This window comes from Phyllobates terribilis, unplaced genomic scaffold (genome assembly GCF_046119375.1).
Source record: "Phyllobates terribilis strain yellow unplaced genomic scaffold, ASM4611937v1 Scaffold_2__4_contigs__length_985480577, whole genome shotgun sequence".
NCBI classification, from domain to species: Eukaryota; Metazoa; Chordata; class Amphibia; order Anura; family Dendrobatidae; genus Phyllobates; species Phyllobates terribilis.
Genome location: NW_027362762.1, coordinates 944,912,831 through 945,057,009, shown reverse-complemented (window position 1 = coordinate 945,057,009; position 144,179 = coordinate 944,912,831). Strand labels below are relative to the sequence as shown.

The 144,179-nt window shown below is 45.6% G+C and overlaps 1 protein-coding gene across 1 annotated transcript; it reads right to left on the bottom strand.

The window, feature by feature from the left end:
* Positions 1 to 44,905: 44,905 nt before the first annotated feature.
* On the bottom strand, positions 44,906 to 115,403 carry ABCG1 (ATP binding cassette subfamily G member 1). The gene is made up of 15 exons (XM_073668489.1): positions 115,292 to 115,403; positions 108,180 to 108,423; positions 69,671 to 69,788; positions 69,204 to 69,336; positions 68,693 to 68,743; positions 66,478 to 66,623; positions 62,712 to 62,835; positions 61,826 to 61,940; positions 59,214 to 59,359; positions 57,247 to 57,348; positions 54,480 to 54,648; positions 53,531 to 53,631; positions 52,401 to 52,559; positions 51,499 to 51,617; positions 44,906 to 48,490 (listed from the first exon to the last, which is right to left on the bottom strand). The coding sequence occupies exons 1-15, from the start codon at positions 115,331 to 115,333 to the stop codon at positions 48,262 to 48,264; spliced, it is 1,998 nt and encodes a 665-aa protein (XP_073524590.1). The 5' UTR covers positions 115,334 to 115,403; the 3' UTR covers positions 44,906 to 48,261.
* Between the last annotated feature and the right edge of the window lie 28,776 nt (positions 115,404 to 144,179).

The window sequence follows — 144,179 nt, the reverse complement described above, 5'->3', positions numbered from 1 at the left end:
GGTGGAGGAAGTAGATCAGGGGAGCACCTTCAGTAGGAGTATAAGAAGGGAACCATCTTGAGGGAGACAGTTCAGTCTGAGGAGAGAGTCAGAAGAGAGAGTGTTGGGAGCAGAAGATCATAAGGAGCTCTGCTCAGGAGGAGAGGAGGAAGGAGCGGGCCTAGTCTGAGAGGCCCAGGAGGACATACTGAGAGAGGATGGGAGCAGAGGGAAGGCTTCAGAGGAACAGAGGGGATCCCAGGGGCACGGGAAGTGCAGGAAGCCACCCATGCGCCCGAATCTACACGGACGTGGAGGGATCAGGCCGCAAAGGGGACCGGCCCCTAACTAGTGGAGAACAACCAGGCTCAGCTAGATAACCGGAGGCTACTGTACTTTCAAGGTGCAGCTGCTCACTACCACAATTATATCACCGAAAAGGAGGAAGCATAGGATTCAGGGGACTGCACATCGCCCGACTAGATCCGAGGCTACCGGCTTGGGACACTGATTGTGAGGCGCAGGGCAGGAGGGTGAGAGCCAGGGCAGGAAGACGACCGACGAAGGCACATAGAACGGGGTCACGTTTAAGTATTCCTGAGATACTTGAGAGATTGCTGAACCCCTTCCTTGGTGAACGCAGGACGACGTGGGAGGTTACACACTGGCGCTGGTAACCTGGAGTCTGAACAACTGTGAGTAAAACCTTGAAGACTGCACCCCACTGTGTCCTGCAATTATTGCTGCGCCATCACCAGCCCTGCACTACACAGCACCAACAACCTCTACCTCTTAACATCACTATTTCCTGCCCTGGAGCTAAGCTCTGCCTGTGGAGAGCTGAACCAACTCTGCTGCGTCACCATCAGCTCCAGTGGATCTGCACCGCAACGGTGGCTCCAAATAGCCGCATACCACAGGTGGCGTCACGAACATCTATATATATAATCGTCTTATCCCGTCTGTCTGTCTGTCTGTCTGTCCAGGAAATCCCGCGTCGCTCATTGGTCCGCCAGCGGCCAATCAGCGCCGCGGGATTTCTGAAAAAAGATAGCGGCCGTTAGTGGCTCATTTACGGGACGGAGCTCAGCGGCGATGCATCCGGGAGATGACCGGCGCGAGGCGCTCATCTCCCGGCCGGTAGCAGCGGAAGGAACCCGACCGCCGGACCCATTTTCGGGACAGAGATGCAGCCGGGAGATGACCGGCGCGAGGCGCTCATCTCCCGGCCGGTAGCAGCGGATCGACCGCCGGCGCCGCTGACCTCCATGCGGAAGGGAGGACCGGGGAGCGCCGCTGCGGGTCGGGATACTTCTGCTGCCAGCGCCCGCTATGTCCCGGGTTCTCGCAGCGTAAGTACCCGCACAGGCAGCGCCGCTCCCCGGTCCTCACCAAGACGATTCGATGATTGGTCGCGGTCTTCGGACCCGACCAATCATTGATCTTAGCGCAAAACTTAAACACCGCTGTGCTGATTGGTCACCGACGCTGCCCGCGACCAATCACCGATTTGGGCGCCAAATTTAAATATCGGCCGCGACCAATCAGCACAGCGGTGTTTAAATGTGGAGCCAAGATCGGTGATTGGTCGCGGCCGATATTTAAATTTGGCGCCAAAATCGGTGATTGGTCGCGGGCAGCATCGGCGACCAATCAGCACAATAGTGTTTAACTTTGGCGCCAAAATCAGTGATTGGTCGCGGGCCAAGACAGCGACCAATCACCGATTTGTGCGGCAGATTTAAATAGCGGCCGCGACCAATTGGATGTCATCGGCGCTGCCTGTGTGGGTACTTCCGCTCCGAGAATCCGGGACATGAGCGGGCGCTCGGAGCAGAAGTATCCCGACCCGCAGCGCCGCTCCCCGGTCCTCCCTTCACACCCTAGCCGCTGATGTCCCCACAGTATCCACATGGTGTTACAAAGGTCCGGACATTTGTGTTAAAAATCGCTGATTGGTCGCGGGCGCTGCCCGCGACCAATCAGCAATTTTGGCGCCAAATTTAAACACCGCTCTGCTGATTGGTCGCGGCCATCGACCAATCAGCAGTATTGGCGTCAAATTTAAACACCGCTCTGCTGATTGGTCGTGACTAATCAGCGATTTTGGTGCCAAATTTAAACACGCTCTCCAGTCCTCACTAACATGGTTCGCAGATTGCCCGCGACCAATCACCGATATTGCCGCCAAATTAAAACACCGCTTTGCTGATTGGTCGCGGTTGCCGAACGCGACCAATCAGCGATTTGGATGCCAAATTTAAACGCCGCTCTGCTAATTGTGCCCCGTCGGCCGCATACCTATTCTAGAATACCCGATGCGTTCGAATCGGGCCACCATCTAGTTATCTATAAAAACCTTTATTCCCCTTTTACTTTCCCTTTAATTGACCCCCCTGGGTAAGGGACCGGGTCACTGCCACTGTGACATCCCTCAGCACCGACTGGCCCGGCTACCGAGTACCCTACGGCCAGGGGGTGCATCATGGCCTTTTAGGCTCGTGGAGGCGGAAGCTGTCCACAATCTTATGGACATACTCGGTCCCCAGCCACCACTAGTATTTCACCACAGCCATATTCTTTAGCTTGGTGAAAGGACTTGGGAAACCATATCTACCCAGCTGTCATTTCTCCCAGGAAGTCCTCTAAAGATGCTTTCACTTGAAATGTGGCCTTTTAGGCTCGTGGAGGCGGAAGCTTTTAATAACTTCATGCCGGCGGCGGCCGGGTGTCCATACTCAGTCCCCAGCCGCCACTATTTCTCCCGGTATTGTCTCCGCCTTCCACAAGCACGAGTCCCACAACATTACCCATGCCCTCCCCAGTGCACCACCTAACCACAAACACGTGGAAAGGGGAATGTGGCCAGGGACGGTACGGAGCCAGTCCACAGCTTTCTTTGCTGATAGTTGTATTTCACCACAGCCATATTCTTTAGCTCGGTGAAAGGACTGGCATAGAGGGAAACCGTATCTACTCTGGGTATCATTTCTCCCAGGAAGTCCTCTAATGCAGCTTGTTGCAGAAGCAATGGCAGCCCGTCCAACATCAACTCGCACTTGTCGGTGGTGCTTTGACACACAAACATCTTTCTTTGCGCATTTAATTTCATAACTACAGAGTTGGGCAATGGCCTGATCTGCAATGCGGTTTGAGAAATAACATGCATAAGCACATCCGATCCACATTAAAAAAGCAGCCATAGAGTGTCTGGGAACCTTCCCACACACTTTTCATAGACACAGCTGCTTCTCGGCAGGGTTGGACGGACCCACCAGAAAACCGGAGACTCCTCCGGTGGGCCCTGACTTCTCCTTCAGGAGAGTTCATAGTGCCGAGGTGAGGCCATGATGATGATAGAGGCCACCATCTGCTTAGTTTTCTGTTACTTGGAATGCAAGCCCAAGTATGCAGCCAGCCACCCACCCACAGGCCGCAATATTAAACTGCCAGATTTCTGGGCAGCTGCTTGCACTTGAAATGTGGCCTTTTAGGCTTGTGGAGGCGGAAGCTTTTCACAACCTCATGCCTCGTGTCCATACTCGGTCCCCAGCCGTCACTATTTCTCCCAGTGTTGTCTCCGCCTTCTACAAGCGCGGGTCCCTGAACATTACTGCTGGTACTTTTTTGTGGGAATTTGCTTGCCTCCTACCAGCCTGGAATATTTCCAGTAAACTATGGTACGACGCCATGGTATTAACACTGCCCCCAGTACCAGTACGGAAGCCATCCCCAATTTCCTTCTCAGGAATTTTATTTGGTAGACTGAGTGGCTGCCCAAATACATTTTCTTACACGGGAGCTGAAGATAGAGTGGCAGTAGGTGCAAGTTTCCCCAGCCTGTTAGATGTTAGAGGGTGAACGGCAGCACATTGGATCAGTGGTTAGCACTGAAGCCTTGCAGCGCTGGGATCCTGGGTTCAAATCCCAGCAATGACAACATCTGCAAGGACTTTGTATGTTCTCCCCGTGTTTGCTTGGGTTTCCACCTCAGTAAATAAGCAGCCATAGATTGTCCAGGAACCTTCCTACACACTTTTCTTAGCCAAGACTGCTTCTTGGCAGGGTTGGACGGTCCCACCAGAGAATCCTTGTGTGGGCCCTGGCTTCTACATCAGGAGAGTTCATGATAGCGCTAACTTTGCAGCTGCTATGGGCTCTTGAGCGGGGGAAAAAGGTGAGCCCTCAGAATCAAATCCTCTGGTGGGCACAATGTTTTTCAATCTGAAACAGCTTCTCAGTGGGACATGTATTTCACTACAGCCATATTCTTTAGCTCGGTGAAAGGACTGGCATAGAGGGAAACCGTATCTACTCCGGCTGTCATTTCTCCGTCACCAGGTTCCGCCCATTGTCACACATGACCATGCCTGACTGTATGTTCAGCGGTGAGAGCCACAGATCAGGCTGCTGTGTTACAGCTTTCAACAACTCTGCAGCGCTGGGCGGTTTGTCACCTAATCATTAAGCATGTTATCTTCAGAATAGCCTGTTGCCGCTTGGCCAAGGCAGTGCTGCAGTGCTTTCAGCTTGTGACTGATGTAGTCATTTCGGAGATGGAGGAGGAGGTGCAGGAGCTGAACAATGTGATTACATTGAGGTTACATTGGCGACTCTGTTTTTTATACTAAAGAAAGATTCTACTGGGTTTTTTTTTACGTTATTTTTTAAGACAAATGCATTCACCGGGAAATGTCATTTTAACATTTTACAACCTTATCTGGCAATGTGGTGTGTGACACATCATCAGACACATCCTGTTTCATTTATGATGGAGGAACTCTGAAAGTCACAAAGCCTATTTTTATAGGGCCATCAGGCGGCCCTTACTATTCTTAAAAGGCCAGCAGTCGGCACTCGCTATTGTTAGAGAGCCATCAGCCGGCTATGCTTTGTTGTTCCCATTATTAACGAGTGGGTCTCCTATACTGTTATTGCATTGCAGTGACAGCAAGGGCTGCTAAAAATTCGGACGCAACCCAATACCCCTTTGAAGAGACATAGAGGAGGGTCTCAGTAAAAAAAAATGTTCCCATTATAAAGGAGCGGGTCTCCTATAGTGGTAATGCCCATGCTGTGACTGCAAGGGCTGGCAAAATTTGGGAAAAACCCCACTAACAATTTAAAGACACATAGAGCAGGGCCACAGTAACGAGTACGACATGTTCCTATTAGAAAGGAGAGGGTCTGCTATACACTTATATGGTATGCAGTGATTTCAATGGCTAACCAAATTTAGGAAAAACCCCACTAAGAATTTAAAGACACATAGAGCAGGGCCACAGTAACCAGTACGCAGGGCCGGCTCCAGGTTTTTCTGGGACCCGGGCGAAAGAGCCTCAGTGGGCCCCTTTAACACATACCACGATTCATGATGCACAGATACCGCAGAGAAATATATATATAGTACAATGCCAAAGATTTCACATCTTACATTACATGAGCGATATCTATTGTAAATTCTACACTAGCTCAGAAACTGGCGAATCGCTCCACACAGTATACTGGTCCCCATAAAATGCTCCATACAGGATACTGGCCCCCATATAACGCTCCTTACGGAATACTGGCCCCCATATAACGCTCCATACGGAATACTGGCCTCCATATCACGCTCCATACAGAAAACTGGCCCCCATATAACGCTCCATACAGAATACTGGCCCCCATGTAACGCTCCATACAGAATACTGGCCCCAAAATAACGCTCCATACAGTATTCTGGCCCCCATAAAATGCTCCATACAGGATACTGGCCCCCATATAACGCTCCGTACAGGATACTGGCCCCAATATAACGCTCCGTACAGGATACTGGTCCCCTTATAACACTCCATACAGGATACTGGCCCCAATATAATGCTCCATGCAGGCTGTTCCCCCACATAAGGCCCTATGCAGGCTGTTCCCCCCTTATAATGCCCCATGAAGGATGTCACCCCCCATATAATGCCCCATGCAGGATGTCACCCCTCATATAATGCCCTATGCAGGATGTCCCTTTCCCCCCATATAATGCCCCATGCAGGATGTCACCCCCCCTCTTTATAATGCCCCATGCAGGATGTCACCCCCCCATATAATGCCCCACGCCTCCATACATAAAAAAAAAAAAATCAAATACTCATCTCACTCCTCCTCACCTGCTGCCGCTGCTCAGGTCCGGACTCCAGCGTCGCCGGCATCTTCCCGCTCTGCGCTACCTGTGATGGCTCAGGGGAGGGTGCGGTAGAAAGACGTCACCGCACACTCTGACCTGAGACGTCACAGGGAGCGCAGAGCAGGTGACAGCAGATCTGCGGAGGCACGGGGAGAGGTAAGTATCCAGCTGCCGGGGCCCTGAGCGAGCGGCGGAGAAGGGCGGGGGCACTGGCACCGCTCTCCTCCGCCCATAGCTCGGCGGGGTGCCCGACCGCGATTGGGCCCCCTGCCTGCTCAGGGCCCCGGCACTTACCCGGGTGCTGACGCCGGCCCTGCAAGTACGACATGTTCCCATTAGAAAGGAGAGGGTCTGCTATCCTGTTATAGGGTATGCAGTGAGTCCAACGGCTGACCAAATTTAGGAAAAACCCCACTAAGAATTTAAAGACACATAGAGCAGGGCCACAATAACGACAAATTCCCATTAGAAAGGAGAGGGTCTCCCATAGTGTTGGCCTATGCAGTGAATGCAAGGGCTGCCAAAAATTGGGAGGCACTGCAATGCCCCTTGGAAGAGACTTAGAGGGCCTCATAAAAAAATGTTCCCATTATACTTGTAATGCCCATGCACTAAGTGTATGAGCTGACAAACATTTACCCCTGGGGGGTATACATGAATTTTTTTTTTACGGGCATCATAAACACCCTTTAAAAAATTATGTGGGTGTTGCATCACGGACCACGATCACCCTGGTGATATGGTGGTGGAGGATGAGGATGAGGAGAAGGAGGAGGACAAGAGCAAATAGCCAAAATCAGGAAGTGTATACCCATGTGTGGGTGTGAATGTGCATGGGAATACACCTCCCAAAAAAAGACACTGGATTTGAGTTTATGTTACGCTGCTATCATTCGGTGGTGTTGAGAAGTCTGGCCCAATCCAGTCCTTGTTCATTTTTATAAGAGTCAGCCTGTCAGCATTTTCAGTTGACAGGCGGATGCGCTTATCAGTTATAATTCCACCAGCGGCACTAAAAACCCGCTCTGATAAAACGCTAGCAGCAGGGCAGGCCAGGACCTCCAAGGCGTAGAGAGCCAGTTCATTCCACGTATACAGCTTGGATACCCAATAATTATAAGGCACAGAGGAATCACGGAGGACGTTTGTATGGTCAGCAAGGTACTCTCTCAGAATCTTCCCAAACTTTGCACTCCTTGTGAGAGTACCCCGCACCTCAGGGAGTGTGCGATGGGAGGGTCTGAGAAAACTGTCCCAGAACTTTGACAGTGCTCCCCTGCCTCTGCTGGATTGTATTTGTGTCTCTCTCGCCTGTACTACTTGGTTGTTCAACGAACTATGACCTCTGCCACCAGCGTTTTCAGATGGGAATTTTTTTAATAGTTCCGCAACAAGGGCCTTCTGGTACTGCCCTATTTTTGTAGACCTGTCCGCCTCAGGAATAAGAGCAGAAGACAGAGAAGCGGGATGGTGATGCTAATTATGGCGTCATCGCCACTCACCATCTTGGTGAAGTCCTCAAAGTTTTGGAGGATGGTACATATGTCTGACATCCATGTCCACTCCTGAGGTCTTATGTGTGGAGTCTGAACTGAATACCGACGGCCTTGTTGATGCTGGTACTCAACAACTGCCCTGTTCTGCTCACAAATCCTTCCCAACATCTGCAGTGTAGAGTTCCAACACGTGGGGGGACATCACATACCAGTCTGTGAGCCGGAAGCTGCAAACACTGTTGAAACACGGCAAGGGCGGTGGAAACTGTAGGTAACTTTCTAAAATGGGCACACAGACGGCGTACTTTAACATGCAGATCCGGCAGCTCCGGGTAGGATTTGAGAAACCGCTGAACCACGAGGTTAAGCACATGGGCCAGGCATGGTACGTGTGTGAGCTCGCCTCAGAGCCACCACCAGGTTCCGGCCATTGTCACACATGACCATACCTGGCTGTAGGTTCAGCGGTATGAGCCACAGATCTGCCTGCTCTTTCAGAGCTGTCCTCTTCAGCATTGTGCAGTTTGTCACTTAAGCATATTAGCTTCAGCACAGCCTGTTGCCGCTTGGCCGAGGCAGTGCTGCATTGCATCTAGCTTGTGACTGATGTGGTTATTTCAGAGATGGAGGCTGAAGAGAAGATGGAGGCTGAGGAGCTGTAGACTGTGGGGGCAACCCTGATTGACCTAGGGTCCGCAATCCTTGGTGTCTGGAGGACGTGTTCCGTCCCAAGGTCTGACTGGGTCCCGGCTTCCACTATGTAAACCCAGTGTGCCGTCAGCGAGATGTACCGTCCCTGCCCACAAGCACTTGCCTATGTGTCCGTGGTTAGGTGGACTTTCCCGGTAACTGAGTTGTTGAGGGCACGGCTAATGTTTTGGGACACGTGCTTGTGTAATGCGAGGACAGAACACCAGGAGAAATAGTGGCAGCTGGGGACCGAGTACCGAGGAACGGCCGCCGCCATCAGGTTGCGGAATGCTTCTGTCTCCACAAGCCTAAAAGTCAACATTTCTAGCGCAAGCAGTCGCGAAATGAGTGAATTTAATAGTGTGGCCTGTGGAGCGTTGGCTGCGTATTTGCGCTTGCTCTCCAAGGACTGGGATATGGACAACTGAACGCTGCGCTGGGACAAGGACGTGCTTCCTGATGCTTCTACTTGAGAGTGTGCAATGACAGGTGCAAGGCAGGAGGCATCTTCGCATGCACCATGGACAGGGGATTGGCTTGCATGCACAACAGCGAAAGAAGCAGTGGTGCCACCCGCAGACACTGTTCCTGGACCCTGGCGTTCGGCCCACAAAGTCGGGTGCTTTGCTGCCATGTGCCTGATCATGCTGGTGGTGGTCAGGCTGGTCGTTTTGCCACCCCTGCTGATGCTGGCTTGGCAGGTGGTGCTAATAGTCTTTTTGGGGTTATCGGCAGAGACTTTAAAAAACAACCAGACTCGGGAAGACCTAACAGTTGTACTGGCAACTTCCTTCAAGTTGGTGTTACGGGGAACGGTTGCCTGCCTTCTTTCTGCGGCCACCACACTGCTTCTTCCTGCCTGTTGGGGTGCTCTGCCTCCCTCCCCCTCTGTGCTGCTCTCCCCGCTCTGCATGTCCTCCTGCCAGTAAGAGTCAGTTACTATATCATCCACCACCTCATCTTCCACTTCTGCACTCTGGTCCTCCTCCTGACTTTCTGGCAATTGTGTCTCATCAACGTCCACCTCTTGTGACACTTTCCCACAGTCGCCTTCGTGTGACCATGGCTGCTCAAATATTTGGGCATCGCTACATGCGATCTCTTCTTGCCCCGCTTCAAGTGGACGGGGCGAGGGACCCGAATCTATAAATGGAAAAGTGAAGAGCTCTTTGGAGTGTCCAAGTGTGGGATCAGTTGTCTCCGGGCACTCGGCATGGTGGGAGGAAGGAGATTCAGGGTGAGGAATATTCGGTCCAGACTCACAGCTATTGAGACTTGACTGTGTGGAAGACAGGGTGGTGGTGGTTAAGTGACTGGAAGCATTATCTGCTATTCAACGAATAACCTTTTCACACTTCTCTGTGTTCAATAGTGGTGTTCTGTGGTCCCCTATTAATTGGGACAGGAAGGTCGAGCGAGAAGATGTAGGTGTTTGTTGTTGCACAATTTCAGCTTGCCCACGGCCTCGGCCTCTGCATGCACCATCATCACCATCACGTCCAGTTCCCCGTCCCTTGCCACGTGCCTTGCCCATTTTAAATTGAAGACAATATCTTCCACGCTCACTACAAATGACTGAATTTGGAGCGAACTTATATGTGATCCGTGTAGGTAACTATTTTGAACAGCAAACTGGTGTCAATTGCTTCACTGACACACTGAAATAAATTTTAATGGAGGTCAGAAATGGCAGTATTTTCTGAAAACGTATATGTGATCCGTGTGACGGAGAAAACACAGTTTTAAATACCTGGCCTGTAGGTAAATATTTTGAACAGCAAACTGGAGTCAATTGCTTCACTGACACACTGAAAAATTTTTTAATGGAGGCCAGAAATGGCAGTATTTTCAGCGCAATTATATATGATCCGTGTGACGGACAAACCACAGTTTTAAATAGCTAGATTTTTAGCGCTGTAATATGGAAAGGACCTGGCTGTATTCTGCAGTGCCAACAAGCAAATGGCGTAGAAAAACGGTGTTCTCTGTATTGCTTTTTAAGCAAATAATGAGGATTAAGATCCAAAAAAAATTATTCCTGGTCACTGAGACCTGGGCCTATTTCTAGAAATATCTAACAGCAGCAGCAGACAGAACTGGAATGGAGCCTCTTGTGCTATATGCACTGCAGTCTGCTATATACCCTGCCTGCCTGCATATATACACTGCCTGCCTGATATCTCTGCAGATGGATTAGTCCTCAGAAGGACTGTTTGTTGAGATGGATATGTGTCTCTAATATAGTTTGGTACACCTGCACTAACTAGAAACAAGCAAATCTCTCCCTAGCTCAGCAGCACCTCTCCCTACACTGTCTGATTCCGGAGTAGATTGACGAGCATGGTGGCTCCGGTCTGATATAAACCTGATGACGCTGTTCGGCCAGCCAATCACTGTAATGCCACAACCAACATGGCTACGGCATTACAGTGAGTGGCAGACAATCCCTGCATGTTGATTGGCGCTCTAAAGTGCGCCAAACATGCAGGCAGGGGACCCGAGCTCCCGCCGAGCAACCCCGGAAATACTCGGCGAGCGCAAAGCATGTCGAGCAGTGAGATGCTCAGGCGAGTACCGAGCAGTAGCGAACATGCTCGCTCATCACTAATAAAGACGTTCTGTTGCTTCTTCTGTTTTACCAAATACATCTTGCAAAGCTCCTAAATAATCATAAGGGGATCAGTCTTGCTGAGTTTTAGATTTCAAAACTACACCTGCAGCTCAACATTTAAAACTTTCAGATATTCTTTGTTTCTTCTCTTCTTCAGGAATAATCCATTCATCTAAAACTTGTACAGCCGGATCCTTTTCCTTGTAAGAACAGACTAAATCCCTGAAAAGAACTGCAGCTTGTGTAACACCCCTTTAGGGCTACCACGGTACACTGGGTGTTATGGGGGGTCTCACCTCTCTAGGGCGCAGTGCCTCCACCCGAATCTTGATTGGAGCTCTCTCTCTGGGACTGCAGAAGGACTGTTATCTTCTGCCAGGGGCTGATTTGGGAAGCCCCTGCCACAGCTCAGTACACACTCACAGGGAACAGGAGTAAAACCGTTTAACAGGTTTATTGCTCTGCAGCAGAATTGAGGTGGGTTTAAAGGAATAACATACAATACAAGTAACAGTGCTCTATAAAAGTCATATACACATCACAATCTACTTCTACTCCAACCCTGCAAATATAACGTAGCAGGTTTTCCCTTTTTGTATTAACTCAGTCCAAATGTTGGGGCCCAGTTGCCGTGGATGTTGGCGCGCAAATGAGAACCGTTGGTGCATTTAGTTGAATATTAATGTCAATAGTCTGGGTTGTAGTGTACTCGCTGTAAATAGCGCTGGTAGAACCAAAAGTCTCAGAAGGGCACTCACTGTCTGTCTCAAACGGTCGGATGGTTCTCTGGACACCAGCAGGGGGTGGAAGGATTCAGGCCTTTATACGGAGGGAGTGCCGGCAGAACTCTCCAAGCCCTTGATGTAACTTGCTTCAGAGAGTGACAAGGCCGCGCTCTCTCCAACAGCGCGTGTATCTCAGAGGGGGCCGCCACACTCGGCAGCATAGAGGAATGCAGATCCACACCGCTCCGTCCCTCACAGCAAGGTCCCACGCTCTTTTTTCTCTGAACTTTCACTTCCTGCCCAGCTCCCTCCCCCAAGTCCCTCCTCATCCAATCCACTCTCTCTCCCTCTATCCTCCCAGGCTGTGTCATCTGACTGAAACAAGGGTCCCTGAGAGTTGTAGTCCACTGCAGCTCAGGGGAAAAGTGGCCAATGTCTGCAGGTCCCTGTTTAACAGCAGCTGCAAAGCTCTTCTTAGTGTCTGTAAGTTCCAGTAAACCAGTAGCTGCCCTGACAATTCCCTGTGCAGGTGTTACATTCTCCCCCTGGTGAGTCATTGAAAGTGTCCCATCACGACATGAGGACTCACCACCTGAAACATGAATGGGGGTTAAGGCATCCTGACTAACACCAAATTTGCATGCACACAAACCACCACCTGGACACATGGGAGATACTGGGAAATAAGGCCAAACAGAATTTGAATTAGGGTGTATCAGCCTGGGGACCTCAGTGGTATGTCCCATTCTATCATAGGTCAGCATCATGGGTGGCCTAGTGTCAACTTTGGGACGAGTGTGTACCGAGGGGGCCCCCTCCTCAGCCCCCGACTCTTGTCTCTCAAGAACGGGCTCCTCCAGATGGATCTCTTCATTCAATAAATGTCCCTCTTCTGAACTCTCCCCCAATTGTGGGCAGAGCGCACTCACCTCCTGACAAATGTCCTTTTTTCGTGTTTCCACTTCAGGAGTCTGGTTTATAAGGTCCTATGGGGCATGGGTCCTCGGTTCATCTGTAGCTCCATTGACCGTCGGGTCCCCATTCATCCCCAGACTCGCTGTCACTTCCTCCTGAGGCAACCCCAGGCTGGGGTGGTTGTTTACACGTACGACTTCTCCTATTGCACGGAAGGGTTGTATGACCTCCTTGGGCTGGCAATGGTGGTAAAGGGATGTTTTTTCCCACAGGCAACAGATGGTGTCGATGATAGGTTTTGACAGCTCCGCCCCCTTTCTCGGGCTTCACTCTGAAGGCCGGGACACCGGGCAGCTTCTCCATCACCACATAAGGGTCAGGACACCACCGATCAGCAAGCTTGTGCTTCCCGGGAAGGCCCAGAAGTTGGACAAGGACTCTATCTCCAGGCAGTAAAACTTGTTCTCGAACTCTACAGTCATAGCGAGTCTTATTGCGCTTCCCTGACCAACCAGAGGCCTGCTCTGCCAATCTGTAAGCTTTTATCAAATCTTCTTGTAGCTGGGACACATATTTTAAGTAGGTCTTCCCATTAGAACTGTCAAAGGATGTCCCAAAACTAATATCCACTGGTAGCCGGGCTTTTCTTCCAAACATGAGGAAATAAGGCGGGCATCCAGTTGACTCTTTTGTGGTGCAATTGTAGGCATGAACCAACTGGCTCACATGCCTGCTCCAGTGTCCCTTCTTCCTGGGATCCAAAGTGCCTAACATGTTCAGAAGGGTACGGTTGAACCTCTCAGGTTGAGGGTCCCCTTAGTGGTGATATGATGTGGTTCTGGATTTCTTGATCCCACAGATGGCACATAGCTCCTTGGTTAGTCTACTTTCGAAATCTCTTCCTTGATCGGTATGGATGCGGGCTGGCTGCCCGTAATGTATGAAGAACCTCCCCACGGTGTTTTTGCCACAGTAATTGCCCTTTGATCTTTAGTGGGGTAGGCTTGGGCATATCGGGTGAAATGGTCAGTGACCACTAACACATTACTGACATTGCTTTCATCAGGCTCGATGGAGAGGAAATCAATGCACACTAGCTCAAGTGGGCCATCACTGGTAATGTTCACAAGGGGGGCTGTTCTCAAAGGCAAGGTTTTTCTCAACACACACCGGGAGCATGATTTGCAGCATTCTTCAATATCCGCTTCCATCCGAGGCCAGTAAAATCGATCGGCCACAAGACTCGTGGTCTTTTCGATGCCAAGATGTCCATGATCATCATGCAGGGACTTCATGACCATCCTCCAAAATCGGGTGGGTAACACCAGCTGTCTGCGGACTCCTCCCTTCTGGCGCTTTGCCTCCAGGTATTGTAGTCCATTTCTTACTACGAGAGACTCTAGCTGCCGAGTCAGCAGGACAGACTCCTCTGTTCTTAATGCATTCTTTTTGGGCCTCCAGCCCCTCTTAACCCACCATCGGAATACCCCCACTGACCGATCCTCCTGCTGCGCCTTTCTGACTTGATTACGAGTCAGTTGAGGGAGAGAGTCTGGGGTTACATTTGTCACTTGGCAGTACAACAATGGGAGCGCTTCACTGGATACTCCTAAGAATTTAGCACAGCACTGCATAGAGAGGGCATTAGTTTGATGTCTACGGCCAGGGCCGGCGTCAGCACCCGGCGCACCCGGGCAAATGCCGGGGCCCTGAGCAGGCAGAGGGGCCCACTGGCGGTCGCGCACCCCGCTGGGCTATGGGCGGAGGAGAGCGGTATCAGCGCCCGCCCTTCTCCGCCGCTTGCTCAGGGCCCCGGCAGCTGGATACTTACCTCTCCCCGTGCCTCCGCAGATCAGCAGTCTTCCTGCTCTGCGCTCCCTGTGACGTCTCAGGTCAGAGGGCGCGGTGACGCCTTTACACCGCGCCCTCCCCTGAGCCGTCACAGGGAGCGCTGAGCGGGAAGACACCGACAACGCTGGAGTTCGGACTCGAGCAGCGGGCAGCGGGTAGCAGGCAGCAGGCAGCAGGTAGCAGGTGAGGAGAAGGGAGGTGAGTATTTGATTTTTTTTTTTTAATGTATGGAGGCATGGGGCAGTATAAAGAGAAGGGCGGGGGACATCCTGCATGGGGCATTATAAAGAGAGGGGGGGACATCCTGCATGGGGCATTATAAAGAGAGGGGGGGACATCCTGCATGGGGCATTATAAAGAGGAGGGGTGACAGCATGCATGGGGCATTATAAGGTGGGGAACAGCCTGCATGGGGCATTATAAAGGGGGGGGGGCAGCCTGTATGGGGCATTATAAAGAGGAGGGGTGACAGCATGCATGGGGCATTATAAGGTGGGGAACAGCCTGCGTGGGGCATTATAAAGAGAGGGGGGGACATCCTGTATGGGGCATTATAAAGAGGAGGGATGACAGCATGCATGGGGCATTATAAGGTGGGGAACAGCCTGCATGGGGCATTATAAAGAGGAGGGGTGACAGCCTGCATGGGGCATTATAAGGTGGGGAACAGCCTGCATGGGGCATTATAAAGAGGGGGGGGACATCCTGCATGGGGCATTATAAAAAGGAGGGGTGACATCCTGCATGGGGCATTATAAAGAGGAGGTGTGACAGCCTGCATGGGGCATTATAAGGTGGGGAACAGCCTGCATGGGGCATTATAAAGGGGGGGGGGGCAGCCTGTATGGGGCATTATGTGGGGGGTAACAGCCTGCATGGAGCATTATAAGGGGGGGACAGCCTGTATGGGGCATTATGTGGGGGGTAACAGCCTGCATGCAGCATTATATGGGGGCCAGTATCCTGTATGGAGCGTTATTGTAGTGCCGGCGTCCCTGCCCTCTGCTAGGCAGGGACGCTGTTCCCCTCACCGCTCTGCTCCGTGCCCGGCGTCCCTCTCCCGCTCTGCTGGCAGCGCGCGCTCCTTCCCGGCCACTGTGCTTAGGGCGCGCGCGCGCGCCCTCCCTCCCTCTTAAAGGGGCCGCGCGCGCCGTCCTAAGGAGTCCCCAGCCAATGGCCGGAGGACTTTACCATATATAAGGCACCTCCTCCAAAATGGAGGTGACGCGACCCTGGGCCTGTGTCGCGCTGCGTTGCGCATGCGGGAGCTTACCCGGAGCCGGATCTGTTGAGGGTTGTAGTCTCGTGGCGGTGACCCGGTCCGTGCCCAGGGAGTCAGACTAAGTGGCGCTGTATCAGCGGTAGATGTAGGATGACTACGCCACCCGTTGAATGCAGCTATGGAGCTGCCGCTGCAGGGCAGACCGCTGAGGCCGGTGGTAGGATAGTGCAGCGTAGATGGTATAACCCCCAACGGGAGGGGTATGGCCTCAGGGCAGCCGACGTGGATGATGGGGGTAGCAGGAACCACTCAGAGACGATGCGGTGTAGTTCAGGGTCTTTACTGGTGACAAAGATAGACCCTCCCGGAGTACTGGCTAGCGATTGGGGCCTGGTCAGTCCTTGAGCAGATGGGATCTCCCCTGGCCAGGCGGAGTTGTAGGCCTCCCAAACTGACTGTACTCTTCTGGCTACCTTGCTAGAAGCGAGTATAAGTAGCCCACGTCCCTGAGTGTACCGTGTGGTGCTCACCCGTATGGCCGGTGACTCGGGGCCTTCTAGTAGCTTCCGCTCCACGACGGCGGTGCTGGTCCCATGCGTGTGACCGTGCCTTCGGGTTTCTTGGCCAGAGGACCTGAAATCCCCTGCCTGACGGATTCTGCTGCTGGGTAGGAGTTAGTCCCCACAGCCTCGGACTCCGGGTCCGGTGATAACTTCTCAGTCAGGGCGAGCTCTGCAGCTGCCAGCCCCTGACTCCTTGTAGCACTGCTCCCACAGAGCTCCTGATGTTCTTTTCCTATATCTGCTTCTCTGTCTCTACTTCTGGCATGGCCCAGGAGCTGGGCCCAGCCGGAGCCACAGCTCCCTGTCAGCCCTCCTGGCTGCACTCTCCCTCTGAACTCCCTAACCCTGCCTCAGCCCCAGGTTTATATAGGGGAAGTCCTTCCCCTCCCAGGACTGGGCAGGAGGTGTGGCATGCATAGGATTCCTGACCAAGAGACCTCCCACCTGCTCTCAGACATAACATTGCTTGTTACTGTGGAAACCAGACCCCTGGGGTGCCACATTCCCCCTTAGTGAAATTTAGTACTCCGGGACTAAACATATTTTAGAAAAACATAACAAGATATAACAATAACAATACAATAAAGAAACACATAAAGGTGGTCACGGCATGTCCGTAACCGGGTGCAGTCTTTGAAGAAAGCAAGGTGTCCATTTCACCAAAACAGGGAGACGTAACCAGGTAGGGGTCTGTCCTGCCCCGAGTCCTTAACAGTCTTTAGTCCGTCCTGGGTTACGCTCCAACTATACACAAAGGATTCCCGGTAAATCCACCAAGGACTCCTAAAAATAACTAGAAACACATAATTATACACAGGATATGGCCGCTCTCAGTCCTCGGCCAGTGGGGATAAGGAATGGCTGCTCACTGTCCTCAGCCTGTGGGGATAAGGAATGGCTGCTCACAGTCCTCAGCCTGGTTTAAGATAGGGGCACATGGGGAACAATTCACTAATCCCAACGGGGACCATATTTTAATTAGCAGCAGTCCTTGTACCCTTACGGGTAACTATTTACAGCTCTTTATTCACGCTACTTCCCTTCAGTAGCTATGTCCTCTTTGTGCTCCCTCCTGAGGGTAGTCCTCAGACCCGTCCGGGTCCTCTTGGCTTTCCTCGTATTGGTAGTACTGCAGCTCCTCCTCGGTTAGCTGGGTTAGTATCTCTGCGACAGTCCTCCTCCCAGGTGGCCAGGACTTTACCCCCCTTTGGGCTGCCCCGGTTAATTGGGCCACCAGGATGCTCACTTTTTGCTCCTCTGTGAGGGGGTACACCTGGAAGAGGCTATCCAGCTTTTCTCTAAAGTCATGCAGGGTATGTGACTCCCCTGAGTACTGGGGTAGCCAGGCTGCCCCCGGGATATAGGGCATGGTGAAAGGCATGACCGCAACAGCGGTAGCGCTGGCGGGGGTTGAAGCGGTGAAGCTCTCCTCCGTATCCGGCATCCTTCTCCCCCCTAGTGGACCGTGGCCTACCTTGCGATGATCCTCTTCCGTAGGCCGCGGCTCCGCAGTGGATCGTCAGGGTTGAGGACCTTCCGTCGCGCTCCTGTGACGTCGGCGTCTGCTGGGCTCCTTCCAGGACCTTACGCAACGTCCGGACGTGAGGCGGGGCTTCAGTTCTCGCGCGCTTTCGGAGTCCACGCCCCTCTTCTTCCCGCGCGGCGTCCTCAAGATGGCGTCCAATGGCGGGAAAACTCCACGTATGGCGGGAAGAAGGCTGAAGATGGCGCCGGATGGCGGGAAAACTCCACCGATGGCGGGAAGGAAGCGGAAGATGGCGCCGGATGGCGGGAATCTTCACCACAGGTAAGTTTGAACAGTCTTTTTCAGGCACGCAGTACCCGGTGGTTGCGGGCACGAAATCCTGCCGACTACGCCAAAAGTTGACGCGCCCCTGGGCCTGTGTCGCGCTGCGTTGCGCATGCGGGAGCTTACCCGGAGCCGGATCTGTTGAGGGTTGTAGTCTCGTGGCGGTGACCCGGTCTGTGCCCAGGGAGTCAGACTAAGTGGCGCTGTATCAGCGGTAGATGTAGGACGACTACGCCACCCGTTGAATGCAGCTATGGAGCTGCCGCTGCAGGGCAGACCGCTGAGGCCGGTGGTAGGATAGTGCAGCGTAGATGGTATAACCCCCAACGGGAGGGGTATGGCCTCAGGGCAGCCGACGTGGATGATGGGGGTAGCAGGAACCACTCAGAGACGATGCGGTGTAGTTCAGGGTCTTTACTGGTGACAAAGATAGACCCTCCCGGAGTACTGGCTAGCGATTGGGGCCTGGTCAGTCCTTGAGCAGATGGGATCTCCCCTGGCCAGGCGGAGTTGTAGGCCTCCCAAACTGACTGTACTCTTCTGGCTACCTTGCTAGAAGCGAGTATAAGTAGCCCACGTCCCTGAGTGTACCGTGTGGTGCTCACCCGTATGGCCGGTGACTCGGGGCCTTCTAGTAGCTTCCGCTCCACGACGGCGGTGCTGGTCCCATGCGTGTGACCGTGCCTTCGGGTTTCTTGGCCAGAGGACCTGAAATCCCCTGCCTGACGGATTCTGCTGCTGGGTAGGAGTTAGTCCCCACAGCCTCGGACTCCGGGTCCGGTGATAACTTCTCAGTCAGGGCGAGCTCTGCAGCTGCCAGCCCCTGACTCCTTGTAGCACTGCTCCCACAGAGCTCCTGATGTTCTTTTCCTATATCTGCTTCTCTGTCTCTACTTCTGGCATTGCCCAGGAGCTGGGCCCAGCCGGAGCCACAGCTCCCTGTCAGCCCTCCTGGCTGCACTCTCCCTCTGAACTCCCTAACCCTGCCTCAGCCCCAGGTTTATATAGGGGAAGTCCTTCCCCTCCCAGGACTGGGCAGGAGGTGTGGCATGCATAGGATTCCTGACCAAGAGACCTCCCACCTGCTCTCAGACATAACATTGCTTGTTACTGTGGAAACCAGACCCCTGGGGTGCCACAGAGGTGCCCGAGCAATGTTGTTGCACCGTTCTACTCTGCTTCAGCCCTCAGGTCCCGTTGCCAGTTACCTGCCAGTTACCTGCCAGATTCCTGCCAGCTTGCTGTCCTAATCCTGCCTGATTTCCTGTTACCTGCCTGCCTGCCTGAGGTCCGACGGTCTGCCTTACAACTCCGGTCAGTCTGTCTAAGGACCAACTTGCCCGCTCACCTGGGAGCGCACATCAGCTACCTGCCTGCTTGCCTGAGGTCCAACGGTCTGCCTTACAACTCCGGTCAGTCTGTCTATGGACCAGCTTGCCCGCTCACCTGGGAGCGCTTCTCCGCTACCTGCCTGCTTGCCTGCCTCGAGGCTCCGCTGTCACATGCTGTGACCACCAGCTATTCCAGACTCTTGCCCGCTCACCTGGGAGCGCTTCTCCACTACCTGCCTGCTTGCCTGCCCGGGGGTTCCGCTGTCACGTGCTGGGACCACCAGCTATTCCAGAGACTCTTGCCCGCTCACCTGGGAGCGCTTCTCCGCTACCTGCCTGCTTGCCTACCTGGAGGCTCCGCCGTCACGTGCTGTGACCACCTGCTATTCCAGAGACTCTCGCTTGCTTACCTGGGAGCACACATCCTCCATCTGCCTTGCTAGCCTACCTGGAGGTTCAGCCATCACAGGTCGTACCTACCCTTTACCTAGAGACTGCCCCGGTCACTTGCCGTGACCTCCAGCCCGTTCTTCCAGAGACTGCCCCGGTCACTTGCCGTGACCTCCAGCCCGTTCTTCCAGAGACTGCCCTGATCACTTGCCGTGACCTCCTGCCCGTACACCCAGAGACTGTCCCGGTCACCTGCTGTGACTGCCTGCCTGGTCGCCACCCGCTCCCTTACAAGGACCGCTCCCTTGTATAGTAGCCCAGAGGTTCCGCCTCCCAGACCCGTTACAGTTTGCTCGGGCCATGGAACCCGGTGGCACCCAAGCTCCCTCGCTCTCGGACCTGTGTCATGAACTGTCCCGTCAAAGGTCCCAACAGGAGTCCATCCTGGGTCACCTGCGGAATGTCAATACTCGCCTGGACACTCTGACTGTTCCACCAACAACCTCCGCCAGTGCCATGTCTCGCAATCCGGCAGCTCCGCTGTCCACTAACACCATGATATCCTACCCCGGACCTCGGCTTTCTGCACCTCCTCGCTTCGGAGGCGACTCAGCCCAGGCTCGGGGCTTCATAAATCAGTGCACCCTGCACTTTGAACTATTGTCCCACCAGTTTAACTCCGACCGAGCCAAAATTGCATTCATCATGTCCCATCTCACCGGGGAGGCCCTGGCCTGGCTAAATCCTCTATGGGAGAGAGGAGACCCCCTGGTGTCCAACTTGCCTGCTTTTCTCACGGCCTTCCGGAAAGTCTTCGACGAACCCGGACGGAAGACCTCATCCGCATCATCGTTGCTACGCCTCCGTCAGGAAAGTCTCACCGTGGGCCAATATGCCATACGGTTCCGTACCCTTGCCTCGGAGCTGGCCTGGGATAACGACGCTCTGGTTTCCGTCTTCTGGGAGGGTCTGTCCGGCCGTATTAAAGATGAACTTGCCGGTCGGGACATTCCTACCACTCTCGATGACTTAATAACTCTTGCCACCCGGATTGACCTACGGTTCCAGGAGCGTGCCAGAGAGGTCACCCGTGAGAGGAGGTTACCACGTCTAGCTCCTACTTTTCAGAAACCCGTCACTCCTTCTGTCTCTAACCAGGTACACCCTCCTGAGCCTATGCAGGTCGACCAGACCAAGATGGTCAAGACCCGTCAGGACTTACGCCGTGCCGAGGGGACCTGCTTCTACTGTGGCAGTAAGGAGCACCGGATCCGTGCCTGCCCGGAGAGGTCGGGAAACGCCTGTGTCTAGGTTCGCTCAGAGAGGTCCACCTAGACAAGAATAAATCCTCTCCATCCCTGCTGTTGTCAGTTTCAATCGTCTACGGGGAGAACCGTTATTTCGAACTAGCCCAACTGGACTCTGGAGCAGCCGGGAATCTTATTTCACAGTCCCTGGTAGAGAAATACCGCATCCCCACCAAACCTCTGGCTGTACCCTTGTCTGTTGCTGCTGTGGATGGGGGGCTCTTACCACGCCCCATCCAACTCATCACCGAATCCATTACTCTGCAGGTGGGAATGCTGCATTCTGAAAGTATCTCCTTCCATGTTCTGCCTGGACTCTCTCACGCCCTCTTGCTAGGCCTACCTTGGCTCCAGAGACATGCACCCGTTCTTGACTGGCAGACCGGAGAAGTCCTTCGCTGGGGACAGGGCTGCCATAAGACCTGTCTGGTTCCCGTTCATCCCGTCCGTCCTTCTCCTACCCCAGCTAATCTACCTGGACTTCCGATTCCTTATTGGTCTTATGCTGATGTCTTTAATAAAAAGGAGGCAGAGACACTACCCCCTCATAGACCATACGACTGCCCTATCGACCTGTTACCTGGTACTTCTCCTCCCCGTGGGCGTATTTATCCATTATCCGCTGCTGAGACCCGGTCGATGTCCGAATATATTGAGGAGAATCTGGCCAGGGGATTCATCCGGAAATCTACCTCCCCGGCGGGAGCAGGCTTCTTTTTCGTCAAAAAGAAGGACAGCTCTCTCCGTCCCTGTATAGACTATAGAGGCCTTAACCAGATCACGGTGAAGAATAAGTACCCCCTTCCGCTCATTCCGGAGTTATTTGATCGTCTGAGGGGGGCTAGAATCTTCACCAAACTGGACCTCCGTGGGGCGTACAACCTGGTTCGTATCCGTCAGGGGGATGAATGGAAGACGGCATTCAACACCCGGGACGGCCACTATGAATATCTGGTAATGCCCTTTGGCCTCTGTAACGCTCCTGCCGTCTTTCAAGAGTTGGTCAATGACATCTTCCGGGACCTTCTCTACTCCTGCGTAGTGGTGTACCTGGACGACATCTTGGTCTTCTCTCCGGATCTCCAGACTCACCGGAGGGATGTTCGTCAGGTCCTGCTCAGGCTCAGGCAGAACCATCTCTACGCTAAATATGAGAAGTGCCTCTTTGAGCAGACCTCGCTTCCGTTTCTGGGCTACATTATCTCTCAGACCGGCCTACAAATGGATCCTGAGAAACTGTCTGCCATCGGGAAATGGCCCCGACCAGAGGGGTTGAAGGCTATTCAACGGTTCCTGGGCTTCGCCAACTATTACCGCCTCTTCATCCCGCACTTCTCTTCCCGGACTGCCCCAATTTCCGCGCTCACCCGTAAGGGTACTAATCCCAAAGAGTGGCCGCCCGAAGCAGAGGAGGCCTTTCTTTCCCTAAAACAGGCCTTCTCTTCCGCCCCGGTGCTGCATCGCCCGGACGGCAACAAGCAGTTCTTCCTGGAAGTTGACGCCTCCTCCTCTGGAGCCGGAGCGGTACTTACTCAAAAATCATCTTCCGGGAGAATGGTAACTTGTGGCTTCTTCTCCAAACTCTTCTCCTCTTCTGAGCGCAACTATTCCATAGGAGACCGAGAGTTATTGGCCATCAAGCTGGCGTTGGAGGAGTGGCGTTACCTACTCGAGGGGGCTCTTCATCCGGTAATAATTTACACTGACCACAAGAACTTGGCTTACCTCCAGCATGCCCAGAGACTTAACCCGCGCCAAGCCCGGTGGTCCTTGTTTTTTGCTCGCTTTGATTTTGTTCTTCATTTTCGCCCGGCTGACAAAAACGTCAAAGCAGACGCCTTGTCCCGATCCTTTCTGGTGTCCGATCTCGAGGAAGAACCTAAACATATCATCGATCCCGCCAGAGTAATGCAGGTGGCTCCCGTGAGTCTAAATCGTCTCCCTCCCGGTAAGACGTTTGTTTCAGTACCTGATCGGGAGAAGATCCTACACTGGGGCCATTCGTCTAAACTAGCTGGCCACGCCGGTCAGAAAAAGACCCTCCAGCTTATTGCCCGGCACTATTGGTGGCCTACCCTGCACAAGGACATAATAGACTTTGTTTCTGCCTGTGTGTCCTGCGCCCGCAACAAAGTCCCGAGACATCTGCCAGCCGGACGCCTCCTTCCGCTTCCTGTACCTGCTGCCCCCTGGCAGCATATAGCAATGGACTTTATAACTGATCTCCCCGTCTCTGCCGGTTGTGCGGTCATTTGGGTGGTCGCTGACCGCTTTTCCAAGATGGCTCACTTTATTCCCCTGCCAGGCCTTCCGTCTGCACCCGAGCTGGCTAAAGACTTTATCCGCCACATCTTCCGTCTTCATGGCCTGCCCCTCCACATCGTGTCGGATCGTGGGGTACAGTTCACCTCACGTTTCTGGAGAGCCACTTGTAAACTACTAGACGTCACCCTGGACTTCTCTTCCGCTTACCACCCACAATCCAATGGTCAAGTGGAGCGGATCAATCAGAACCTGACCAGTTACCTCCGGCACTTCGTTAATGCCCACCATTCTGACTGGGTGGATCTCCTACCATGGGCCGAGTTCTCTTATAATAATCACGAGAGCGAATCCTCCTCCAAATCCCCGTTTTTTGTAGTCTTTGGTCAGCATCCTCGGATTCCTTTTCCTGTCTCCACCTCTGTGGACAACCCGGCTGCGGAATCTCTCGTTAGCAAATTTTCCTCCATATGGGAGAGTACCCAGTCCGCACTCCTTCTGTCATCCGAGCGTATGAAAAGACACGCTGACAAAAAACGCCTGGATCCTCCACAATTTCATCCAGGAGATAAAGTCTGGCTCTCATCTAAATATGTTCGACTCAAGATACCTTCTTACAAGTTAGGGCCTCGGTTCATCGGTCCTCTGGAGGTCATCAGTCAGATCAACCCGGTGGCCTATAAATTGAAACTCCCGGCCAACTTACGGATCCCTAACTCCTTCCATGTATCTCTCCTCAAACCCGTGGTGCTTAACTCTTTTTCCAAGTCTACAGGTACGCCTCCTGCTCCGGTTTCTACTGAGGACGAGTTTGAGGTAGAGAACATTCTTGCCACCAAAAGGATAAGAGGAAAGACCTTTTTTCTGGTAGATTGGAAGGGGTTTGGTCCTGAGGAGAGAACGTGGGAGCCCCGGGAGAACATCCATGCCCCTCTCATCCTAGCTAAATTTCTATCTGGCCTAAAAAAGGGGGGGCCTAAAGGGGGGGGTACTGTAGTGCCGGCGTCCCTGCCCTCTGCTAGGCAGGGACGCTGTTCCCCTCACCGCTCTGCTCCGTGCCCGGCGTCCCTCTCCCGCTCTGCTGGCAGCGCGCGCTCCTTCCCGGCCACTGTGCTTAGGGCGCGCGCGCGCGCCCTCCCTCTTAAAGGGGCCGCGCGCGCCGTCCTAAGGAGTCCCCGGCCAATGGCCGGAGGACTTTACCATATATAAGGCACCTCCTCCAAAATGGAGGTGCCCGAGCAATGTTGTTGCACCGTTCTACTCTGCTTCAGCCCTCAGGTCCCGTTGCCAGTTACCTGCCAGTTACCTGCCAGATTCCTGCCAGCTTGCTGTCCTAATCCTGCCTGATTTCCTGTTACCTGCCTGCCTGCCTGAGGTCCGACGGTCTGCCTTACAACTCCGGTCAGTCTGTCTAAGGACCAACTTGCCCGCTCACCTGGGAGCGCACATCAGCTACCTGCCTGCTTGCCTGAGGTCCGACGGTCTGCCTTACAACTCCGGTCAGTCTGTCTATGGACCAGCTTGCCCGCTCACCTGGGAGCGCTTCTCCGCTACCTGCCTGCTTGCCTGCCCGTCGGCTCCGCTGTCACGTGCTGTGACCACCAGCTATTCCAGACTCTTGCCCGCTCACCTGGGAGCGCTTCTCCACTACCTGCCTGCTTGCCTGCCCGGGGGTTCCGCTGTCACGTGCTGGGACCACCAGCTATTCCAGAGACTCTTGCCCGCTCACCTGGGAGCGCTTCTCCGCTACCTGCCTGCTTGCCTACCTGGAGGCTCCGCCGTCACGTGCTGTGACCACCTGCTATTCCAGAGACTCTCGCTTGCTCACCTGGGAGCACACATCCTCCATCTGCCTTGCTAGCCTACCTGGAGGTTCAGCCATCACAGGTCGTACCTACCCTTTACCTAGAGACTGCCCCGGTCACTTGCCGTGACCTCCAGCCCGTTCTTCCAGAGACTGCCCCGGTCACTTGCCGTGACCTCCAGCCCGTTCTTCCAGAGACTGCCCTGATCACTTGCCGTGACCTCCTGCCCGTACACCCAGAGACTGTCCCGGTCACCTGCTGTGACGGCCTGCCTGGTTGCCACCCGCTCCCTTACAAGGACCGCTCCCTTGTATAGTAGCCCAGAGGTTCCGCCTCCCAGACCCGTTACAGTTATAAGGGGACCGGTATCCTGTATGGAGCATTATATGGGGGCCAGTATCCTGTATGGAGTTTTATAAGGGGACCAGTATCCTGTATGGAGAGTTATATGGGGGCCAGTATCCTGTATGGAGCTTTATAAGGGGACCAGTATCCTGTATGGAGCCTTATATGGGGGCCAGTATTCCGTATGGGGGCCAGTATTCCGTATGGAGCCTTATATGGGGGCCAGTATTCCGTATGGAGCCTTATATGGGGGCCAGTATTCCGTATGGAGCCTTATATGGGGGCCAGTATTCCATGTGGAGCCTTATATGGGGGCCAGTATTCCGTATGGAGCCTTATATGGGGGCCAGTATTCCGTATGGAGCCTTATATGGGGGCCAGTATTCCGTATGGGGGCCAGTATTCCGTATGGAGCCTTATATGGGGGCCAGTATTCCGTATGGAGCCTTATATGGGGGCCAGTATTCCATATGGAGCCTTATATGGGGGCCAGTATTCCATATGGAGCCTTATATGGGGGCCAGTATTCCGTATGGAGCCTTATATGGGGGCCAGTATTCCGTATGGAGCCTTATATGGGGGCCAGTATTCCGCATGGAGCCTTATATGGGGGTCAGTATTCCGCATGGAACCTTATATGGGGGTCAGTATTCCGCATGGAGCCTTATATGGGGGCCAGTATTCCTTATGGGGCCTTATATGGGGCCAGTATTCCGTATGGGGCCTTATATGGGGGCCAGTATTCCGTATGAAGCGTTATATGGGGGCCAGTATTCCGTATGGAGCGTTATATGGGGGCCAGTATCCTGTATGGAGTTTTATAAGGGACCAGTATCCTGTATGGAGCGTTATATGGGGGCCAGTATCCTGTATGGAGCTTTATAAGGGGACCAGTATCCTGTATGGAGCGTTATATGGGGGCCAGTATTCCGTATGGGGGCCAGTATTCCGTATGGAGCCTTATATGGGGGCCAGTATTCCGTATGAAGCCTTATATGGGGGCCAGTATTCCGTATGGAGCCTTATATAGGGGCCAGTATTCCATATGGAGCCTTATATGGGGGCCAGTATTCCGTATGGAGCCTTATATGGGGGTCAGTATTCCGTATGGAGCCTTATATGGGGGCCAGTATTCCGTATGGGGGCCAGTATTCCGTATGGAGCCTTATATGGGGGCCAGTATTCCGTATGAAGCCTTATATGGGGGCCAGTATTCCGTATGGAGCCTTATATAGGGGCCAGTATTCCATATGGAGCCTTATATGGGGGCAGTATTCCGTATGGAGCCTTATATGGGGGTCAGTATTCCATATGGAGCCTTATATGGGGGCCAGTATTCCGTATGGAGCCTTATATGGGGGCCAGTATTCCGTATGGAGCCTTATATGGGGGCCAGTATTCCGTATGGAGCCTTATATGGGGGCCAGTATTCCGTATGGAGCCTTATATGGGGGTCAGTATTCCGCATGGAACCTTATATGGGGGTCAGTATTCCGCATGGAGCCTTATATGGGGGCCAGTATTCCGTATGGGGCCTTATATGGGGGCCAGTATTCCTTATGGGGCCTTATATGGGGGCCAGTATTCCTTATGGGGCCTTATATGGGGGCTAGTATTCCGTATGGAGCCTTATATGGGGGCCAGTATTCCATATGGAGCCTTATATGGGGGCCAGTATTCCGTATGGAGCCTTATATGGGGGCCAGTATTCCGTATGGATCCTTATATGGGGGCCAGTATTCCGTATGGAGCCTTATATGGGGGCCAGTATTCCGCATGGAGCCTTATATGGGGGTCAGTATTCCGCATGGAACCTTATATGGGGGTCAGTATTCCGCATGGAGCCTTATATGGGGGCCAGTATTCCGTATGGGGCCTTATATGGGGGCCAGTATTCCTTATGGGGCCTTATATGGGGGCCAGTATTCCTTATGGGGCCTTATATGGGGGCCAGTATTCCGTATGGGGCCTTATATGGGGGCCAGTATTCCGTATGAAGCGTTATATGGGGGCCAGTATTCCGTATGAAGCGTTATATGGGGGCCAGTATTCAGTATGAAGCGTTATATGGGGGCCAGTATCCTGTATGGAGCCTTATATGGGGGCCAGTATTCCGTATGGAGCGTTATATGGGGGCCACTATTCTGTGTGGAGCGATTCACTGGTTTCTGAGCTATTGTGGAATTTACAATAGATATCACTCATGTAATGTAAGAAGTGAAATCTTTGGCATTGTACTATATATATATATATATATTTCTGTGCGGTATCTGTGCATCATGAATCGTGTATGTGTTAAAGGGGCCACTGAGACTCTTTCGCCCGGGGCCCAGAAAAACCTGGAGCCGGCCCTGTCTACGGCACAGAGTTTTCACCTCAGGGGCAGGGACCTCTATCCATCCTCCTTCTTCTTCATTTAAGGGTTCCCTAGGCAGGCGAGAGAGTGTGTCTGCATCAATGTTACTGATCCCTGGTCGATATTTTAAGCTGAAATCATACAGAGAGAGTGCGGCAAGCCACCGGTCCCCCTTGGCATCCAGTTTTGCTGTGGTTCTCACGTAGGTTAATGGATTGTTGTCGGTATGAACCACGAAATGTACCCCATAGAGGTAGTCATGCAGCGTGTCCACTACAGCCCATTTCAGAGCCAGAAACTCCAATTTGTGAGCTGGGTAGTTGCGTTCACTGGGAGTCAATCCTCGACTAATGTAGTAAACGGGACGCAGACAGCCATCATGGTCCTGATAGAGAATCCCTCCTAGTCCGTCGAGAGAAGCATCTACATGTAACACAGATAGCTAAACCCATGATAAGGCTATGTTCACACACGTTGTGTTTTTTTCTGCAACTAAATCTGCTGCAAATCGGCTGACAACTTTTCTCTGCCAGGAAAACAGCTGCGTCAAAAATGCAGGTTTTCCTGCATTTTTTGATGCGTTTTTGCAGTGTCTCTTTACACTGACCTTCTATCTCTATTTAGGCATGTACTGTACATAAAGTTCTATGAAAAAAAAAAGAATACCATTCTATTTTGCCATCAAAAATGCTGAAAAAACGCAGGAACGGTGCCGACACGGGAGGTGAGTATAAGCTTTTTTTATTTCATTGGGGCCAAGTGTGGAGTATGAGAAGGAGTGGTCCTAGCAGTGGACAACCCCTTTAAGGAATTCCTTTAATCATAGAATCATAGAATCATAGAATGGTAGAGTTGGAAGGGACACCAATGTTACTGTTTCATGTGCTGGGCAGCTGATTGTTGGGTGTCAGTGAGGAGCAGAGCTATGTCTCAGTTTGTGAAAACAGTTATTACTCCACTAATTTACACCTTGTAATTGAGGGAAGAGGGAATGTCTGTGAGAGATGAGAGGAATTATGGAAACTGAAGATCTTTCCATGGGAATCCCATCTACAGGAAGCATTAAAACAACGGTGCTGTACAGAGCTAAGCAAGATATTGAAAAGTAACTACTTCTAAATTATGGTGACGTGTTTTCATGAGCATTTGGGCACATTTGGGTACTTTTCCGTATTTCATGTCCAGCTACTAAAAAATCTTAAAACTGATTTATGGTTTTAAAACAATAAAATGAGACATAATCATCAGTTCTGTCGTCCATGGATCCAGGTTTGGTCACCACGTTGACATCCCATTCTTCAATCACCTCACTTCTGAGGTATGCGATTGATGACTGAAACAAGATGTTTGGGTCACATCCGATGACTTCCTGTTCCAGTTGTAACACGGGCACTTTAGATGCAGCGACACAGAACAGCCAATATGGGGTTAATAAACAGGGGAAGTTTATAATATCAGGGTCAATCTCCACGCAGGGAGTATCAGGGGAAAACCAAGGGAAAAGCAGGTAAAAGTCTATCACTGACCGTTCACAGTTTAACTGGATGTAGCAGAGTCAAACCGGTTGTAATCAACAGTTTTTTTCACTTAGCTGACTCTCGCTCCTCACAAGGCAGATGCCAGCTGATGCCGGTGTTGATTTTTCAGGCGTCCCCGCCCAAACAATGCTCTGTCTTCTGGCGGCAGCGGGCAGTCTCCGGTTTTACCCGCTGAGCCCCTAGTCCACAACACGGCACCTCATGTGCCCGACTCCACCGACCCTGCGTCTCTTCTCTAGTTGGCCTGACTTCTCCGGTCCACTGCACTCGGCTCTTGCTCCCAGTCCTGGAGCCAGGAGCCTGGACCCTCTCACACTGCTCTGCTGAGCCGGATCCAGCTCCGCTTTCCCACGCAAAACGTAATCTTCCTCCCTCTAGTCACACCAGGAGTCCCTCTGTCACCTGACCTCCCAGCTCTCTCTCTCGACACACCCCCTGCTTCCCTGTCACATGACTCCTCTACTTGCAGTCTGTCTTCCCCCTGCAACAACTCAGTTTGACCGATGGGGGGGTGCAGGGTCACTCAGATTTTTAATCTCTGCCTGCCCGGTGGCTTCAACCGATCTTGTTCCCTTGCCGCCTGCACTAGGGACTGCAGGTAATCGAGTGCTGGGTCTCGGAGGTAGAATAAACAACTCTTCTTCGTCCACATCATGGCTTGGGGCAACTGTGACAGGTCCCTCTCTAGAAACAGGTGATTCTTCTCCACCCTCGTCATCTTTAGACAGACAGGGTCGCAGCATACTACGATGAACCACTCTGGTAGGGGCTCCTTCAGCCCCCTCGGGTTGAACTTCATACACAGGTCCTTCAGCGCCAATCCTGCGCTTCACTCGGTGCGGGGTCCGTTCCCACCGCCTACTAAATTTGCCCCGAGGCCTCCTGTCCCGAACCAACACCCGCTCCCCGGGCCTCAGAGCTGTCCCTCGAAGAGGCAATGTCTCATGATGTTTGAGCGCCTGAAACTTTTGTTGTACCAACCGTCGGAGGGTCTGCAGTCGATGCCGATGTTCTCGGACCCAGGAAGACACCGCCGTCTGTGGGTAGTCCTCCTCGGGGTCCAGCTCTAACTCGGTGATCTCTCGCCCCTTTCGTCCGAACAGCAAAGTATAAGGAGTGAACCCCATCGTACTATTCACTCAGTTGTTGTAGAGCCACACCCGCTCGGCCACAAACTCAGGCCATCGTACCTTCCGATCTTCCTCCAACGTGCGGAGCATTTGGATCAGTGTCCGATTAAAGCGTTCACAGGCCCCATTTCCTTGAGGGTGGTAAGGAATAGTCCGTGACTCAATCTTGTACAACCGGTGCAGTTCTTCCATCACCAGGCCTTGGAAGCAGGTGTCTTGATCGGAATGAATCCTCTTTGGGCAGCCGTACACCCGAATGAAGTCTCGGCAGATGGCCTGCGCAGCTGACTCTGCGTTCTGGTCTCTGGTCGGGGTCACTACCGCAAACTTGGTGAAGTGGTCTGTCATTACCAGGCAATGTTCATACTCGAGATGCGCCGGTCCAACAGTCAAATAGTCGATCATCAGCACCTCCAAGGGGGCAGAAGTCACAATAGTTTGTATGGGGACCCGCTGATTCGGGGGCTTTACCAGTTCACAGCTCCGACATCTTCGACAAGTGTCTTCTATTGTTGCTCGCAGTCGGGGATGATACACCAGCCTCTGCAACCACTGAAACATCTTCTCTGGTCCGAAGTGAGCCCCTGGTTCATGAGCCTCCTTAGCCACTACTCCGACCAACTTCTCTGGGATCACCACTTGCCAGGTGGTCCCGAACTCTCGCAGTAGCTGCACCCGTTGGTACAGCAGCCCATCTCGCAAACACAGTCTCTCCCATTGTCCAAGCATTTTCAGTGCTCCCGAGGACAGGGTACTCCTCTCTTCTCGACTGGGGACTTGCCGCAAAGCCACCCATTGACGTAATTGAGCAACTTCTCTGTCAGTCTGTTGAAGTTGGATCCAGTCATCTCTTGGCCGTCCTAGCACTTGTTCTTCCGACGTCTCTCCGATCTGTCCCTGCGCTGCAGCCAGCGGTCCCACGAAACTTCGGAAGCTAGGGGTCTCATCCGCCTCCAAATCTTCATCGCGGCCATGATCAGGCCGTTCATATGTCACTCTGGAGAGAGCGTCGGCATGAGTATTCTCTGCCTTAGGCCGGTAGGCAATCTTATACCGGTACCTGGCCATGCGGGCCACCCACCGCTGCTCCAGGGCCCCCAATTTCGCATTCTCCAGGTGGGCCAGCGGATTGTTATCTGTTCTCACCAGTACTTCGGACCTGGACAAATACTCCGCAAACTTCTCGGTCATTGCCCAAACCAGGGCCAGCAACTCTAATTTGAAAGAGCTATAATTATCTGGGTTCCTCTCGGAGTCGTGAAGGGAGCGGCTGGCGTACACAATCACGCGCTCTTTCCCCTCCTGTACTTGGGATAACACGGCTCCCAGACCATGTAGGCTCCCATCAGTGTGGAGTATGAAGGGTTGGGAGAAATCCGCATAGGCAAGTATTGGGGCCTCGGTCAGGGCCATTTTTAGGGCACGGAAGGCTTCTTCCTGGCTGCTTCCCCACCGAATCGCTTGATTCTTGGAGCCCGCCGGCACTCCCTTAAGTAGCTCCAGCAATGGGTTGGCTATGCGGGCGAAGTTTTTCATGAATCTTTGGTAGTACCCGGCAAGTCCCAGGAAGGCCCGAACGTCCTTCACTGTCTTCGGGGTAGGCCACTCCTGTACGGCGTCCACCTTTTCCTGGGTGGGCCTGACTCCTTCACCGGACACAGTATGACCGAGATATTCGATCTTTTTGCGGAACAGGTGGCACTTCTGCGGCTTCACCTTTAGGCCATGACTCTGTAGGCGACTCAGTACTTGCTCCAGTCGCTGGAGGTGCTCCTTGAAGGTGGCGGCATAGACAATTATGTCGTCAAGGTAAATCAGTGTCGCCTCGAAGTTTAAATCGCCCAGGCACCTCTCCATCAGATGCTGGAATGTCCCGGGGGCGTTACTAAGGCCGAAGGGCATCCGATTGAACTCGAACAGTCCCATGGGTAATATGAACGCTGTCTTTGCAAGGTCATGTTCGGCCACGGGCACCTGCCAGTACCGACTGGCCAGATCCAAAGAGGAGAAGTATCTTGCCTTCCCTAAGGCCGACAGGGACTCTTCGATTCGGGGTAGTGGGTCCCGTACTGTACAGGCATTCAGCCGTCTATAGTCCACACAGAACCGCAGGGTCCCATCTTTCTTCCGGACCAGGACAATCGGGGCCGCCCACAGACTCTGACTCTCCCGTATCACACCATTCTGTAACATATGGGCTAGCATCTCCTTAACCTCTTTATACATCTGGGGAGGTATCTGCCGGTATCTCTCCCACACTGGGGCAGCGCTCCCCGTGGGAATCTCGTGGGTAATGGCTTCGGTGCAACCAAAATCATCCTCATGGCGAGCAAAGACTTCCTGGTACCGCTCCAGCACCTCCTCAACCTGCTGCACCTGTCGAGGTGTAAGTCCCGTCAATTCAGCCCGCATTCGTTCTAGGATTCTTCGTCCCCCCTTCGTACTAGCCCGATGGGATTCTGGCGGCACGGTGACCGCCAGAATCCCGGGGTCTCCTCGTACAGCAGACAGCTGTACCACATCAGGTCGCACCAACTTCTCTGGCATTCCCAGAATCTGGGCTATTTCCGCCCTGGGAGGGAGTGTGAGATCATCTTCGCCCAGATTAACACACCGCACTATAACATTGCCACCCTGGACGGTGGCCAGTGTTCGAGCCACCAAGAGTCCGGGGGGTACTTTGTCCATCGATGTTGGTTCTATCTGAATTTCGACCCCCTCAAGAGGTGTGCAGGCCCGTGCGGGCGGTAAGGTGAGCGCCGCAGCTGCTGGCACTATTATTTTCCCAAGGATCTTCCCTTCACTCGACGTCTCCTGAGCCTGGGCAGCTCGGATTAGTTGTTGAAAGATCCTCCCGCAAGGCCTGCTTTAGCTGCACATCCCTGAGGCCTGCCACAAACTGGTCCCTTAAGATCACGTCAGGGGGGCCCATTCCCAAATTCCCCATGTCGTCTTTTCTAGTGATATAGGCATGCACCCTCTGTAAGGCTAACATACTGCATCACAGTCTCCCCCTCCTGCTGCACTTGGTGAAACAGTTGTATCCTCAGCTCTCCTACATTGGTGGGATCCCCATGCATTTCTTCCAGTATCTGCACCACTTTTTCTACAGTATCCCGGTCATGGGGAGGGCGGTACATCACGGATTGTCGGGCCTCGCCATCCAGGCCAGTCAGGCTATTTCGGCTTGCATAGCTGGGGTCATCGGATGCATACGTAACATACTCCTAACTCTCTCAATCCAGTCCCACAGCATCATATTGTCCCTGGTGAACTTTGGAAGATTGCTGAGCATGGCCCCCAGCGGCAAGCTAGATCCAGGGGCTCCCAGGATGGGCTGCTCTGCAGTGTCTGTGTCTAACGACTGCATCCTGCCGACTACGCCAAATGTCACACGGGCACTTTAGATGCAGCGACACAGAAACACAGAACAGCCAATATGGGGTTAATAAACAGGGGAAGTTTATAATAACAGGGTAAATCTCCACACAGGGAGTATCAGGGGAAAACAAGGGAAAAGCAGGTAAAAGTCTATCACTGACAGTTCACAGTTTAACTGGATGTAGCAGAGTCAAACCGGTTATAATCAACAGTTTTTTCACTTAGCTGACTCTCGCTCCTTACAAGGCAGATGCCAGCTGATGCCAGTGTTGATTTTTCAGGCGTCCCCGCCCAAACAATGCTCTGTCTTCTGGCGGCAGCGGGCGGTCTCCGGTTTTACCCACTGAGCCCCTAGTCCATAACACGGCACCTCACGTGCCCGGCTCCACCGACCCTGCGTCTCTTCTCTTGTTGGCCTGACTTCTCCGGTCCACTGCACTCGGCTCTTGCTCCCAGTCCTGGAGCAAGGAGCCTGGACCCTCTCACGCTGCTCTGCTGTGCCGGATCCAGCTCCGCTTTCCCGCGCAAAACGTAATCTTCCTCCCTCTAGTCACACCAGAAGTCCCTCTGTCACCTGACCTCCCAGCTCTCTCTCTCCACACACCCCCTGCTTCCCTGTCACATGACTCCTCATCTTGCAGTCTGTCTTCCCCCTGCAACAAGAGGTATGGCCCCAGCAGTTCCGGATCCCTTGCTCTGAAAGTACTTACACCCTGGTCTTCCCCCTTACACAGTCACGTGACCACTGCAGCTGATTATAGACTGCAGTAGTCAAGTAAGCAAAGAACAGGATGTTGTTGTTCCTGTGCTGACCAGATAACCAAAGTGGCTAGCATTGGATTCACGAGGGGTTATGATGGCTATGTTTCATTTTATTGCCTAAAAATTATCCCAGTTAATTACAATTTTTTTTTCCAGAAGTTGTACAACCCCTTTAATGGAGAGATAGCTATAGAAACCTTACATGTTCCTGTAGATCTTCATAACTCCAATTGTCTTAAATGGAGGGGTGGTGATTCGTGTCTACTCTGGAAATGCAGGGAGTTCAGAAATTAGATTGAGCATAAAGATTTGCAGAATCCTGGTCCAGTTGGCCACATTGGTAGTAAATGGCCGCCAAACCAGGGCACCACAAAACTTCTACAACCTATGGTATGTCCTGCACCTTTTCTGATTAGTAGGCCCTTAGATGTCAGAGGTGCCATGGATGTCATAGGTAGTAGGACGTTTGTAGTGCCATGGACTACCAATTTGGTTGCTGGACTAGGGTCTTGTGAATCTTCCTGCTCAACTCTGCTATTTAGATATGTGGATCCATGATTTTGAGTTTGCTGTTAAGCACATCAGGTCAGGTGGATCCTCTAAGCCTTCACACACGGACCCCGGGCGTTGATGAAGCAAGTAGGACGCCATGTGGGGAGTGAGGATTTGACATACACAGGAATCTTAGGAGCAGCAGGATGGATGAAGTGGCATCCAACTGGGATGAATACAAGTTGAAAACACAGCAAGCACAGGTAATGGAGCAGCCCAAACATGGAACACTAGAGTCTCAATCCCAAGACACAGGTGTGTGTCTAGATGGGCCTTAAATAGATTTAGGGAGATTATGTAATTGATCCACTCAGGGCAACCTACAAAATACAACGTGGAGCACAACTGAAGGCAGTGGACAGAGGGGAAGGAAACAGAGCCCGGGATATCCAGGACGGGTGTGTAACAGTTGGGTAGAACTTTTCTGATGAAAACAGGACATGGGAGATGGATTTTAAGAATAGATGGCTATACAAACCTTATGTGCCCACATAGACTTCCATGACTTCAATAGAGGGGTGCCACCTCTGGATCCCAAAGACGGCCCCTTTAAACACTTTCGGAGTGGCTGATTAGTCATCTATTCCTTCTTCTTAAGTTTTTATGAGTCATAAAAGACTATGTACACAAGTCCCAGTTGGTCATGGTGCCATATTTAAGTAGGCTTTGTCTTACTGTTCCATGGATTAACCACTCAGACGCACCCAAGAAAGTCAACAAGGGTAATATCCTTTATTGAAATGCCCCACATCCTAATGGTTAAGTCATATACAGTGCATTGTCCCAAAAGAACGGTGAGCAATTACAGTCAAATACCAGTTGTATCTAGAGCAGTGCAAATCTATGACGGCGTGCACGGAGCAATTAACCCTACACTCCCCCAATGAAATAGTGCAAAAAGACTTTACACACATAGAAACGAGCTATATGATCCACTTCCACAACAGACATAGATGCACATTTCTGCACGCTGGTTGCTTGCATTGATTCTTGCGTCATTAATAAAAAAAAAAAATTGGAATTCTAGTTCCAAGTTAATAATAAACATGAAATATATATTTTTTTTTTTTACAATTTTTGAAAATTATTTTTTTTTTACAATTTTTGAAATTTATTCATTATGACTAAATGTAACTCCAATAAAATATAGATATAAAAAAATCCTTCCTTTCCTGAAAAATCCTTCCTCTTCTGTATAAATGTAATTTATGGTTTTCTTTGTTTTTTTTTTGTATCATGCACAATAAAAAAATAAGTTTATCTTTTATATTTTTTACAGAATCTAATTTTTGCAGAATTTAATGGAATTTAGTCTTTGTATGCAATCGTAAATGACCTAAACCCAACTTCTGCCCTGGACATCTTGTGCTAAAAACTGCTTCAACCAATCAGGTGACAGATTACATGACGGCAGCTGAAATTTCGATAGTTAAAGAAGTTGAAGGGAAACTTTTAGAACTTCTAATTATTATTAGTATATTGGGTAAATTCTTACAAATATCCATTATTACATACATGTATTAGATGCAGCAGAGTCAGAAATGTTATGTGAGTCCTGAAGATTTTGGCTTTTTACCTTTCCACTGTGGGTTTCTTTTTCCACACTTGCTCAGTGACTGGGTCCTTCTCCGACCTCACAGCATGCAGTCTCACACACACTATGGAAAAGACTGCAGCTGCATACCCCTTTCTCCTCCCTGTAGTTATTGCATTTTTCTGTATTTTTACCATAGATTTCTTTGCTTTCATGAAATGATGAAGATGAAAATTTGTATCTTTCACTTTACACCTGTTTTTCACGCTCTATCTCTAACTTTCAGTTGTCTCTGAGCTAGTGGGTGGGGAAAACCTGTGCTAAAGACTCCAATATACAGCACTCACATACATGAAGGATTCCTGCTCTCCTGTCTTTTTGTAACACATGTTCAGAAGCAGCATGGAGGACATTATACAGCAGTGTAGCTGTGAATCCAGCTGTGAACAGTGTAGCTGTGAATCCAGCTGTGAACAGTGTAGCTGTGAATCCACTAGTGAGCAGTGTAGCTGTGAATCCACCAGTGAGCAGTGTAGCTGTGAATCCAGCACTAAGGTTACAGTTACTAGAAAGCAGCTGCACAGTTGTATATATGTCGGTGCCTTTCTCTGTCACTCTGTTTCTCCTGCCTCCTCCCTTTCACCTTCCATCTCTATAGACTTTAACAGGCAGCTGTAATCTGATCCCTCAGACAGATTTTAGTATTTTTTTAGAGTGATTGATGAGTTTAGGAGACATGAGGAGGAGAAGAAATGGCTCATAGGTGGAGAAAAAAAGCTGATTTTTCTTATATGACATATTGCAATTTTTGTTCTAGTCACCTCTACTACTGATTTATGTAAAGATTGACGAAACTACAGGTTTTCACTCTGATTTTGGGTGAATAGAGAGGTATGCTTTTAATAGGTTGTCCAGAATTACAAAAACGTGGCTGCTTCCTTCCAGAAACAGCTCCACACTTGCCCACAGGTCATGGTAGGTATTGCAACTCAGCTCTATTGAAGTGGGCAGGGAGGGACGGGGCAGGTGCACTGCCACACGAAACGTTTACAACCTCAACGTGCATCTTATCTTCTCTTTCGACATGTAAAATTCCATAAAGAAATTGCAGCGAGTGATAACTTCTGCTGTATATTGAGTTTTTCTCTAAATGTTCCTTTCTAAATCAGCTTAAATAACTATGTATTCCTTTTTTTTTTAGTATTGATTACATTTCATGGGTGGATCCATCTCTTGGCACCCATCCTTAATTAGCCAGAGGAGAAGACTCAATATGGAAAAGTGTCTCCCTTTCCCTATAGGGGACTAGGTCCCAGTCATTGCCATTCATTTTTATTGTGTGTGTGCAATTCTACATTTTCCCCTGCAGGGGGCACTGCATAGAACTTCCTTTGGCAATAGATTCTACAATCATTTGATTAAAAAGTCCTGCAGTCATCACTGCAAGTATAAATCTCCTCCAGACATTGCCAACACTTTGATTTGTGCTCTGCTTCATTCCGCTTTATGTGCAATGCTGCAAATGATTAGTTCATTAAAATTGACTTATTTCTCTAAATTTAAAGAGCCCCTCCTCGTTTTTAACCCTGTTTCCACTGTTTAAACATCTTCAGTAATTTTCTAAATAAATGCATTATTTTATTTTGCCGGAATTTTCAATTCCATCAAATTTTTTACTCCAGTCACATCCAAAGCTGCTTCCAAAGTTCACCTTAAAGCCAAATAATATTAATCAGGTCACTTTTCTCTTGGTTTTCCTTGTATTATACATGCTTTAGAAGGCCACATGTAATCATTACAATTCCTAATTGACCTACGCTGATTAAATAATGAATGTCCTATATTTAGGCATTTTGCCCATGGGCCTAAGAACTTTTATTGTAAATGTAAAATACAGATGTAGCAGAGCAGAGTTTGTGATTGGAGGCAACTCATGCTGTCTCACTTGCACCCTCTGGTGTCTGTTTTGGACATAACAGATGGAAAGATATTTATGGTTTTGCATTGGGCTCCATGTAAAGCCACTTGTGGTACCCTAACTAATTTTCCTCTGCTATATCTCTCTTCCAAATTCTGGAAAGATATCAATCCTTACTCCTCCAAAGACCTTAAAATTGCCCCAAAAAGCCTTTTATTATGCTCCAATGTCTTTCTAGACCCCAAAGCATAATATATAGAGGGGAGTGAAGGGGTTAAACAATAATCAAGTCACTTTATATGCCCCTATCCTAGGCCCTCACCTGACTCCTAACACTACCACCGCAGATCCCGGGTTTCCTACATGGGTCACGTCATTGATGTGAATTGCTTCACCTTCCTTCAGTACCAAAAATACACGTTTGGAGGATCGGGGATCGGCCTCGGTGATGTTAGGACCTAGGACAGAAGAGTACAATGTGTTTTTTTTTTTTTTCAATTAAATCCTGAAAAATTTGGGATCTGCCAGAATTTTAAATTTGGGGCAAATTTGGAACAGTTTTGTTCATTTCTAGCGTAGGGTACCCTAATGATTACCGACGATCACAGCGATCACAAGTGATCAGACAGTGCTGGTAGATCCTGTATCGTTTTTCACCTGGTTCCAGTGATACTCTCCACCACTGGTGGACATCTAAGGAGGCTCAGTGACATGTATTGGCCCCGGCCAGGCCCCTGGATGCAGAGCGCCGCGGTATTGCACAGGGAATGCTTCCTGATAGAGGAGAATGTTACACCCTTCTATATAAAGAAGATAGAGAGGCATAAACACCGGGCAAATCTCATTCTGGCATCAAAATGTTTGACTTGGATCAGAGCAGATCCACGATATCAATCCAATAACTGGAGCCGGCATTTCATATTAACCCATTCGGTCTTTCCGGGTTCTGTGTTGTCTTAAAGGCGTATTTCCATGTTGTGTGTGACCACCTCTCCGTTCTCCGAAGGTTAGTTCTTCAGATAGCTGGAGGGGATTTACTATAAATCTCGGAGACAGGAATACCTCTTTAAGATAAATTTTAAGGTAATCCATTCTGAAACGTATTTTATTTCTAGGGTTTAGACTTCTCACATGTTGTGTAAATCTCCTCGACTTTTCCTGGAATGTCCCATGTCTGGGAGACTTTCGGAAAAAAATAAGACCACCTATAACATCATTGGTGGACACAGACCAAAAAGGGCCCCTGTGGAAGAAGGGCCATTTACAGTCCAATAATGCAAAATTTCACCTGCTTTGGAGGTGGAAATGGGCCCCCTTAACCCTTGGGCCCCTGAGCGGCTGCACAGGTTGCACCAATAATATGCCCGACCTTGTATAACATCCTTCTTATTATGTGAAAGTTCTACTTAATTATATAATGAACGCATGTAAAAGGGGTTGTTAGGAATTAAATATTTTATAATGTCAGACCCCCTCCCCATATCTAGTATTGATGACCTATCGTAAAGATAGTCAATTAATATCAAAGTCATAGAAATCCCCTTTAATAAAAGTGCAAATCTACCCATGACAAGGGCTATAATCAGGTGGTCTCCTGTAGGGGCTTCCCTAATTTGCTTTCTCTTCCTTTATCATGAAGAAAACAGCTAATAAACCAATTCAGGCCAATTTTCTTAAAGGAACATGACAGGTAAAGGTGTCTAACTTTTGGCCATCAATGGGAATTCCTGAAAATTCTCAATAAGAACTTTGGGATATTTTTTTTTAAGCAAATGAATACTAAATTTGCATAAATCGTACATTGAATATAACAGTTAACCCTATAAATCCTGCAGCATATACCAGACGTTTTCTAAGTAGCCTAAAGGTCAAAGAAATTGAAATATCTCGTCATCACCCCTGCAGGCAGTCGGTGGAACTGCAATTGCTCATTTACTTCGAGGAGTTGATAAAGGTTTATATGGTCAATATTGACTTTTCTCATTAAGCTTTTCCTTCCTGATTTCTCTCTCACCTTAGTACACTGTCTGTTTTGGACCTCATTCAGTTATTGTTTTTTTTTAAGATGTTTGCTTATTTTCAAGGTGGTTAAAATAACAAACCACTCCCGGCAGTGCGGTAATACAGGGCAAGGCGCCCCCGTGCAAAATAAAGAGGCCGACCACATATGATCGGCCCAGTCATGTAAAGTATAACAAGAAGTTCTACAACTTTCTAACATTCTTTGTGTTTCAATTCTTTGCTTTTTTTATTTTTAATCTCTGGTTGCTGTCAGGGAATGAGAACAGCCTCGGTTCTGGTGTCCTGGTGTTGGGGAGTGGGTGGTATGGTCTGAGGTCTAGAATCATGGTGTTGGGGACTGGGTGGTATGATCTTGGTAATGGAGTCCTGGTTTTGCGGACTCTGTGGCATAGTCTTGCTTCTGGAGTCCTGGTGGTGAGGACTTGGTGGTATGGTCTATGTTCTGGATTCATGGTGTTTGGACTGGGTGGTATGGTCAGGGTTCTGGAACCATGGTGTTGGTGACTGGGTAGGACAGTCTCGGTTCTGAAGTCCTGATGTTGGGGACTGGGTGGTGTGATCTTGGTTCTGGAGTCCTGGTTTTGGGAACTCAGTAGTATGATCTTGCTTCTGGAATCCTGGAGTTGAGGACCGGGTAGTATGGTCTTGGTTCTGAAGGCCTCGTGTTGAGGTCTTGGTATTATGATCTGAGTTGTGCAGTCATGGTGTTGAGGTCTTCGTGTTTGGGTCTGAATTCTGAAGTCTTGGGGTCTTATTGTCTGGGTTCTAGAGTTTTCGTGTTGGATGTTGTTGTTACAGTTTTAATTATAGAGTACTGTTGCTCTGATCAGGGCAGGGGAGGACATATCATTGGTGCAACCTGAGCAGCCGAATAGGGGCCCAAGAGGAAAGGGGGCCCATTTCCACCTCTAAAGCAGGTAGAATTGTGCATTATGATGAGTTATTGGACTGCAAAGGGCCCATATACTGTTCTTGCACAGGAGCCCTATTCTGCTTGTGTCTGTCAGTGGGTCAGGGTGCTACAATCTGGGTCATGCAGCCCTGATGTTGTGGACAGGATGTCACGGTCTAGGTTCTCGATTTTTGGTGTTGGGGTAGGCTGTTACAGTCTTGTTGCTAACATCTGTTTTCTGAATTCTTGGTGTTGGGGTCAGAGTGTTTTGGTTAGGATTATAGATACTTGTTGTTAGAGTTAGTGTGTTACAATCTGGATCTCGAAGTCCTGGTGTTGGGGTAAGATGTCATGGTCTAGGTTCTGGATTTTGGGTTTTGAGTTTTGGTGTTTAGGTGTGACAGTATCACTACTTATATCTCGTTTCTGATCCTTGATGTTGAGGTCAAGGTGTCACATTCTAGATTCTGAATTCTTGGTGTTGGGGTCAGGGTGTTTTGGTTAGGATTATAGATACTTGTTGTTAGAGTTAGTGTGTTACAATCTGGATCTCGAAGTCCTGGTGTTGGGGTAAGATGTCATGGTCTAGGTTCTGGATTTTGGGTTTTGAGTTTTGGTGTTTAGGTGTGACAGTATCACTACTTATATCTCGTTTCTGATCCTTGATGTTGAGGTCAAGGTGTCACATTCTAGATTCTGAATTCTTGGTGTTGGGGTCAGGGTGTTTTGGTTAGGATTATAGATACTTGTTGTTAGAGTTGGTGTATTACAATCTGGGTCGTAAACTCCTGGTGTTGGGGTAAGACGTTATGGTATAGGTTCTGGATTTAGGGTTTTGAGTTATGGTGTTGGGGTAAGGGTATTATGGTATAGGTTCTGGATTTTTAGTGTTTGGGTGTGACAGTGTGGGTGCTTACATCTGGTTTCTGATCCTTGATGTTTAGGCCAAGGTGTCACGATTCTGAATTCTTGGCATTGGGGTCAGGGTGTCATAGTCTAGGTTCTGGATCTTTAGGGACCGATTCATTAAGACTGGCGCTGTACATGCCAAAATTTTTGACTTTTCAAAGTGTTTTATGACAATTTTCTGGCGTACACACTTTGATGAATTGAGGCCTTTGTGTTGCGGTCAGGGTGTTGCAGTCGTAGTCTGAACTCTTAGTGTGTTGTAGTCTCAATCCGCTAAGCGTTCTGGGTGCTGGAGTTTTTGAGGTCACTACTTCTGATTCATTGAAATCTGAAGGAGTTTTGAGACGCTCCCTATATATTAAAAGCTGGGGCGCGCGTATGTCATGCCATCAACAATTCCTCCCTGAATAAAATGTAGAAAAAAAAGTGGGTAAATCTGTATGTACACTGTATGTGTTCACTGAAAGCAAGCAGAGATCCTGACCCAGAAATATCACAACTGCTTCCTATACAATGATTATATCTATTAGAAGCCAGAAAACCTTTTATACTTTAGGTTCGGAGGTCTTGATGTAGACTAGAAAACAACTGCGTCCACAAGGAAAACTAAATATGGAGGAAAGGGGGACACAAGACTCTCCATTAACGTGATTAAGACCAAATATAAGTGAGATATCACAATGTCTTCTCTCCTGTATTACATAAATCATGAATCTGTATACATTCAAAATGATGAATTCCTCCAATTGAGCTCAACCACCGGTGGAAAACACAAAACAACTAATCCGGTTGCTATGGTCATGCAGGAGGCCCTTAGCAACCAATCACAGTGCAGCTTACATCTCTAAAACTGCTCTGGAAATATGAAAGCTGAGCTCTGATAGGTTGTTCTGGTCCAAGATATATGAGATGTAATGGATGATAAGTCACTGAGATGGTAAAATCAGGGTCAGCATCGGTAAAGGTGTTGTCCAGTAAATAAAGCTTAAAGGGATGTTCCCAATATTGGCATTTATGGCATAAGCACAGGAATCTGGGTGCTAAGGTCTTAGACCTGCCACTTCACCCAGGGATGGCCCCAGGTTTATGTGGGCCCTTAGGTGACAGATACCCAGTGGGCCCCTCTTGGTCGATTTTTCCTCCTCATTTTCCAGGCACTATAACTTTTATACTTCGGGTGACAGAGTTGTAATTTTCATCATTATCATTATGAAGTCCATACGACTATCTAATCTCTTTTTATACTATTTTTAGGAGGTCGAAATTATCAAAAACACCGATCCTGTAATTACGATTTTTTTTCTCTACGTTTATTAGATGGGATAAATATAATATTTATTAATTATTATTTTTTTTTGTTTATTTATTATATTTATATTATATAAATTATATATATTTTACATTTTCATAGTGTCCCTAGTGATTGTGAACTTATATAATACACTTATACTCTTCAATACTTTAGGTGCAAACATGGCTGACATGGGAGCCTTCAGTAGACCTTCCCTGCTGCCATAACAATGTCACTGGCACCCCGCAACCATGTTGCGTGGTGGAAGGAGGAACAATGGCATCAGGACTCTTCCACCCTCTTATATGGCGCAGTCAGGATTGGGAGTGGCATAAGCAGTTGAACTGATGCGATCCGTCCTCTGATACCAGCAGTCAGACTCGGGAGCCGGCTGTATACAATGGCTCACGAGCCCAGTCCATATATGCAGTGTGCACATCCGCCGTACATGTACAGTGGATGTCACCAATTGAAACTGGGTACTGTGGGCCCCTCCAGCACTATAGGTGCCTGCCCTGACCTTACCAGATGGGTTGGAGGACCTGTTTCCTCCATGTAGATATATATCCTAGATATAGAACCCATATCTAGCCTGTATATCCTATAGACATGCCATTAATTAACATCCATTTTGATCATTGTATAATGAAAGCTGTTCAATTTTCCAATGTATAATACAATCTTTTACCATTTTCAAAAGCTTTGCTTGATGGCAATGAATAGGAAATTTCAGATTCTGAAAGCCACACCTGACTCTGACACGTTTTTTTTATAACAGGGTGGGGTAATTAAAAGCTGGAATTTGGGATAAGAGAAGGATTATAATAACTACTACTGAGTTTACTTGACCTATTATTTCAACCCTTTAGAAGTGTGAGCAAGAAAGTTGTCATTCACTGACAGCAAACAGAAGTTTTGAAAATGGTGAGAAATTGCGACAAACATTTTTGTTAGAAAGTTGTAAAAACTTTTCATCATACAATAGGTAATAATGATTATTAGTTTTGGAAAAAAAATGATTGAATGCTGCTCAATAAACAGTAATCAGGAGAAAAGGTAATTTTATGTGAAATATACATCTCTAAGTATGTGACTCTGGTCCTGATTATAATCTATATGCATTGATGAGATGAAATGAAAACAATGATGGGATGGATATAGGTTTTAAATACAAATTTATTTATCTATACAAAATATCAATACGTTCTCTGCCGATCCACATTACGTACACAACAGGATCGACAAAAATCTTTTGGTCAAGGAAAAGGAAAAATCTCTTCTAGTTCATTCTAGGTCGGTGCTGCAATCAATTAATTAAATAACAATAAAATAATAAAAAATGTAAAAAAAAAATCTACTATGAGATTATCAGATGCTGCTGTGGAAGACCGGACAACTATCTAGGTGACGGCCGCCATTAATGTCCTCAGAAGCCACAATATAGGGATTATGTAGCCATGTACATGTACTACGTCTACGCTTCTTCCTGCCACAAACTGATACATGTGCTGCAATATGGTGACCACCTTTTGCGTAGAATCGTGGCAATATTCAAGATGGAAAAAATGCTGAAAAATCGTCCTAAACATGGGATTAATTTCAAGCACAATATTTCCTGATAGTCTAAACACATGCTCCCCCCATGGGACCCCAATGCTGGTGATGGTGCCTTATAAACATGCAGAAAGCGTCGTAGATACATTCATATAGGGAACAGTTCTGCGTTGCAGGCTTCAAACAATACTAACTAAAAATGTCAATATCGTTGAGCATACTGTTGAGGTAGTTTGTACATACAGTGGAGAAACCCAGAGAGCAAAAGCAAAAATACCACCACGCTTGGGTGGGTCAACAATGAGTGTATGGGCCCACAAAGAGTCTAGGGAGTGGTTTTGAGCGGGGTGAGTCTACATTCAATAAAGTATTGTTTCATTCTACAGAACATCTGCCTGACATTTGTGATCGATAGGTAACTTTTGAAACAATTTTTCATCTTTAATTTCAGAAAAATCTGGTTACTAATACCAATACCAATACCAATGTGGATTGGTAACTAGTTACTGGATACGCCGCCTAAATCCATTGGGTTATCAGGCAGTCCTTTCCTAGGTGAGTCTGAACTAAGACAAGGAAAGGACAAGGAAGCTTAGCTGTATCCACGCCATGTTCTCCTCTTACAACCTACTGATTTATTAAGAAGATTTTTGTAAAAACATAGATGCAGCCTAGAAAGTATTGTTTCATTCTCCATAACATCTGCCTGAAGTTTGTGGGCAACAGCTACATTTTGAGAAGGTTTTTCTTTTTTTATCTGTGATTATCCTTAGAAAAATCTGATTACTAGTAACAATGTGGAATGGCATGTTGCAAATGTCGGCTATGGATACACGGCCTAACATCTATTTACATGGGGCTGCATAGGTCACTTTCTCTAGGTGAGTCTGAACTGAGATAGGAAATGAGCACCGAGTCATAGTAGTATCCACGCCATGTTCTTCTCTTACATCCTACTGCTTTATTAATCAGATTTTTATAAAAACATAGATACAGTCATGAAAGCATTGTTTCTAGTGATGAGTGAGTATATTCTGTTAACCCTTTTGGTGAGAATGCTCGGGTACTCGCTGAGTATTTTCAGCGGTGCTCGGTGTTATGTTTTCGTCACTCAGCGCTCATGATTTGCGACTGTTTGACTGCTTTAATACATGTGAGGAATGCCTAAGAAACAAGCATTCCTCACATCTATTAAAGCTGTCAAACAGACGCAAATCATGAACACAGGACGACTAAAACATAACACCCGAGCACGCTGAAGATACTCGGGAAACACCTGAGCATGCTCGTAAATCTCGAGTAATGAGCATGCTCGCTCATAAATAATTGTTTCCTTTTACATAACATCTGCCTGAAGTTTGTAGGCAATAGGTATATTTTGAGAAGGTTTAACCAGTGATGATTATTTTTAGAAAAATCTGATTACTAATTCTGATGAGGAATAGCACGCAGTTGGCTTTTACATGGGTTTCTTCCTTGGCTAAGTCTTTGCTGAGACATATAAGGGACAAGGCGGCTTGGTAGTATCTACGCCATGTTCTTCTCTTACATCCTACTGCTTTATTAATCCGATTTTTATAAAAACATAGATGCACTCATGAAAGCATGGTTTCCTTCTATATAACATCTGCCTGAAGTTTGTAGGCAATAGTTACATTTTGAGAAGGTTTTCCCATTCATGATTATTTTTTAGAAAAATCTGATTACTAATTCTAGTGTGCAATAGCACACAGTTGGCATGTAATGGATAGACCACCGAACACACTTTTACATGGGTTTCTTCCTTGGCTAAGTTTAGTTTAAGCTGAGACATATAAGGAACAGGGAGGCTTGGGAGGCCCTCTCTCCTCCTCACAGCCCCATAACGTTGCTTTGGCATGCCTCAAAGACAATTCCACTAAAGACAAGTGAAATTACAAACCTGGATGTGGATGTTTTTGGTAAATGTTTTTATGAGTGTTTTTTGTAAGTACTGTACAATCAAATGACTTCCTTAAATCCATCTCCTGACTACATTCAGACCTCAACCAAGTCTTTGGTGGGGCCATATAATAAAAGTTATGTTTAGATATACGTCTATCCTTCAAGAATACTTCTGAGACCAGTTCTGGAAAAGCAGAACTAAATTTTAAAGGATCCCCCTTCCCATTTGGGGGAATCAAGCTGAAGCATGACTATATAGGTAATATTTGGGTCTCACCAAGTTTCAGTGAGCCTTTTTCACCAGAAAACAATCATGATGTGGCCATCAGGTCAACATCTCCCTAACCCACAGGGGCAGAAACCACTTCCTATAACTTCTAGGATGTCCCAAGAAACCAGCTAAGAGGGTATTAGCATATAAGGCATATTTTATTACCAACCCCACCCCCAAAGGCTACCCGGGGTAGTTTTTTAATAGTTGCAACTGTACCCACCAAGTCAATCCTATTGCGTTATCTCAGATATTCCCTTGGTGACCGATACTGGGATTGTCAAAGTCATCTGGAGTATTTGGAAGATCTAGAATATCCAAAAAGCAGATGTCTTAAGGATTCAAAAAAAGTTTAAAAAATTTCCAAGTGTCAAATTAGCAAAATATCCCCCCTTATCCCATTAGACAGTCATTAGCTGCAAGGACATTCTACGTCAGTACTAGACCAAGGATTATGGGATGAAGATGTCTGTTCGTCCATTTCCTTGAAGGAACATTGAGTAGTCGACTCTTGACCTTCTAGATTTCCCTTTTGCTTCTTCCTAGTTAAATCTAGAAAGTTTATAATTAACCAATGGCCTGAAAGGAAAAAAAAATACCTCCACAGTTTTTGAGATCACCCAACGAGTGAACTAACCCAACCAGGCTGCAGCAAAGTTGGGTCTGGTGGCATCTCCCAAGCCCTAGTAGAGCAGTACAATAATGATCTTTCGGTGGAAGTCTTCCATGAATCCATCTAACTAACCTTTCTTCTTACTCTAAACTTTTACCTCTCCGCTCGGATTTTGTATCGTAGTACGAAATAGGCTATGAGGCGCAGAGTGATGAAGAAGACTCCCAGGATGATAAAGTCTAAGTACAGCTTTGCATTTTCAACATCCAGTTCCTTCAGTATGGCTTCCGACTTCTGGAAGTGGCAAGTTTCATCTTTGTCGCAGTGAAGGTCTTCTCTATCCAGGCCATAAATAGATAAAATGACTCCCTCAAAGCCGTATCTGTTAAAAAAAAGATATTGTGTAAATCTGGGGAGAGCGAAAAATAAAAGTGAAAAGTGTAAAAAAAAAATTGCTATTGAGGTCGAGTAAGCGTCGCTTTAATTTTTATTTCATAAATCAATAGTACAAGACAGATTTTCTCATTACTGAGATAGGAGATGACAGTTGGTGCTGTTAAAATACCATGGAGGAGGAAGGAGCTAGAGGAACACACAGGCATTCTGTTGAGGAGGAAGGAGATAGAGGAACACACAGACATTCTATGGAGGAGGAAGGAGCTAGAAGAACACAGACATTCTATGGAGAGGAGGAGCTAGAGGAACACAGACATTCAATGGAGAGGGGAGCTAGAGGAACACACAGACATTCTATGGAGGAGAGGAGCTAGAGGAACACAATGACATTCTATGGAGAGGGAGGAGCTAGAGGAACACACAGACATTCTATGGAGGGAGGAGCTAGAGGAACACACAGACATTTTATGGAGGTGAGGAGCTAGAGGAACTCACAGACATTCTATGGAAGGGAGGAGCTAGAGGAATACACAGACATTCTATGGAGGGGATGAGCTAGAGGAACACATAGACATTCTATGGAGAGGAGGAACACACAGACATTCTATGGAGAGGAGGAGCTAGAGGAACACACAGACATTCTATGGAGGGGAGGTGCTAGAGGAACACACAGACAATCTATGGAGGAGAGGAGCTAGAGGAACACACAGACATTCTATGGAGAGGAGGAGCTAGAGGAACACACAGACATTCTATGGAGGGGAGGTGCTAGAGGAACACACAGACATTCTATGGAGAGGAGGAACACACAGACAATCCATGGAGGAGAGGAGCTAGAGGAACACACAGACATTCTATGGAGGGAGGAGCTAGAGGAACACACAGACATTCTATGGAGGGGAGGTGCTAGAGGAACACACAGACATTCTATGGAGGGGAGGAGCTAGAGGAACTCACAGACATTCTATGGAAGGGAGGAGCTAGAGGAATACACAGACATTCTATGGAGGGGATGAGCTAGAGGAACACATAGACATTCTATGGAGAGGAGGAACACACAGACATTCTATGGAGGGGAGGTCCTAGAGGAACACACAGACATTCTATGGAGAGGAGGAGCTAGAGGAAGACACAGACATTCTATGGAGGGGAGGTGCTAGAGGAACACACAGACAATCTATGGAGGAGAGGAGCTAGAGGAACACACAGACATTCTATGGAGAGGAGGAGCTAGAGGAACACACAGACATTCTATGGAGGGGAGGTGCTAGAGGAACACACAGACATTCTATGGAGAGGAGGAACACACAGACAATCTATGGAGGAGAGGAGCAAGAGGAACACACCGACACTCTGTGGAGGGGGGGGAGCTAGAGGAACACACCGACATTCTATGGAGAGGAGGAGCTAGAGGAACACACAGACATTCTATGGAGGGGAGGAGCTAGAGGAACACACAGATATTCTATGGAGAGGAGGAGCTAGAGGAACACACAGACATTCTATGGAGGGGAGGAGCTAGAGGAACACACAGACATTCTATGGAGAGGAGGAGCTAGAGGATCATACACATTCTATGGAGGGAGGAGCTAGAGGAACACACAGACATTCTATGGAGGGGAGGTGCTAGAGGAACACACAGACAATCTATGGAGGGGAGGTGCTAGAGGAACACACCGACATTCTGTGGAGGGGGGGAGCTAGAGGAACACACCGACATTCTATGGAGAGGAGGAGCTAGAGGAACACACAGACATTCTATGGAGGGGAGGTGCTAGAGGAACACAGGCATTCTATGGAGGGGAGGAGCTAGAGGAACACACAGACATTCTATGGAGTGGAGGAGCTAGAGGAACACACAGACATTCTATGGAGGGGAGGAGCTAGATACAAACACAACCATTCCAATGCAAGTTCTTCTTCACACTCCTCCATAGAACTTTATAAGCACCAACTGTTATATCCTATCTCAGTAATATGAATATCTGTATTCAATGATGGCAGATTTTACGGGAAAATTGAGAATTTTGAGAATAAAAAAATCAGGAGAACGAAGCAAATTTTATTAATAAGATATATTACAAGGTTTCTTATTGTCACGTGTACTTTCGAATTATGGAAGAAAAAAAAGTAAAATGATGGTTATTCATTAAAAGAAGGGGGGGTGCCGACTACTAAAAAAGTTTACTCTTATTCTGCATTTCTGTGATCCGACTGTCAGATTAGTTAGATCTCTGCTCAGTCACCCTGCAAGTTGATGATTTACTGACAGCAACAGATTTTTTTTTTACACTAAAACTAATGAACACAGCTGGAAAAAAAAAGCTAAGGATAATAAATGCCGCACACTACCTCACCTCGGTAAAGAAATGGCGGACATCCTAGAACAACAGCGCTACCTGAATAGCAAATGTTAATACAAAGCGAACAAACATCTCCTTGGTGGGAATTGTCATGTTTATGCCTCTGATCACCTTTAATATTTTTTTTTCCATTTCCAAATAGATTAACAAAGCGACAGATCCTTAGCTGGCATCGGTCACCGATGATGCGGACAGCAGTCTGGCGTTGTGCCATTAGAGGTTGCTGTATGGTTGTAAAATAGCACCCCCCAGTGGACACAATGAAAAATTACTAGGTTAGTTTTCAGGGTCACATAGCATTAAAGGGGCTGTCCACGATTAGAAAAAGATGTCTGCTTTCTCCCAGAAACAGCACCACCGCTGATCCCTGGATGTGTGCATTGTTTTAGCTCAGCTTCGTTCACTTCAATGGGGCTGAATTGCAGTACCGGACACAATCAATTGTCAGAGGGGGGTGCTGTTCATAAAAAAAGCATACATATTTTCTATTTCTGGACAATCACTGTAAGCAAGTGTATAGTGATGAGGGTCGTAGACTCATTCCTTGTCCTAGTAGGTGCCGCTTATCCCTCTTGGAAGCAAGGCTTCATATAAATACAGATATGCACAAGGCACATTCATGCCGCCATACCTGACATACGACATATAGGACATCCACTGCAGGTAGCCTGGAATGGTGTCAAAGCTGACAAAGAATCCAGAAAACAGCAAAACGGGGATCGCCGTCACCGGACCCACAAAAGTTGCCACCTGTAGAAGGAAGAGGGATATTAATTTTAAAGGGGTATTCCCATCCCCAAGATCCTATCCCAATATGTAGTAGGTGTATTAATAAAAATATTAGCAAATATCTCCAAATAGAAATGCAGTATAGTTCTTCTGATTCGCTGTGTTGCTTACCCAATGTGCAAGGCATTGGTACGACCATGGGTACGACCACTAACAACTAACTAAATGTAACTAAATTAGTGATCCTAATAATGGATACCTAAGCTACTGCAATGCCCTGCACATGGGGTAATCAACACAGTGAATCAGAAGAACTATACTACATTTCTAATTGGAGATGTTTGATAATATTAGTATTATTACACCTACTACATGTTGGGATAGGATCTTAGAGATGGGAATACCCCTATAAGGCAATTTTTACGTAGACGTGCAATATATTAAAGTCCATCTAGATTTAAGGATGTGGCAGAGCTGAGCGCCTCATTTGTCAGAATTCACATTCTGATGTGTTATTTATTCTTTATATAGGATGGCAGGTAAAGCCGCAGTGCAGAAATAAAGCCGCCCCAAAAACATACAGTACATGACAAATTGAGCTCTGCTACATCGGTATAAATGCGTGTATTATATCCGGTATATACTGTAATTTTCTCACTAGGTGGCAGAATGTACATGTCTCATAATGCTCAGAGTGGGTGTCTTATACAGGTCGCCCCCTAGTGGTGGCGACAGGTAGTAGAGATTTTAACATGGATGTATGCAACCGAAGGAAATTATCCGAATCCTATAACCCCTGTGTACCTGTAACGAGGTCGATGCTGCCCCGATCAGAAGTCCTAAGGACTGAGCCACTAGTGATGTCATGGTTCCCAGAGCCGAGAACAAGACGAATCTCAGGGCGTCCGATGGCTGCGATGTCATCCAGTACACGATGCTGCAGTACGCCACCGGGAACATGATCTGGAAATAAAAAAAATACAAGTTTGGGATGATTCTCCACTTCAGGTCCAGGAGAGGGGATACATGTCTGTTTTAGGATAACTGGGTCAGAGCCAATAACTGGAGGCTGTGAACACAGCAGCACAAAAAAATTGGGGCAGTCCTGGCAATCTGGGACTGTTGGCAAGTATATAGTTTTCCCAAAAATGCATATAATTCCCTATGTATAGAATGGCTCATAACCAGGGATGTAACTATAGTATGTGCAGAGGTTGCAGTCCCACCAGAGCCCAAAAGGTCCCTTCGGCCCATACGAGAAGACCCGTGATAGTTGGGGTCAGTGTTGGAGATTTTGTATTGAGGCCCAAAAGATTCAAGATACGCCACTGTTGATAACTAGTTGGTCGGCCATTGGGACAACCTGCAATCCCAAAAATGGGGCTTTGCACACTCAGATCTGCTGTTCCCATCTTCAATGGAGTGAATGCGTATGCTCACCCTCCGCTCCATTCACTGTCAATGGGAGTAGAGATCAAACATGCGCAGCTCCATTCAAGACGGGAATGAGCAGATCCGAGTTCACAGAACCCATTTTTGGGTTTCCCAGGGGTCGGACCTCGAGCAATTAGCAGGTTATCCACTATTCCATGGTTAGGGGATAACTTGCAATTTTGTGAAAACCCTAGTTGAAAAAAAAAACAGAACAAATGAGAACGATTCCCAATAAATGAACATCCCGGTGTTCTCTCTTTCTTATTAAAAATTCTCATAATCTATTTTTGTTAAATGTTCTTCCAGGAAAGCTAAGTGACAACCAATATGGCCGCCGGGACAGCTCCGATAAGGGTCCCCTAATCATGTATACATCCCCATTCCCGTATCTACACAGCTTTTCCACTTGAAGTATGAAGAAAAGCTGGGTGTCAACCACACAATCTTCCTTTTAAAATCATATTTTATTAAAAAAAAAAGTAAAGTCATCCATGTGTTACCTGGAAGGGGACGTCGGCCATGGTTTTGGCGAGGTAGTATGCCTTAAGACTGTACCAGTAGTTGAGATGTTCTCTAAGAAATACTCCCATCTCTAGAGGAACTGCGCAGAAACAGAAGGCAGAATATTATTATTACATCCACTGCAATCAATAGACACAGATGTAATCCATGGAAGTACACTGCTTTCCTGAAATACTCTGTGCTGCAGGAAACCCTACTTCCTCTATGGGACTCTCAGTCTCTGACTTCCCACTTGCCTCTATTTCCCTGCTCACATCATGACACTGTCCTCTCTAATGTCATCACCTAACGGGATAAGTCGCTGCCTCCTACACATTCAGATCACTCATCTCCTGAAATACTCTGTGCTGCAGGAAACCCTACTACCTCCCCTATGGGACTCTTAATCCCTGATGGACACTTGCCTCCATGCCCCACCTCACATCGTGATGCTGTCCTTTTTAATAGCATCACACGATGGGATAGGTCGCTGCCTCCTACAAAGTCGGATCACTCATCTCCTGAAATACTCTGTGCTGCAAGATACCGAACAACTTCCACTATGAGACTGTCAATCCCTGGCCTTACACTTGCCTCCATTTTCCTTCCCACATCATGATGCTGTCCTCTCTAATATTATAACATGATGGGATAGGTCACTGCCTCCTACAAAATCAGATCACTCCTCCTAAAATACTCTGTGCTGCAGGAAGCCCTATTACTTCCACTATGGGATTCTCAGTCCCTGACTTTACACTTTCCTCCATTTCCTTCCTCACATCCTGTCTGTGTTCCTATGCCCTGTCTTCAGTAACCTCATTATAGGTCACTGCCTCCCACAAGGTCAGTGCACTCTTCTTCTGCTGCTGTAATCATTCCCACCATGACCTGGATTCTCACAGTGAATAGTTTCCACACTTTACATTACGTGATACACATTATACTCACACGTGAGGACGGTCGGCATGAGAGCTGCGAACATTAAGAAGAGCATGGAGAAGAAGAGGAAGCCGGAGTTACTCAGGACCTTCTTGGCCTCGTTACCGATCCCGAGGTAGAGTAACCCTATAAGGAGCCCAATGCCAATGTGGGACATGATACGTAAGTGGGTCAGCACCTGGGGTGAGGAGGAAAGTCATCAGCCTCAAGAAAATACTCCCCCCCCCCCCAACAACTCCCTAAAAATGTAACTCAATGTGCATTAGTTATAGAGATTCTGATTGCAGCTTGGGATGTGATTGGAGAAGAAAATGTCAACGTTCCCTCAATGCCCCTATCTATGGGAAAGGAAAGTATCAGACTTCTGAACACAACCATCCAAGCTACTATACTGCCCTGCTCTCCAGTAACGGGAAACCCGAAATGGGAACGCAGCTTCGGATGTGAATGGAGCAGAAAAAGTCATGTAAGATAATCAGTGCAAGATAATACCTTAAAGGGGTTCTTCCAAAATAAAAAGTTATCCTTTATCCATAAACTAGGAGATAACTTCCTGATCGCTAGGAGTCCGAGCCCTGGGAACCTCAGCGATCAAAAGATCGGGGCTCTGTAGCCCCGAAAACGGGGGCGATGCAGGACCCCATCTTGAATGGAGCAGAGGTGAGCATGTTCCACCTCCGCTCCGCTCATTTTCTATGGGGCTGATGGAGAAAGCAGAGTACAGCACTTGTGGTTCTGGAGCCACGTTCTCTGAATTGTCAGGGGTCCCACTGGACGGACCCCCCAAGGATCAGCAAGTTCTCATCCAATCCTGTGGAGAGAGGATAATTTGCAATTTGGGGAAAACTCCTTTAAACATCTTCCCTGCATGCCAGTCACAAACCGGTCTTGGCACCAGTTGTGACATTATTTAGGTACTGTATGGTGGTATTATGTGGGTACTATTATACAGATATTGTATGGCGTCATTATGTAGGGGCACTATGTGACAGTATTTTATGATATAGGCACTGTATGGCACTGATGTGTACTCATTGTGTGGCACTGTTATAGATAGGCAATATGTGTCAGTACTATATCATGTGGACACTTTATGATACCGATATGCCTTTGTTTTATGGTACTATTATGTAGGCACTATATGACAGTATTATATGATATGGGCACTGTATGGCACTGATGTGTACTCATTGACTGGCATTATTATGTAGGCACTTTGTTTAAGTATTATATGATGTGGGCACTGTATGGCACTGATGTGTACTCATTGACTGGCACTATTATGTAGGCACTTTGTGGCAGTATTATATGATGTGGGCTCTGTATGGCACTGATGTGTACTCATTGTCTGGCACTATTATGTACGCACGATATGACAGTATTATATCATGTGGGCACTGTATGGCACTGATGTGTACTTATTGACTGGCATTATTGTGTAGGCACTATAAGACAGTATTAAATGATGTGGGCACTGTATGGCAATGATATGTAATCATTGTCAGGCACTATTATGTAGGCACTTTGTGGCAGTATTATATGATGTAAGTACTATATGGCACTGATGTGTACTCATTGTCTGGCACTATTATGTAGGCACTGTGTAGCAGTATTATATGATGCGGTCAATATATCATACTGATATGTAATCATTAAAACTCATTAGGTAGACACTGTATGGCAGCATTATGTAGGCATTGTATGGCACTCTCATGTGCTTACTGATGACACTTTTATGTAGAATCTATAGGTAATACAATGTGGGGCCTGGATTACAGTATTATGTGTTGTTATAATATGTTATTTCAGAGGCGCTGTACCATAGTATTATGTGGCCGCCATACGGTACTCATGTTCATTGTATGGGTCTATTACGTGGGCACTAGATGCGAGTATCATGTGGGCTCTGTATGACGTGTGCACACAGTATGGCAATATGATGTAGGCACCATATGGGAGTACAATGTGGGCACTATATAGCGCTCATATGTGTTCACTGTACGGTATTATACCGTAGACGCTGTTATATAAGAACAGTGCCCTCAGGTTTGTGTCGGCACTGTTATGTGTTCGATGTCTGGCATTTGGTGGTGTATGGTGACATTTTTTGGGGCACAATATTAATTTTAGGCAGTATTGGACCAAAACGATTTACAGTACATGCCTGTCCATTAACAAAAATGAGCAGCGACTTCTTTACAAATTTTGTTAGGGGCGACCTAGACCTCGTCTCATAGGACACAGAGAGTAATGATGGGGGTTATTAAGTGGCCCCGATTCCCAGGGCCCGGACATATTCTCACATACAGAGCCGGATTTTTGTCATTCTTCCACATATTTTATATAAAGGTCATTTTTCCAATTGATTGTCGCCCTTCAAACGATTATAACAACCCTACATTTTGTTTTCTCGGCACACAGATGACAGAAAATTATACCCGTCGTCATGGAAACTGAGGTAGACGAGTATTATTTCTAAAAGTCAACGCAATGGGGGAGTTTTATAAAAACCCGTCAGCGTTGCCCATAGCAACCAATCACAGCGCAGCTTTCATTTCAGACAGTGCTCTTGGAAAATGAAAGCTGCGCCGTGATTGGTTGTTGTGGACAACACAGATAGTTGATAAATCCGTTCATTTTAACCCCTTCTGTACATATAGAGTGCAGGAGTCGCTATATAATACACCCAGCGGCCTCTGCCGCCGACAGCAGCGGAGCTGGCTCTGATACATTATAGCACACACGATATAATATCCGGACGGACGGCGCGACTTACCGAGTCCCTCATGATGCTCAGACACGTCCGCTTAAACAGGATACAGAACTGGGTAAGGCAGCTGGCGGAGAAGCTGTGGCAGCCCTCAGTGGGCGACGCGTCCTGCAACAAGAAGGACGGAGGTTAACGGGATTCCCCATCATTCTGTAGGAGAACTTCTGTAGACTTATGATATACATATGATCCTGCTCACACAGCTGCAGGGTCGTCACCATGTATCAGGGCTCCCTCCTGCCATTCATATGAACTTAATGGGGTTACTTTTCCCTCACTATACTCTTACATTAACCACTGTATGACCCTTTTAGGTTTGATTACCCCCCTGACCACCATTATAGTACAGCATACCCAAATCTGCTACATCACTATTACAAAATCCTGGATTCCCTGATTACCCTCCTGATCACCATTACAGTACCGCATACCCGACTGTGCTCCATCACTATTACAAAATCCTGGATTCTCTGATTACCCCCCTGACCACCATTATAGTACAGCATACCCAACTGTGCTCCATCACTATTACAAATTCCTGGATTCCCTGATTACCCTCCTGATCACCATTACAGTACCGCATACCCGAATCTGCTACATCACCGTTACAAAATACTGGATTCTGTGTCTACCCTCCTGATCACCAACACAGTACAGCATATCCGACTCTGCTACATCACCATTACAAAATTCGGGATTATCTGATTACCTTCCTGATCACCATTACAGTACAGCATACCCAACTCTGCTACATCACCATTACAGAATCCTGGATTATCTGATTACCCTCTTGACCACCATTACAGTACAGCATACCCGACTTTGTCACATCACCGTTACAAAATTCTGGATTCTGTGACTGCCCTCCTGATCACCGTTAAAGTACCATATCTCTGACTCTGCTACATCACCATTACCGAACCCTGGATTGTCTGATTACCCTCCTGACCACCATTATAGTACCACATATCTGACTCTACTACATCAGCATTACTGAACCACGGATTATATGACTACCCTCCTCACCATTGCTATACTACTGCATACTTGATTTTGATACATCACCATTACCCCACACCCTGAACTGACGACCCTCCTGGCCACCGTTAAAGTACCACATACCCAACTCTGCTACATCACAGTTAAAAACCCTGGATTGCCAGACTACTGTCCTCACCACCGTTATAGTACCACATACCCGACTCTGCTACAACACACTTACTAAACCCTGGATTGTCAGACTACCCTCCTGACTCCCACTACAGTAACGTATCCCTGACTTTGCTACGTCTACATTACCAAATCCTGGAGTGTCTGACCATTCTCTTGACCACCATCACAGTACTACATATTCGACTCTGCTATATCCCCATTACAGAATCCTTGATTTCCTGACTACCCTCCTGGCCATCAATATAGTACCGCATACCCGACTAGACTACATCACCGTTACTAAACCCTGGATTGTCAGACTACCCTCTGGACCATCATTACAGTACAGCATACCTGACTCTGCAACATCACTGATAGTTATGAAACTGATCGTTGATGGCCGAGGAGGGAAGATACGTCATATCGGCAGGTTAAATATGTAATACATGAGATTAATTTCAGATATTGGATTTTCTCTCTATGGGAAACTACGGTAATACCCCAATATTTCAACATAAAACGCATCCGTCCATTGGACTCTGTTCACATCACATTTAGATCTTACGTTGAATGTTTTTTTTTTGCCTTCCTCTGGATCAACATGTTAGGCTATGGGTTGGACTAGATGGACTTAGTCTTCCTTCAACCTTAAAAACTATGTAATATGTCAGGAGGATTTCCAGATACCAGAATGGGGGCTGTGACGTGTCCCAGTGCACAGGTATATGGATATATGGCCTATAGGCTCCCACTGTAGTAAACCATGAATGGAGGGGTACACGAGCTGCCGGGACGGGCTAGTCCTCATCATTCCTGCTTACCTCCTCAGATGGTTTGTGCCACAGGAACAGGTTGGGCTCGGTCTCCCCGCAATGATCCCTTTTCTGCTCGGCCCCGCACACCTCCTGAACGGCTCTCACAAGTCGGGGATTCTGGTCTCCATACTCTCCGGAGGCTACTTCCATGACTGTGGGTCGGGGGAGAAGAACGCATGGTCGATATCATGGTTTTACACTGGTACACGTAAAAATGTGATCAGACAAGGGATACAACTCAACTCACATTTCTTTTTATTATTCCAATACATCAGAGATAAAGAAATGAAGCAACTCTGCAATTAGCTTTGATTAAAAATCCACTGCTGGATTGTGTATACAGCTCATATGTAGACCTATGTGTCTCCATGGTAACAGACTACAAATAAATCCTGTGTAGTCTGAAGCTGAAATCATATTGTCATCTATCTCTCATTCCCCAATTTATTACTAAACTTCCAGATGTATCTGAGTAAGAAGGATCAGATGGAAAGGAGGAAAACTGAAGAACCTAAACATACAGGTTTTTTACATATTAGTCCGCAGGGGAGCTGTATGCACAAAATGAAAGAAGAATGATAATAAAGACTATTGGCAAAGTCCTTTCACTTTTTATTTTATGAGTTGAGGCAACACAAAAATAGTGTATAGGTGGTATACAACTGCAAAGGTCTCTGGTCAGTCAAGATAGTAACACTATATGGTCCAGCAGGATTTTAGCACTGTCCGGTTATACACTTTTTGACCACTAGAGGGCAATAACGTATAAGGCTATGTGCCCACGTTGCATTTATGAAGCAGAAAATTTCTGCTGCATAAATGCAAGTCCTCTCCCGGAAAAACGCATGCGGAATTCCGCACGCGTTTATCGCGCTTTTTTCGCGCGTTTATCACGCGTTTTCCACATGCGGAACTGCCTTGCGTTTTTTATGCATTGAACAAAGGCAATTCTGCTTGCGGAAACGCAAAATTAAATGACATGCTGCGGATTTTTGAACGCGGCATAAACGCTGCGGAAAAATCCGCAGCATGTGCATAGAACTTGCGGAATCCCATTGGGGACCATGGGGTGCGTGTTACCAAGCGTTTTACAAGCGTTTCCGCTGCGGAAATTCCGCATCAAAAACGCTTGAAAAATGCTACGTGGGCACACAGCCTAATTAGGAAAATCTTTCACCTGCATTTTTTTCTTCAAAATATTAATATTTATAAAAATCTGAAAAATAAAAAAAATGTAGAAAAACGTAGACTTTTTTTCTATTGCTTGAGGTAGGAGTAGGACGCAACTGTATATTCGATATAACGAAAGATTGTTCTTCTGATCATGTAGATTGTAAGACCGCGAGGACAGGGCCCTCTCTCCCATCTGTACCAGTCTGTCTGCTTACTTTATTTTCTATATGTTTTATATGTGTTATATGTCTGTAACCCTTTTCACATGTACAGCACCCTGGAATTAAGGATATTTTAAAAATAATAATAATAATAATGATAAAAATAATAATAATTTATATCTAATAATACAAATATTAATAATAACAACAGTATTTTCATAATAATAATAAAATAATTTATAAATGATGATGATAATAAAATAATGAAAAATATTAATAATCATTTATAAATAATAATACAAATAATGATAGTATTTTTTAGAAATAATAATACCATTAATAAAATAATAATCACTGTATAAATGCTAATAATAATAATTATTTATTTATGCAATTAATAATACAATTATTGATAAATGCTGAGAATAATAATACAAAATAATAATATCAATAATAAAATAATAATTGTATAAATGATAATCATTTATTTATAAAACTAACAATAATGTTTTATAATAATTAAAATAATCACAATTTTGAAAAAATCAAATAATAATAATAATAATACTATGTTCCAGACTCCCCCATCCCAAAATAATGTTATTAATATTACTGATGTCCTGTAGCAGAGAGGTAAGGAAGACCCTAGTAAGTGCCAGGACAGAACCTAATGCCCCTTTGGTTAAACCCCCTGAATTATAATGCAACCAGTATTTTTTTTTCTTTTCTCTGGTGTTCCCCTTTAATTTTTCTCCTGCATCCTCTGTGCCTGATGTAAAGATGACACTTCCCAGAATGCAAATTACCAGAAAGCTCTGTGCAGACAGAGAATTACTAAGGCTAAAAAAAAATAAAAAAAAAATAAAATAAGTCTTATAGTTTTGACCCCACAACCCCCTTGTGCCCTCAACTCCTTTCCTAGTTAGAGCTGCTGTTTAGATAAGTAATGCTGTCTGCCACCTGGTGGTTAGAAGAGAATATTACATGGGATATGCTTGTCTTTCACCAGCAGATGGCAGTGGCAGCATTAGAAGTAGCAGTCCCTGTGGGATGGAGCAGTCCCCTCAAAAATAAAAAAGAAAGTACGCATGTATATGTGTGTTTGCGTTTGGACATTAGGGAGTTTGCTAAGATAAATAACATAGACAAATTCTCTAAAAATGAAGATAGAGCGATAGGTTGTACTTGTATGCTGGGAGTAGTAGTTCTACAACAATTGGCTGGACTGATAGTTTTGTTACATGAGGTCCTTTATTTCATTACAGAGAAGCAGCTTTTACTCACTGAAGTCGGCCGGGTTGTGGTAGGTCGGGCAGTTTAATCCTAGAACCCGCAAGTACGGAACGAGATTTGACACTTTCCCACGGTAGATACATTGTCCCTGGCTTAATACATAAAGCTGCGTAAGAAAAGGAGAGAGAGAGAAACGTGTAACGTTATCCGTTCTGCAGATTTACCGGAAATTTAATGCTAGAAAATAATCATCAGTCTTAACCGTTCTGCAAATCATGAAGAAAGATCGTTTATTTGGGCTCAGGAAAAAAAAAAAAGAAAAAAAAAAGATCGTCGATAAAACTATCTCATTTTGTTAAAATGGATCTTCTGAATAAGCTGATGGCAGGGAGTCAGCATCAGCTGCAATCTATAGAGGATAAAGTATTTCATTTCCCCACAGCACCCCCACAGGGGAAATAAAGTATGACATCATTCCAATTAATGTGAATGAGCTGTCCTAATACATAGACATGGCGGGTCCTCCAGAGAGAAATGCTCCTCGTATTGGTTCCCCCCCGCTCGGTCTAATAGACAAAAATTCAGAATCAAGGAATTGTTAATCGTAAAGTGCTGCGGAATATGTTGGCGCTATATAAATAAAAATAAATTATTATTAAAGGGAACCCCTTTTTTTTAGGGAAAGGGGGGGAATTTTATTGTACAGCTATGTCACTTGACAAATCATTAAGATCGGGATGTATGAACCATAAAGGGAGATATTGCGGCTCCTCGGGGGCTGGTTGATAGGAACAGCTCAGCTCTGATTCGCTACATCCATTTCCTCCTCCTCCTCCACAGGCAATTTAAAGTGGTTCTCCGATGAGACGATTGGATTTATAATGACTGATTCTCATGCTAATTTTTTTCATTCATGTCACCTCCCGGATTAACTCACCTGATCGAAAAGCTCGAACAGTTTGGCACTGGGCTGGTGAATGGTGCAGATTATATTCCGGCCGCCTTGCGCCAATGATTTCATTAAGGAGACAACCTGAAAACAGGATGAACTGTCCAGTCCACTAGAAAAGGGAAAGATTGAAAAAAAATGATAAAATATATATAAAAACCCAACAAAAGCACAAAGCAGGTGACGTCTTAAGATAAAAGTAATAGGCTACACCACATAATAAGCTGCACTTGTGCAAATGAGGCTGTATTGCGGTATTATTTAAGCACAGCACAGTACTGTATAGTATACACTACCGTTCAAACTTTTGGGGTCACCAAGACAATTTTGTGTTTTCCATAAAAACTCATATTTTTATTTATCAAATGAGTTGCAAAATGATTAGAAAATATCGTCCAGACATTGACAAGGTTAGAAATAATGATTTTTATTAGAAAGAATAATTTTCTCCTTCAAACTTTGCTTAGGTCACAGAATGCTCCTTTGCAGCAATTCCAGCATTGCAGACCTTTGGCTTCTAGCTGTTAATTTGCTGAGGTAGTCTTGAGACATTTCCCACCATGCTTCCTGAAGCCCCTGCCACAAGCTGGATTGGCTTGATGGGCACTTTTTGCGTACCATACAGTCAAGCTGCTCCCACAACAGCTCAATGGGGTTGAGATCTGGTGACTGCGCTGGGCCACTCCATTACAGATAGCATACGAGCTGCCAGCTTCTTCCCTAAATAGTTCATGCATAATTTGGAGGTGTGCTTTGGGTCATTGTCCTGTTGTAGGGTGAAATTGGCTCCACTCAAGCGCTGTCCACAGGGTACGGCATGGCGTTGCAAAATGGAGTGATAGCCTTCCTTATTCAAAATCCCATTTACCTTGTACAAATCTCCCACTTTACCAGCACCAAAGCAACCTCAGACCATCACATTACCTCCACCATGCTTGACAGATGGCGTCAGGCACTCTTCCAGCATCTTTTCAGTTGTTCTGTGTCTCACAAATGTTCTTCTGTGTGATCCAAACACCTCAAACTTTGATTCGTCTGTCCATAAAACTTTTTTCCACTCTTCCTCTGTCCAATGTCTGTGTTCTTTTGCCAATATTAATCTTTGCCTATTATTAGCCAGTCTCAGATATTGCTTTTTCTTTGCCACTTTGCCCTGAAGGCCAGCATCCCGGAGTCGCCTCTTCACTGTAGACGTTGACACTGGCGTTTTGCTTGTACTATTTAATGAAGCTGCCAGTTGAGGAGCTGTGAGGCGTCGATTTCTCACACTAGAGACTCTAATGTCCTTGTCTTGTTGCTCAGTTGTGCAGCGGGTCCTCCCACTTCTCTTTCTACTCTGGTTAGAGCCTGTTTGTGCTCTCCTCTGAAGGGAGTAGTACACAGCGTTGGAGGAAATCTTCAGTTTCTTGGCGATTTCTCGCATGGAATAGCCTTCATTTCTAAGAGCAAGAATAGACTGTCGAGTTTCACATGAAAGTTCTCTTTTTCTGGCCATTTTGAGAGTTTTATAGAACAAACAAATGTAATGCTCCAGATTCTCAACTAGCTCAAAGGAAGGTCAATTTTATAGCTTCTCAAATCAGCCAAACCGTTTTCAGCTGGGCTTATATACTTGTGCAAGGGTTTTCTAGGGTTTTCTAAACATCCATTAGCTTCTTACATAGTTAGCAAATACAATGTATCATTAAAACACTGGAGTGGTGGTTGTTGGAAAAGGGCCTCTATACACCTATGTAGATATTGGAATAAAAACAAGACGTTTGCAGCTAGAATAGTCATTTACCACATTAACGATGTATAGAGTGTATTTCTCATTCATTTAATGTTAGCTTCATTGAAAAAAAATGTGCTTTTCTTTCAAAAATAATGAAATTTCTAAATGACCCCAAACTTTTGAACGGTACTGTATATAAGGTACTCTTATTTGGGTACGCTATGGTATCTTATAGTGATATTATTTAGGCACTATGTGGATGTATTAAATAGGAACTGTTATTTGAGCACTGTATGGCATTGCAATGTAAAAACTGTCTGCTGTTACTGTTTGGACACAGTATTTTACTGTTGTCTGGCCAGTGTATCACAGTTCTATCTATTGGGTACTGTTATTTGGTATGGTACAACATAGCGATAATATCTAAGCACCATATGGATGTATTATATTGGCACAGTTATTTGAGCACCATATGGCAGAGCTATTTAATCACTGTATCACAGTAGTTCTTAGATATCGTATCTATTGGGTACTGTTTTTGGGTATGGTACTATATGGTGATACTATATTAGTGCTAAATGGATGTATTATATAGGCACTGCTATTTGAGCACTATATGGCATTGCTATTTAGACACTGTATGGTCTTACTGTCTGGGCACAGTATTTTGGGCATAGTGCTATATATTGGGTACTGTTATTTGGTATGTTATTACATAGCTATATTATCTAAGCACCATATGGATGTATTATATTGGCACAGTTATTTGAGCACCAGATGGCAGAGCTATTTAGCCAATGTATCACAGTAGTTCTTCGATATCGTATCTATTGGGTACTGTTTTTGGGTATGGTACTCTATGGTGACATTATGTAGGCACTATATGGATGTATTATATGAGCACTATATGGCACTGCTATTTAGACACTGTATGGTCTTACTGTTTGGGCACAGTATTTTGGGCACAGTGCTGTTATTGTTTGGTATGGTACTACATAGCGATATTATCTGAGCACCATATGGATGTATTATACAGGCACAGCTATTTAGCCTCTGTCACAGTACTTCTCGATATTGCATTTATTGGGGTATAATACTATATGGTGATACTATGTTAGTGCTATATGGATGTATTATATAGGCTCTGCTATTTGAGCACAGTATGGCACAGCTATTAGGCACTGTATGGCGGGACTGTTTGAGCACAGTCTTGTGCTCTTTCTTTAGTATTGTGTCCATTAGCTACTATTACTCAGGTACATTACGGTACTTTATGGTGATATTATCCATGCACTACATAGATGTATTATATAGGTGCTGTTATCTGAGCACAGTCTGGCGCTTTTTATTAATAAGCTTTTCCATGTATCATCCCTTCCAAAAAAAAGGAGGGCAGAGCAATATATATTTTTTACAGAGGCTTCGATAGACCTTTATCCGGCCCTGAATCCACAAATGTAGAACAGGCTACAGAGCCGACTAAGCAATAAAAGAGAGGCCATACTACACCCGCAGCACGCCGAGCCGCCTCTGACCCACTTTCATGATTACTGCTTTAATTAAAAGTTAATGGATTAAAAGATTACAAGTTTTCTCTGTTCTCGGGCAAACGCGGCCAAGTCTCCTCGACGGAGTAAGAAGTCGATGCGAAATGTAAAAAAAATCACAATCGTATTATAAATAAAAAACGTAAAATAGGATAAATGTAATCAACCGACTCAGACTTGTCCGTTTACATCGGTGTGTGATCCCCCTACAAACAGGATGACTTGGCTGCCACAATGGATTAAAAAAACATGGCCGCTTTCTTATAAAAAAAACAGCGCCACCCTTGACCAAAGGTTGTGTGTGGTATCGCAGCTCAGCTCCATTAACTTAAATGGGGCTGAGTTGCAAAACCAGATGCAACCTATGATCAGGAGTGGCCATTTCTTAAAGAAAGCAGTCATGTTTTTATAATTCTCGACAACCCCTTTAAGTCGACCACTTTCCAAGTAAACGTAAGTGAAGTTTTTCACTAATTTTGATACAGGCACCTACCTGGTGGGTTCATCAAAGAACATGACTGGGGGATTGTTCACCAGTTCTAGAGCAATCGCCAAACGTTTTCTTTGCCCCCCAGAGAGGCAGCCAGTCCTGGTGTCCGCACACGGCAGCAATCCCAGCGCCGTCAGGATCTCCTTTACCTGAAATAAAAGGTTTACAATGAATTACATCTAACATATCTTGATCTATCGCACCTCTGTTTTTCTGAGCTCCAAATCTTCAGCATAAACATGAATTTAGACAATTAAAATTCTTAATACCTCCAACCACCACTAGAGGGAGCTTACTGCACACTGTATAGACATTATACAGCTTCTGAGCTCCCTCTAGTGGTGGCTGAAAGCAGAATGTTATCATTCTATTGTTTCAAGGGATTTTTTTTCAGAAAAACAAAACTGATAGGAAATATTTAAAGAAAGGTGGTGTTAGATCTAAAAATTACATTTTGTTAAATTAAATTAAAGAGATGTATATATAAAAAAAACTTGCCAAGTTGATTAGTTTTTTTCCATCTTTTTTACATTATATAGTAATTCTTACAATATAATTATCAACCAGGAAGATTAGGATGATCGGTTCCGTAGGTTCCAGTAGCTCTTATAATACTCTTGTATTGTCATTATAGCTACTAACCAGGAAGATTAGGATGATCGCTTCTAGACGTCACAATACGTGGTGCAGTATTGTAATCTAGGCTATTTTACTAATGAACCAGGAAGATTAGGATGATCAGTTCTATATGTCTCAATAGTTGGTGCAGTATTTATTTTACTAATGAACCAGGAAGATTAGGATGATTAGGATCTATAAGGCTCAATACTGTTTGGTAAAAGCAGATAGGCCATAAGGTGGGAATTCCTATCCCATGAAGTGATGGCACATCACTAGCATATGATATCACTTTATGATCGGTAAGATCCCAGAGTTCAGACCCCCACAAACCAAAAACTTATGGCATATACTGGTTATATACCATCATTTAATAATATAGTAACATAGTAACGTAGGTTCAATAAAGACCTAGGTCCATCAAGTTCAACCTTTCTCCCCCATTGTACTCCCCATACAAACACTACACCAACTTACTGGCCTCACAAATGAATTACCATTTTTATCATTACTGCACTATTACAATTACAAATAAACCAGTTTATAATTAGTTTTATTTTTGTATTACTGTTATGGTATTACTAAAATCCCTGTACCTAAATCTGTTGATCCAGAAGAAGGCATATAGGAAGTCAATTTACCCTTATTTAAAGGAGTCACACTTCCCAGCACCCTTTTCCTCACCAACCTCGATAAAAAAAAGCTCCCAGAATCACTGGATTCCCAGAAGGATTGAGGAGGTTTGTTTCTCCCTCCCCTCAAAATCACCCACACAGTATGATGCCTCCATAGTCCCCCTACACAGAATGATGCCCCCAAGACCCCCTACACAGAATGATGCCCCCACAGTTCCCCATACAATATGATACTCCCAAAGTCTTCCTTCCTCACACTGAATATGATAATCCCACAGTCCCCCTACACAGTATGATGCCCCCAAAGTCCCCCTACACAGTGTGATGCCCCCACAGTTCCCCATACAATATGATTCTCCCAAAGTACTCCCCACATCTAATATAATCCCACAGGCCCCCTACACAATATGATGCCCCCACAGTGCCCCACACAATATGATGCCTTCAAAATCCTTCGCAAGCACAATCTGATGTCTCCATAGTCCCCCCTACACATTATGCCTTCACAGTCCAAAACAAAGTATGATGCCGCCACATCCCCACTCAAAGTATGATGCGCTCAAAGTCACACACAATATGATGACCCAACATTCAGACCTACACAGTATGATATCCCCACACTCCCACACAAACAGTATGATTCCCCCATAGTCTTCAACACACAAACTGATACCCTCATAGTCCTTCCTACACAATATGATGCCCCCACAGCCCCCCGTCCCCACACACAGTATGATGCCCCCACACAAGCGCACACTTGCCTGTCACATCCCTTCTTTCTGCTCCTGTTACTTAGCTGGTCTCTGCTGCCAGTCAAGGTAATACCTGAGGGTCTAACATGGTTTGTTGACTCTTCCTGGAGTCCATAGGTCTCCCTTATTCCGTGAGTCTCCCGGGCATTTAGAAGTGTGGTCAAGTATGAGCTAGTGGGTTATGACAAGAATATGCTGAATACTGTAACTTACCATTTCCCTCCGTCCCTCATCTTTCTCTTGTAGCTTCAGGTGAGCAGAGACCTACAATACAATTCATATATGAGTGATATAATGACAGACTATATGAGCATCACCCTCCCAGCAATATCATTCATATAATATAGAGGATATATAATAAGAGTATAATAGTAACAATACAGTATTAATAATGCTATAAACAATAAGAATTAAAAAACGACATGCCCCATTGGCTCACGTTGTCTGGTTCTATAGAAGTTATCTTTTTTGGGATATGGGGGCGTATTCGTCCCCATAGCAGTACCCCTCAAAATAAGTAAGGTACAGAAGGATAAGGGGTTCTTCAAAGTGGACACCCTCTTTGGTCAACCTACATTAAGAAAATTAGTCCGCAAGAGGGTTCTGGAATTTCTGGCACCTTCTATGGCTGCTAAATATAAGGTAACCCTCAGCACAAAAGTAGTATAAGATGACAGCCACGGGATGATGTGATTATTTATGTAAGGTGGGCCACTTAACTTACCATCATGGCTTCCTGCACAGTTAGATGGGGCAGCAACATGTCATCCTGCATGATGTAACAGGACACTTTCCGGAAGGTCCTCAAGTCACGAGGCTGCCCATTGATGAGAATCTCTCCCTTCATGCCAGTCTCTCTGAAAAACAGCAGAAAAAAATCATATCAACGAAGACCCTATCAGTGCATGCTGGGACTTGAAACTGTAATACCAGGCTTATCCTGGTAGACCCCTAAAAAAATTCCACCCACAAAATGGTTACTTTCTCTACAGCGCCTCCAGAGGTGAATTGAAGAATGACATAGCCTCCATTGAAATCCAGTAGTTGTCTGTATAATGCACGGACATGCTTAGTCCTCCACAGATGAAGGTCTCAAATGCGTGACCCCCATTTATTATGCAGCCTCCCCATTACCTTCTTTATTATATTAGGTTAAATTACATTATTTATGATCTGTTTCTCGGTACTGACCTGTATCCTGCTAGTATGTTCATCAGCGTAGACTTTCCAGCCCCCGATGGGCCCATTATTGCTACAAGTTCTCCGCAACCGAATTTCCCAGAGATTCCTTTCAGCAAAGTTTTATAACCTGAGTACAAAAATTACAAATCATCAAAAAAACATCAAAAATATCCTGATGAAGCAGGCAACAGGCGAAACTTGGGTAATGTCTAGCCATATCCATGCTGTGATATAAAACTACTGGAAAACTTGTTTCTTTTTTTTATCTTGTGGTATTCGTTCACTTTTTTTCGCTTCAAATTTTTCAAAATCGGCGCACTCGGTTCATGAATTTTATGCAAAATAAAAAACACTTGAATTTTTTCCCTTTTTTTTTTCTAAGCAAAAAGTCACATGTTCCATTAAAATGTCGTACACAACTCAAAATTTGCAGAAAAAAATTATTTCACACATAAAATCATTCCTCAGGGGCGGGACAAGAGTACATTTCGGCAAAAATTTTGCAGCTTTTTAAATAAGTTAAAAGAATTTGGAACAAATAAAAAGCAGGCTAAAAATTAAACAAAAAAACACAGGCGCAAAACCGAATAATGAATTACGCTCCAAGTCCAAAAATTAGAAAGTTACAAGACCAACTTTTTGATATCTTCCTGATTACCATGCGTGTGAGAAGTTTCACCATGTGTGACTTAAAGGGCTCATCTTCCACAAAAAATTCCTCTTTCACCTGTGATTTTGCTTTGAATGTGTGACTGTTTTATAATATGATTATATGATTAATTATTATTTTTATTTTATATAAATATATATATAATTATAATACATATATTATTAATAATAATGAATAATAATATGATTAAAAAAATAAATAAATGTAAAATAAAATTAAAAAAATCATTTTCTGAAAGTAGCTAATGAAAATAAGTGTTTGACGGCTGCTGTCACCGGCAGTAATCAGCTTTGATCTATAGAGGAACCTAGAAGCCAGGCTTTATTCTCTCTGCAGCTCCCCCAAAGGGAAGAAGAAGTATTACATGGTGCTCACTAAAATCAGTGGGCTGTCCGGGTAATGAACAGATGTGGTGGGTCCTCCAGAGCGAGAATCAGTCTTCGTGCAAATGTATTACTTTGAGTATTAAGATGTAGTTTCCGAATTAGGGACTGTCTTCAATTAAAGGGGTTGTCTGGTTTAGGAAACCTGTTTTAATACACCCTAGGATAGTGAGGTAACAAGGGGATCCTCATTTTTTGCCTAGAGTAGAGAGCAGTTTTTCTCTCTCTCTCTGGAGGACCCATCCTGTCCAGTCTATTAATGAGAAAAGACACTGTGTAATGCTTCATTTGCCCTGTGGGGGCACTGCAGGGAAATGTAACACTTACATGTTTTCCCATGGATTACAACTGATCGCTGGTGGTCCCAGCAGAAACTCACTTTGTGATCAGGTTCTCGTCAAGGGAACCTTCTAAAAATTGCCCAAACCCGCTTTAATTTTCAACCATTCCTTAAAGGCAACTTCTCTTTCATATCAGACACTACAGTGTAACAGTTGACTCCTTTCTCACATTAATTAAACATCAGGCCACATAGTAATCCGGGATACAGGGAACGTACACTATACCCATTGTCCACATCACAGAAAGAGGCGAATCTGTATCCTAATAAACCCCCCGCACAGGATTTCCGCGGCGTCGTCGGCTTATGATCCGCCATTGTACACTCATTATCCATCCGACCTCATGGCAAAATAATGAGATAATTTCATGTCTTCTCTGAGGCAATAAATGGTTTCTATTCATCTCCTGTGGGGTCTGAGACAGAACATCAGTGTCCGGGCGATCTCCACCACCGCTCTGCCAAAAGTTCTACGAGGGAATTTTACTGCCGGTTTTATTTATCAGAAAATATATGAAATCTTTACTATAATCCATTAATATTATTGTCTCATATAAAGTTCTATATGTCCTATAAGGGTGTAGGGAGGACAAGTGTGGGGGTCTTCACTCCGGACCCGCTCAATGCCCCCTATGCAGATATAACGGCTCCGGCTCTTCTGGGAAGGATTTCTACAAGATTTTGGAGGCGTCTGTGGGAATTTTTGCCCCTTTATCCAGTAGAGCATTTGTGAGGTCAGACCCTGATGTTGGGGGGTCCGGGCTCACAATCTCCATTATAGGATGAGACTGAGGTCCGGGCTCTGTGCGGCCACTCATGTTCTCCCCTCCATGTCTGGACACAGTCATGGGGAACAGAAAAGGCCCGTCTCCAAACTGTTCCCACAAAGCTGAAGCTACAATTGTCCACAATGTAAGATTTCCCTTCACTCGAGTTGAGGGTCTTAGGCCGCCCCCTGATAACAGCCCATAGCATTATCCTCCTCCACCATCTGTACAGCGGGCACAATGCAGTCAGGGGGTAACGTCCTCCTGGAGTCACTAAACCCAGACTCCTCCATCAGAGAAGTGCGATCCGTCACTGCACAGAACACGTCTCCTCCAGAGTCCAGTGGTGGCGGCTTTACACCACTCCATCCGACGCTTGGCATTGTGCTTGGTGATGTACGGCTGCATGCAGCTGCTCGGCTGTGAAGCTCCCGGCAGGGGGGGTGTTTTTGTGCTGATATAAGAGGCGGTCTGGACGCTGCAGTTATGGAATCAGCAGAGCGGTTGCTGAGTTTTTTTCCACTTCCCAATAATATCACTCACATATTTTGCATCCCAGCACTCCACACCTCACTCCCCAGTACCCAACACATTGCACCCTTAACTCCGCACCCCACACCACAGCAGCTGAATATTCCCTAAATGTTTCCATTTTCCATTGTGCATTAAGTGATCAATAGACACAGCAGAACTATTACTACAGAGTCATGTCCAGTATTGATCGACAAGGATAATGTAGGTCACCGATCTAACATGGCCCATCCATTAGACAGGGTGACGGGATTCCAGACCCGACCCACAGACCACGGGAACTGGATACAGCAAGCGAGTTATATCAGGACAAGCAGCAGTTATACAATACAGATTGTATCATATTTGAGCTTCCATCAGAAGCAAATGGTCACACTGTACTGAAGAATTACAAATAGATAAATATGAGATAGATGGATAATAGATAGATAATAGATGGATAATAGATGGATAATATATAGATAATAGATAGATAATAGATAGATAGATAGATAATAGATGATAGATAGATAATAGATGATAGATCGATAATAGATGATAGATAATAGATAGATGATAGATAATAGATAGATGATAGATTATAGATAATAGATAATAGATAGATAACAGATAGATAATAGATAGATAATAGATAGATCATAGATAATAGATAGATAACAGATAGATAATAGATAATTGATAGATAGTAGATAGATAATAGATAGATGATAGATAGATAATAGATAGATAACAGATAGATAATAGATAGATAGTAGATAGATAATAGATAGATGATAGATAGTAGATAGATAATAGATAGATAATAGATAGATAATAGATAGATAACAGATAGATAATAGATAGATAGTAGATAGATAATAGATAGATGATAGATAGTAGATAGATAGTAGATAGATAATAGATCTATATAAATAAAAATGTAAATGTTTGTTTTCTTAAATCTCCGAAAGTTCTTCACCGATTGCTTTGAAATTTTGACAACGTTGCATTTGAATACACGCATGTTTTTATATACCAACTACGTTTTTATATACCAGCTGATGGACGTAAAAGCAACAGCGAGAGGGGGGTGTTACGAGCTCAGTCCCAGGCTGACTCTCCCCGGCCACCCGGTATTCTCCCCCCCATAGTGACATCTCATTCATAAACCCTTCTCCCTCTCCTTCATTCGCTGCTCGGATACTGACATGAGCTGCTGCAGCAGAACAGGACGCATCGCTGGAGTAGAGGTGAGGAAGGAAGGTGAGTATAAGTGTTTATTATTTTATGTGTGCAGTGATAGGGCCATACATACCAGGACTGGGGGATGAGAAGGCCACACATACCAGGATTGTGGGGATGAGGGGACCATGCATACCAGGATTGGGGATGAGGAGGCCATACATACCAGGATTGGGGATGAGGGGGCCATGCATACCAGGATTGGGGATGAGGGGGCCATGCATACCAGGATTGGGGGATGAGGGGGCCATGCATACCAGGATTGGGGGATGAGGGGGCCATGCATACCAGGATTGGGGGATGAGGGGGCCATGCATACCAGGATTGGGGGATGAGGGGGCCATGCATACCAGGATTGGGGATGAGGGGGCCATGCATACCAGAATTGGGGGATGAGGGGGCCATGCATACCAGGATTGGGGGATGAGGGGGCCATGCATACCAGGATTGGGGGATGAGGGGGCCATGCATACCAGGATTGGGGATGAGGGGGCCATGCATACCAGGATTGGGGATGAGAGGGCCATGCATACCAGGATTGGGGGATGAGGGGGCCTTGCATACCAGGATTGGAGATGAAGGAGCAATGCATACCAGGAGTGGGGATGAGGGAGCAATGCATACCAGGATTGGGGGATGAGGGGGCCATGCATACCAGGATTGGGGGATGAGGGGGCCATGCATACCAGGATTGGGGGATGAGGGGGCCATGCATACCAGGATTGGGGGATGAGGGGGCCATACATACCAAGATTAGGGATGAGGGGGCCATACATACCAGGATTGGGGATGAGTGGGCAATACTTACCATGATGGGGAAATTTACCAGTAGCAGCTGCATTTCCCACCCTGAGCTTATACTCAAGTCAATAAGTTTTCCCATTTTTTGTGTGGTAAAATTAGGTATTTTGGCTTATTCTCGGGTCGGCTTATATCGAGTATATACGGTATATATATACATAATATATAATCTTTATAAATAAAAATTAACGTGTATATGTTGCGTGGCAAACCAGACAATCTCTATATCTACACAGATAATAGAGCAACAAAAAATATTGTATACCCACAAGCATAGTGAAGATAAATAGTTTAGAAACGTGCGCTTTCTCTTTTCTTTCTTTTTCATTTAACCAGACTGAGCCGCAGCAACGCATGGCCGGGTACAGCTAGTAGATAATAGATAATAGATAGATAGGTAGATGATAGATAATAGATAGATAATAGATGATAGATAGATAATAGATAGATAATAGATAGATAATATATAGATAGATAGATAGATAGATAATATATAGATAAATAGATAGATAATAGATGATAGATAGATAAATAGATAGATGATAGATAGATAATAGATAGATGATAGATAGATGATAGATAATAGATAAATAATAGATAGATAGATGATAGATAGATGATAGATAGATAATAGATAATAGAAAGATAATAGATAGATGATAGATAGATGATAGATGATAGATAGATAGATAATAGATAATAGATAGATAATAGATAGATGATAGATAATAGATAGATAATAGATAGATGATAGATAGATAATAGATAGATAGATGATATATAGATAGATAGATAGATAATAGATAGATAGATGATATATAGATAGATAGATAGATAATAGATAGATAGATAGATAATAGATAGATGATAGATAGATGATAGATAGATGATAGATAGATAATAGATAGATAGATAGATAATAGATAGATAATAGATAGATAGATAATAGATAGATAGATAATAGATAGATGATAGATAGATGATAGATAGATGATAGATAATAGATGATAGATAATAGATAGATAATAGATAGATAATAGATAGATAATAGATAATGGATAGATAATGGATAGCTAATAGATAGATAATGGATATATAATAGATAACAGATGATAATGATGAGAGTATATATACACACAGTCAGTATATTGTACATGTCGTTGCTCCACCACAGGTGAGCTCCTTCCCCACAGATTTCATGATCACACGCAGCATTTTGCAGGGAGTCTACACTAAAAAAGCTGTAAGTGCCAGGAGAGAAGTGAAGAATTGTGGGTAAGCGAGGGGATCGGGGCCCGAGGCGTGTTCAGATCCTGGCACTTTTTAATGATCTCCTTCTTTTTCTGTTTTTTTTTACTGGAAAATGTCACTTTCTAACAAATACTGAAAATCTGTTTCCTGTATGAATGATTAATGTCAGCCTCAAATCCGAGATATGATTCAATGCAAAAATTAAAAATTAGGAAAAAAAAAAACTTTCCTGCAACTAAAACTTAAAGGATAACTCCACCCAAGAATGATAACACTTTTGGAGTTACCTTAGGTCTACTATGAGAAATCTTTTTCCATTGGATGGGTCCCCAGTGATCAGATGTCCTTTTACTGGGATCTCCATTGATCAGCTGTCATCTGTAAGTGCTCATTTTTCCTGCAGCACCTCCAGAGGAAAAATGAGGTATCACACCTGACTTCACTAATTGTAATTACAGCTATATAATGTCTGTACTTGCCGGCCCTTTGTTGCCCCACTTTAATCTAGTTAGTAGATGAGGGTCTTGAACTGGCAAAGATTGAATGACGGGTTACGTGGCCGGATCACACAGGCAGTGCCCACTTGATCTGCTCTTCATGGAACTCCCCTGCTGTGAACAATCAGCATACTCATCACCTTTCCTAAAAAGTTTTCCATCTTTCTAATATATTTTGGGAATACATGCCTCAGCATTTATAAGCGCTCTGCTTGCTGTCAGGGAATGTGTTTACCTGCAGAGATGGAAAAAAAAACCTTCTTCTGACAGTCCAGTGTGCACAATGTATCAGAGATCAAAGTTCTCTATTGTCACAAAAATCATAGCCTCGAGATGTAAATAAATCTGTTCCTGTTCACTGACAGCAAGCAGAGATTATGGAAATGTTCAGAAATTGAAGTACAAAGTATATTATAAAACTGCAGAAGCTTTTGTGGCGCCCCTGAGGGTTCGACCGCCACAGGAATGCTGCACTTCTCTAATGGAGTGTGGTGTTCCTCCTCTGAGGTAAGACCGTGTGATGGTTGTGACCTAACCTTTTTGCATCCAACACCACATTTCTCCACCAGAGGGAGCTAGTATGCACTAGGTGCTGCCCCTCCTGGTTATAGGGAGACTGGGGAACACAAAGTGGTAGGAACCAGTTAGTGGGTGTGGGTGGAGGACTTACAAGTTAGTTACACTAAAAATCTAATATTTAGTTTAAGGCCATCTTGGTTCTTGGTTCTCTGACTGTTCTTGACTGATGCCTGACAGTACTCGGCTGTAGTATGGCTGTACCCTGACTGGTCTCAGAACGTGATCTCCTACCCTGAAAGTGGATCCTGTGTGGGCCTGCAGGGGATGGAGACACAGCCCTAGTCCCTAGGCCTTGGGATGATGGGAAGGCGGGAGATAAGGAATATCTCAGCCCGGTCGAGGACCAGGATCGAGAATGCCCGGGAGCTTTAGAGTGTGGCTCCCTAGCAAATGGGTCCCGGGGAGGATGCAGACGGAGCGGTGTACGCCACCTGTCCTCGCCTACCTGATCTATTCAGAGGGATTCCGGCTGCAAGAGGGGTACCGGCCCCCGACACCCGACCTTGTACTCTACGTCCAGGACGGGAAAGCCCGGTTAGGCCCAGAGGATCCCACCGGGCATCGGATGGAGAGGAATTGCCACCCGAGCCATATACCTGAGAGGAGCTCAGAGGGAGCCCCGGCCTATCTACACACACAGACGGGAAAGGGAGAGGTCTGTAGTGCAGGAACACTCTGGTGTAGGGCCGTGACTGAATGCTGGACTTACTCGGAGGTTGTTGGACCCCCGTCCCTGGTGGCCGCAGGACTCCGCGGGGAGCAGGGAGTCGCCTTCCCGCTGTCGTCTCTAAAGTGAGTAAAACCTTGGAAGTTCACCCCTATGGCCTGCGGACTGTTCATTATGTGCCATACCATGCGACGCGGTGCCCGTACTCCCCGCACTACTACCCCCCTCCTTACATCCTGGCCCTCTGCCCTGACGCCTTGCTCCGCCTGTGGGGAGCAGTGAGAACGTTGACCGCCATGACACCAGGCCTCGGTGGACTGCAGCGGCTCTGGTGACCCTTCACCAGGCACCACAGGTGGCGTAGTCGTAAATCAGCCACTCAACCCGGACGAGCCCACAACATCTTCCTTTTCATGTGACGGCCCTGAGCACGGGTCGGGTCCGGGCCACGGCTGCACTCCATCTCTTCGTCTCAGGACCCGACGCCGAGTCCCCCCATCGCCCAGGGTAAACTCAAAACTAAAAGGGCTCTTTCGAGAATGAGGCGTCACACTTTCACCATATGATGAATGACATTTATTTAGCTAAATGTAGAAAACCTCATAATTAATGATAATTAATGCGTTACAGCATTTGCTTCACATCGGCTCCTACTTCCCAGCACATAGTGACAGCATTTTCCTGCCATTTCCATTGACTTTAGCACTATCTGTATAAATCCATATGTATTGAGCTCCCCCTAGTGGTGGCTGTATAAATCCATATGTAGTGAGTTCCCCCTAGTGGTGGTTGTATAAATCTGTATGCAGTGAGCTCCCCCTAGTGGTGGCTGTATAAATCTGTATGCAGTGAGCTCCCCCTAGTGGTGGCTGTATAAATCTATATGTAGTGAGTTCCCCCTAGTGGTGGTTGTATAAATGTGTATGCAGTGAGCTCCCCCTAGTGGTGACTGTATAAATCTGTATGTAGTGAGTTCCCCATAGTGGTGACTGTATAAATCTGTATGTAGTGAGCTCCCCCTAGTGGTGGCTGTATAAATCTGTATGCAGTGAGCTCCCCCTAGTGGTGACTGTATAAATCTGTACGCAGTGAGTTCCCCATAGTGGTGACTGTATAAATCTGTATGTAGTGAGCTCCCTCTAGTGGTGGCTGTATACATCTGTATGTAGTGAGCTCCCTCTAGTGGTGGCTGTATACATCTGTATGTAGTGAGCTCTCCCTAGTAGTGGCCATATAAATCTGCATGTAGTGAGCTCCCTCTAGTGGTGGCAGTATAAATCTGTATGTAGTGAGCCCCCTCTAGTGGTGGCTGTATAAATCTGTATATAGTGAGCCCCCTCTAGTGGTGGCTGTCTAAATCTGCATGTAGTGAGCCCCCTCTAGTGGTGGCTGTATAAGTCTGCATGTAGTGAGCCCCCTCTAGTGGTGGCTGTATAAATCTGCATGTAGTGAGCCCCCTCTAGTGGTGGCCATATAAATCTGTATGTAGTGAGTTCCCTCTAGTGGTGACTGTATAAAGCTGTATGTAGTGAGTTCCCTCTAGTGGCGGGTGTATAAATCTATATGTAGTGAGCTCCCTCTAGTGGTGGCTGTATAAATCTGTATGTAATGAGCTCCCCCTAGTGGTGGCTGTATAAATCTGTATGTAGTGAGCTCCCTCTAGTGGTAGGTGTATAAATCTGTATGTAGTGAGCTCCCTCTAGTGGTAGCTATATAAATCTGTATGTAGTGAGCTTCCCCTAGTGGCGGCTGTATAAATCTGTATGTAGTGAGCTCCCCCTAGTGGTGGCTGTATAAATCTGTATGTAGTGAGCTCCCTCTAGTGGTGGCTGTATAAATCTGTATGTAGTGAGCTCCCTCTAGTGGTAGCTATATAAATCTGTATGTAGTGAGCTTCCCCTAGTGGTGGCTGTATAAATCTGTATGTAGTGAGCTCCCTCTAGTGGCGGGTGTATAAATCTATATGTAGTGAACTCCTTCTAGTGATGGGTATATAAATCTGCATATAATGAGCTCCCCCTAGTGGTGGCCATATAAATCTGTATGTAATGAGCTCCCCCTAGTGGTGGCTGTATAAATCTGTATGTAGTGAGCTCCCCCTAGTGGTGGCCATATAAATCTGTATGTAATGAGCTCCCCCTAGTGATGGCTGTATAAATCTGCATGTAATGAGCTCCCCCTAGTGGTGGCTGTATAAATCTGTATGTAATGAGCTCCCTCTAGTGGTGACTGTATAAATCTGTATGTAATGAGCTCCCCCTAGTGATGGCTGTATAAATCTGCATGTAGTGAGCCCCCCCTAGTGGTGGCTGTATAAATCTGTATGTAGTGAGCTCCCCCTAGTGGTGGCTGTATAAATCTGTATGTAATGAGCTCCCCCCGGTGGTGACTGTATAAATCTGTATGTAGTGAGCTCCCTCTAGTGGTGTCTGTATAAATCTGTATGTAGTGAGCTCCCTCTAGTGGTGGCTCTATAAATCTGTATGTAGTGAGCTCTCCCTAGTGATGGCTGTATAACTCTGTATGTAGTGAGCCCCCCCTAGTGGTGGCTGTATAAATCTGTATGTAGTGAGCTCCCCCTAGTGGTGGCTGTATAAATCTGTATGTAATGAGCTCCCCCTAGTGATGGCTGTATAAATCTGCATGTGATGAGCTCCCTCTAGTGGTGGCTGTAGATAGCAAGTGTTTTATCCTCCGACAGCTGTGACTACGGTACATTTCTCAGAGATCTTAGTGAGTAATATTTGGACCCTCCCTCGATTCCTAAAGTAGAAAATAAAGAAAAGAAAATGTTTCCACACGAGAGAGAAATGTAAAAAAATGATTTTATATGAAAGATGTTTTATATCGGCGTCATATAAAGTGGGTCAGGGGTAACGGGTTCAGTGAGAAAAAGGTTGAATATTTAATTGCGTCTTCGTTTAATATGAATGAGACATTAGTGAAAGCGAAGCTGGTGTTTAGCGGCGGCACCGACGAGCCTTAAAGAGACAGTAAAATGGACAGAAGCCGCTTAAAGTTGCTTTCAGGTTAAACGTAATTAAAGAAATCATTGAAAGTCAAAAAAGTTTGCAACTTTCCAAAACAATTTTTTGTTTCATCTCAAGATCACTGTTTGCTGTCAGTGAATCGGACATTCTTGGTTACATCCAGAAGCCAAAAATCATCTGAGACCTATTAATCAGCGCCGCGGTCCAGCTAGGAGGGGGCAAATGGGGTAAGTGGCACATGCCAGGGAGGGTGGGGGGCACCAACAGGCCACTTTGCCCACATCAGGGTATTTAGGGTGAGCCACGCAGAGGGGCTATTACATTTGACAGTTGAGGATTTGCTACAAGTATTAAAAAATGTTTAAAAAAAAAAAAGCACAAAAATTCAAAGCTGATTAGAAAATTAAACCGTATGTCACCCTGATTAGTGAAGATATTAACCCCTTCCTGACACGTACTAAACTACCGCAGTATATAATACATTATGAAGTACCTGTGGGGGCTAAAAAATTACGTGAAAAATAAGAAAAAAATAATTAAAAAAAAATTAACACGTAAATGTAATGTATTGTTCTCCGTTATCAGCCATCTGACTGTAGAAAGTTCTTCAATAGAATGACTGACAGGAGCCCGGAGAACCATTACTTTACTAACCTATCTATGATGTCAGCTCCCGTTATAATGCTCTGGCACTATTATAAGCTGCGGGCTGTAGGTTTAGTGCCCCTCCGAGGTGCTGCATGCTGTGATTCCCCCGCCAAACTCGTCCTGATACAGGAGCATCTTTCTAGTTTTTGGAATGACAGACGATGACACCATGAATTCTGTCAGCTTTACAGAAACACTTGAAGCCGGTCCAGATTTTTTAACTATTTGAGATCATACAAAAAGTTCTATCTGGTCCAGGGTCTGTATTATGGGATCTAGGGTCTGTACTAAAGGGATATGCATGGTCTATATGAGTTCAGAGGCTCTGCAGTGTCTGTAGTTATTTAGAAGTTCTGATTTGGGGTCTGTAAATATTTAGGGGGGTCTGCTCCGCGGTCTGTACTTGTTTATGGGGATTGGCTTGGGATCTCTATTTGTTTGGGCATCTGGTCTGGGTTCTGTATTTGCGTAATGTTTTTCATCTGGGCTTGGTTTTGTTTAGGGTTCTGGTCTGGGGTTGGAATTTGTTTAGGCGGTCTGATCTGTGTTCTGTATTTGTTCACTGTGGCTGAGCTCCAGAGATGCAGTAGGGAGATGGGAGAAAGTTCCACAAAGTCAACTATCACTGCAGCCCTCCACCAGTCGAGTCTTTATGGCAGAGTGGCCCGACGGAAGCCTCTCCTCAGTGCAAGACACATGAAAGCCCGCATAGAGTTTGCTCAAAAACACATGAAGGACTCCCAGACTATGAGAAATAAGATTCTGTGGTCTGATGAGACAAAGATAGAACTTTTTGGTGATAATTCTAAGCGGTATGTGTGGAGAAAACCAGGCACTGCTGATCACCTGCCCAATACAATCCCAACAGTGAAACATGGTGGTGGCAGCATCGTGCTATGGGGGTGTTTTTCAGCTGCAGGGACAGGATGACTGGTTGCAATTGAAGGAAACATGAATGTAGCCAAGTACAGAGATATCCTGGATGAAAACCTCTTCCAGAGTGCTCTGGACCTCAGACTTGGTTGAAGGTTCACCTTCCAACAAGACAATGACCCTAAGCAGACAGCTAAAATAACAAAGGAGTGGCTTCAGAACAACCCTGTGACCATTCTTGACTGGCCCAGCCAGAGCCCGGACCTAAACCCAATTGAGCATCTCTGGAGGGACCTGAAAATGGCTGTCCACCAACGTTCACCATCCAACCTGACAGAACTGGAGGGGATCTGCAAGGAAGAATGGCCGAGGATCCCCAAATCCAGGGGTGAAAAACTTGTTGCATCATTCCCAAGAAGACTCACGGCTGTACTAGCTCAAAAGGGGGCTTCTACCCAATACTGAGCAAAGGGTCTGAATACTTATGACCATGTGATATTTCAGTTTCTCCTTTTTAATAAATTTGCAAAAATTTCTATATTTCTGTTTTTTTTCAGTCAAGATGGGATGCAGAGTGTACTTTAATGAGAAAAAAATGAACTTTTTAGAATTTACCAAATGGCTGCCATGAAACAAAGAGTGAAAAATGTAAAGGGGTCTGAAAACTTTCCGTACCCACTGTATATATGGGGCATAAGACAAAAGTTAGTGTAGTGCTCCCCTGAGGTCCCATCCCAAAAGTTGGAAAGTACAATCTTAGCAGAGAGCTCTCCCCTGACTGTAGGAAGAGAGAACATAGCTGAGACTTCTATGGGGCCCCTGGAGAGTGAGGACCCCAGATCTGATTGGCCTTAGTGAGAACTTGCACAATGCTCTGCCTCTCCTCAGCCGTCACATAGGTACAATAATCGTCCTTTTATTATTAATTATTATCACAGTTTTGTAACTCTCATGCAGTCTGTGTCGATTCCTCATCATTTCCAATATCTCTTCTTGCTGCCAGTGAATGGTCACGCTCTCGTTTTCATCCACATTCTGTTCCCATATATTTGCCAAATGATTGTCTCTTTCTGCTTATCCTGGCACATTTTCCTCCTGAGCCCGACGCAGCGATGACATCATGGTACGAGCTGGGAGGCGTCGGGCAGGCAGGAGGCAGTGTGCGGCTGCAGAAGCCGGCAAGATATTACTCTATTTTTAATATGAGACTAGACGGCGTTCACAGCCTTCCCAAAAAGTGCAAAATCTGACGGTCTCTGAAAAATCCTAAATAGTCCACACCCCCCCCTCTGATCCTAAGAGATTGCACTTGTGAATCAGGGGAGTTTAACCCCCAAAGACACAGCAGCCGCAGTCCACATACAGATACATAACAGTATACAGAGTACGCTCTATATATATATATACAGTACAGACCAAAAGTTTGGACACACCTTCTCATTTAAAGATTTTTCTGTATTTTCTTGACTATGGAAATTGTACATTCACACTGAAGGCATCAAAACTATGAATTACCACATGTGGAATTATATACTTAACAAAAAAGTGTGAAACAACTGAAAATATGTTTTATAATCTAGGTTCTTCAAAGTAGCCACCTTTTGCTTTGATGACTGCTTTGCACACTCTTGGTATTCTCTTGATGAGCTTCATGAGGTAGTCACCGGAAATGGTTTTCACTTCACAGGTGTGCCCTGTCAGGTTTAATAAGTGGGATTTCTTGCCTTATAAATGGGGTTGGGACCATATGTTGTGCAGAAGTCAGGTGGATACACAACTGATAGTCCTACTGAATATACTGTTAGAATTTGAATTACGGCAAGAAAAAAGCAGCTAAGTAAAGAAAAACGAGTGGCCATCATTACTTTAGGAAATAAAGGTCAGTAAGTGCGAAAAATTGGGAAAACTTTGAAAGTGTCCCCAAGTGCAGTTGCAAAAACCATCAAGCGCTACAAAGAAACTGTCTCACATGAGGACCGCCCCAGGAAAGGAAGACCAAGAGTCACCTCTGCTTCTGAGGATAAGTTTATTCGAATCACCAGCCTCAGAAATCGCAGGTTAACAGCAGCTCAGATTAGAGACCAGGTCAATGCCACACAGAGTTCTAGCAGCAGACACAGCTCTACAACAACTGTTAAGAGGAGTCTTTGTGCAGCAGGCCTTCATGGTAAAATAGCTGCTAGGAAACCACTGCTAAGGACAGGCAACAAGCAGAAGAGACTTGTTTGGGCTAAAGAACACAAGGAATGGACATTAGACCAGTGGAAATCTGTGCTTTGGTCTGATGAGTCCAAATTTGAGATCTTTGGTTCCAACCACCGTGTCTTTGTGCGACGCAGAAAAGGTGAACGGATGGACTCTACATGCCTGGTTCCCACTGTGAAGCATGGAGGAGGAGGTGTGATGGTGTGGGGGGGCTTTGCTGGTGACACTGTTGGGGATTTATTCAAAATTGAAGGCATACTGAACCAGCATGGCTACCACAGCATCTTGCAGCGGCATGCTATTCCATCCGGTTTGCGTTTAGTTGGACCATCATTTATTTTTCAACAGGACAATGACCCCAAACATGTAAAGAGAGGAGAGAACAAGGCGCAATGGGTGACTCAGTATTGCAATTGTTAGAGGGGTGTGAGGATGGCTACTAACCTTATGAAGTTGTGCACCTCTGCACAACCCCAGTGTAAAGCTCCACAAGCTCCGCTCTGTTGGTGGCTGTCATCTATTTCCAGCGGCGTTCACAGATCCTGATCTCTCGGTGGTGGATCACGTGGTCAGGTTAGTTGCATGTAACGCCGAGATGGACGCCCAGCTTCACCAACACCCCCGGCAGCGTTCCGGAGGGGTTAGGGCAGCGCAGCTTGGAAAACCAGGGTAGTGATTCTAATTAAATTCCTCCCACAGGTGAAAGAACAATAAGTTAAAGGCAGCTCTACCGCACCCCAACAGGGGGAAAGGGACAATAAATGGATATGAATAGCGGTACCAGAGCGCCAATAGCAGGGCAAAAATATTAAAAGGACTGATTTATTAATACACACACAACGCGTTTCGGTGGACACAGCCACCTTCATCAGGTGTGACAAGCAGCAAACAATTGATCCTTATATACATTTGACTAGGTATACAATTACTTAAAAGGGGCGGGGCCAGATACAGAGTAATACCTCTATATTAACCCCTTGAGTTCATATATGCTCAATAGAGTAAAAAGGATTGTTATAAAATAATGCCTAATGAAGCATATAGGGTTCTTATAAAAAGGATTCGCTGTAAAAAAACAACAACTTGGCGCCGATAAATCCATCGTTATGTACCGCCGCTTTATAGACGATCTGTTTATTATATGGAGGGGAAATACTGTGGAGGCTGCCAAATTTATTGATGAATTAAACTCTAACGACTGGGGTCTTTCCTTTACCTCTACCATATCTGAGAGTAATATTCAATATCTTGACCTTCAGATAAATATAGACAATTCGGGTAAAATATCCACATCTACCCACTTTAAGGAAGTGGATGTAAATAGCTATCTTGAATTTGACAGTGGCCATCTACCCAGCTGGATTAGAAATATTACATACGGTCAATATTGGCGTGTCAGAAAAAATTGTACACATGATTTGGATTTTTTTCTGGAATCTAAGGTTTTACAAAAAGGTTTTAGAGCTAAGGGATACCCCCGGAAATTATTAGAGGATGCTTTCTCCAAAACTAGATCCCTATCACAGAACCTGTGTATCAACAAATCCAAGAATACCAGCCAAGAGCCAAACAACGATTTCAGTTTAAATCTGATTACTACCTATGGTAAACCTACGCAAGTGTTATCCAGTTTATTAAAAAAATACTGGTTCATTTTAAGTAATGATCCAATATTAACTGGTCATTTACCGGAATTTCCTCATGTCATATATCGGAGGAGTAAAAATCTAGGAAACTATATAGCCCCTAGCAATACAACAATTGGTAGAAGACCGAACCATTCAGCTCCTATTAGCAATAATGGATGTTATAAATGTAATGTCCCTAAATGCTTATGCTGTCAATCCATTGATAACGGAGGCAAAACATTCGTCTCTGCGGTCACTGGAGAGATATATCCCATTCGCTTTAGACTTACATGTCAGTCCTCATATGTGATCTATCTGCTCCAGTGCACCTGCGGCCTGCAATACATTGGCCGCACTATCCAGGAAATGCACTCCAGATTAAATAAACATCGCCAAAATATTAGAAACGGCTTTCCCCTACATAGTGTTTCTAATCATTTCTTAAAAGAACATCAAAAAAATCCTAATAACCTAAAACTAACTATCATTGATCATATAGTTGATACACACCCTGATAGACTAAATCGTCTCATTACACGTGAAAATTATTGGATTTTCAAAATGGGAACCTTGTCTCCTGAAGGTTTGAACCTTAATATAGAGAAGACAACTTTTTAAATAATTGTTTTCATATTTTAGCAAATTTATTATATATATCTTTTATATGGAGGAGGAGGGGGGAGGAGAGAGAGAAGGAGGGAAGAGGGGAAAGGAGAGAGGGAGGGGAGGAGGGAGGAGAGAGAGAGAAGGGAGAAAAAATTAAAAAAAAAAAATTTTTATTTTTTTTTTTATTATTATTATTTTTTTTTTTTTTTTTTTTTTTTTTTGGGGGGGGGGGGGTTTTGGAATTTTTTTTTTTTTTTTTCTCTTTTTTTTCTCTTTCCTTTCTTCGTCTACTTTTCCTAATTATAATGATAGAAACTGATTGTAATTTTATACTTTATATTTATGCATTGTTTTATGTTGTATTTAAAAATTATTATTATTTTTTTATATAATCTAAAATATAGGGTGGTAGATGACAATATATCCTATGAAGTATTAAGATTATAGGATTCACAAGTTGTTGTTTTTTTACAGCGAATCCTTTTTATAAGAACCCTATATGCTTCATTAGGCATTATTTTATAACAATCCTTTTTACTCTATTGAGCATATATGAACTCAAGGGGTTAATATAGAGGTATTACTCTGTATCTGGCCCCGCCCCTTTTAAGTAATTGTATACCTAGTCAAATGTATATAAGGATCAATTGTTTGCTGCTTGTCACACCTGATGAAGGTGGCTGTGTCCACCGAAACGCGTTGTGTGTATATTAATAAATCAGTCCTTTTAATATTTTTGCCCTGTTATTGGCGCTCTGGTACCGCTATTCATATCCATTTAATGACCCCAAACACACCTCCAGGCTGTGTAAGGGCTATTTGACCAAGAAGGAGAGTGATGGGGGGCTACGCCAGATGACCTGGCCTCCACAGTCACCAGACCTGAACCCAATCGAGATGGTTTGGGGTGAGCTGGACCGCAGAGTGAAGGCAAAAGGGCCAACAAGTGCTAAGCATCTCTGGGAACTCCTTCAAGATTGTTGGAAGACCATTTCCGGTGACTACCTCTTGAAGCTCATCAAGAGAATGCCAAGAGTGTGCAAAGCAGTCATCAAAGCAAAAGGTGGCTACTTTGAAGAACCTAGAATATAAGACATATTTTCAGTTGTTTCACACTTTTTTGTTAAGTATATAATTCCACATGTGGTAATTCATAGTTTTGATGCCTTCAGTGTGAATGTACAATTTTCATAGTCATGAAAATGCAGAAAAATCTTTAAATGAGAAGGTGTGTCCAAACTTTTGGTCTGTACTGTATATATATATATATATATATATATATATATATATATGTTCCCCTAATAATGTGTAACAAAGTTTTATATATATACATCCTTTCTATCTATGTATCAATTATTTATCTGTCTAACCATCTCCATTGTGTTATATGTGATTTTACATGGGACTGCAGGATAAAAAATTATATTTATGTGTTATATGTGATTTTACATAGGACTGCGGGTTAATCATCATTGTGTTACATGCGGCTTTACATAGGACTGCAGATAAACCCTCTATATTACCAATGCTGTTCTGAAGCTCAGCTCTTTTGGGCTGTGAATCTTGTTTATTTAGGTGTAAAACAGTCAGGTCTGAGTTCTGCTCTGCCCCCGTCCATTTTGAGGTTTGCGGACGCATAGCGAGGTGAGATACTAGAGGCCATCCTGATTGGGTACACCTTGTCGTTACTAGAGTTAGGGACCATCCTGATTGGGTTCACCTTGTCGTTACTAGAGTTAGGGACCATCCTGATTGGGTTCACCTTGTCGTGGTGGCAGCTACGTCCTCTATGTTATTTATATTTACTATTACCATTTACTTACTGCAGGGGATTTGCAAATTTTTTTCCCTAGGTTTTGTAGCTCTGCTCTGTTACATCTCTCGCTATAATGCAGGCAGGCATGTGAGGGCAGCAGCATTACGCCGGAGCGGTGTGTATACTTATGCACTGAGCCGGAGCGCTGCACAATCCTGCTTCCCTCTTAGCAACAAGGCAGGCGTCAGCCAATCAGCCGCTGATGTATTCAGCCTGGATCCGGTGCGGGGTTACTGTAGTGCAATGACCAGGAGTAACCGGGGAGAGATGCTGGTGACGGGCGCTGCACCTCCACTGCAATGCACCTGCCGGGCGGCCGCCTCCATTGTCTGCTGGGGATTAGGTGATAAACTAGGGCACATCCGAATGGCGACGATACAGATGATACGACGCACACGGCTGATAATATCCGCAGATCTCCCCTGCAAATAGCATTAACCAGCCGGCTGCCGCAATGGGATTGTCAGCAGAGTCCGGGGTTACTATAGGGTAAAAAGTCCTAAACCTGCAATACAGCCAGCAGCTCCATGCACCGCAATAATCAGAGGGAGAAAACCTAACGCTGCCATAATGACGGGATACAAGCAGAAGAATGGGAATTATAATGTGATAATATGGAAATGATATAGTGCTGCCCCTATAGAAATCTCCGGGGCGTACTGCACCCCCACGTCATTAATTCTGTATATACAGGGGGATGTCACACTGCGGAGACGCTCTCCTCTTATGGTAAAATACGACGCGTAGCTCTAAGGCTCCTATATAGAAGATACTATTATTAATCATAATATAAGAAGAATAATACCACTAATACCATTAGTGATAGTGTAGACCACAGCCACTTCAAGTCATACTAAAAATATAGAAAAAAAATACTAGCAATAATGACAATAACAAGAATAATATTGTAAGAAATGACTAATGATAATAAATGATAAAACACTAGAACCGCCATGTTCTGCTCACCACTAATACGAATACGGTAAAATACATCTCTACCGTCACCACAAGTAGAACTGATATCAAAGAGGATCTGTCAGCAGAATGACTGCATGTTAATAAGTATATTTCTCACACCTGATGAGGGTGGTGTACTTACTTTCAAAATCCATGTTAGAATGGCTGTATGAACCTTTATGAAAAGCTTGACTCAATTTTCTCAATTAGTCTGATTGACATTTCCTCAGTGTACCTCCTCCCTGCTGCTGAATCCCTGCCCACCCAGCCTAATTGACAATTCCTCAGTGTACCTGAATCTCTATGCACTTAGTCTAATTGAAAGCTCCTCAGTGTCCCTCCTCCCTACTTCTGCTCTTTGCACACCTAGTCTAATTTATAGCTCCTCAGTGTCCCTCCTCCCTGCTGCTGCTCTTTGCACACCTAGCATTATTTACAGCTCCTCACTGTCTCTCCTCCCTGCTGTTCTTTGCCCACCTAACCTGACTATCAGCTTCTCAGTTTCATTCCTCCTTGTGGCTGCTAAATTTCTGTCCACCTAGCATGACTAACAGCTCCCCAGTGTCCCTCCTCCCTGCTGCCGCTGAATCTCAGTCCTTCTAGCCTAATTCACAGGTCTTCAGTGTCACACCTTTCTCCTCCTGCTGAGATTTCACGCTGCTCAGTACAAGCTGCAGCTGTCAATCAGGATGGATGGGCGGAGACTGAATACACTTGGACTCATAAGCTGCTTCATTCTGTAGCTGCACTCATAAAAGGCTCATTTTATTACACGATTATACAGCCATTATAACATGGATTTTTTAAAGTAAGTACATCAGTCTCATCGGGTCTAAGAGACCTATGTATTAAGATATGCAGTTTTTATTGTGAAATCAGCTGACAGGTCTGTTTTAATGATATAATTTCAAAAAGGGATTCTTCCTCTGTAAATGTCTGCTGTGTATCTGAAGGGGAATTCGAGGCAGAAATCCAAGGCTGACGCTCTGATTTCTGTCTCATATTTACAGTGTGATCTCGCATGGATCCCCGTTCACTGCAGCAATACTAGAGCATCAGCACTCTAGAGTAGTAGAAAGTCTGTCTAATGAATCTAGAATTGTAATCTCATGGAATACGTTTGGACATTTAACTCTTAAAAGGATAAAAAAAAATAGCAGAAGAGCAAACAAGTAATGATAATATAAAAATACCCCAATACAACAATACTAAGGACAACAGTAATAATAACTACTGTAGCATTTAACTGCATTCATTTACAGTAAAACCGTCTTGTTACTTTTACCCCGCAGAGTACTCATCATTTCTATAGGGGGTATTTGCTCTGTAACATGATGTACTCTGCAATTCTGGTGATACTTTAAAAGGATTTGTTGTAAGGTTAAATGTGCCCATTTCTTGCTCATATTTTATTCCCGCTAATCCCTTGAATATTCCACTTTTTTCTTTTTCAAAATCCGCCATACGGTTCCAGAGATATGACCCCTTTTTATGACCACAGGACCCTCGGGGGCGGGTCTTTAGGCTGCTCTGCATCATTACACATAAGCCACGCCTCTTTGGTAAAAAAAAAAAACAACATAAAAAATAGCACAAAATAAAAAGACCCATATCTCTGGAACCGTATGGCGGATTTCAAAAAGGAAAACAGTTTAATTTTCAGGGGAGCAGCAGGAACAAAACAAAAGCAAAAAAACTGAAAACAGGTCTACAGCACTTGTCTTAACTTAGGAACCCCTTTTCTGTAATTTGTTGGGGGGTCCCATTGGTCGGATCACCAGCCATCCTACATTTATTGCCTAGTCAATTTATTTAGCAGAAACCCCCCTTAATATTAAAGTTTTAGGGGCACTCGGCTTAGAAATTCTGTTCTAGGAGACCCTTATGATGATGATGTCACTGCAGTTCCCTGAGTGACATCGTAGAGTAAAATTGACAAGACTGGATATAACTGCAGAAGATGTGAGAATTGTGCCGCCATCTGCTTTCCCCCAACTTGGTGTAACTGTATAGCATTTCTTTTTACTAACCTATTTAGGAACCATACGGTATTATTTTCCACTGCACACCTCTGTTGCTCACTCTCCGTGCTACGTGGGAACCATATAGCAGCGTTAGAATCTATTCATTATGGCGGAAGCATAAAACACTAATTATATTAGAAACTTGCAGAAGTTTTCATTCTACGACGATTTATTTATACAGGTCAGGATCTTCCTGATCGCCGTCACTACGTCTCAGACGTGGATGCTCCAAGGTGACATTGCGCCACCTCCGCAGTCCTCGCCAGTCGCCCAGGCATTTTTTTGGCAGATAAAATCCTAACAAGCACTTTTGGAAAAACAAAATGTTTCGAGGACGGAATAATCATTGTCCCCTGAGGTCATTTATAAATCGCACTGTCAGGATCTCAGCACAAACCACGTGTCCGCTCTTCACAATGTGATACTAATTACCCGGAATTCAGATATTTATTTCCCATTATTCGCATAGGCACCAACATAGTCCGTAACGCTGTACAAAGAATTATTGCATAGCCTATCTATGGCCGCAGGGAGAACATGAAGTTATCAGTGACACAATGCTCTAGGGTTTTGCTTCTTGCCCATAGTATTCGGGTTAGTAGCCAGCACAGTATTAGAGGTAGTGGCAGGCACAGTATTGGGGATAGTGGCAGGCACAGTATTAGGGACAGTGGCAGGCACAGTATTGGGGATAGTGGTAGGCACAGTATTAGGGGTAGTGACAGGCACAGTATTAGGGGTAGTGACAGGCACAGTATTGGGGTAGTGGCTGGCACAGTATTAGGGGTAGTGGTAGGCACAGTATTAGAGGTAGTGGCAGGCACAGTATTAGGGGTACTGACAGGCACAGTATTAGAGGTAGTGGCAGGCACAGTATTAGGGATAGTGGCAGGCACAGTATTAGGGATAGTGGCAGGCACAGTATTAGGGATAGTGGCAGGCACAGTATTAGGGATAGTGGCAGGCACAGTATTAGGGATAGCGGCAGGCACAGTATTAGGGATAGCAGCAGGCACAGTATTAGGGATAGCGGCAGGCACAGTATTAGGGATAGCGGCAGGCACAGTATTAGGGATAGCGGCAGGCACAGTATTAGGGATAGCGGCAGGCACAGTAATGGGGATAGTGGCAGGCACAGTATTGGGGATAGTGGCAGGCACAGTATTGGGGATAGTGGCAGGCACACTATTGGGGATAGTGGCAGGCACAGTATTAGGGGTAGTGACAGACACAGTATTAGGGGTAGTGACAGACACAGTATTAGGGGTAGTGACAGACACAGTATTGGGTATAGTGGCAGGCACAGTATTGGGCATAGTGGCAGGCACAGTATTGGGGATAGTGGCAGGCACAGTATTGGGGATAGTGGCAGGCACAGTATTAGAGGTAGTGGCAGACACAGTATTGGGCAATGACAGGCACAGTATTGAAGGTAGTGGCAGGCACAGTATTGGGATAGTGACAGGCACAGTAACAGGTAGTGGCAGGCACAGTATTAGGGACAGTGGCTGGCACAGTATTAGGGGTAGTGACAGGCACAGTATTAGGGGTAGTGGCAGGCACAGTATTGGGGTAGTGGCAGGCACAGTATTTGGGGATAGTGGCAGGAACAGTATTGGGGATAGTGACAGGCACAGTGACAGAGGTAGTGGCAGGAACAGTATTGGGGTAGTGTCTGGCACAGTATTAGGGGTACTAACAGGCACCGTATTAGAGGTAGTGGCAGGCACAGTATTAGGGATAGTGGTAGGCACAGTATTGGGGATAGTGGCAGGCACAGTATTGGGGTAGTGGCAGGCACAGTATTGGGGTAGTGGCAGGCACAGTATTAGGGATAGCGGTGGGCATAGTATTAGGGATAGTGACAGGCACAGTATGGGGGATAGTGGCAGGCACAGTATTGGGGTAGTGACAGGCACAGTGTTGGGGATAGTGGCAGGCACAGTATTGGGGTAGTGACAGGCACAGTATTGGGGATAGTGGCAGGCACAGTATTGGGCATAGTGTCAGGCACAGTATTGGGGTAGTAACAGGCACAGTATTGGGGTAGTGGCAGGCACAGTATTGGGGTAGTGGCAGGCACAGTATTAGGGATAGCGGTGGGCATAGTATTAGGGATAGTGACAGGCACAGTATGGGGGATAGTGGCAGGCACAGTATTGGGGTAGTGACAGGCACAGTGTTGGGGATAGTGGCAGGCACAGTATTGGGGTAGTGACAGGCACAGTATTGGGGATAGTGGCAGGCACAGTATTGGGGATAGTGGCAGGCACAGTATTGGGGATAGTGGCAGGCACAGTATTGGGCATAGTGTCAGGCACAGTATTAGGGATAGTGGCAGGCACAGTATTAGGGATAGTGACAGGCACAGTATTGGGGATAGTGACAGGCACAGTATTAGGGGTAGTGGTAGGCACAGTATTGGGGTAGTGGCAGGCACAATATTGGGGATAGTGGCAGGCACAGTATTGGGGATAGTGGCAGGCACAGTTTTAAGGGGAGAAACATCATTGCAGCAAGAACAATATTGTGGGCACCTGAGACGGCATCGTGACATGACATTGGGCTCAGCAGACCCAGTATTGTGGGCAGCATTAGAGGGTATGAGCAGACACAATAGGGGGGGGGGAGTAGTGCAGCAGGTACAGTATCGGGGGCATAGGATTAGCAATGTTAATGGTGGTTGCATGTTGGAGATTTGTGCTGTCACAGAGGGTGGAGAACTGCTGCAAACGCTTGGAGCCAAAAACTTTTGGGAAGCAAACAACAGTCTAAGCAAGAAATCCAAGGAGACCTCCACAGACAGTACAACATTTGGGGTCTTGTCTGGTGTCTGTGCCATACATAGTGCAGCGCCACCGCTGTGATTCCTGCTTCCCACCCTGCGCTGTCCGTATTTCCGAGGCTCGGGCTGCTGCAGTGTCTTAGTTGCACTGTAATAAGATCCTCAAGGAGCTGAAGAGTCGCTGGAGGTTTCGCTAATTGCTCGGATGGATCTGTGATGTGGAGAACGGGATGAGCCCCAGAGTCAGCGCCGGAAACTGCCGGGTGGTAATAATTTAATCAATGGGTCTCGTGTATTAAAAGCTGGCCCAGATCTATGGACGCCTCTGAGCGAAGCAGAACCAGGAGGAAACAGCTCTGCACAATCATAAATACCGGCATACACTGTGCCCAGGTAATATGGGTATAAAGTGCAGCGTTACTACCACCATACACTACTAAACTACCACTATTTAGTGCCCAAATAATTCCACCATACAAATCTAAAATACGGTACGAAAATAATACCGCCATAGAATGCCCAAATATTACTCAAATATGGAGCGCAAACTTGTACCGTGCACGAATAGTGCCGTTCAGTACTTAAAAAGCAATTGCAAAAATGTGTAGTTCACAGCCACCTGCGCCGCCACAATGACTGGAAGCGAGCGGCTGCAGGGAGAATATATCTTCATTTTCTCCCTGCGGCCGCACTTCCATAGTTTCAAACTGCTTTTACCTGCAGATTCCCGCTATGGCGGCAGGTGAATAACGTTTTTTTTTTTTAAATAGCAGACTCCCTTTATACCCCCGAATAATATGTCTAACCTATTGTGCCACATTGTGCATGAAATTTTTTCGCAACACAATGTTGAGATAACATTATTCAGTACCGCAATGATACTACTAAACAATGCCCAGATATTACTAACCAAATTTACAGTGCTTTAATAAAACCACCATACAGTGCTCAAATATTGCTACGCAGTGATTAGATGGCAATGCATGAAATTCATTTAGCTTTATTCTAAAAAAAAATTCCCAAATAATTCCGCTATGCAATAACCAAATATTGCTGTCATACAGTACAATTCATACAAATAAATCCGCCATACAATTACAAAATAACACCGTCATACAGCACTGGAATAATGCCACTGTCATGAGAAAATATTACTGAATACAGTGCCTATATCTACAGTGTCTAAATAAAAAGCTCCATATTGTGTCATTACATGTTTTATTCGCGCTGTACAAAAATTATTCACATAGTATCAAACAACTTCACAATAATGTGTATAAATACTGCTGCACAGTGCCCTGAAGATTCTGTATACAATTCAATAATACTATCATACAATACCCACATATAACTGACATACCATACCCAAATCGACAAATAAAACCCACAATCAGTACCTAAATGGTGCCAAGTGGTGCTTAAATACCGCAATAATTGTTCTAGCCAGTGTCCAAACAAATGTGCCATACAATGCTAAAATAAAATATTTTTACACTGTCCTCTGTCCATATAGTACCCAATGAAAACTTCCATACAGGGTCCATAAAATCCCAAAATATTATTTTAAAGTACTCATATATTACTGACATACTGTGCCCAAATTGACAATGCTTAAAGAAATCCAGCATACGGTTCTGACAGTGTCATTCGGTACTTGCAATCCCTAAATAATTCCGCTATACAGTGTCCATACAGGTCTAAAATAATATCGTTATACAATACTAAAAATTTAATGTTATACAGTGCTTAAATATTACCACATACAGTTCCAAATATACCACCATATCGTGTCCAAATAATACTGCCTTACAGTGTCCATGTAATTCCAAATAGCTGTACCATACAGCGTTCAAATAATCATACAATACAGTAATCAAATATTACCGAAATATAGAGCTCAGAAAACTTCTACCATGCAGTAAACAAGTAGTTCTGCCAAACAGTGTCCATATAATACTACCGTAAAGTAATATGGCTAGGTTTTATGTACATTGTATGGCGGTGTCGGGTAATATATGAGTAGTGGTATATTTGGTGCTGTATGTGATATTATTTGGGCACTGTATACAGTAACATTTGGGTAGTGGAAGTCAATGGAGCTGAGTTGCAGTACCACAAACCACCTGCGGGAAAAGGTGGCGCTGTTTTTTTTTTTTTTTTTAAGAAAGCAGCAATGTTTTCTGTGCATCCCCTTCAATAAAAGCGCACAACGACATGATCCAATATATTACAGTGCGCCGGTATGAATGAGCTCGGCGATAATCCCGCACACTAGCGCTGTTTTTCAGAATTATATGGATTAGAAGGTTTAATTGCCTTGTAATACACAAAAGGAGAACCGCACCCAGGTCATGTCTTGTAATCTTACCCGATCCTGCTGGGAAGGGGAATTAAGCTGAAGCTTAGATCTGTAAGCACAGTCCAGGCTTTACTATGATATACTGTAGATGTAGCAGAGCTGAGTTTGTCATTCAGGCTACATGACCTGTTATAATGCTGCCTCGCCTTAGTAATGGTATCTCCATAGTCACTATGTAAAATCCCTCTTTGTGATGTATCTAACTTTTTTTTTTTCCTATTTGGAAACCGTCAGCAAGTTGCTGTTGACGGATCCAATTGTGGCTCTTTTTTATTTTGCTTTTTATTATATTTCTAATTATTTTTCCAACAATCAAACGTCCAAATTATCAAGTAAAGGTAGGAAAAGGAAACAAGTTAAAGCAAGCAATCATTTGTGCACGCAAAGAACTAAATTATTGGTATAAGGTCCGTCAACAGCAGCATGCTGATGGTTTCCTTTTAACAATATACTTGTTTTATTCGCAAAAATGGACTGTAAAGAAGAGAAAACGGCATAGGATGCAGTTCGCTGCTGGAGTAGGTCTATATGAAGCCGTCAGCACGTGCTGAGACTTGTAGTTCCGCAGCCTTTGGCGCGCTCTATAGAGAACGTTTCTACCTTTTTCTTTAATGTTACAGAATGTTCTTTTCCACTGGATTTATAGTCTATAATTGGCACTTACGGGCACTGGAACTACCGGGCTGTGGAGATAATGGATTCCTCTCTGCTAATGCCGCGCATTTATCTCGCACCCGTCACAAAACAAAGGATTCTTTAAGATGCCAAGCGGCAAATCCTGCGGATTGTTTGAGTTCACTGACAGCAAGCAGAGATCTTCCAAACAGCAAGAAATTAGGAGGATGAGCATTATTTAGCTATTGCATGGTGGCATGAATGGGACACTGAATGGTTGTAGCTAGGCACCGAATTGTGGTATTATATGGCTGTAGTAGTTGGTAGCATTATATGGACACTGTATGGAGATATTATTTAAGCACTGTATGGCAGTACTTTGTAACCGTAATATTGTGTCACATATATGGCAGTATTATTTGGATACTGTGTGGCAGTATAATTTCAGCATTGTATGGCCATATATTGTGGGAAATATATGGCAGTATTATATGGCTGTAGTAGATGTTAGTATTATATGGACACTGTATGGAGATATTATTTAAGCACTGTATGGCAGAATTGTGTGATAGTAATATTGTGTGAGCTATACGTGGCAGTATTATTTGGACACTGTATGGCAGTATTATTCCAGCATTGTATGGTAGTGTTGTGTGGTAAATATATGACGGTATTATCTGAGCCTTCTATAGTAGCATTATTTGGATACTGTATGGAGGTAACATTTAGGCATTGTATGGTAGAATTGTGTAGGTAAACATTTGGCAGTATAGTATTAACCCTATATAGTAGTAATATTTAGATACTGTATAGAGGTGATATTTAGGCATTGGTAGGGTAGTATTGTATGGTAAACATATGGCTGTATTATGTGAGCCCTCCATGGTAATATTATACGGATACTATATGGCAATATTATTTAGGTATTGTATGGCTGTATTGTGTGGGAACATATGACAATATTTTATGAGCCCTTCATGGTACTATTATTTGTATACTGTATGGCAGTAGTATTTAGGTGTTGTGTGGGAAATGTATGGCATTACTATGTGAGCTTTCTATGGTACTATTATTTGTATACTATATGGTAGTATTATTTAGGCATTGTATGACATGGCTGTATTTTTTGAGTCCTCTATGTCTATGGTACAATTATTTGGATACTGTATGGCAGTATTATTTAGGCATTGTGTGAGAAATATATGGCAGTACTATGTGATTGCATGGAAATATTATTTAGGCATCATATGGTGGTTTTATTTGTCTGCATGTCATTATCACGTAAAAACTGTAGCATGTGGGCAGTACATGGAAGCATTACTTGGCATTGCATGGCACACTATGAGCAAAACCTTTGGGCATTGGGGCCCTTAGTTGCTTGTTGCTCTGGGGCCCATTACTGGCAGTCGTGCTGTCGGTCGTGTTGTCGGTCGTGCTGTTGGTCGTGTTGTCGGTCGTGCTGTCAGTCGTGCTGTCAGTCGTGTTGTCAGTCGTGCTGTCGGTCGTGCTGTCAGTCGTGCTGTCGGTCGTGCTGTCAGTCGTGTTGTCAGTCGTGCTGTCAGTCGTGCTGTCAGTCGTGTTGTCAGTCGTGCTGTCAGTCGTGTTGTCAGTCGTGCTGTCGGTCGTGCTGTCGGTCGTGCTGTCGGTCGTGCTGTCAGTCGTGCTGTCAGTCGTGTTGTCAGTCGTGCTGTCAGTCGTGCTGTCAGTCGTGCTGTCGGTCGTGCTGTCAGTCGTGCTGTCAGTCGTGTTGTCAGTCGTGCTGTCAGTCGTGCTGTCAGTCGTGTTGTCAGTCGTGCTGTCAGTCGTGCTGTCAGTCGTGTTGTCAGTCATTCCTAGATACAGCAGGAGACAAGTCTCATTCAGATAAAGCTATGACATTCTTTGTGGCGTCGTTCGTCAGCCTCTTGCCAGAGAAGATAAAAGCGCCGGCTCCCCGTGATTTCTGGTGGATTTTCCTCTTTTCGGTTTTAATGTTTTCTTTATGGTCAAATTATAGAAACTTTTTTTTTCTACTTTCAAAAACCTAAATCAGATTATGAAGCACTTACAAAACGGGAACAAGATAATCCTCGAAAATAAAGCGCCAGACACTTAATGTTCAGCGGAAAACCTCCCGATAACAGATTTGTAGCAAATTCACATTTCATCCAGTGGGTTTCAGCTTTGTAAAGAGGTCGGGGGTTAAAGGGTTAAAGGGGTTTTCCACTTCCCATTTTGTTGATAGAAGGGTTTACCAAAAATAAACTAAGCACAGGGTGATCGGCTGTAATCTGTATGGAAGTCTGACCGCAAGTGTTCAGTTTCCCTGCAGCGCCTCCGCAGGGAATATTAGGTATTGCACTCTTGCCATATTATGGATCTATATTTTACCTGCACTTTTTTTGTTTGTTTGTTTTTCAATTTTAATCAGTGCGCCGGTATGAATGAGCTCGGCGATAATCCCGCACACTAGCGCTGTTTTTCAGAATTATATGGATTAGAAGGTTTAATTGCCTTGTAATACACAAAAGGAGAACCGCACCCAGGTCATGTCTTGTAATCTTACCCGATCCTGCTGGGAAGGGGAATTAAGCTGAAGCTTAGATCTGTAAGCACAGTCCAGGCTTTACTATGATATACTGTAGATGTAGCAGAGCTGAGTTTGTCATTCAGGCTACATGACCTGTTATAATGCTGCCTCGCCTTAGTAATGGTATCTCCATAGTCACTATGTAAAATCCCTCTTTGTGATGTATCTAACTTTTTTTTTTTCCTATTTGGAAACCGTCAGCAAGTTGCTGTTGACGGATCCAATTGTGGCTCTTTTTTATTTTGCTTTTTATTATATTTCTAATTATTTTTCCAACAATCAAACGTCCAAATTATCAAGTAAAGGTAGGAAAAGGAAACAAGTTAAAGCAAGCAATCATTTGTGCACGCAAAGAACTAAATTATTGGTATAAGGTCCGTCAACAGCAGCATGCTGATGGTTTCCTTTTAACAATATACTTGTTTTATTCGCAAAAATGGACTGTAAAGAAGAGAAAACGGCATAGGATGCAGTTCGCTGCTGGAGTAGGTCTATATGAAGCCGTCAGCACGTGCTGAGACTTGTAGTTCCGCAGCCTTTGGCGCGCTCTATAGAGAACGTTTCTACCTTTTTCTTTAATGTTACAGAATGTTCTTTTCCACTGGATTTATAGTCTATAATTGGCACTTACGGGCACTGGAACTACCGGGCTGTGGAGATAATGGATTCCTCTCTGCTAATGCCGCGCATTTATCTCGCACCCGTCACAAAACAAAGGATTCTTTAAGATGCCAAGCGGCAAATCCTGCGGATTGTTTGAGTTCACTGACAGCAAGCAGAGATCTTCCAAACAGCAAGAAATTAGGAGGATGAGCATTATTTAGCTATTGCATGGTGGCATGAATGGGACACTGAATGGTTGTAGCTAGGCACCGAATTGCGGTATTATATGGCTGTAGTAGTTGGTAGCATTATATGGACACTGTATGGAGATATTATTTAAGCACTGTATGGCAGTACTTTGTAACCGTAATATTGTGTCACATATATGGCAGTATTATTTGGATACTGTGTGGCAGTATAATTTCAGCATTGTATGGCCATATATTGTGGGAAATATATGGCAGTATTATATGGCTGTAGTAGATGTTAGTATTATATGGACACTGTATGGAGATATTATTTAAGCACTGTATGGCAGAATTGTGTGATAGTAATATTGTGTGAGCTATACGTGGCAGTATTATTCGGACACTGTATGGCAGTATTATTCCAGCATTGTATGGTAGTGTTGTGTGGTAAATATATGACGGTATTATCTGAGCCTTCTATAGTAGCATTATTTGGATACTGTATGGAGGTAACATTTAGGCATTGTATGGTAGAATTGTGTAGGTAAACATTTGGCAGTATAGTATTAACCCTATATAGTAGTAATATTTAGATACTGTATAGAGGTGATATTTAGGCATTGGTAGGGTAGTATTGTATGGTAAACATATGGCTGTATTATGTGAGCCCTCCATGGTAATATTATACGGATACTATATGGCAGTATTATTTAGGTATTGTATGGCTGTATTGTGTGGGAACATATGACAATATTTTATGAGCCCTTCATGGTACTATTATTTGTATACTGTATGGCAGTAGTATTTAGGTGTTGTGTGGGAAATGTATGGCATTACTATGTGAGCTTTCTATGGTACTATTATTTGTATACTATATGGTAGTATTATTTAGGCATTGTATGACATGGCTGTATTTTTTGAGTCCTCTATGGTACAATTATTTGGATACTGTATGGCAGTATTATTTAGGCATTGTGTGAGAAATATATGGCAGTACTATGTGATTGCATGGAAATATTATTTAGGCATCATATGGTGGTTTTATTTGTCTGCATGTCATTATCACGTAAAAACTGTAGCATGTGGGCAGTACATGGAAGCATTACTTGGCATTGCATGGCACACTATGAGCAAAACCTTTGGGCATTGGGGCCCTTAGTTGCTTGTTGCTCTGGGGCCCATTACTGGCAGTCGTGCTGTCGGTCGTGTTGTCGGTCGTGCTGTTGGTCGTGTTGTCGGTCGTGCTGTCAGTCGTGCTGTCAGTCGTGTTGTCAGTCGTGCTGTCGGTCGTGCTGTCGGTCGTGCTGTCAGTCGTGTTGTCAGTCGTGCTGTCAGTCGTGCTGTCAGTCGTGTTGTCAGTCGTGCTGTCAGTCGTGTTGTCAGTCGTGCTGTCGGTCGTGCTGTCGGTCGTGCTGTCGGTCGTGCTGTCAGTCGTGCTGTCGGTCGTGTTGTCGGTCGTGCTGTCGGTCGTGCTGTCGGTCGTGCTGTCGGTCGTGCTGTCAGTCGTGCTGTCAGTCGTGTTGTCAGTCGTGCTGTCAGTCGTGCTGTCAGTCGTGTTGTCAGTCGTGCTGTCAGTCGTGCTGTCAGTCGTGTTGTCAGTCGTGCTGTCAGTCGTGCTGTCAGTCGTGTTGTCAGTCATTCCTAGATACAGCAGGAGACAAGTCTCATTCAGATAAAGCTATGACATTCTTTGTGGCGTCGTTCGTCAGCCTCTTGCCAGAGAAGATAAAACCGCCGGCTCCCCGTGATTTCTGGTGGATTTTCCTCTTTTCGGTTTTAATGTTTTCTTTATGGTCAAATTATAGAAACTTTTTTTTTCTACTTTCAAAAACCTAAATCAGATTATGAAGCACTTACAAAACGGGAACAAGATAATCCTCGAAAATAAAGCGCCAGACACTTAATGTTCAGCGGAAAACCTCCCGATAACAGATTTGTAGCAAATTCACATTTCATCCAGTGGGTTTCAGCTTTGTAAAGAGGTCGGGGGTTAAAGGGTTAAAGGGGTTTTCCACTTCCCATTTTGTTGATAGAAGGGTTTACCAAAAATAAACTAAGCACAGGGTGATCGGCTGTAATCTGTATGGAAGTCTGACCGCAAGTGTTCAGTTTCCCTGCAGCGCCTCCGCAGGGAATATTAGGTATTGCACTCTTGCCATATTATGGATCTATATTTTACCTGCACTTTTTTTGTTTGTTTGTTTTTCAATTTTAATCAGAACGGTTATATAAAAAAATTACTGTATCGTTGGAACTTGTACAGCTTTCTAGTTTACTTTGCGTTTTAATTCCTCTTCAATTTTAAGATCTCTGCTTGCTGTCAATGGATGCAAACATTTTTTTTATTTAGAGATGACTTTAGAGTTTGATCAGAGAGCGATACAAATTTTTCGGAGGAGCAAAATATGGAGGAAAAAAGTTTCTCCGTTCTGTCAGTCTGTGAAAATTGGACTGCACTCAGATGACATCTGAGTGCAGTCCGATGATTTCCATAGACTCAATGATTTGCATGCCCGACTGCGATCCGTATAGTGGATCAAACTCAGGCATGCAGTGATTTTTTTCTTTGGACAGACTCTGCCAGAGGAAAAAATCTGACGTGTGCACGGCCCCATAGAATAACATTGGTCCGAGTGCGATCCGATGTTTTGTCAGATAATGTCCATGCGCCCTAAGAAAGAGCCCTGTTACACTGTAACGAGACACACAGCTACATCAGCAGGACAGGAGCTCCTTCTGATTATGTCACCAAAAAAGAGGGACCATCACTTATTTAACCCCCCTTTATCCACCCTTATGAAGAAAAAGTCCTGCACAGGTTCCTAGCAGTACACATTCCAAAAGAGCACGAGTCCTTCACCCCATGGGGCCTATAGTAGGGTCATAAGTTGCCAAAACACTACCTACACCCATAAGGCCATGTTCACACGTTGATTTTTTGCTGCTTTTTTTTCTGCAGCCAAAACCTGAAGTTTTGATGATGAAGCTGCGTTTTTCAGGATCCCAAAGTTACTTTCACACATTGGTTGGGCATTGTTTACTTTCCCACATTGGTAAGACATTGCTTACTTTCACACCTTAGTAAGGCATTGTTTACTTTCACACATTGGTCGGACATTGTTTAGTTTCACACATTGGTCGGGCATTACTTTCTTTCACACATTGGTCGGACATTGTTTAGTTTCACACATTGGTCGGGTATTGTTTACTGTCACCCATTGGTAGAGCATTGCTTACTTTTACACCTTGGTAAGGCATTGTTTACTTTCACACATTGGTCGGACATTGTTTAGTTTCACACATTGGTAGGGCATTGTTTACTTTTACCCATTGGTAGAGCATTGCTTACTTTTACACCTTGGTAAGGCATTGGTTACTTTTACACATTGGTCGGAAATTGTTTAGTTTCACACATTGGTCAGGCATTACTTTCTTTCCACACATTGGTCGGACATTGTTTAGTTCCACACATTGGTCGGGTATTGTTTACTTTCACACCTTGGTAAGGCATTGTTTACTTTCATAAATCGGTCGGACATTGTTTAGTTTCACACATTGGTAGGGCATTGTTTACTTTCACACCTTGGTAAGGCATTGTTTACTTTCACACATCGGTCGGACATTGTTTAGTTTCACACATTGGTCGGGCATTACTTTCTTTCCACACATTGGTCGGACATTGTTTAGTTTCACACATTGGTCGGGTATTGTTTACTGTCACCCATTGGTAGAGAATTGCTTACTTTTACACCTTGGTAAGGCATTGTTTACTTTCACTAATTGGTCGGACATTGTTTATTTTCACACATTGGTAGGGCATTGTTTACTTTTACCCATTGGTAGAGCATTGCTTACTTTTACACCTTGGTAAGGCATTGTTTACTTTCACACATTGGTCGGACATTGTTTAGTTTCACACATTGGTCGGGCATTACTTTCTTTCCACACATTGGTCGGACATTGTTTACTTTCACCCATTGGTAGGGTATTGCTTACTTCCACACATATCCCTAATTTAATTAAACTGTACTAATAATATCTATGCTCGGGTGAGGAGACCAAGACATTATGGTTTAAACTTGGGAAAAATCACAAAAATAAATAAGTTTCACATCGTGCTGTACCTCCATTTTCTGATGGCAACCTTTATTTCGCTGCTTTTTTGCACTTACTCATTGCTTTCTATGGGTGAAAAAAACACTGTAAAAAAGCTGAAAGAAGCGACATGCTGCAGTTTTCTAATTCAGTCAGGAAAAACAAGTGTGTGCATCAGATTTCTGAACTCTCATAGCTTTTGCTGTAAAAAGCAGCTTTTAATTTGCATTAAAAAAAAAACGCAGCAAAAATGCAACGTGTGAATATAGCCCTAAAGCTTTTTGTTTCAATTCGTCCGCTTGCTGCTTCCACAGCTGGTTTAGTATATGAGTGCTCTCGGAATCAGCATATTTTCAGCCTGTGGATAGAAACAACTATGTTTCCATTCACTGACAGCAAGCAGACATCTTAAGAATTGATCATGGCATAATGAAATGATTTAACCAATATACTTTTTGGTTTTGCTTCAAATCTCATCATTATATATATGTCTGCTGGCTGTCAGTGAATGAAACCTGTCTTGTTTACATCCAACTGCCCTTAGTACAGCTGAGGGTTTGCTACAGTTTGATACCTGTGATCTGCACTGACACATTGTAGCAAAGTATCCAGATGTTTGCTGGAAATATTCTCAGCTCAGCTAGGACTGGATACAATTGTATCAAACTATCTTTGCAAGTTTTCAGCCTCTGGATATGTTATCTAGAAGGTTCACGATCAGTGGCAGCAAGCAGAGATCTTGAAAATGGCAGTAAGGAATTGAAATCTCAAAGTATGATAGCGAGTTATAGACTTGGGAAGGGTGGGCACAGCGCCCGTTCCAGCTGCACATGGGGCAACGACTCCTTGGATACCTGGATGGCTTCAGCACCTTCCGGGCACGTGAGGAAACTAGGAGGCAGCACATTCTGGGCTCGCTCCATGTCATCTCCTCTGATTCATTGCTCCTATTAAAAGTCAGCGGGCTGTAATCATAGGTGAGAACACGGCACTTAGCGAGGCGGGCACGTGAGGCGACACGCAGCCGCCTGAATAACCTACGGTGCCAACCTGTAATTCAGTTTACAAAAGATGACGGACAGCAGATAACGGAGGCATTTATAGGGGAGCGCAGAGTATTACAGGGTCCGACAGCAGCAGCGCTCAGGCAGAACATCGCTCCTTTGGTCTCTGGAGGATTAATATGTGAAATCCAATACTAAAGGGGATGTCTCATCCGGATAAATGGGGAAAAGAACGCAAAAAAAACCTTCTGTGGTCTCAAGAATGGAGGGATTTTTCATTCTGTTGTGCAAGGCTCATTGCCTAACTTTACCTCTGCACTGGTCGGTTTCCTAGGTAGGGAGGGTCTTGCAAGCTCTTTGCTTTAGAGCTTGGAAGAGCTGCTCTGAAGCTCGCCGAATATGGCCAGCTTCAGAGTCCCTGCGCTTTTCTGAGTTTACTTCCAGCATGGGAGAGCGCACAGTTCTTGGTCAAGCAGCATTGGACTGGCCCACCAGAGGAGCGGAGGATCCCCCGGCGGGCCCTACCAGGCACTGCATTGCAGAAGTACACTTACTTTTTACACAAAGTGATATGCTGCCAAGAATGATAATTTTAAAGCAATCCTAAAAATCATTGCCCCCGACAAATGAGCGTTTTGCTGATTTGTCAGCTGATTACTGGATATTTTGGATGGGTCGATATTTGGGAACAATCATTCCTATGAATGATCATACCCCGATTATCAGCTAGACAAGATGGGAGATAAAGGTAAAGGCAGACTCTGCTGTTAGAACCAATTATGCATGGTGAAGAATGTTTTCTCTGGTGGGCCCAAAATACTCCAGTCCGGTGCTGCAGCCATGTCACCGGTCTGAACTGTCAATCATCAGGAGCGCACTGCTCCACCCAGGCAAGCAGAAGGCAGAGGAGCGGTGCGCTCCTGAAGAAACAACATAAGAATCCCCTTTTAAAGATTGTATTTTCTATTCTAAGAGACTATAAAGGTGGATGGCAGGATCACAGGATAAAACTATAAATACCCATAGTGGCCACCGCAAGTTCGCCTCAATTCCGACCTATAGGTGGCTCTATAAGAAGTGAAATGGGGGTCCAGCAATGGAGCTTTTAAAGGTAATATGTCAGCAGGTGTTTTTTCCTATGTAATCTGAGAGCAGCATGATGAAGGGGCAGAGACGCGATGTGTCACTTACTAGACTGTGTTTTGCTGTTTCTATAAAATCAGTGTTTTATTAGCAGGAGATTATCAGTACAGGACTAGGTGTTTCGTGCCCCCTGGTCCTGCCACACCCCCAACAATCAGTGGTGTGGGTGGGGTTATACAGAGCTCAGAATTCCGAGTTCATGTGGGCAGGGTTATACAAAGCTCAGCATTCCGAGCTCATGTGGGCGGGGTTATACAAAGCTCAGCATTCCGAGCTCATGTAGGCGGGGTCATACACAGCTCAGCATTCCGAGCTCATGTGGGCGTGGTCATACACAGCTCAGCATTCCGAGCTCATGTGGGCGGGGTCATACACAGCTCAGCATTCCGAGCTCATGTGGGTGGGGTTATACAGAGCTCAGGATTCCGAGCTCATGTGGGCGGGGTCATTCACAGCTCAGCATTCCGAGCTCATGTGGGCGGGGTCATTCATAGCTCAGCATTCCGAGCTCATGTGGGTGGGGTTATACAGAGCTCAGGATTCCGAGCTCATGTGGGCGGGGTCATTCACAGCTCAGCATTCCGAGCTCATGTGGGCGGGGTCATTCACAGCTCAGCATTCCGAGCTCTGCTAGATCAGCAGCAGAGAAAACTGTGATTCTAAAACAACTGCTGCACCAAGTAAATTAAGTGATACATTGCTGGAATCAGGGTCTCTGCCCCTACATCATGCTCCTGTCAGATTACAAAGCAAAACCTGCTGATCCCAGCATTGGTCAGATTTGGTTGTGACTGTCCTTGGCACTGCAGTCTCATTCTCAAGACTGACCTGGTTTGAGCAGCAGGACCAGGAATGGTCACAACCAGATATAGGGCTCATCAGCAGGGGTGTCAGGAGTCGGGCCCTTTGCAATCGGATTCTATCGTTGTCAGGCCCGATTCATCATTTGTGGGGGGGGGGGGGATTAATTCACTTTTCTTTTTTTTGTGCAGTGATATATTCTCCGATTTTTTTTTTCTCCAAACTCATCAAAATGGGGCAAGCGATTCATTAATTTTGTGCAATTTTTGGTGCAATATTTTTATGCCTTTAACCATCTCTGCATCTTTTTAGTGCAAGAAAAGTGGCAACAATTGCGCAGAAAAATTCTGCCGTACATGAAACCCTTCCTGGAGTCAATTTGCAATAAATTTTGCAACTTTAGAAAACCCTAAACCTCGTCCTCAATGGCGAACTGAAAAAAAAACAAAAACAATAGTCAAACATATAGAAAATCGACGCACAAAAAAAAGACCCAAATGGAACAACGAAAAAAAAAAGGCTCAAAATGCCAAAAATTCACCAAGAAACAGGAACAAAATCTCAGTTTACCACATGGCTTCCAGGAAACTCATCTTTGCCAAAATGTACCCAGCTCTTTACTGGATAAGACAGGAAAGCTGCATGTAGGGGGGCACTAGAGAAACACTTTTCTTCCTTCTGGAGGAGAGCTAATTTGCATACTTATTTCCCAGAGGGCATTGCCTGGGCTGTAAGACATCTTACACCAGCGGGTTCTCCTCGAGAAGAACCAGTGCCCTCCCGAACATCGTCTCATCTCTGAAGGACACGTAACACGTTGCGTTATCACAAGACACAAGGACATTTGTCACTTTTAACGAGACGTCGCCGTCAGTGATTTGTCCTCCGGAATCGATTGTTACCTTTCTTTTTCCACCACGGCCCTTCAGGGATAGAGAAGGAGAGATCCTTGAATTCGATATTCACAGCCGGCCTGCGGGGTAATGAGGAGAAGCGCTGAGCTTCCGTCAGGTTGTTGTCCACTTTCTTTAAATGTCCATTAAGCAGGGGGGTGTCCTGACTCCCAGCGCAGCTGGAGACCACTTCATCCAGCGACACGCACACTGACTTTGGGTCTGACATTGCGGCGGCGGGGATGCTAGAATTCTGCATAAAAAAAAAATAATAATAATAATCAGTATAAATAGACATAAAATATAACGTTTGTGAGATTTAAAGGGCAAGCGTCACCAGACTTGTCAATCCCTTTTTGTCGTTATATTTAAAGGGGTGGTCTGGATTAAAAAAAAAGGAACACCCTATTATCATATTCTGGGGGGTGTTCCTTATTTATGACCTTATAAAGAGCGTCTCCTTCTCTGGAGGACCCAACGCGTCCCTACATGAAATGGACAGTACAATGAGTTATGTGCTATTCTGTAATGTCTTTATTGGCTGTACAAGTCCCCTCTAAAATGTAAAGTGCTGCGGAATATGTTGGCGCTATAGAAATAAAAAATTATTATTATTATTATTATTAATAGGAACAGTGTAATACTTCATCTCCCCTGTGGTGGCGCTGCAGGGAAACTAAACCTTCTAAACTTGCCATTTTTCCCCACAGCAGATTACTCATTTTTGGAGGATCGAGCCGTTTCTTTTATAAACAGCTCTACCCATTTCCTAAAAAAAAAAAAAAAAGTAACCCCTTAGCACTCTGGGCACTTAATTGGCTCCTTAAAAGGATATTCCAGTTTCATCCAATAAAGCGCAATCATTACATACTGAAAACTTCTGCAATTTTCTCATATAACTTGTGTACTCCAAGTCCAAGATCTCTGCTTGCTGTCCTTGAATGAAAGTTTTAAAAAGTTCTAAAAGTTTTTGTAACTTTTGACTTTTTTTTTCCGATGATTGGCACCAAAAAGTGGTCACTTATAAGTCTTAATATTCGCCTTTTATATCTTAAATATATAAATTGTTCCTTTTTTTGACACCTATTAGTCTTAACATTTGCCTTTTATATGCTGCCGCTTTATTTTTTGGTGCAAGAAAGCGAAGTTACTAATTGATACAAACTTTTTGACTTTTCAGCCGCAACTTCTTTTTAGAAGGCGAGTATTGGGAATATTAGTAGGGGATGTGGGAAAATTAGGCTATTAGGTAAATTGCGCCATTTTTTTTTTTTTGCGTCTTTTGGTCGGCGCTTCTTCCCCGCAGCACATCGCGGAGCTACTTGTGATGTTTCGCCTCCAGCAAGATTACACAACGTTCCAGGGCTCGGTGGCATCTGATACCAATCGACGGTACAAAAAGTTCAAATCTTTCTCGCCTGGTTCCCAATGATCAAATATCTCCCCGAGGACACGACAGACAAAGCCCCCAGCGATCGGGTTACCCTGCTGGAAAATACAGCGCGACGAGGGCAGGAAACCTGGATCCCGATTGAAGGCTAAATCAAGGCTGCCCATTGAGCGATGCCAGGACTGGAGGCGACCAAGACATGAAAGAAAGGGATGAATGTGCCCCGCGCCAGTTATGGAGGCGGCTTACTCTAGAAAACATCCATAAACAACGCCCATGGGGTACAAGGGACATTTAAAGGGCAGTAAATGTGCAGCCATATTGGTTGTCAGAAATCACCTCCATACGACATAATGACGGCTGGCAGCAATATGGCGGTATTTTCTGTTGTCACTTTTTGCAAAAAATGCAACAAAAAAAGAAACATTGCGACATAAAAGAAACCTAAATAGTGAATCCCCCAGGATTTGTGCAGATGGAGGCGGCTCGGGGGGTCACTTCAGGTTGTGCGGGGAAGAAGCCGGGATTGTGCGAGGATTCAGCGCTCAGCTGCTCGGACAAATCTGCTTTTGTGATTCTGTCACCGAATGAAAACTGTTAAATAGCCGCTGGCAAAAAACAGAGAGGGGGCGCCGCGCCAAGTGCCACCGACTAGTAGCCAGCCCTCCGAGGCTGTGCCCTCAGACAGGAAGCCAGAGATGTGCGGGCACCATGCTGGGGGTTGTAGTGCTTTATGTGATAGAATTGTATTATGTCATCTCCAGGGGTCGCTCAGGTTGGGGGTTGTAGTGCTCTATGTATGCAGCGTAACAGAATTGCAGTGAGTCATGTTGAGGGTTGTAGTTCTCTAAAGTGTAATAGAATTGTATTATGCTTATGTTGGGGGTTGTAGTGCTTTAGGTATACAGTATAATAGACTCATATTATGGTGATGTCCAGTGGTCAGTCATGTTGGGGGTTGTAGTATGTTATCTATGGCATAATATAGTTGTATTATGTCATGTTGGGGGTTATATTCCTCTGTGCATACTGCATAATATAATTGCATTATGGTCATGTTCATTGGTTGGACATGTTGAGGTTAGTAGTGTTCTATAGAATGTAATAGAGCTGTAACATGGAAATGTTGGGGGTAGTAGTGCTCTATAGAGTGTAATAGAGTTGGAACATGGACATGTTGTAGTGTTTTATAGAGTATAAGTAAGATGTAATATGAACACGTTGGGGGTTGTAGTGCTCTAAAAAGTGTAATATGGACATGTTAGGGGTTGCAGTGTTTTATAGAGTGTAACTAAGATGTAACATAGACATGTTGGGGGTTGTAGTGCACTATAGAGGTAATATGGACATGTTGGGTGTAGTAGTGTTTTATAGAGTGTAATAGAGTTGTAATGTGGACATGTTGGAGGTTGTAGTTCTCTATAGAGTGTAATATGGACATGTTGGGGGTTGTAGCGTTTTATAGAGTATAACTAAGATGTAATATGGACATATTGGGGGTAGTAGTGAGTTATACAGTGGGGTCCATGGCGAAGGAGGAGCTCGGCAGACCTCATTGCAGATCAGTGGACCCGCTGGGCTTTGTGGTTATTCCCCGCCGTGCTCGGTGGAGATGACGGATCTGGCAGGTTTGTGGTTCGGCCTCGGAGAACAGTCGGATCTCGCTGTCATATAACCTTTAATGAAGCAGGAAACAGACGTCGTCAGAGCGAGGAGCGGCCGAGACTTCTGCTGAGTCTAATTATTTGCTGCTTCATTAAGAAACTTTTACTGCTGAGAAAATGTTACCGAAGGACGAGATCGGCGGAAAGAAGAAAAGCGGAGAGGAGCAAGGGTCTATAGCGTGGTATTCTAACCCTGCGACAATGGCCGGAAATATCACTATCTTTGTTTTTATATTCCCATTGACAGAGCTGTGCGAGGGCTGCTGCTCTGCCGGATGACTTGTATCTTTAAGGGTATTAATTTGCGGTTCATGTAATGAGTTATTTAATTTTTTTTGGGGGGGGGGGTAAAATTAAACAAAAACAGCATAAACCATTACAGAGAAAAGTGTTGTCAATTTAGGAAAATCTATTGTAGTTAGATCAGACTCCAAACAATAAGGTTACCTTATCACAACAGGGCGCTGCTGAAATCCCCAGTGATCGGCTGTAACCTGCGACAGAACTCCCTGCAGCGCCACCACAGGGGAGAGGATGCATTACTCATCTATCTATCTATCTGTCCATTATATATCTGTCATATCTATTATCTATTTATCGATCATCTACAGTGCTGCTCACCATTATTGGCACGCTTTAATTTTTTTCATAGATTGTACAATATCTTCAGAAATAAATGGAAATGTACCAAAGTTATATCCTCAGGAATTTTTAATTAGCGGTCAAAAGTAATACAACAATAAAACATTGGTTTTCAACTTCCATATTGCAATTTCAAAAAAGAAACAGAATAAACAGCATGTGCAGCAATAAAGGCCCCCCTTATTAATACTTGGTTGCCCCCCTAATTAATACTTGGTTGCCCCCCTAATTAATACTTGGTTGCACACCCTTTGGCATTGCTGACGGCCTCCAGACGTTTCTTGTAGCCATCTATAAGCTTCTTGCACTTCTCAGCTGGAGTTTCCTTCCACTCTTCCTTTGCAGTTTGTTGAAGCTCTTGAATGTTTTAAGGGTTCTTTTACCCAATGGCAGATTTCAGATCACCCCAAAGATTTTCAATGGGATTGAGGTAAGGACTCATTGCTCGACATTCCAAAACAGTCCATTTTTCTTTTTCAACCAAGCCTGTGTACTTTTGGATGTGTGCTTTGGGTCATTGACTAGCTGCAGGACCCATGATCTTCGACTAACCAAGTTTTCTTACACTAGGTAGGAGATTTCGCTCTTAAATCTCTTGATAATTCTCTGATTTCATGATTCTTGTGATACAATCAAGACCTCCAGTACCAGACGGAGCAAAGCAACCCCACAGCATTATGGATCCTCCACCATGCTTAACTGTTGGTAAGGTGTTCTTTTCCTTATAAGCTTCACTGCTCCATCTGTAAACAAACTGGTGCTTCGCATTGCCAGAAAGCTCTTTTTTTATTTCATCTGTCCACAGAACATTTTCCCAGAAGGATTGTGGTTTGTCAATGTACTCTTTGGCAAAGATCAGTCGTTCCTTTTTATGTCTTTTCTTCAGCAATAGTTTCTTCCCTGACCTTTGCCCATAAAGCTGTGCTTAGTTTAGTGTGCGGCGCATGGTACTTGTTGAAACCTTGACCCCAGACTGTTCCAGGTTGGCCTTCAGGTCTTCACATGTTTGACATGGTGTTTTTTCCACCATTCGCACTAACCTTCGAAGACATCTCTTGTCAATTTTCCTTTTTCCCCCACGTCCAGGGAGGTTCTTGACAGTTCCATGCTTGGAAAACTTCTTATTAACATTGTGCACTGTTGAAAGTGGGATACCAAGGTCTTTGGAGTTGACCTTATACCCTTTGGAAGTCTTGTGTTTGCTAATAATATCAGTTCTGATGTCCTCAGACAGTTCCTTTGTCTTCACCATTGTGACAAAGGAACAGGGCCTACCATGTGGCTTTTTAAAACACTGAAGTCATCATTCATTGGCTAATTCATGTCACATGGGCACTGACAATTAATCACAGGTGAATCTCTTTGGTGATTTACCACAGGCGAGTCACAATGTGTTTCCATACTAAATTAATGTAAAGGTTCCAATACCAGTGACACAGCAAGCTTTAGGTTTTTCTATGTTTCCCTCCCATTGTTTTTTGTTTTAAATTATTGTTTCTCGTTTGCTATTTTGTATTTAACACAAGTCTCTATATAAAAAAAACTGTCACTTCATTCATTTTTTTCTTACACTTCATGGGTGCCAATAATGATGAGCAGGACTGTATATATCTATCTATTATCATCTACTATGTATCTCATTACAATAATCTATTGTATGAGATATTAGACAGATCCCCTTGTACAGCACAGCTTCTCCCCATGTATCAGTACAGTATCCCCCATTTCTTCCATTCCCCTCTCTCTTTCCCCCATTGCTATCATTGCTGCTGCACTCCTATGTGTTTCCACATTCTGCTGCCATCAGTGCATATCTCCCTGCCCGGCTTCTGCCCTGTCCTGGACCAGCTCTGCTCTTATATAATGAGCTTGGCTCTGTATATCTTTTCCAGGAGGATGCATTGAGCTGGCACTGCGCCTGCGCACAGCATCCCGTAATCCTGAGCTGGCAGAGGTTACTATCGGTCAGAGGCAGCAGCTCAGCCCCTGCAGGTGCCCGGTGCCCACAGGCTGCAGCCAGGAAGCTTCTCACATTCCCTCAAATGGTTAATCCTCCAGGACTTGTGCAACTCATCTCCAATAGCCCATTATAAAGACCTGTAATAACCCTGCAGCTGCCAATCACAGCGCAGCTCGTCATTAACCCTTTTGCAACCGGGTCCCATTTGCAGCATTTTAACGAGAGAGAAAGTCCTGCAAATCCAATGAGAGGGATGGAAAGGGACTGTCAGCCGGGCATTACAGGGTTAACCCTCAGTGACAGCCACATTGAATGCATCAGTCATCACCTCCATTCATTACTTTACCAGCAATTAATATTAGAATAAATTATTCACATCATAAATATCTGTACCTATAATATAGGAGGAGGCCAGGGACTCCATGTCGGCAGGGGGACTACAAAGCCCAGCAGGCGCCCAGTGATTCTATGCATGCTGTAGAACTACAAGCCCCAGCAGGCAACCAATGATTCTATGAGTGCTGTAGTACTACGAGTCCCAGCAGGCAACCAGTGATTCTATGCATGCTGTAGAACTACAAGCTCCAGCAGGCAACTAATGATTCTATGCATGCTGTAGAACTAAAAGCCCCAGCAGGCAACTAATGATTCTATGCGTGCTGTAGAACTAGAAGTCCCAGCAGGCAACCAATGATTCTATGCATGCTGTAGAACTACAAGCCCCAGCAGGCAACCAGTGATTCTATGCATGCTGTAGAACTACAAGCCCCAGCAGACAACCAGTGATTCTATGCATGCTGTAGAACTACAAGCCCCAGCAGACAACCAGTGATTCTATGCATGCTGTAGAACTAGAAGTCCCAGACAAAAACCCGTTAATTACTGAAGGGGAACTACACAATGGACACAAATGTCAAATGACAGAAACAAGCAGTGGTTCTCCCCAGCTATAGAAGGACTACAAGTCCCAGCAGGCACCCAGTGATTCCATGCATGATGTAGAACTACAAGTCGCAGGAGTAAACCCATTAAATACTGAAGGGGAACTACACAATGAGCACAAGTATCAGATGACAACAAGCGTTCTCCCCTGCTGCAGAAGGACTGCAAATCCCAGCAAGCAAGAAGTATCTCTATAGCTCGTGGAGAACTACAAGTCCCAGGTTTCCCTATCCCAGTTCAGCTGTGACCTTGAGGCATTTTATATGGCTGAGATGATTTATAGATGTAATCCCAGGCAGAGCCAAGATGGGGGAGGGGTGACGTACAGGGGGGCAGTAGATCTGTGCAGGACAGAATGCAGCAGAGCTCGATGCTCTTGTTGACAAGACTCTGACAAACCCAGCTCTGCTACATCCAGACAAGACATGGCACATAGTCCACCACACAGACCCAGGACACAGGTGTATATGGAGATGTAGGAGAGCTGAGTGCGCTCCTGAGGGGCAGAGGCACAGGCACTCACCATGGTGGAGGGCACACTGAAGGCAGCAGTCAGGCAGGCCATCCCCTGCCCCGGCCGGGCTCTGTGCGCTGTCTACAGCTGCTGGTGCTGAACTGACTGCTGAGACTCCAGCACGGAAGCGCGTCCGCCCCTCGCCCGTCCTCGGCCGCTCATTGGCCGGCGCTGGCTGGAGGGCGGAGCTCCTGGGTGCAGCTAAACGTGCTCTTGTTTTCTTTCTATTCTCTTTCATGTGTCATCATTATCTCCACATTGTTTTCTCAATGAGCTGTCAGCGCCTGGTGCTGCAGAGGGAAGGGGAGCAGGAGAACTACAAGTCCCAGAAGATAGCAAACCATACACTATAGACAGGGGAACTACAAGTCCCAGGAGACAGCGAACCATACAATGTATACAGGGGAACTACAAGTCCCAGGAGGCAGCTAACCATACAATGTATACAGGGGAACTACAAGTCCCAGGACACTGCTAACCATACACGGTATACAGGGGAACTACAAGTCCCAGGAGACAGCTAACCATACAATGTATACAGGGGAACTACAAGTCCCAGGAGACAGCGAACCATACAATGTATACAGGGGAACTACAAGTCCCAGGAGGCATCTAACCATACAATGTATACAGGGGAACTACAAGTCCCAGGAGACTGCTAACCATACACTGTATACAGGGGAACTACAAGTCTCAGGAGACAGCTAACCATACAATGTATACAGGGGAACTACAAGTCCCAGGAGACTGCTAACCATACACTGTATACAGGGGAACTACAAGTCCCAGGAGACAGCTAACTATACAATGTATACAGGGGAACTACAAGTCCCTGGAGACAGCTAAGCATACTATGTATACAGGGGAACTACAAGTCCCAGAAGACAGCAAACCATACACTGTATACAGGGGAACTACAAGTCCCAGGAGACAGCGAACCATACAATGTATACAGGGGAACTACAAGTCCCAGGAGGCAGCTAACCATCCAATGTATACAGGGGAACTACAAGTCCCAGGAGGCAGCTAACCATACAATGTATACAGGGAAACTACAAGTCCCAGGAGACTGCTAACCATACACTTTATACAGGAGAACTACAAGTCCCAGGAGACAGCTAACCATACAATGTATACAGGGGAACTACAAGTCCCAGGAGACAGCGAACCATACAATGTATACAGGGGAACTACAAGTCCCAGTAGGCAGCTAACCATACAATGTATACAGGGGAACTACAAGTCCCAGGAGACAGCGAATCATACAATGTATACAGGGGAACTGCAAGTCCCAGGAGACAGCAAACCATACAATGTATACAGGGGAACTACAAGTCCCAGGAGACAGCGAACCATACAATGTATACAGGGGAACTACAAGTCCCAGGAGGCAGCTAACCATACAATGTATACAAGGGAACTACAAGTCCCAGGAGACAGCGAACCATACAATGTATACAGGGGAACTGCAAGTCCCAGGAGACAGCAAACCATACAATGTATACAGGGAAACTAGAAGTCCAGGGAGGCAGCTAACCATACAATGTATACAGGGGAACTACAAGGCCCAGGAGACAGCGAACGATACAATGTATACAGGGGAACTACAAGTCCCAGGAGACCGCGAACCATACAATGTATACAGGGGAACTACAAGTCCCAGGAGGCAGCTGACCATACAATGTATACAGGGGAACTACAAGTCCCAGGAGACTGCTAACCATACACTGTATACAGGGGAACTACAAGTCCGAGGAGACAGCTAACCATACAATGTATACAGGGGAACTACAAGTCCCAGGAGACAGCGGACCATACAATGTATACAGGGGAACTACAAGTCCCAGGAGGCAGCTAACCATACAATGTATACAGGGGAACTACAAGTCCCAGGAGACTGTAAACCATACACTGTATACAGGGGAACTACAAGTCCCAGGAGACAGCTAACCATACAATGTATACAGGGGAACTACAAGTCCCAGGAGACTGCTAACTATACAATGTATACAGGGGAACTACATGTCCCAGGAGACAGCTAAGCATACAATGTATACAGGGGAACTACAAGTCCCAGGAGACAGCAAACCATACACTGTATACAGGGGAACTACAAGTCCCAGGAGACAGCGAACCATACAATGTATACAGGGGTACTACAAGTCCCAGGAGGCAGCTAACCATACAATGTATACAGGGGAACTACAAGTCCCAGAAGACAGCAAACCATACACTATATACAGCGGAACTACAAGTCCCAGGAGGCAGCTAACCATACAATGTATACAGGGGAACTACAAGTCCCAGGAGACAGCGAACCATACAATGTATACAGGGGAACTACAAGTCCCAGGAGGCAGCTAACCATACAATGTATACAGGGGAACTACAAGTCCCAGGAGACAGCGAACCATACAATGTATACAGGGGAACTGCTAGTCCCAGGAGACAGCAAACCATACAATGTATGCAGGGGAACTACAAGTCCCAGGAGGCAGCTAACCATACAATGTATACAGGGGAACTACAAGTCCCAGGAGACAGCAAACCATACAATGTATGCAGGGGAACTACAAGTCCCAGGAGACAGCGAACCATACAATGTATGCAGGGGAACTACAAGTCCCAGGAGGCAGCTAACCATACAATGTATACAGGGGAACTACAAGTCCCAAGAGACAGCGAACCATACAATGTATACAGGGGAACTACAAGTCCCAGGAGGCAGCTAACCATACAATGTATACAGGGGAACTACAAGTCCCAGGAGACTGCTAACCATACACTGTATACCAGGGGAACTACAAGTCCCAGGAGACAGCTAACCATACAATGTATACAGGGGAACTACAAGTCCCAGGAGACAGCGAACCATACAATGTATACAGGGGAACTACAAGTCCCAGTAGGCAGCTAACCATACAAAGTCCCAGGAGACAGCGAATCATACAATGTATACAGGGGAACTGCAAGTCCCAGGAGACAGCAAACAATACAATGTATACAGGGGAACTACAAGTCTCAGGAGACAGCGAACCATACAATGTATACAGGGGAACTACAAGTCCCAGGAGGCAGCTAACCATACAATGTATACAGGGGGACTACAAGTCCCAGGAGGCAGCTAACCATACAATGTATACAGGGGAACTACAAGTCCCAGGAGACAGTTAACCATACACTGTATCCAGCGGAACTACAAGTCCCAGGAGGCAGCTAACCATACAATGTATACAGCGGAACTAAAAGTCCCAGGAGACAGCGAACCATACAATGTATACAGGGGAACTACAAGTCCCAGGAGACAGCGAACCATACAATGTATACAGGGGAACTACAAGTCCCAGGAGGCATCTAACCATACAATGTATACAGGGGAACTACAAGTCCCAGGAGACTGCTAACCATACACTGTATACAGGGGAACTACAAGTCCCAGGAGACAGCTAACCATACAATGTATACAGGGGAACTACAAGTCCCAGGAGACTGCTAACCATACACTGTATACAGGGGAACTACAAGTCCCAGGAGACAGCTAACTATACAATGTATACAGGGGAATTACAAGTCCCTGGAGACAGCTAAGCATACTATGTATACAGGGGAACTACAAGTCCCAGAAGACAGCAAACCATACACTGTATACAGGGGAACTACAAGTCCCAGGAGACAGCGAACCATACAATGTATACAGGGGAACTACAAGTCCCAGGAGGCAGCTAACCATCCAATGTATACAGGGGAACTACAAGTCTCAGGAGACAGCGAACCATACAATGTATACAGGGGAACTACAAGTCCCAGGAGGCAGCTAACCATACAATGTATACAGGGGAACTACAAGTCCCAGGAGACTGCTAACCATACACTGTATACAGGGGAACTACAAGTCCCAGGAGACAGCTAACCATACAATGTATACAGGGGAACTACAAGTCCCAGGAGACAGCGAACCATACAATGTATACAGGGGAACTGCAAGTCCCAGGAGACAGCAAACCATACAATGTATACAGGGGAACTACAAGTCCCAGGAGACAGCGAACCATACAATGTATACAGGGGAACTACAAGTCCCAGGAGGCAGCTAACCATCCAATGTATACAGGGGAACTACAAGTCCCAGGAGACAGCGAACCATACAATGCATACAGGGGAACTGCAAGTCCCAGGAGACAGCAAACCATACAATGTATACAGGGAAACTACAAGTCCAGGGAGGCAGTTAACCATACAATGTATACAGGAGAACTACAAGTCCCAGGAGACAGCGAACGATACAATGTATACAGGGGAACTACAAGTCCCAGGAGACCGCGAACCATACAATGTATACAGGGGAACTACAAGTCCCAGGAGGCAGCTGACCATACAATGTATACAGGGGAACTACAAGTCCCAGGAGACTGCTAACCATACACTGTATACAGGGGAACTACAAGTCCGAGGAGACAGCTAACCATACAATGTATACAGGGGAACTACAAGTCCCAGGAGACAGCGGACCATACAATGTATACAGGGGAACTACAAGTCCCAGGAGGCAGCTAACCATACAATGTATACAGGGGAACTACAAGTCCCAAGAGACTGCAAACCATACAATGTATGCAGGGGAACTACAAGTCCCAGGAGGCAGCTAACCATACAATGTATACAGGGGAACTACAAGTCCCAGGAGACAGCGAACCATACAATGTATGCAAGGGAACTACAAGTCCCAGGAGACAGCGAACCATACAATGTATGCAGGGGAACTACAAGTCCCAGGAGGCAGCTAACCATACAATGTATACAGGGGAACTACAAGTCCCAGGAGACTGCTAACCATACACTGTATACAGGGGAACTACAAGTCCCAGGAGACAGCTAACCATACAATGTATACAGGGGAACTACAAGTCCCAGGAGACAGCGAACCATACAATGTATACAGGGGAACTACAAGTCCCAGTAGACAGCTAACCATACAAAGTCCCAGGAGACAGCGAATCATACAATGTATACAGGGGAACTGCAAGTCCCAGGAGACAGCAAACCATACAATGTATACAGGGGAACTACAAGTCTCAGGAGACAGCGAACCATACAATGTATACAGGAGAACTACAAGTCCCAGGAGGCAGCTAACCATACAATGTATACAGGGGGACTACAAGTCCCAGGAGGCAGCTAACCATACAATGTATACAGGGGAACTACAAGTCCCAGGAGACAGTTAACCATACACTGTATCCAGCGGAACTACAAGTCCCAGGAGGCAGCTAACCATACAGTGTATACAGCGGAACTACAAGTCCCAGGAGACAGCGAACCATACAATGTATACAGGGGAACTACAAGTCCCAGGAGGCAGCTAACCATACAATGTATACAGGGGAACTACAAGTCCCAGGAGGCAGCTAACCATGCAATGTATACAGGGGAACTACTACTCCCAGGAGACACCTAACCATACAATATATACAGAGGTACTTCAAGTCCCAGGATGCAGCTAACAATACAATGTATACAGGGGAACTACAAGTCATAGTACGCAGCTAACCATACAATGTATACAGGGGAACTACAAGTCCCAGGAGACAGCTAACCATACGATGTATACAGGGGAACTACAAGCCCAGGGAGACAGAAAACCATACAATGTATACAGGGGAACTACAAGTCCCAGGAGACTGTTAACCATACACTGTATACAGGGGAACTACCAAGTCCCAGGAGACAGATAACCATACAATGTATACAGGGGAACTACAAGTCCCAGGAGACTGCTAACCATACACTGTATACAGGGGAACTACAAGTCCCAGGAGACAGCTAACTATACAATGTATACAGGGGAATTACAAGTCCCTGGAGACAGCTAAGCATACTATGTATACAGGGGAACTACAAGTCCCAGAAGACAGCAAACCATACACTGTATACAGGGGAACTACAAGTCCCAGGAGACAGCTAACCATACAATATATACAGAGGAACTTCAGGTCCCAGGATGCAGCTAACAATACAATGTATACAGGGGAACTACAAGTCATAGTACGCAGCTAACCATACAATGTATACAGGGGAACTACAAGTCCCAGGAGACAGCTAACCATACGATGTATACAGGGGAACTACAAGCCCAGGGAGACAGAAAACCATACAATGTATACAGGGGAACTACAAGTCCCAGGAGACTGCTAACCATACACTGTATACAGGGGAACTACAAGTCCCAGGAGACAGCTAACCATACAATGTATACAGGGGAACTAAAAGTCCCAGGAGACTGCTAACCATACACTGTATACAGGGGAACTACAAGTCCCAGGAGACAGCTAACTATACAATGTATACAGGGGAATTACAAGTCCCTGGAGACAGCTAAGCATACTATGTATACAGGGGAACTACAAGTCCCAGAAGACAGCAAACCATACACTGTATCCAGGGGAACTACAAGTCCCAGGAGACAGCGAACCATACAATGTATACAGGGGAACTACAAGTCCCAGGAGGCATCTAACCATCCAATGTATACAGGGGAACTACAAGTCTCAGGAGACAGCGAACCATACAATGTATACAGGGGAACTACAAGTCCCAGGAGACAGCGAATCATACAATGTATACAGGGGAACTGCAAGTCCCAGGACACAGCAAACCATACAATGTATACAGGGGAACTACAAGTCCCAGGAGACAGCGAACCATACAATGTATACAGGGGAACTACAAGTCCCAGGAGGCAGCTAACCATACAATGTATACAGGGGAACTACAAGTCCCAGGAGACAGCGAACCATACAATGTATACAGGGGAACTGCAAGTCCCAGGAGACAGCAAACCATACAATGTATACAGGGAAACTACAAGTCCAGGGAGGCAGCTAACCATACAATGTATACAGGGGAACTACAAGTCCCAGGAGACAGCGAACGATACAATGTATACAGGGGAACTACAAGTCCCAGGAGACCGCGAACCATACAATGTATACAGGGGAACTACAAGTCCCAGGAGGCAGCTGACCATACAATGTATACAGGGGAACTACAAGTCCCAGGAGACTGCTAACCATACACTGTATACAGGGGAACTACAAGTCCCAGGAGACAGCGGACCATACAATGTATACAGGGGAACTACAAGTCCCAGAAGATAGCAAACCATACACTATAGACAGGGGAACTACAAGTCCCAGGAGACAGCGAACCATACAATGTATACAGGGGAACTACAAGTCCCAGGAGGCAGCTAACCATACAATGTATACAGGGGAACTACAAGTCCCAGGACACTGCTAACCATACACTGTATACAGGGGAACTACAAGTCCCAGGAGACAGCTAACCATACAATGTATACAGGGGAACTACAAGTCCCAGGAGACAGCGAACCATACAATGTATACAGGGGAACTACAAGTCCCAGGAGGCATCTAACCATACAATGTATACAGGGGAACTACAAGTCCCAGGAGACTGCTAACCATACACTGTATACAGGGGAACTACAAGTCTCAGGAGACAGCTAACCATACAATGTATACAGGGGAACTACAAGTCCCAGGAGACTGCTAACCATACACTGTATACAGGGGAACTACAAGTCCCAGGAGACAGCTAACTATACAATGTATACAGGGGAACTACAAGTCCCTGGAGACAGCTAAGCATACTATGTATACAGGGGAACTACAAGTCCCAGAAGACAGCAAACCATACACTGTATACAGGGGAACTACAAGTCCCAGGAGGCAGCGAACCATACAATGTATACAGGGGAACTACAAGTCCCAGGAGGCAGCTAACCATCCAATGTATACAGGGGAACTACAAGTCCCAGGAGGCAGCTAACCATACAATGTATACAGGGAAACTACAAGTCCCAGGAGACTGCTAACCATACACTTTATACAGGAGAACTACAAGTCCCAGGAGACAGCTAACCATACAATGTATACAGGGGAACTACAAGTCCCAGGAGACAGCGAACCATACAATGTATACAGGGGAACTACAAGTCCCAGTAGGCAGCTAACCATACAATGTATACAGGGGAACTACAAGTCCCAGGAGACAGCGAATCATACAATGTATACAGGGGAACTGCAAGTCCCAGGAGACAGCAAACCATACAATGTATACAGGGGAACTACAAGTCCCAGGAGACAGCGAACCATACAATGTATACAGGGGAACTACAAGTCCCAGGAGGCAGCTAACCATACAATGTATACAAGGGAACTACAAGTCCCAGGAGACAGCGAACCATACAATGTATACAGGGGAACTGCAAGTCCCAGGAGACAGCAAACCATACAATGTATACAGGGAAACTAGAAGTCCAGGGAGGCAGCTAACCATACAATGTATACAGGGGAACTACAAGGCCCAGGAGACAGCGAACGATACAATGTATACAGGGGAACTACAAGTCCCAGGAGACCGCGAACCATACAATGTATACAGGGGAACTACAAGTCCCAGGAGGCAGCTGACCATACAATGTATACAGGGGAACTACAAGTCCCAGGAGACTGCTAACCATACACTGTATACAGGGGAACTACAAGTCCGAGGAGACAGCTAACCATACAATGTATACAGGGGAACTACAAGTCCCAGGAGACAGCGGACCATACAATGTATACAGGGGAACTACAAGTCCCAGGAGGCAGCTAACCATACAATGTATACAGGGGAACTACAAGTCCCAGGAGACTGTAAACCATACACTGTATACAGGGGAACTACAAGTCCCAGGAGACAGCTAACCATACAATGTATACAGGGGAACTACAAGTCCCAGGAGACTGCTAACTATACAATGTATACAGGGGAACTACATGTCCCAGGAGACAGCTAAGCATACAATGTATACAGGGGAACTACAAGTCCCAGGAGACAGCAAACCATACACTGTATACAGGGGAACTACAAGTCCCAGGAGACAGCGAACCATACAATGTATACAGGGGTACTACAAGTCCCAGGAGGCAGCTAACCATACAATGTATACAGGGGAACTACAAGTCCCAGAAGACAGCAAACCATACACTATATACAGCGGAACTACAAGTCCCAGGAGGCAGCTAACCATACAATGTATACAGGGGAACTACAAGTCCCAGGAGACAGCGAACCATACAATGTATACAGGGGAACTACAAGTCCCAGGAGGCAGCTAACCATACAATGTATACAGGGGAACTACAAGTCCCAGGAGACAGCGAACCATACAATGTATACAGGGGAACTGCTAGTCCCAGGAGACAGCAAACCATACAATGTATGCAGGGGAACTACAAGTCCCAGGAGGCAGCTAACCATACAATGTATACAGGGGAACTACAAGTCCCAAGAGACAGCAAACCATACAATGTATGCAGGGGAACTACAAGTCCCAGGAGACAGCGAACCATACAATGTATGCAGGGGAACTACAAGTCCCAGGAGGCAGCTAACCATACAATGTATACAGGGGAACTACAAGTCCCAAGAGACAGCGAACCATACAATGTATACAGGGGAACTACAAGTCCCAGGAGGCAGCTAACCATACAATGTATACAGGGGAACTACAAGTCCCAGGAGACTGCTAACCATACACTGTATACCAGGGGAACTACAAGTCCCAGGAGACAGCTAACCATACAATGTATACAGGGGAACTACAAGTCCCAGGAGACAGCGAACCATACAATGTATACAGGGGAACTACAAGTCCCAGTAGGCAGCTAACCATACAAAGTCCCAGGAGACAGCGAATCATACAATGTATACAGGGGAACTGCAAGTCCCAGGAGACAGCAAACAATACAATGTATACAGGGGAACTACAAGTCTCAGGAGACAGCGAACCATACAATGTATACAGGGGAACTACAAGTCCCAGGAGGCAGCTAACCATACAATGTATACAGGGGGACTACAAGTCCCAGGAGGCAGCTAACCATACAATGTATACAGGGGAACTACAAGTCCCAGGAGACAGTTAACCATACACTGTATCCAGCGGAACTACAAGTCCCAGGAGGCAGCTAACCATACAATGTATACAGCGGAACTACAAGTCCCAGGAGACAGCGAACCATACAATGTATACAGGGGAACTACAAGTCCCAGGAGACAGCGAACCATACAATGTATACAGGGGAACTACAAGTCCCAGGAGGCATCTAACCATACAATGTATACAGGGGAACTACAAGTCCCAGGAGACTGCTAACCATACACTGTATACAGGGGAACTACAAGTCCCAGGAGACAGCTAACCATACAATGTATACAGGGGAACTACAAGTCCCAGGAGACTGCTAACCATACACTGTATACAGGGGAACTACAAGTCCCAGGAGACAGCTAACTATACAATGTATACAGGGGAATTACAAGTCCCTGGAGACAGCTAAGCATACTATGTATACAGGGGAACTACAAGTCCCAGAAGACAGCAAACCATACACTGTATACAGGGGAACTACAAGTCCCAGGAGACAGCGAACCATACAATGTATACAGGGGAACTACAAGTCCCAGGAGGCAGCTAACCATCCAATGTATACAGGGGAACTACAAGTCTCAGGAGACAGCGAACCATACAATGTATACAGGGGAACTACAAGTCCCAGGAGGCAGCTAACCATACAATGTATACAGGGGAACTACAAGTCCCAGGAGACTGCTAACCATACACTGTATACAGGGGAACTACAAGTCCCAGGAGACAGCTAACCATACAATGTATACAGGGGAACTACAAGTCCCAGGAGACAGCGAACCATACAATGTATACAGGGGAACTGCAAGTCCCAGGAGACAGCAAACCATACAATGTATACAGGGGAACTACAAGTCCCAGGAGACAGCGAACCATACAATGTATACAGGGGAACTACAAGTCCCAGGAGGCAGCTAACCATCCAATGTATACAGGGGAACTACAAGTCCCAGGAGACAGCGAACCATACAATGCATACAGGGGAACTGCAAGTCCCAGGAGACAGCAAACCATACAATGTATACAGGGAAACTACAAGTCCAGGGAGGCAGTTAACCATACAATGTATACAGGAGAACTACAAGTCCCAGGAGACAGCGAACGATACAATGTATACAGGGGAACTACAAGTCCCAGGAGACCGCGAACCATACAATGTATACAGGGGAACTACAAGTCCCAGGAGGCAGCTGACCATACAATGTATACAGGGGAACTACAAGTCCCAGGAGACTGCTAACCATACACTGTATACAGGGGAACTACAAGTCCGAGGAGACAGCTAACCATACAATGTATACAGGGGAACTACAAGTCCCAGGAGACAGCGGACCATACAATGTATACAGGGGAACTACAAGTCCCAGGAGGCAGCTAACCATACAATGTATACAGGGGAACTACAAGTCCCAAGAGACTGCAAACCATACAATGTATGCAGGGGAACTACAAGTCCCAGGAGGCAGCTAACCATACAATGTATACAGGGGAACTACAAGTCCCAGGAGACAGCGAACCATACAATGTATGCAAGGGAACTACAAGTCCCAGGAGACAGCGAACCATACAATGTATGCAGGGGAACTACAAGTCCCAGGAGGCAGCTAACCATACAATGTATACAGGGGAACTACAAGTCCCAGGAGACTGCTAACCATACACTGTATACAGGGGAACTACAAGTCCCAGGAGACAGCTAACCATACAATGTATACAGGGGAACTACAAGTCCCAGGAGACAGCGAACCATACAATGTATACAGGGGAACTACAAGTCCCAGTAGACAGCTAACCATACAAAGTCCCAGGAGACAGCGAATCATACAATGTATACAGGGGAACTGCAAGTCCCAGGAGACAGCAAACCATACAATGTATACAGGGGAACTACAAGTCTCAGGAGACAGCGAACCATACAATGTATACAGGAGAACTACAAGTCCCAGGAGGCAGCTAACCATACAATGTATACAGGGGGACTACAAGTCCCAGGAGGCAGCTAACCATACAATGTATACAGGGGAACTACAAGTCCCAGGAGACAGTTAACCATACACTGTATCCAGCGGAACTACAAGTCCCAGGAGGCAGCTAACCATACAGTGTATACAGCGGAACTACAAGTCCCAGGAGACAGCGAACCATACAATGTATACAGGGGAACTACAAGTCCCAGGAGGCAGCTAACCATACAATGTATACAGGGGAACTACAAGTCCCAGGAGGCAGCTAACCATGCAATGTATACAGGGGAACTACTACTCCCAGGAGACACCTAACCATACAATATATACAGAGGTACTTCAAGTCCCAGGATGCAGCTAACAATACAATGTATACAGGGGAACTACAAGTCATAGTACGCAGCTAACCATACAATGTATACAGGGGAACTACAAGTCCCAGGAGACAGCTAACCATACGATGTATACAGGGGAACTACAAGCCCAGGGAGACAGAAAACCATACAATGTATACAGGGGAACTACAAGTCCCAGGAGACTGTTAACCATACACTGTATACAGGGGAACTACCAAGTCCCAGGAGACAGATAACCATACAATGTATACAGGGGAACTACAAGTCCCAGGAGACTGCTAACCATACACTGTATACAGGGGAACTACAAGTCCCAGGAGACAGCTAACTATACAATGTATACAGGGGAATTACAAGTCCCTGGAGACAGCTAAGCATACTATGTATACAGGGGAACTACAAGTCCCAGAAGACAGCAAACCATACACTGTATACAGGGGAACTACAAGTCCCAGGAGACAGCTAACCATACAATATATACAGAGGAACTTCAGGTCCCAGGATGCAGCTAACAATACAATGTATACAGGGGAACTACAAGTCATAGTACGCAGCTAACCATACAATGTATACAGGGGAACTACAAGTCCCAGGAGACAGCTAACCATACGATGTATACAGGGGAACTACAAGCCCAGGGAGACAGAAAACCATACAATGTATACAGGGGAACTACAAGTCCCAGGAGACTGCTAACCATACACTGTATACAGGGGAACTACAAGTCCCAGGAGACAGCTAACCATACAATGTATACAGGGGAACTAAAAGTCCCAGGAGACTGCTAACCATACACTGTATACAGGGGAACTACAAGTCCCAGGAGACAGCTAACTATACAATGTATACAGGGGAATTACAAGTCCCTGGAGACAGCTAAGCATACTATGTATACAGGGGAACTACAAGTCCCAGAAGACAGCAAACCATACACTGTATCCAGGGGAACTACAAGTCCCAGGAGACAGCGAACCATACAATGTATACAGGGGAACTACAAGTCCCAGGAGGCATCTAACCATCCAATGTATACAGGGGAACTACAAGTCTCAGGAGACAGCGAACCATACAATGTATACAGGGGAACTACAAGTCCCAGGAGACAGCGAATCATACAATGTATACAGGGGAACTGCAAATCCCAGGACACAGCAAACCATACAATGTATACAGGGGAACTACAAGTCCCAGGAGACAGCGAACCATACAATGTATACAGGGGAACTACAAGTCCCAGGAGGCAGCTAACCATACAATGTATACAGGGGAACTACAAGTCCCAGGAGACAGCGAACCATACAATGTATACAGGGGAACTGCAAGTCCCAGGAGACAGCAAACCATACAATGTATACAGGGAAACTACAAGTCCAGGGAGGCAGCTAACCATACAATGTATACAGGGGAACTACAAGTACAAGGAGACAGCGAACGATACAATGTATACAGGGGAACTACAAGTCCCAGGAGACCGCGAACCATACAATGTATACAGGGGAACTACAAGTCCCAGGAGGCAGCTGACCATACAATGTATACAGGGGAACTACAAGTCCCAGGAGACTGCTAACCATACACTGTATACAGGGGAACTACAAGTCCCAGGAGACAGCGGACCATACAATGTATACAGGGGAACTACAAGTCCGAGGAGACAGCTAACCATACAATGTATACAGGGGAACTACAAGTCCCAGGAGACAGCGGACCATACAATGTATACAGGGGAACTACAAGTCCCAGGAGGCAGCTAACCATACAATGTATACAGGGGAACTACAAGTCCCAGGAGGCAGCTAACCATGCAATGTATACAGGGGAACTACTACTCCCAGGAGACACCTAACCATACAATATATACAGAGGAACTTCAAGTCCCAGGATGCAGCTAACAATACAATGTATACAGGGGAACTACAAGTCATAGTACGCAGCTAACCATACAATGTATACAGGGGAACTACAAGTCCCAGGAGACAGCTAACCATACGATGTATACAGGGGAACTACAAGCCCAGGGAGACAGAAAACCATACAATGTATACAGGGGAACTACAAGTCCCAGGAGACTGCTAACCATACACTGTATACAGGGGAACTACCAAGTCCCAGGAGACAGATAACCATACAATGTATACAGGGGAACTACAAGTCCCAGGAGACTGCTAACCATACACTGTATACAGGGGAACTACAAGTCCCAGGAGACAGCTAACTATACAATGTATACAGGGGAATTACAAGTCCCTGGAGACAGCTAAGCATACTATGCATACAGGGGAACTACAAGTCCCAGAAGACAGCAAACCATACACTGTATACAGGGGAACTACAAGTCCCAGGAGACAGCTAACCATACAATATATACAGAGGAACTTCAAGTCCCAGGATGCAGCTAACAATACAATGTATACAGGGGAACTACAAGTCATAGTACGCAGCTAACCATACAATGTATACAGGGGAACTACAAGTCCCAGGAGACAGCTAACCATACGATGTATACAGGGGAACTACAAGCCCAGGGAGACAGAAAACCATACAATGTATACAGGGGAACTACAAGTCCCAGGAGACTGCTAACCATACACTGTATACAGGGGAACTACAAGTCCCAGGAGACAGCTAACCATACAATGTATACAGGGGAACTAAAAGTCCCAGGAGACTGCTAACCATACACTGTATACAGGGGAACTACAAGTCCCAGGAGACAGCTAACTATACAATGTATACAGGGGAATTACAAGTCCCTGGAGACAGCTAAGCATACTATGTATACAGGGGAACTACAAGTCCCAGAAGACAGCAAACCATACACTGTATACAGGGGAACTACAAGTCCCAGGAGACAGCGAACCATACAATGTATACAGGGGAACTACAAGTCCCAGGAGGCATCTACCCATCCAATGTATACAGGGGAACTACAAGTCTCAGGAGACAGCGAACCATACAATGTATACAGGGGAACTACAAGTCCCAGGAGACAGCGAATCATACAATGTATACAGGGGAACTGCAAGTCCCAGGAGACAGCAAACCATACAATGTATACAGGGGAACTACAAGTCCCAGGAGACAGCGAACCATACAATGTATACAGGGGAACTACAAGTCCCAGGAGGCAGCTAACCATACAATGTATACAGGGGAACTACAAGTCCCAGGAGACAGCGAACCATACAATGTATACAGGGGAACTGCAAGTCCCAGGAGACAGCAAACCATACAATGTATACAGGGAAACTACCAGTCCAGGGAGGCAGCTAACCATACAATGTATACAGGGGAACTACAAGTCCCAGGAGACAGCGAACGATACAATGTATACAGGGGAACTACAAGTCCCAGGAGACCGCGAACCATACAATGTATACAGGGGAACTACAAGTCCCAGGAGGCAGCTGACCATACAATGTATACAGGGGAACTACAAGTCCCAGGAGACTGCTAACCATACACTGTATACAGGGGAACTACAAGTCCGAGGAGACAGCTAACCATACAATGTATACAGGGGAACTACAAGTCCCAGGAGACAGCGGACCATACAATGTATACAGGGGAACTACAAGTCCCAGGAGGCAGCTAACCATACAATGTATAAAGGGGAACTACAAGTCCCAGGAGACTGCAAACCATACACTGTATACAGGGGAACTACAAGTCCCAGGAAACAGCTAACCATACAATGTATACAGGGCAACTACAAGTCCCAGGAGACAGCGAACCATACAATGTATACAGGGGTACTACAAGTCCCAGGAGGCAGCTAACCATACAATGTATACAGGGGAACTACAAGTCCCAGAAGACAGCAAACCATACACTATATACAGCGGAACTACAAGTCCCAGGAGGCAGCGAACCATACAATGTATACAGGGGAACTACAAGTCCCAGGAGACAGCGAACCATACAATGTATACAGGGGAACTACAAGTCCCAGGAGGCAGCTAACCATACAATGTATACAGGGGAACTACAAGTCCCAGGAGACAGCGAACCATACAATGTATACAGGGGAACTGCTAGTCCCAGGAGACAGCAAACCATACAATGTATGCAGGGGAACTACAAGTCCCAGAAGGCAGCTAACCATACAATGTATACAGGGGAACTACAAGTCCCAGGAGACAGCGAACCATACAATGTATGCAGGGGAACTACAAGTCCCAGGAGACAGCGAACCATACAATGTATGCAGGGGAACTACAAGTCCCAGGAGGCAGCTAACCATACAATGTATACAGGGGAACTACAAGTCCCAGGAGACAGCGAACCATACAATGTATACAGGGGAACTACAAGTCCCAGGAGGCAGCTAACCATACAATGTATACAGGGGAACTACAAGTCCCAGGAGACTGCTAACCATACACTGTATACAGGGGAACTACAAGTCCCAGGAGACAGCTAACCATACAATGTATACAGGGGAACTACAAGTCCCAGGAGACAGCGAACCATACAATGTATACAGGGGAACTACAAGTCCCAGTAAGCCGCTAACCATACAAAGTCCCAGGAGACAGCGAATCATACAATGTATACAGGGGAACTGCAAGTCCCAGGAGACAGCAAACGATACAATGTATACAGGGGAACTACAAGTCTCAGGAGACAGCGAACCATACAATGTATACAGGAGAACTACAAGTCCCAGGAGGCAGCTAACCATACAATGTATGCAGGGGGACTACAAGTCCCAGGAGGCAGCTAACCATACAATGTATACAGGGGAACTACAAGTCCCAGGAGACAGTTAACCATACACTGTATCCAGCGGAACTACAAGTCCCAGGAGGCAGCTAACCATACAATGTATACAGGGGAACTACAAGTCCCAGGAGACAGCGAACCATACAATGTATACAGGGGAACTACAAGTCCCAGGAGGCAGCTAACCATACAATGTATACAGGGGAACTACAAGTCCCAGGAGGCAGCTAACCATGCAATGTATACAGGGGAACTACTACTCCCAGGAGACACCTAACCATACAATATATACAGAGGAACTTCAAGTCCCAGGATGCAGCTAACAATACAATGTATACAGGGGAACTACAAGTCATAGTACGCAACTAACCATACAATGTATACAGGGGAACTACAAGTCCCAGGAGACAGCTAACCATACGATGTATACAGGGGAACTACAAGCCCAGGGAGACAGAAAACCATACAATGTATACAGGGGAACTACAAGTCCCAGGAGACTGCTAACCATACACTGTATACAGGGGAACTACAAGTCCCAGGAGACAGCTAACCATACAATATATACAGAGGAACTTCAAGTCCCAGGATGCAGCTAACAATACAATGTATACAGGGGAACTACAAGTCATAGTACGCAGCTAACCATACAATGTATACAGGGGAACTACAAGTCCCAGGAGACAGCTAACCATACGATGTATACAGGGGAACTACAAGCCCAGGGAGACAGAAAACCATACAATGTATACAGGGGAACTACAAGTCCCAGGAGACTGCTAACCATACACTGTATACAGGGGAACTACAAGTCCCAGGAGACAGCTAACCATACAATGTATACAGGGGAACTACAAGTCCCAGGAGACTGCTAACCATACACTGTATACAGGGGAACTACAAGTCCCTGGAGGCAGCTAACCATCCAATGTATACAGGGGAACTACAAGTCTCAGGAGACAGCGAACCATACAATGTATACAGGGGAACTACAAGTCCCAGGAGGCAGCTAACCATACAATGTATATAGGGGAACTACAAGTCCCAGGAGACTGCTAACCATACACTGTATACAGGGGAACTACAAGTCCCAGGAGACAGCTAACCATACAATGTATACAGGGGAACTACAAGTCCCAGGAGACAGCGAACCATACAATGTATACAGGGGAACTGCAAGTCCCAGTAGGCAGCTAACCATACAATGTATACAGGGGAACTACAAGTCCCAGGAGACAGCAAACCATACAATGTATACAGGGGAACTACAAGTCTCAGGAGACAGCGAACCATACAATGTATACAGGGGAACTACAAGTCCCAGGAGGCAGCTAACCATACAATGTATACAGGGGAACTACAAGTCCCAGGAGACAGCGAACCATACAATGTATACAGGGGAACTGCAAGTCCCAGGAGACAGCAAACCATACAATGTATACAGGGAAACTACAAGTCCAGGGAGGCAGCTAACCATACAATGTATACAGGGGAACTACAAGTCCCAGGAGACAGCGAAGAATACAATGTATACAGGGGAACTACAAGTCCCAGGAGACCGCGAACTATACAATGTATACAGGGGAACTACAAGTCCCAGGAGACAGCGAATCATACAAGGTATACAGGGGAACTGCAAGTCCCAGGAGACAGCAAACCATACAATGTATACAGGGGAACAACAAGTCCCAGGAGACAGCGAACCGTACAATGTATACAGGGGAACTACAAGTCCCAGGAGGCAGCTAACCATACAATGTATACAGGGGAACTACAAGTCCCAGGAGACAGCGAACCATACAATGTATACAGGGGAACTGCAAATCCCAGGAGACAGCAAACCATACAATGTATATAGGGAAACTACAAGTCCCAGGAGACAGCGAACCATACAATGTATACAGGGGAACTACAAGTCCCAGGAGACAGCGAACGATACAATGTATACAGGGGAACTACAAGTCCCAGGAGACCACGAACCATACAATGTATACAGGGGAACTACAAGTCCCAGGAGGCAGCTGACCATACAATGTATACAGGGGAACTACAAGTCCCAGGAGGCAGCTAACCATACAATGTATACAGGGGAACTACAAGTCCCAGGAGACTGCAAACCATACACTGTATACAGGGGAACTACAAGTCCCAGGAGACAGCTAACCATACAATGTATACAGGGGAACTACAAGTCCCAGGAGACAGCGAACCATACAATGTATACAGGGGTACTACAAGTCCCAGGAGGCAGCTAACCAAACAATGTATACAGGGGAACTACAAGTCCCAGAAGACAGCAAACCATACACTATATACAGCGGAACTACAAGTCCCAGGAGGCAGCTAACCATACAATGTATACAGGGGAACTACAAGTCCCAGGAGACAGCGAACCATACAATGTATACAGTGGAACTACAAGTCCCAGGAGACAGCTAACCATACAATGTATACAGGGGAACTACAAGTCCCAGGAGACAGCGAACCATACAATGTATACAGGGGAACTTGAAGTCCCAGTAGGCAGCTAACCATACAATGTATACAGGGGAACTACAAGTCCCAGGAGACAGCGAATCATACAATGTATACAGGGGAACTGCAAGTCCCAGGAGACAGCAAACCATACAATGTATACAGGGGAACTACAAGTCCCAGGAGACAGCGAACCATACAATGTATACAGGGGAACTACAAGTCCCAGGAGGCAGCTAACCATACAATGTATACAGGGGAACTACAAGTCCCAGGAGACAGCGAACCATACAATGTATACAGGGGAACTGCAAGTCCCAGGAGACAGCAAACCATACAATGTATACAGGGGAACTACAAGTCCAGGGAGGCACCTAACCATACAATGTATACAGGGGAACTACAAGTCCCAGGAGACAGCTAACCATACAATGTATACAGGGGAACTACAAGTCCCAGGAGACAGCGAACCATACAATGTATACAGGGGAACTGCAAGTCCCAGGAGACAGCTAACCATACAATGTATACAGGGGAACTACAAGTCCAGGGAGGCAGCTAACCATACAATGTATACAGGGGAACTACAAGCCCAGGGAGACAGAAAACCATACAATGTATACAGGGGAACTACAAGTCCCAGGAGACTGCTAACCATACACTGTATACAGGGGAATTACAAGTCCCAGGAGACAGCTAACCATACAATGTATACAGGGGAACTACAAGTCCCAGGAGACTGCTAACCATACACTGTATACAGGGGAACTACAAGTCCCAGGAGACAGCTAACTATACAATGTATACAGGGGAATTACAAGTCCCTGGAGGCAGCTAACCATCCAATGTATACAGGGGAACTACAAGTCTCAGGAGACAGCGAACCATACAATGTATACAGGGGAACTACAAGTCCCAGGAGGCAGCTAACCATACAATGTATATAGGGGAACTACAAGTCCCAGGAGACTGCTAACCATACACTGTATACAGGGGAACTACAAGTCCCAGGAGACAGCTAACCATACAATGTATACAGGGGAACTACAAGTCCCAGGAGACAGCGAACCATACAATGTATACAGGGGAACTGCAAGTCCCAGTAGGCAGCTAACCATACAATGTATACAGGGGAACTACAAGTCCCAGGAGACAGCAAACCATACAATGTGTACAGGGGAACTACAAGTCTCAGGAGACAGCGAACCATACAATGTATACAGGGGAACTACAAGTCCCAGGAGGCAGCTAACCATACAATGTATACAGGGGAACTACAAGTCCCAGGAGACAGCGAACCATACAATGTATACAGGGGAACTGCAAGTCCCAGGAGACAGCAAACCATACAATGTATACAGGGGAACTACAAGTCCAGGGAGGCAGCTAACCATACAATGTATACAGGGGAACTACAAGTCCCAGGAGACAGCTAACCATACAATGTATACAGGGGAACTACAAGTCCCAGGAGACAGCGAACCATACAATGTATACAGGGGAACTGCAAGTCCCAGGAGACAGCTAACCATACAATGTATACAGGGAAACTACAAGTCCAGGGAGGCAGCTAACCATACAATGTATACAGGGGAACTACAAGTCCCAGGAGACAGCGAACCATACAATGTATACAGGGGATCTGCAAGTCCCAGGAGACAGCTAACCATACAATGTATACAGGGAAACTACAAGTCCAGGGAGGCAGCTAACCATACAATGTATACAGGGGAACTACAAGTCCCAGGAGACAGCGAAGAATACAATGTATACAGGGGAACTACAAGTCCCAGGAGACCGCGAACTATACAATGTATACAGGGGAACTACAAGTCCCAGGAGACAGCGAATCATACAAGGTATACAGGGGAACTGCAAGTCCCAGGAGACAGCAAACCATACAATGTATACAGGGGAACAACAAGTCCCAGGAGACAGCGAACCATACAATGTATACAGGGGAACTACAAGTCCCAGGAGGCAGCTAACCATACAATGTATACAGGGGAACTACAAGTCCCAGGAGACAGCGAACCATACAATGTATACAGGGGAACTGCAAATACCAGGAGACAGCAAACCATACAATGTATATAGGGAAACTACAAGGCCAGGGAGGCAGCTAACCATACAATGTATACAGGGAAACTACAAGTCCCAGGAGACCACAAACCATACAATGTATACAGGGGAACTACAAGTCCCAGGAGGCAGCTGACCATACAATGTATACAGGGGAACTACAAGTCCCAGGAGGCAGCTAACCATACAATGTATACAGGGGAACTACAAGTCCCAGGAGACTGCAAACCATACACTGTATACAGGGGAACTACAAGTCCCAGGAGACAGCTAACCATACAATGTATACAGGGGAACTACAAGTCCCAGGAGACAGCGAACCATACAATGTATACAGGGGTACTACAAGTCCCAGGAGGCAGCTAACCATACAATGTATACAGGGGAACTACAAGTCCCAGAAGACAGCAAACCATACACTATATACAGCGGAACTACAAGTCCCAGGAGGCAGCTAACCATACAATGTATACAGGGGAACTACAAGTCCCAGGAGACAGCGAACCATACAATGTATACAGTGGAACTACAAGTCCCAGGAGACAGCTAACCATACAATGTATACAGGGGAACTACAAGTCCCAGGAGACAGCGAACCATACAATGTATACAGGGGAACTTCAAGTCCCAGTAGGCAGCTAACCATACAATGTATACAGGGGAACTACAAGTCCCAGGAGACAGCGAATCATACAATGTATACAGGGGAACTGCAAGTCCCAGGAGACAGCAAACCATACAATGTATACAGGGGAACTACAAGTCCCAGGAGACAGCGAACCATACAATGTATACAGGGGAACTACAAGTCCCAGGAGGCAGCTAACCATACAATGTATACAGGGGAACTACAAGTCCCAGGAGACAGCGAACCATACAATGTATACAGGGGAACTGCAAGTCCCAGGAGACAGCAAACCATACAATGTATACAGGGGAACTACAAGTCCAGGGAGGCACCTAACCATACAATGTATACAGGGGAACTACAAGTCCCAGGAGACAGCTAACCATACAATGTATACAGGGGAACTACAAGTCCCAGGAGACAGCGAACCATACAATGTATACAGGGGAACTGCAAGTCCCAGGAGACAGCTAACCATACAATGTATACAGGGAAACTACAAGTCCAGGGAGGCAGCTAACCATACAATGTATACAGGGGAACTACAAGTCCCAGGAGACAGCGAACCATACAATGTATACAGGGGATCTGCAAGTCCCAGGAGACAGCTAACCATACAATGTATACAGGGGAACTACAAGTCCAGGGAGGCAGCTAACCATACAATGTATACAGGGGAACTACAAGTCCCAAGAGACAGCGAACGATACAATGTATACAGGGGAACTACAAGTCCCAGGAGACCGCGAACTATACAATGTATACAGGGGAACTACAAGTCCCAGGAGGCAGCTGACCATACAATGTATACAGGGGAACTACAAGTCCCAGGAGACAGCGAATCATACAATGTATACAGGGGAACTGCAAGTCCCAGGAGACAGCAAACCATACAATGTATACAGGGGAACTACAAGTCCCAGGAGACAGCGAACCATACAATGTATACAGGGGAACTACAAGTCCCAGGAGGCAGCTAACCATACAATGTATACAGGGGAACTACAAGTCCCAGGAGACAGCGAACCATACAATGTATACAGGGGAACTGCAAGTCCCAGGAGACAGCAAACCATACAATGTATACAGGGGAACTACAAGTCCAGGGAGGCACCTAACCATACAATGTATACAGGGGAACTACAAGTCCCAGGAGACAGCTAACCATACAATGTATACAGGGGAACTACAAGTCCCAGGAGACAGCGAACCATACAATGTATACAGGGGAACTGCAAGTCCCAGGAGACAGCGAACCATACAATGCATACAGGGGAACTGCAAGTCCCAGGAGACAGCAAACCATACAATGTATACAGGGAAACTACAAGTCCAGGGAGGCAGTTAACCATACAATGTATACAGGAGAACTACAAGTCCCAGGAGACAGCGAACGATACAATGTATACAGGGGAACTACAAGTCCCAGGAGACCGCGAACCATACAATGTATACAGGGGAACTACAAGTCCCAGGAGGCAGCTGACCATACAATGTATACAGGGGAACTACAAGTCCCAGGAGACTGCTAACCATACACTGTATACAGGGGAACTACAAGTCCGAGGAGACAGCTAACCATACAATGTATACAGGGGAACTACAAGTCCCAGGAGACAGCGGACCATACAATGTATACAGGGGAACTACAAGTCCCAGGAGGCAGCTAACCATACAGTGTATACAGGGGAACTACAAGTCCCAAGAGACTGCAAACCATACAATGTATGCAGGGGAACTACAAGTCCCAGGAGGCAGCTAACCATACAATGTATACAGGGGAACTACAAGTCCCAGGAGACAGCGAACCATACAATGTATGCAAGGGAACTACAAGTCCCAGGAGACAGCGAACCATACAATGTATGCAGGGGAACTACAAGTCCCAGGAGGCAGCTAACCCTACAATGTATACAGGGGAACTACAAGTCCCAGGAGACTGCTAACCATACACTGTATACAGGGGAACTACAAGTCCCAGGAGACAGCTAACCATACAATGTATACAGGGGAACTACAAGTCCCAGGAGACAGCGAACCATACAATGTATACAGGGGAACTACAAGTCCCAGTAGACAGCTAACCATACAAAGTCCCAGGAGACAGCGAATCATACAATGTATACAGGGGAACTGCAAGTCCCAGGAGACAGCAAACCATACAATGTATACAGGGGAACTACAAGTCTCAGGAGACAGCGAACCATACAATGTATACAGGAGAACTACAAGTCCCAGGAGGCAGCTAACCATACAATGTATACAGGGGGACTACAAGTCCCAGGAGGCAGCTAACCATACAATGTATACAGGGGAACTACAAGTCCCAGGAAACAGTTAACCATACACTGTATCCAGCGGAACTACAAGTCCCAGGAGGCAGCTAACCATACAATGTATACAGCGGAACTACAAGTCCCAGGAGACAGCGAACCATACAATGTATACAGGGGAACTACAAGTCCCAGGAGGCAGCTAACCATACAATGTATACAGGGGAACTACAAGTCCCAGGAGGCAGCTAACCATGCAATGTATACAGGGGAACTACTACTCCCAGGAGACACCTAACCATACAATATATACAGAGGAACTTCAAGTCCCAGGATGCAGCTAACAATACAATGTATACAGGGGAACTACAAGTCATAGTACGCAGCTAACCATACAATGTATACAGGGGAACTACAAGTCCCAGGAGACAGCTAACCATACGATGTATACAGGGGAACTACAAGCCCAGGGAGACAGAAAACCATACAATGTATACAGTGGAACTACAAGTCCCAGGAGACTGCTAACCATACACTGTATACAGGGGAACTACCAAGTCCCAGGAGACAGATAACCATACAATGTATACAGGGGAACTACAAGTCCCAGGAGACTGCTAACCATACACTGTATACAGGGGAACTACAAGTCCCAGGAGACAGCTAACTATACAATGTATACAGGGGAATTACAAGTCCCTGGAGACAGCTAAGCATACTATGTATACAGGGGAACTACAAGTCCCAGAAGACAGCAAACCATACACTGTATACAGGGGAACTACAAGTCCCAGGAGACAGCTAACCATACAATATATACAGAGGAACTTCAAGTCCCAGGATGCAGCTAACAATACAATGTATACAGGGGAACTACAAGTCATAGTACGCAGCTAACCATACAATGTATACAGGGGAACTACAAGTCCCAGGAGACAGCTAACCATACGATGTATACAGGGGAACTACAAGCCCAGGGAGACAGAAAACCATACAATGTATACAGGGGAACTACAAGTCCCAGGAGACTGCTAACCATACACTGTATACAGGGGAACTACAAGTCCCAGGAGACAGCTAACCATACAATGTATACAGGGGAACTAAAAGTCCCAGGAGACTGCTAACCATACACTGTATACAGGGGAACTACAAGTCCCAGGAGACAGCTAACTATACAATGTATACAGGGGAATTACAAGTCCCTGGAGACAGCTAAGCATACTATGTATACAGGGGAACTACAAGTCCCAGAAGACAGCAAACCATACACTGTATACAGGGGAACTACAAGTCCCAGGAGACAGCGAACCATACAATGTATACAGGGGAACTACAAGTCCCAGGAGGCATCTAACCATCCAATGTATACAGGGGAACTACAAGTCTCAGGAGACAGCGAACCATACAATGTATACAGGGGAACTACAAGTCCCAGGAGACAGCGAATCATACAATGTATACAGGGGAACTGCAAGTCCCAGGAGACAGCAAACCATACAATGTATACAGGGGAACTACAAGTCCCAGGAGACAGCGAACCATACAATGTATACAGGGGAACTACAAGTCCCAGGAGGCAGCTAACCATACAATGTATACAGGGGAACAACAAGTCCCAGGAGACAGCGAACCATACAATGTATACAGGGGAACTGCAAGTCCCAGGAGACAGCAAACCATACAATGTATACAGGGAAACTACAAGTCCAGGGAGGCAGCTAACCATACAATGTATACAGGGGAACAACAAGTCCCAGGAGACAGCGAACGATACAATGTATACAGGGGAACTACAAGTCCCAGGAGACCGCGAACCATACAATGTATACAGGGGAACTACAAGTCCCAGGAGGCAGCTGACCATACAATGTATACAGGGGAACTACAAGTCCCAGGAGACTGCAAATCATACACTGTATACAGGGGAACTGCAAGTCCCAGGAGACAGCAAACCATACAATGTATACAGGGGAACTACAAGTCTCAGGAGACAGCGAACCATACAATGTATACAGGAGAACTACAAGTCCCAGGAGGCAGCTAACCATACAATGTATACAGGGGGACTACAAGTCCCAGGAGGCAGCTAACCATACAATGTATACAGGGGAACTACAAGTCCCAGGAGACAGTTAACCATACACTGTATCCAGCGGAACTACAAGTCCCAGGAGGCAGCTAACCATACAATGTATACAGCGGAACTACAAGTCCCAGGAGACAGCGAACCATACAATGTATACAGGGGAACTACAAGTCCCAGGAGGCAGCTAACCATACAATGTATACAGGGGAACTGCAAGTCCCAGGAGGCAGCTAACCATGCAATGTATACAGGGGAACTACTACTCCCAGGAGACACCTAACCATACAATATATACAGAGGAACTTCAAGTCCCAGGATGCAGCTAACAATACAATGTATACAGGGGAACTACAAGTCATAGTACGCAGCTAACCATACAATGTATACAGGGGAACTACAAGTCCCAGGAGACAGCTAACCATACGATGTATACAGGGGAACTACAAGCCCAGGGAGACAGAAGACCATACAATGTATACAGGGGAACTACAAGTCTACAAGTCCCAGGAGACTGCTAACCATACACTGTATACAGGGGAACTACAAGTCCCAGGAGACAGCTAACCATACAATGTATACAGGGGAACTAAAAGTCCCAGGAGACTGCTAACCATACACTGTATACAGGGGAACTACAAGTCCCAGGAGACAGCTAACTATACAATGTATACAGGGGAATTACAAGTCCCTGGAGACAGCTAAGCATACTATGTATACAGGGGAACTACAAGTCCCAGAAGACAGCAAACCATACACTGTATACAGGGGAACTACAAGTCCCAGGAGACAGCGAACCATACAATGTATACAGGGGAACTACAAGTCCCAGGAGGCATCTAACCATCCAATGTATACAGGGGAACTACAAGTCTCAGGAGACAGCGAACCATACAATGTATACAGGGGAACTACAAGTCCCAGGAGACAGCGAATCATACAATGTATACAGGGGAACTGCAAGTCCCAGGAGACAGCAAACCATACAATGTATACAGGGGAACCACAAGTCCCAGGAGACAGCGAACCATACAATGTATACAGGGGAACTACAAGTCCCAGGAGGCAGCTAACCATACAATGTATACAGGGGAACTACAAGTCCCAGGAGACAGCGAACCATACAATGTATACAGGGGAACTGCAAGTCCCAGGAGACAGCAAACCATACAATGTATACAGGGAAACTACAAGTCCAGGGAGGCAGCTAACCATACAATGTATACAGGGGAACTACAAGTCCCAGGAGACAGCGAACGATACAATGTATACAGGGGAACTACAAGTCCCAGGAGACCGCGAACCATACAATGTATACAGGGGAACTACAAGTCCCAGGAGGCAGCTGACCATACAATGTATACAGGGGAACTACAAGTCCCAGGAGACTGCTAACCATACACTGTATACAGGGGAACTACAAGTCCCAGGAGACAGCGGACCATACAATGTATACAGGGGAACTACAAGTCCGAGGAGACAGCTAACCATACAATGTATACAGGGGAACTACAAGTCCCAGGAGACAGCGGACCATACAATGTATACAGGGGAACTACAAGTCCCAGGAGGCAGCTAACCATACAATGTATACAGGGGAACTACAAGTCCCAGGAGGCAGCTAACCATGCAATGTATACAGGGGAACTACTACTCCCAGGAGACACCTAACCATACAATATATACAGAGGAACTTCAAGTCCCAGGATGCAGCTAACAATACAATGTATACAGGGGAACTACAAGTCATAGTACGCAGCTAACCATACAATGTATACAGGGGAACTACAAGTCCCAGGAGACAGCTAACCATACGATGTATACAGGGGAACTACAAGCCCAGGGAGACAGAAAACCATACAATGTATACAGGGGAACTACAAGTCCCAGGAGACTGCTAACCATACACTGTATACAGGGGAACTACCAAGTCCCAGGAGACAGATAACCATACAATGTATACAGGGGAACTACAAGTCCCAGGAGACTGCTAACCATACACTGTATACAGGGGAACTACAAGTCCCAGGAGACAGCTAACTATACAATGTATACAGGGGAATTACAAGTCCCTGGAGACAGCTAAGCATACTATGTATACAGGGGAACTACAAGTCCCAGAAGACAGCAAACCATACACTGTATACAGGGGAACTACAAGTCCCAGGAGACAGCTAACCATACAATATATACAGAGGAACTTCAAGTCCCAGGATGCAGCTAACAATACAATGTATACAGGGGAACAACAAGTCCCAGGAGACAGCGAACCATACAATGTATACAGGGGAACTGCAAGTCCCAGGAGACAGCA

Bases quoted from the DNA above. Each gene is read 5' to 3' on its own strand.
- ABCG1 (XM_073668489.1), bottom strand. From the start codon at position 115,333: ATGGCCTGCCTGACTGCTGCCTTCAGTGTGCCCTCCACCATG. The intron at 69,789-108,179 runs GTAACAATCGAT...TTTTGTACTCAG, and splicing joins GCCGTGGTGGAAAAAGAAAG to GTTATAAAACTTTGCTGAAA. The intron at 53,632-54,479 runs GTGAGTATAATG...GTTTCTGCGCAG, and splicing joins CATGCCGACCGTCCTCACGT to TTCCTCTAGAGATGGGAGTA.